At 37.9% G+C, this 144,179-nt stretch overlaps 6 protein-coding genes across 8 annotated transcripts; all 6 read left to right on the top strand.

The window, feature by feature from the left end:
* Positions 1-4,011: 4,011 nt before the first annotated feature.
* On the top strand, positions 4,012-6,495 carry Pcdhb1 (protocadherin beta 1). The gene has a single exon (XM_020187904.2). The coding sequence runs from the start codon at positions 4,042-4,044 to the stop codon at positions 6,493-6,495; it is 2,454 nt and encodes an 817-aa protein (XP_020043493.1). The 5' UTR covers positions 4,012-4,041.
* A 20,784-nt stretch (positions 6,496-27,279) lies between these two features.
* On the top strand, positions 27,280-40,201 carry LOC109702593 (protocadherin beta-2-like). The gene is given in 5 exon segments (XM_074077866.1): positions 27,280-27,284; positions 29,143-29,300; positions 37,838-38,275; positions 38,278-38,520; positions 38,523-40,201. Coding segments are annotated over 5 exon segments (2,523 nt in total).
* Positions 40,202-60,022: 19,821 nt separating this feature from the next.
* LOC109702588 (protocadherin beta-4-like) lies at positions 60,023-72,376 on the top strand. Its single transcript, XM_074076832.1, has one exon. It carries the CDS (start codon positions 60,254-60,256, stop codon positions 62,639-62,641), a length of 2,388 nt encoding a protein of 795 aa, XP_073932933.1. The 5' UTR covers positions 60,023-60,253; the 3' UTR covers positions 62,642-72,376.
* A 5,828-nt stretch (positions 72,377-78,204) lies between these two features.
* LOC109702592 (protocadherin beta-5-like) lies at positions 78,205-90,850 on the top strand. The gene has a single exon (XM_074076831.1). The coding sequence runs from the start codon at positions 78,678-78,680 to the stop codon at positions 81,063-81,065; it is 2,388 nt and encodes a 795-aa protein (XP_073932932.1). The 5' UTR covers positions 78,205-78,677; the 3' UTR covers positions 81,066-90,850.
* A 393-nt stretch (positions 90,851-91,243) lies between these two features.
* Positions 91,244-128,832, top strand: LOC109702590 (protocadherin beta-4-like). Of its 3 annotated transcripts, XM_074076830.1 has the most exons (3): positions 91,244-92,339; positions 118,745-118,750; positions 126,592-128,832. In XM_074076830.1, the coding sequence occupies exons 1-3, from the start codon at positions 91,977-91,979 to the stop codon at positions 128,608-128,610; spliced, it is 2,388 nt and encodes a 795-aa protein (XP_073932931.1). In that variant the 5' UTR covers positions 91,244-91,976; the 3' UTR covers positions 128,611-128,832. The 3 variants fall into 3 exon arrangements, with proteins under 3 accessions (XP_073932931.1, XP_073932930.1, XP_073932929.1); XM_074076829.1 differs by lacking the exon at positions 118,745-118,750 and having other exon boundaries at positions 91,244-92,138; positions 126,373-128,832; XM_074076828.1 differs by lacking the exon at positions 118,745-118,750 and having other exon boundaries at positions 91,244-92,277; positions 126,518-128,831.
* A 9,450-nt stretch (positions 128,833-138,282) lies between these two features.
* On the top strand, positions 138,283-143,942 carry LOC109702589 (protocadherin beta-5-like). Its single transcript, XM_020187887.2, has one exon. The coding sequence runs from the start codon at positions 138,697-138,699 to the stop codon at positions 141,022-141,024; it is 2,328 nt and encodes a 775-aa protein (XP_020043476.2). The 5' UTR covers positions 138,283-138,696; the 3' UTR covers positions 141,025-143,942.
* The last annotated feature ends 237 nt before the right edge of the window (positions 143,943-144,179 follow it).

Below are 144,179 nucleotides of genomic sequence, written 5' to 3'. Positions count from 1 at the left end.
ATAGCCAAACTATGGAATGAGCCTAGGTGTCCAACAACTGATGAATGGATAAAGAAAATGTCATATATATATATATATATATATATATATAATTTAGCTGTAAAGATGAGTGAAATTACGTCACTTGCAGGAAAATGAATAGAGGTGAAAATAATCATGTTAAGTGAAGTAAGCCAGACTAAGACAACAATCGTATATCTCCTCTCATATGCACAATCTGGACACAAAAATAATGAATGATGCAAGAGTAAAGCAGGGGACTGTTGGGAATGGAAGCCAATGGGAAGGGGAGGGTGAAAAGAGAGGGTGAATGAGTATGATTGAAATACTTTGTATGCATGTATGAATATAGAATAATGAATCCCATTAAAATTGTTTTTTAAAAGGTGGTGAGGAAGAGTAATAGAGGTGCAAATTTTATCAAAGTACATTATATGCATGTATGGAAATATCACAATGAAATCCCCTGTATAATTAATAAACACTATTAAAAAAAGAGGAGAAAAACTTCCTAGGCTGTAGAAACATAATTGTGTGTCCCTGGAAGAAATGTCTCTTTTAAAAAACTTTTTGATGATGCTAAATAATAATCTATACTTTTATTTTCTCTATCCAAATTGATCAAGACTTTTCTCTGTGGACATACATTGAACAAGTATAAACATGTCTCTTTTTCTTACTTATAAAGAGATATTCAGAACTCAAATTCAGAATATATAAAGAACTACTACAAATCAATAGGAAAAGGCCAACACAGCACAAAAAATGGGCAAGAGAACTGAGCAAAAACTTCCAAAGAAATATTTCCAGATTACTAAATATATATTAGCGTGTCCTACATCATCAATATTTAATAATCAAAGAAATGCAAATTAAACACACAATGAGTTAAGAACATATATATTCACCAGTATGGGTAAAATTTTACTAGGTTAGTAATGCAAATGGTTTGTCTACTCCAAAATTAACATGAAATTTGATCCCTATTACAACACATTAATAGGTGGCACCTTTAGGAGATTATACATGATTAAGAGGTTAATGGGTTATCTCAAAAGTGAGTTTATTATAAAAGCCATTTTGACCAAGTCTTTCTTGTATTCCCTGTTTCTCTCACCATGTGATACCCTGCTTTACCTGGATTCTTTCAGCAAGAAGGACATTATCAGATATGATCCCTTGACCTTGTTCCGGAATCATGAGACAAAATAAAACTCTTTTCTTTACCAATTGCCGGGTCTGTGGTATTGTGCTATTTGTAACTGAAAACAGACTAAGGCCAGCCTCTGTTGCTCATGCCTGTAATCCCAGCTACTCAGGAGGTAGAAATCAGAAGGATCATGATTTGAGACCAGCCCAGGTCAAAAGTTAGCAAGACCCCATCTCAAGCAATAAGTTGGGTGTGGTGGTGCACCTGTCATTCCAGGACCTCAGCCTTGGCAAAACTCAAGTCTTATCTGAAAAACAACAAAAGCAAAAAGGCCTATGGGCATAGCTTAAGTGATAGAACACCTGCCTACCATGTGTGAGGCCCTAAATTCAAGCCCAGTACCACCAAAAAAAGAAAAAGGAAGAAAACAGACTAAGACACAAGGTTTCGATAAGAATTTGAGCAACTAGAATTTACACTGCTGATGACAGCATAAATTGGTAAAACTTTCTCGAAAACAGTTTGGTGCTATCATATAAAGCTGAAAAAGAACAAACCCCATGACATCAATGTTACTTATACATATATATATTCTTTCCTCTAAATGGGTACACAGTGACATGAATAATGATATACAGTATAACAGAATGAGTAAGTGAATTTCGGTGCATTCATACTGAAAATGACAAAAGCAGTCAGTCATTGCCATCTTGGAGCTGGCCTGATACTCACAGATAGGGTATATGTTTCGTGTTAAACAAGCTAATTTCATGCAACATTAACACCAGACAAGGCTCTACCATGATTAGGGATCAGGAGAAAAACAAGAGTATACCATAATCATGTCTAAACAAACACAGACAAAAAAGAACATTGCTCAGTCCATAGAAATGACCAAACACCCCTCTACCCTGGCAAATATTAGTAACTATGGTTTATTTGCCGGTAGCAGTGTTAGCTTCACCCAGTTCTTCTTATCTTCTACATAAGGATTATTAATTTACCCACCATAGGATAAGCTCTGCTTATGACAGCACCCAATCCTGATCAAAGTTCAACTTCGTACCAGCTCTCCCAAATTAGCCACACAAAACCAAATAGTACATGTCCTCTCCAACAACTTCTTACTGAAATGCCCCATGATTTTCTGAGGCATGCAGTTTTCCTTGTTGCAATAAGTCAATAAATACAGCTTTGTTCAACTGTAGATGTTTTCTTTCTATTTTCTTTTATTATTTTTTGTTAATATTTTGGTAGTACTGGGGTTTGAACTCAGGGCTTCACACTTGCTAGGCAAGCACTCTATCACTTGAGCCACTCTATCAGTTCCACAGATGCTTTCTTGCTGGTCTTTGGCTAATGGGCATTGACAATGCATGCTGGAATTCTATAAAGCAGTAATAGAAATGAATGAACTAGAGCTAAACACACCAGTCTCACATTCAGCTAAATAATGAGGGAAAGAAAACTAGGTTGAAAGAACTATTACTGCACACTTCATAAGAAAAGGCAAAAGTAAACAGTTTATAAATGTACACTTATGCCTGGTGTTAAGATATTTGATCAAGATCAAGGGCTCCATTAACTCTTTCATGTTAGGATCTTTAATATCTTGCATACTTTCTGTTTAAATTCACTTAGTTCCCACTTGGAAAATATGGTTTAGCCTTCTCTTAAGTGTCAGTAACTGTTTGTATAGCATCCAGGATTTAAAATGTTGAGCACAAATGGGATATCAAATGCTCTTCATAATGGGTATGAGACAGTGTCAGAAGTCAATTCTAGTTCTTGTTGCTCCATGAGTAGCTGTATGAACTTGGCAAATGATTAGTGTTCAAGACTCTAGTTTCTTCATTTGTTTAAAAAGAAAATAGGGGAAGGGATATTGGATCCCATTATTCTGTTTTAAAGTCCAAAGCCAAACATTTATGTTTATTGATTTATCCACTACATTCTCTGGGAAAGAGAGTGATATATTGTTTAAAAGCATAGATGGTGGAGGCAGACAAAATTAAATTAAATTTTATCTCTAATATTTATAGGTAGAGGATCTTGGACTGTGACAGTTTCCTTGCATTTTAAGAATGAATGTAAACCACTTAACACAGTGTCAGAACATAGAAACCATACCTAATAAATATTACTGCTATCATAATCATAAGAGACAAGCAGCCAGCTGCTTCCTAAGCAATTGAGGGTCCTGGGGCAAGGATTTGTGCAAATCAAGAGACCAGTTGGCCTAGTTCCCTATCAGTGTACCTACTGCACCCCAGGTTCCTAAAGGATGCCTGCCTGTCCTCTTTCCTTTCCTACTGACCTCTTCATCCATGCTCCCCTGCTTTCCCTCCCCCCACCCCACCCCTGCAACCACATATATTTGTTTTGGGCTCCAGAAGTCAGTGTAGGATCCTTTTGCCATCTCCTTGTCCTCTGGGTGGACTATGGAGTGTGAAGATATAGCTTTAACTTGTCTCTGTTTGCCCATTACTGCAGTGGTCCCAACCGACTAGCAGGTACAGTGACTTCAGCTTGCGTTTAGTTTCATTGGCTTCTCAATTCCCAAGGAATTTTTTTTCCTGAAAGGGAATTAATAGGCGAGTTTACCGTTGCTCTGACAACAAACTTCCAACCTCTACCCAACTCTCTGGAATGAGAACATACCTATTAATACATACAATACACTGGGGAGTTGAATTGCTCAATGCAATTTTTCTTTCAAGTGGAAAACAGTTTACCTGGCTCTGCTAAGCCGTGGTGACGCTGCGGTTAGAGGCTAGAAAAGGGGCGAGCACCTGTTGCAGGAGTTCTTCACAAAAGTGAAACTGTATCTCTGTGAAACTGTATCCGCAGCAGTTGGGTGGCGTCCACAGGGAGTGCACTTGTGAGAAACTATGGAGGTGGAGCGCAGAAAACCTTTGCAAAGCAGGCGAGTGGGGTCTCTTCTTCTTTTCGTGTGTGTATCTGTGGGGGGTGCGGCCACCATCCGCTATTCGGTGGCGGAGGAGATGGAGAGCGGCTCGTTTGTGGCCAATGTGGCTAAAGACCTAGGGCTGGAGGTAGGGAAGCTGGCTGCGCGCGGGGCTACGCTGGTTTCTGAGGGCAACAAGCTGCATTTCCGGCTCCACCGCAAGACAGGAGATTTGTTTGTGAAGGAGAAACTGGATAGGGAGTCACTTTGTGGCAAAGCCGACCCATGCGTATTGCACTTTGAAATTGTTCTGGTGGAGCCACTGCAGTCTTTCCGTGTAGAAGTCAGAGTATTTGATATCAATGACAATGCCCCAGTTTTTCTAAACAAAGCGCCTGTTTTAAAGATTCCAGAAAGCACCCCCTTGGGTTCACGTTTTCCTCTGCAGAGCGCCGAGGATCTGGACGTGGGCATCAACGGTCTGCAAAACTACACGCTTAGTGCCAACACGTATTTCCACCTGCACACCCGCTTCCGCAGCCACGGGCCCAAATATGCGGAGCTAGTGTTGGATAAACCCCTGGACAGAGAGTTGCAGCCTGAAGTCAATTTGACAATTATGGCGGTGGACGGCGGGTCCCCTCCCAAGTCTGGCACCGCCCACATCCGAGTAGTGGTTCTGGATGTCAACGACCACGTGCCCCAGTTCTCGCGCCTGGTGTATCGTGCTCAGGTGCCAGAGAACAGCGCCAACGGTTCTTTCGTGGCTGTGGTGACTGCCACAGACCTAGATGAAGGCAACAACAAGCAGATAACTTACTCGTTAGCTCAAAACTCAGAAGCAATTCTCCAAACATTTCAGATTGACTCTCAAACTGGAGAAGTTCGACTCCGAGGGCCTCTAGATTTTGAAACTATAGAAACATATGACATTGATATCCAAGCTACAGATGGAGGAGGACTTTCAGCCCACAGCAAAGTCCTGGTGGAAGTGGTGGATGTAAATGACAATCCTCCTGAAGTGACAGTTTCTTCTGTGTCCAGTCCTCTTCCTGAGGACTCACCACTACAGACAGTGGTGGCCCTCTTCACCATCCGAGACAGGGACATTCGAGTGGGAGGAAAAATCACCTGCTTCCTCAGGGAAGACTTTCCCTTTGTAGTCAAACCTACATTTCGGAATTCTTACTCACTGCTCACTGACAGAAGCTTGGATCGGGAGGATGTTTCAGGCTATAATATCACCATTGTTGCCATGGATACTGGACCGCCCAACCTGTCTACAGAGACTGTGATAGAGGTGCTAATATCTGACATTAATGACAATACTCCAGGGTTTCAGGAAGATTCCTACATCTTGACCATTAGAGAAAACAACAGCCCTGCAGTTTTTATTGGCAAAGTTCAGGCTGAGGATCTTGACTTGGGTGAGAATGCCCATGTAACATATTCTCTGCTGCCTCCAAAAAGTGGAGATCTATCAGTCTTTGCTTACATCTCCATAAATTCAGACAATGGAAAACTCTATGCACTGAGAACCATGGATTATGAGGCCATCCAAGATTTTCAATTTGTGGTAAAGGCAACTGATGGGGGTTTCCCATCACTGAGCAGTCAAGTTACTGTCAGAGTGGTTGTTCTGGATGACAATGACAACCGTCCAATGATCTTGTACCCACTGCAGAATGGCACTTTGCCCTGCAATGATCTGGTGCCTAGGTCAGCAGAGGCAGGGTACCTGGTGACCAAGGTAGTTGCTGTTGATGGTGACTCAGGTCAGAATTCTTGGCTTTCATACCACTTACTTAAAGCCACTGACCTTGGATTATTTTCTGTTCAACCACAAAATGGGGAAATCCATACATTGAGGAAAATATCTGAGAGAGACCTAATGATGCAGAAACTGATCATTCTTGTTCAGGATCATGGCCAACCAGCTCTCTCCACTACTGCTTCACTCAACATTTTGCTGGTAGATGGCTTTTCAGAGCCCTACCTGCGGTTCCGGGATCCATCCAAGAATTCTGGAAAGGTAAATCCAACCACAAAGTATTTGGTCATCTCTCTGGCTGTGCTTTCCTTTCTCTTTCTCCTTTCTGTCACAGTGATCTTCATTATACACATCTACCAGAAAATTAAACATAGAGACAAGTTCACAATTCAAGAGCATTTCTATGATGACTGTAATTTCCCTAACAACCTTGTACAAGGAGGCAATGGAACCTTATCCCAGCCTTGTCATTATGAAATGTGCTCAGCCACTGGCACTGGCACTAGTGAGTTCCGGTTTCTTAAGCACTTTATGCCCAATTTCCCTTTCTCTCATGCCAATGGAGAGGTAAAAACAGAGGATTGTTCTAGTTTACCTGCAGATTCTAGTAGGAATAGGTCTCGAGCATCAGAGAGCCACGCCAGGGTCACTGATGAATATATGTAGCTTTAACTAATGGCCCTGAGAGGGAGAAGAGAATCAATGCTATTTTTGGTATGCAAAAATATCCCATCCTTATTGAAACAAAGATGGTAGACTGCGAGGTAGCGTGCCTAGTTTGGTGAAAATGGGAAAATGGTTTGCTTTGTACAAAACAGACATCCTGGTCCCCAGATCATGTATCTGTCAATACTTTTGCATTTGGGATCTGTTTAAAGAAGCACCATTGTCAGAAAGCACATATGTGGTAGGAACTACTTTTCCATTTCCTCAGTTATAGGCAAGAAATAAATGAATCATGTTTCCCTGGAAGTTCATTATTCTTGGCCTAGGAAATGCTTAGCTCCATAGAGAGAGTTGGACCATTTTCCTTTTATTTTGCAGTAGAAAGTTATGCATGCATAGGGAAGCAAAATAGCTTCCAGTTTTTATTTTTGTTTTGGTGGGACTGGAATTTGAACTTAGGACTCCGTGCTCACAAAGCAGGCATTCTACTGATTGATCCACATTTCCAATCCATTTTGTTCTGGTTATTTTGGAGATGGGGTGTGGTGAACTATTTGCCTGGGTTGGTATCCAATCATGATCCTCCTGACCTCAGCCTCCCAAGAAGCTAGGATTATAGGAATGAGCCACTGGCACCCGACATCAAGTTTTGTTACATCAGGAACTGATTAGATTTGAGAAACAGATATAGTTTATTATCCAGAAATTTCTTGGGTTTTGTCCTTGATGAATATAACTCAGTGAGAGAGAGTCTGCCTAGCATGTACAAGGCCTTGGGTTTAGTCTCTAGCAGCACAAAGAAAGTTAACCTTTTAAAATATTATGACACAATTTTACTTATAAAACTGCAGATATTCAGAGTTCCTTCATTTAACTTCTTTTAAATTAACATCTTATATAACCATTGTACAGCCATCAACATTGAGAAACTAACCGTGGTACAATTCTATTAGTTAGACTACTCTATTCCAGTTTCACCAGTTATCCCCTTAGTGTCCTTTTTCTGTTCAAAGATGCAATACAGGAAGGAACCCACAGTGCATTTGGTTGGGTTTAAGTTGATCTCTACCACCTATGATAGTTCCTTAGTCTTTCCTTGTCTTAAGTGACTTTAAGACTTTTGAAGTAAAATGACTCTAAGTTTGGAATTGTTTTATTTTCTTATGATTAGTTTGGGCTATGCATTAACTGGAACACCACAGAAATGATGTGACCATCCTATCAGTAGGTGTATGATGCCAATATGTCATAACATGGAGATGTTAATCTTTTTATTGTAAAACCACATAAAATCTACCATGTTAATCATATTTAAGTGTGTATAGTAGCTCAGGATTGTTAAGATGATGTTAATCTTTTTTGCAGTGCTGGGGATCCAACCCAGCACCTTGTGTATGCTAGGCAAGTGCTCTACCACTGAGCCATATCCCAGCCCTAAAATGATATTAATCTTGATCACTTGGTTAAGATAGTCTGCCAAACTTCTCCACTGTAAACTCAGCTTTTCTATTTCTAATTAATAAGTTCTTGGAGGAATACTTTGAATCTATACAAATGTCATGTTTCTACTCGAACTAATTTTAGAAATCACTACTGGTTACTTCCTGAGGCAATTAATATTGTGGCATTCTAATAGTGATTTTATAATTCCCTGATTCTTTTTACATTAAGTAAATAAAATTTTTCTATAAGGAATGTCTGTCATTTCTCCCATACTTACTAAGTTCTTCTTTGTATATGAATCATGGATATTTACTTTAGTATGTGGATAATTCAATGCTCTAATTTATTTCATTGTTCAGTAGGCTGATTTTTTAAGACTGAAATTATCCACACAGAAGATATCTTGATGAAAATTAGTATTTTAACTTATGTATTAGACTAACCAAGCATAGTTTCTTTAGTCTTGTTAAACTCAATCCATACTGAACATTTTAACTTCAAAGGAAAATATATTCACATGACTTAAAAACTTAATTACAGGTATAAAACAAATAGATACTAAACATGAAAAGCTTAAATTTTATTATGCAGATCTTTTATGTTTATAAGCTATGTGTAATATATATGTCATTTAAAATAGACTTATATGCTGAAATTAGACATACAGATATGTAAGAAATGGAACTGACCTACCTGGCTTTAAGTAATTCTGTAAAAATAAATAAGTATATTACTTTATCATGTCTGCACTTTTTCTTGTTTTATACTTACTTTGTTTTTCCTCATTCCTAGAAGATTTCATCTATATATAATTCTTATACAAATATCTATTTTCTGTAGAGTTCAATATCTTCAAAGTATATAAACTACTCATATACTTACCTTTCAATCAAAAGTTTGATTTCATTTCCAAAACTATGCATAACTTTTTAATAATATTCAATATTGGTTATGTTTATATAACAACTAAAATAATGTTAACATGAAAATAACAAAGGGTTCTCCGGGCAAGGTGGTGAAGTAAACTTATGCTTCTATGTGCCTCTGCTCTAAACATAGAAATATTAGAAAAATAGAGAATTAAATAATGCAAAACCAGAAATGGAACAAAGGCATAAAAGGTAGGAAAGGATGAAACCCATGAATTTCTAAGTTTTGGAATGGGAATCTGGCATTAGCTGTCATCAGTTTGGCAGTTATCAGGAATAAAATGTTCTCCATGAAAAAAAGTTACAGTCACTGCTTCAGCCAGTCTAATATAGGCCTATCTTGTTCATATAAGGTTGAAAAACCATTGCCAAAAATTTTCTGAAGCTATTCATTAGTATCTTGCAGGCTTATAAAAGCTGGAGAACACAGACACATCAGACTATGCACTGAACTCTGAGGCCAACTGGCTCAATGAAATCATGTGTAGTATTTCTCATATTATGTTAGGATAAAAACTCAAATCACTATTAAAAGATCTGATTCTAGACCATGCCTGGGTAGTCTAGGAAATGAACATAGGTACAGAATTAAAGGAAAAAGAAGACAATTTTTTAATATGTCATTCAAAATAAGACTGCAGCCAGTCACCGGTGGCTCACGCCTATAATCCTAGCTACTTGGAAGGCTGAGATCAGGAGGACTGTGGTTTGAGGGCAGACCAGGCAAATAGCTTATGAGATCCCATTTCCAAAATAACCAGAGCAAAACAGACTGGACGTGGGACTCAAGTGATAGAAAATCTGCTTTGCTTTGCAAGCATGAAGCCCTGAGTTTAAGCCTCATTCCCACCAAAAAAGATAAAAAGTAAGACTGCAGAGATGAATTAAGTAATTATACTCACAAAATAAGTTTTGAAACAAAAAAGACTTAAATAAAATAAAAATAGATCAAATATAGCTAAAAAGAAATTTTATAAATGAAACATATTCATTGTACTAAAACTTCAATAGATGGCATTACATTTATTTAGGCTGGGAGTACTGAAGAACAAATTAGTAAACTGGAATATAACTAAGGCATTAATCAACAACACAGAACAAGCCTGGTGTGTTGGTACATGTCTATAATCCCAGCACTCAGCAGACAGAGGCAGAAGGATCACAAGTTTGTGGCTAGCCTGGGCTACATAGCTATTTCAAGGCCAGTCTGGATGACATAGTGGTAGTGTTATCTTGTCTCAAAAAGCCAAAAAGGGAGGGAAGAAGAGAGGGAGGGAGGAAGGAAGGGGGCGCAGAATATACAAAAAAGGTAAAAGTCATGAAAGAGCAGTAAAAAGATATTATAGTCACATATTACATAATAAGCCACCACAAAATTTAAGAGGACTAAAACAGCCATTTTATTGTGCTCATGGACTCTGTAAATCAGGGATTTAGATAAGGTACAATGACAGATTGTACAGATTGTGCAGATTATCTCTGTTGTATGATGCCTGGAGTCTGCAAGAAAGGCTCAAAGGCTGGGGTAACATAGTGGCTATGGGTAGTATTACACAGAAGTAACTTTCCTTACACAATTGATGTTGGCCATCAAGCAGAATACTTGCATGTGTCTTGTCTATGTGGCCTGATTTTCCTTACAATATGGTTGTTGAGATTCAAGCACAAGCATACTTTCGCTATGCTTTTTATATCCAAGTAGTCACACAGACCAGACTTAAGAGGAAAGGACATCAATGATTTGGGGACCGTATTTTAAAACTGCCAATAGATGATAGAAAAACTTCAATAAAGGCCAAATAGAAGTTCCAGAAGTAGAGAATGGAGGAAATGGAAAAGAATATTTAATATTGAATATTGTTATTTTTTATTAGGATATATTCATTGTATAGGGGATTTGTTGTGACAAATTCCAAACAGGTTTATATTGTACATTTAGATTGCCCCTACCATCTCTCCCCAACCCCCTCCCTGCCCACTTAAAGCAATTGTAAGAGATTTCATTGTTCTATTTCATGTAAGTATATGAAGTCCATCAACCACATTCCTTCACCTTAATCTCTTTCATTCACCCTTCTCCCTTCTACAAGTACCCCTCTCCATACACTGTACCTATTTTACAGTCCTGTCTTTCATTCTTAATTTCTAAGTCAATGTTCAAAGGGGTTTTTCAATGTATCCCTGCTGTGAGTATACTTTACTTTGGTCTGCTCAACCCCTTCCATTACTCTCCCTTACCCCTTACCTCCCAGCCCTCATTTTCCAAGTTTTCAATACACATTGTTATATCCTCTACCTTCACAGATGTTATGTATTATGATATTGTTGACACTATTCATTTTCTCCTTTCCCTCCTTCTCTGAGTTCCATAGTGTAGTTCTACTATACAAACATGCTCTACACATGAATTTGTATATGATCATGTTTGCTTTTAGATATATGTTTATCTTTTTGATCTATCTTCCACTTAGCCTTTAACTTTCTGAACCTGGCTTACTTCACTTTAACATGATGTCTTCCAATTGCATCCATTTACCTTCAAACACATGTGCCATTCTTCCTTATGGCTGAGCAAAACTCCATTATATATGTATATGTATATATATGTATCTCACATTTTCTTAATCCATTCATCAGCTGTAAGGCATCTAGGTTGTTTCCATAGCTTGGCTATTTTGAGCAGTGCTATGATAAACATCACTGTGCCTCTAATATATCCTGACTTATGTTCCTTTGGATATATGCCCAGGAGTGATATCACTGGATCATACGGCAGTTCTACTTTTAGCTTTTTGAGGAATCTCCATAATGCTTCCATAATGATTGTCCTAAATTGCATTCTCACCAACAGTGTATAAGGCTTCCTGTTTCACCACATCCTTACCAGCATTTGCAGTTGTTTTGCTCCTCAAGATAGCCATTCTAACTGGGGCAAGATGAAATCTTAGTGTATCTTTGATTTGCATTTCTTTTTTAGTCAGGGAAATTGAACACTTCATGTATTTATTGGCCATTTATACTTCTTCCTTTGAAAATTCCCTATTCAATTCATGTGCCCATTTCTTCATTGGGATATTGACTCTTTGGGGGCTTAGTTTTTTAAGTTCCCTGTAGATTCTGGTTATAAGTCCCTTATCACATGAATAGCTGGAAAAGATTTCTCCCATTCTGTGTGGGAAGTCTCTTAAATCTAGGACTATTTCTCTTGCTATGCAGAATATTTTTAGTTTGATGCAGTCCCATTTGTTTATTCTTTCTCCTAGATGCTGAGTCATGGAACCTCTATTTAGGAAGATGCTCCCTATGCCTGTATCTTCCAGTGCATTTCCTACTACTTCCTGTAGTTGTTTCAAGGTTTTAGGCCTTATATTAAGGTCTTTGATCCACTTTAAGTTGATACTGGTATAGGGTGAGAGACGGATCTGGCTTCAGTTTTCTACATGTGAATATCCAGTTTTCCCAGCAACATTTGTTGAAGAGGCTGTCTTTTCTCCATTGTGTGCTTTGGGCTCATTTGTCAAAAATCAGTTGGCTGTAGCAGCGTGGATTTACGTCTGGATCTTCTATTCCAATCCATTGCTCTTCATGTCTGTTTTGTGCCAACACCCTGCTGTTTTTATTGCTATGACTCTATAGTATAGCTTTGAGTCAGGAATTGTGACACCTCCAGCATTGAACTTTTGCTCAGACTTGCTTTGGCTATTCGAGGTCTTTTGTGTTTCCATATGAATTTTAGGATTGATTTTTCTATCTTTGTGAAGAATGTCATTGGAATTTTGATAGGAATTGCATTGAACATATAAAGTGCTTTTATTAGTATACCTTGTTTTACAATGTTGATTTAGTCAATCTTTGAGCATGGAGATTCTTTTCATCTTCTGATGTCTTCTTCAATTTCTCTCTTAAGTGGTTTAGTTTCCATTGAAAAGGTCTTTGTTTTCCTTCATTAAATTTATTACTAGGTATTTTTTTTTGAGGCTATTGTCTTTCCTGGTATCTTTCTCAGTCTGTTCATATGGGAAGGATAATGACTTCTGTACATTTTGTATCATATTACTTTGCCAAAGGAGTTTATGATTTCTAAGAGTTCTTAGGATCTTTTACATAGAGGATCATATCACCTGCAAATAGGGATAGTTTGACTTCTTCCTTCCCTATTTCAATTCCTTTTATTTCTTGCTCTTGTCTTATTGCTCTGGCTAGGAATTAAATATTGTTCTTACCCTAATGGCAAATTAGCATGAACTACAGATACTCTACTCCCAGATCAGTCTAAAAAACCCATATATCGAAACATTATAGAGTCTAGTAAATAATCATGAAACCCTAAGAAAGTCCCAGAGAAGCTGAAGGCTGTTTCACACTCATGTTCCATGGCTTGGTGATAGCTGCAGTCAGGGAAGGAGGGGAAGCCATCATGTTTGTGGTATGTTACACCTGAAGGAATGTAGGTCAGCAAACAATAGAGATACCTGCACACATGTGTTCATTACAGCACTATTCATATTAGCCAAGTTACAGAATCAGCCTAAGTGCCCATCAAAAATGAATGGATAAAGAAAATGTGGTAAATATACACACAACAGTGTATTATTCACCCATAAAGAAGAATAAAATGGCTGATCACATGGCTCAATTCCGTAGTGCTAGCTAATCAGGAGGTGGAGATTCAGAATATTGTAGCAGATCACCTGCTAGTTGAGAGGTGCTATGTTCAACCCCCAGTACTGAAAAAGATAGAAGAAGATATGTCATTTGTAGGAAAATGGATGGAACAGATATCATCATGTAAAATGAAATAAGGCACATATAGAAAGACAAATATTGCATGTTCTCTCATATGCAGAATCTCATTCTAAGAAAAAGGATGTGAACATAAAATGGGGACTATTTGGAGGGAACTGGCAGTGGTAAAGGGGGCGGATAATATGATCTAAGTACATTGTATGCATTTATGGAAGGTCATAATGAAATCCATTTTTTAAAAAATTGTAAGAAAGTTAAAAGGGGGTTGGGAAATAGCAGAGCAGAAGAAGTAAAATAGGGGATGAATATTATCAAAGTACCTTATATGTATATATGGAAATATCACAATGAAACCCCTCACCTGTATAATTAGTATATGCTAATAAAGTAATTTTTTAAAATCTCCTATTTTTGGACTATGACTGCCTGGTTACTCACTGGAAAAAAGTGCCAATAGTTCAGGTCACAGGTGTAGTTGTCAGCAAAGGTAAAAAATTAAGGCAATGAATAAACTCTGGTGGGGTTAAGATTTGTATTAAATATCTGTAGAATATGGTAACTCTTCCTCTTCCTCCGTTATCAATCCCCATGCTAGACTATGATTTACAGTAAATCTTCATGATTCTTCTTCCTGGGGGAAGGCAAGTGAAAGATGCAGTTCAAACCTGAATGACTGTTTGATGAGGGGGCTATGAGACAGTAGTGATTAACTGGGGATCTCTGGGATTTGGATATTTCCACCCTTGAGCATATCCTCTCACCCCTTCTCAGTCTTATCCTGGCTACACAGACTAGATCTGGCCATGTCTTTTCCTTATGTACATTATCAGAAGGAAGAGCTGATAACATTGGCTCAAAATAATATATTTGAAAGCATATATACTTAGAAAACAAATGATTATAGTTATTATCTGAACTGAGATATTATTAACTGTTGAATGAAGATTTTAAAAATAAGCACAATGAACTTAAGGAAATAAATAAGCTTTATGAAACAAGAACTATAGTTATAAAAGTGGAAATATTAGGCTTAAATATAATAAAGAAGTAATATAGATTATATATAGTTAATGGAAAAGATACAACTGAAGAACTTTGGAAAATCCTTTTGGAAGTTGGGAAGTAGAAAAATAAGATATATAATAAAAGTTAAGAGATACAGATGATAAAAAGAAGTAAAAATGCACAAAAAGTGGTGTTCCAGGCTGGGACATGGCTTAAGAGGTAGAGTGCCTGCCTAGCAATACAAGGCCCTGAGTTCAAAACCTCAGTATTTTCATAAAGTGGTGCCACAGAAGAGAAATATAAAAAACTGGGAACATGATATTTGAAGAAATTATGGAAATAAATGTCTTAAGAACTAAAGAACGTTAAAAAAAGGCCTTCAATTAAAAAGGGCCTTACAGTACAAAACAGGAAGGAAAACATGCCTTAAGCAAATTGTGAGGGAAATTTAAGAATATCATGTCAAAGAGATAGAACATACTATACACAGAGGAGTTAGAATTGAATTGACAACAGATTTTTTATTAGCAACAATGAGTGCAAGCAATATATGAGACTGGTTGTAGGAAAAGACAACAACAACAAAACAGCTAATAGTTGTGCACCACTAACATCCAGGAGAATTATCAGGCAATTTCAGTGCCTGAAGGCATATACTCAGCCAGTTTATGTGGAAATAGTTTCAGAAGCATAATATCTCTGTTACCTTTGTTCATGAAGAAGATAGTGAGTGGAAGAAATTTCCACAGAGGTAGTCCTGTAGTCACTACCTGTCTTCTGCAGCAGTTCCTGAAACAGACTTCACTTTTATAAGAATCATAATCATAGCATTCATGGATCAAAGGGAAATGTCTTATAGATACCACACAGATAAATTTAAGAAATGGATAAGGAAAATGAATGCGATCATGGGTGTTAATAAGTTGGCAATAGTGACCAGAAAAATAAAAATAGAATGCATGACTTTCCCATCAGCAAAATAAAATCTTATCTAGCCAACAGGGGTCAGGAAAGGACTCGATCTCAGTTTCCCAAGTATCTAGGATTACAGAAGTGTAAGCCATTGGAACTGAGGTGATACAATTATTTTGAAATATATACAGAAGAAAAACTTACAGAAAGGCTGGCCACAAACATGAGCTTCACATGTATTCTCTCATATGTGTAATCTAGGAGGGATAAAAGGACATGAAAGTAAAAGGGGGGCCACTAGGGATGGATAAGGGAAAGGGGGAGAGGTGGAGGATAAGAAAGAGTAATGGGGGGGGATTATATGATCAAAGTACCTTATATGCATGTATGAAAATGTCATAATGAAACCCTTTATTTTGTACAGTTAATGTATACTAATAAAATATGTTAAGACTTTTAAAAAGGCTGGCCAAAAAGAAAAAGGTGCAATATCTAAAATATAAACAAAAAAGGAGAATAAACCCTGTGGTACATAAATACGATAATATGAAAAATTAAGTTTTTAGGTAAATTATAGAAAAATAGAAATGACAAATTTGTGTTGAATGTCATGGAAATCTTGCATAAGTAATACCATTAAAATAACTGAAATGATAGCCACTGACCTGAACCACACCCCCCAAAAAGACCTAGTTTGGTTTTATAGTTTATCAAACTTTTGATAAACAATAGTCACAGGAAAAGTTTAATATTTATGTATAGTAGCCACATAATACACCCACACACATGCACACAGACAGACAGACAGACAGACAGACACACACACACACACACACACACACACACACACACACACACACACACAGGATTGAACCCAAGGCCTCATCTATGCTAAATACATAATCCATGACTGGGCTACACCCCAGCCCTGTCATCAAAAGAGGACTATCAAAAACCTACTGTAAATACTATACTTAGTGAGTAAACGTTAGAAATATTTCCAATAAGACAGTAGTTTCTGGCCACTGCTATGAGACTTAAGAAAGGCTTAAGTGTATAAAGCATGGAAGAGAAGAAATAAAAGTGATGGTATTTGTAGATGAAATAACCATCTATGAAGAAAAATCATTTGAATCATCAGGCAAGTCTTGCTCTGTTGGGGACCAGGCATGAATCCTGGGCTGGGAAATAATAGAGCTTGCAGAGCCTCTCCATAGTAGGAGCTTTCACAGCCTCTCCTACCATATTTTTCCCAGTACCTGGTGTCTTGACCCTTTGTTCCCGCATCTCCTTGAAGAATACAACCTGCTGTGTCCGCACACCAGCCCCCTGATGCAAAACTAGATAAAGTACCAGAACTGTTAGGAGACTCCCTGATGCCACATTAATCAATACCTTAGATAAGGTGTCCTGTGTGCCTTGATGATTCCAGAACTGATGTGTAGTAATTAAGCATCATTAGCTTTAGGAAAATTAGCCCACCAGACCTCATTCATTTTACCTTGCATCAAGAATTGTTCCCACCAGGAACGTATAGTCCTCGCATCCCCAGCTTTCTGTTTTATGTCAGTATGTCTATACATCTGTGTGTGTCTTTATTTCTCATTCCCCGCTGCTCCTAGTCAGGTTCACGCAGGTTGTGGGCATTGCCCCTAAAGAGTTTAGCTAATGTCTGCATTGAATTCTATAAATTCATAACAATCTCATTAAAATTCCAGGTAGATTTTTGAAGAAATTATAATATCTGTGTAAAACAATATTTCATCATTAGCTAATTTATCATTTAAAACAAAAGGACATGGAGTGTGCTTGTCCTATAAAGATATGCTACAAAGCTAAAGTAATAAAAATACAAGCACATATAAATCAACAGAATAACAAAGGAAGCTTAAAATACATATATAGGAACCTGAGATATGATAAAGTTGGCACCAAAGGCAAAAAATAAAGGGAAGAAGTTAACAGATTTGATGGAAAAATGGCTCATAAATGGAAACCAACGAACTTGGATACTTGTTTTGTACCATATAATGTTGGACTCCATATTGATTAAAGACCTAAATATAAATGGTAAAACAACAAAACTAATAGAAAAAATTAGAATATTGTCTTTGTGATATAAAGACAAGAAAAATTAAAAGTCAACAAGTACATACTATAAAGTAAAAGATTTATGTATTTACTTCAGTGCAAGAGTCAGGATTTCTGCTCAAAGACTGGGACAAAAGAAAAAAGTTGAGTTATATGTCAGAATGCAAAAAGTATTCGCATTCCCAAGGTCTAAAATCAACAAATGATTGGCATTTAAAACTCATAAAGGACTCATGCAAATAAATGTCTAGTTAAAAGATAGGGACTAGTGTAAATAAACAGGGTAGAATATAAGAAGAAACACCCAAACTCATGTGTTACCTCAGAAATATAATTTAAAACTAAAATCACCAGTACACTCAGAAAAATGAACAAAAATTTACAAAGCAAGAAAATATCAAGTGTTGACAAGGATGACAAGTAATGACAATTCTTATGCACATCTGAAGGAATTTCCCATTGGTACAGTAATTTTAACAAATATTCTAGAAGTATTCAATGAAACTAAATAAATATTCAGATAGTGGACAAGTATTATCAGAAGTTTTTGCAGTGACTTGTTAAGGTATATAAACAATGAATCCATCATGGCCTTGTTTATAGTACTGAGTAAATATTGAGTAAAATGTAGTTGTTTAAGAAACAGCAAAATGGTAATGGCAATGTATAGTAGAGAAGAGAAGAAACAAACTAGACACACAAAACCAATATGACTGAATCATCAAAAACACAATTTAAGAGGAAAAGCTATAAATGAAATAAGAAATTTAAAGTACAATCCCTCAACTATTAATACACATTATATAGACAAAAATAACAACATGTATTTATAAGCATGCACACACACATATATATAAATGTATATTAAACACATTAGGCTGAGTGCTTATAAAATAAATGCATACATACATAATAGAGAAATAGGACTGCTGAAAATGAACTAATAAAATAAGGCTTTCTGCAAAGACTAAACGATAATGTACTGTCACTGAAGAATATGATTAACTCTCTACACCTGAGTTTAAAAAGAAACAGAATGTGCTACTTCCAAACAAGTAGATTTAAAAAAATAAATAGTAAAACTTGATCCAATAAAAAGGAAAGGAGGAAAAACCTAGAAAACTGATAGTGCAATATGAGAACAATAAACTCCAATATATTAATATATATATATAATCTCTGTTTGTATTTTGTTTTCTTGCAGTGCCAGGGATTGAACCCAGGGCCACTGAGCTATACCTCCAGTACTCAAATGTATTAATAATCATGATAAAAGGCAAACAGTGCATCTATTAAAAGATAAAATTATCACAATGAATTTAAAAATGTCATACAGCTACATGATCTTTACAAGAGACAAAACTAAAACTTAAGGACCCCTGTGTATCAACAACTAGAGTTAACAAACTACTAAAAACTTACACAGTTAAAACACCTCATGTTATTATTACTTTGCAGTTCAATAGGTCAGAAATCTGACACAAGTCTCACAGGAGTATATTCAAGGTAAGTGAAGGATACATTCCTTTTTGGAAGTTTTAGGGGAGAATCTGTTTTCTTGCCCCTTTCTACTTCTAGAAGCCCCTTCCTCCATCTTCAAAGCCAGGAGTGTTGCATCTCTCCACACCTTCATTCCAAATTTACATTTTCCCCTCCTCTGCCTCTCTCTTTCAATTTTAATGATGCTTGGAATTACAATGGGTCCAATAATCTAGGGAAAATCTCCCTATTTTCAGAACACATGATTAACACTTTAATTCCATCTGCAGCCTTAATTCCCTTTGTCCTGTTGCATAACATATTCACAGGGTCCAGGGACTAAGATGTAGACATCTTTAGGGCCATTATTCAGCCTAACACACACAAGAAAGATAAAAATTAAAGGCACAGAAAACACACTTGCAGGGTGCTCTATATGACTATCAATTATTATAATATCAATATCAGAAAACCTGTATGTTATCAGAAAAAATTGTTCTGTGGCAAAATGAATTAAACAAAACAATGAAATAGAATGTATGTAGTATATTCTCAATATATATAAGGCATACAGATTTTAAAATCAAATTTGGAAAATACATAATCATATGTGTGATTTCTGTAGTTGGTAGATCAACCAAATAGAAAGTATCTTGGAAATACAAATTTTGAATTAGAATAATTCAAGGAATGGACTTGATTTAAAAACATACATTGAACTTTATGCCCCACAGTTTAAAGATATAGCTGAGATTAATGGTTCAAAAGAAAATTAAGAACATGTTTATGAGAATGACTATCCTAGAAAAACCAATTGGAGAAAAATGGTAAAATTGAATAAACTTATTTTCATAAATATAACTGAATCAGTAATTAACTATGTATCATGCATATTTCCAGTTAGAAGACTGTGCTCAGAATATTTTTCATATAAATTCTATTAAAATAACAAATGTTAGCAAGGATGTGGAGAAGAAACTTATACTGTTGATGGGAATGTAAATTAGTACAGCCATTATGCAAAAAAAATGTAGGTTCTTTAAAAAAACTAAAAATTAAACTTCTATATGATCCAGTTACCCCACTTATGGGTCTATATCCAAAGGAAATGATATCAGTATATAAAACAGATATTTGCTTGCCCATGTTTAATCTTGCACTATTTATAATAGCTATAGTATGTAATCAACATTGACGCATCTGAATGGATGAATGGATGAAGTGTATATACAGACAAAGAAATATAAAAACGATATTTCATCACTTTCAGTAAAATGAATACAAGTGGAGGAGATTAAGTGATGTAAGTCACATGCAGAAAGACAAATTCCGCATGTTTTCTCTCATGTGTGAATGTTAAATAAGGAGTGTACTGGAATGTGTATTAGTGATTATTAGAGACTAGGAAAGATGGAGAGTTGGGGGAGAGTTGGAGGTTAGACAACAGCTATTCAAACAGAGTTACTGAGTTCTAGTGTTCTATAAAACAGTAGGGAGACTACAGTTTCACAGTAACATATATTTATGAATAACTAGAATAGAGAAGCTAGTAGGCTCCAAACACAAGCTGAGGAGACTGAAATGTCAATTACCCTGATTTAATCAGTACTTAGTGTATGTACTAACACATCATACTGTACTCCATAAGTATGTTCAATTATGTGTCAAAAAATCATTACAAACTGTATGTATTGAATTATCACCTTGTACTCCATAAAATTGTGCCACTAAAATTAATAACTTTAAAATAAAATATATTAAAAGATACATTCTCCCATTTTCTAAATGTTATCAATTCAATTTAAAGTACACACTAAGTGAACTTGCTCACATTTCAATAATTCCAATGAACACTCAGGGATTACTAGATATGAGAAAGAAGTCTTATCAAAGACTAATTAGTTTTTAAATTTCACATGTAGGTTTATGAAATAATTGGACATTTTCTTCCAAAGGGCCAACACAGAAACACACATAATAAATCTAGCAGTCCATCAATAATCCACTGAATTCACAGTAAACTGTATAAATACATTGATGCCTATTAAATTGTCAAACAGAATGTACATCACTTTACAAGTCACTCAAGTCTGGGTTTTAAGAATCATTACTTGTAAAACATGTCATAGCCTTCATTTGTAGGACTCTGAGCTATAGATAAATGCAATATGCTTCTGGCACAAAATGTTGTATGAACTCAATGATCTCTATTTGCCACAAGTTGTAGATTTGACTTACCTAACTTTGCATGAATAGGAAAGGAATTGGAAAAATTATTCTTGAAAATAATGTCCACAAATATACACATTATTTCTCTAAAGAGTCACTACACATGTGGAGAGTCTCCAAAATTAACTTCCCTGAATTTACTATTCAGAGAGAAAATATTTTAAATTAACAATTAATAATTAAAGAAAGACGTTTTCTTCTAAAATATTCAACTTTGAACTCAGCAAGGTACAACTAAGATTGACTTTTTTTTTTTGGAATGCTGGGGTTAGAACCCAGGGCTTCACAGTTGCTAGGCACTCTACCACTTGAGCCATTCCACCAGCCCTTTTCTGTGTTGCATTTCTTCAAGATAGCATCTCATGAAATATTGCCTGGGCTGGCTTCCAAGTGTGTCCTCCTGATCTCTGCTTCCTGAGTAGCTAGGATTACAGGTATGAGCTACTGGTGTCTGACCTTGACTGAGTTTTGATTGAAAACTTTGTACTCCAATAAATCCTGTAAAAACACATTTCTTCTAGTATGTATACAAATTGAAGTTTCTCTTTCATGTATCATATAGTTAACATGTTCCTTTTTTTTAACCTCAAAGGTATTTCTGGATCACCTCCTGTCTGTGATATTGTAGATTTACAGTTTAGATTATCTTGCTTTTAACATTTTAATTTTCTTTTCATATATGGTTACATTCATGGTGAATCGCCAGTTGCATATTTTTTTCTGTGCTCAGGCACCTGACCTTATTTTATGTTGAAAGTGGAAAAATTAAAGTCAAGAGTATCAAGAAAATTGGGAGAGGCAGCCAGAACCCAAGAGAATGAAAAGTCAAGGGAAAAATCGTTTACTCTACATAGGCAAACTATGTTAACAGATGATTACATTCGGTAAAACCATTTTCTGTACCAGAAGTTCAGCAAATACACCTTCTTAAAAGTTTTCTGTTAAAATCCTGAACTAGACTCTGGATAATTTTTTCCGAATGTCCCTGCCTGTCCAACTCTAAGAAATATCTTAAATATAATGGGGTATCACAAGAGAGATGATACTACTCAGAAGTCAATAGGCAAGGCAAAATTTACTTCTGCAGAAGGGTGCACCACACCAGAAAGTCTGGGAGGTACGCACACTGGGGAGGAAGTCCGCAGGGGTTTTACCAGACGCCATGCTATCCCTATCCTGCCCCTGGGCTGCAGGTTTTGGGCTCACAATCTGTGCGGTTGGCTAATTGGAAAGGGGCCAGTTTAGGAGGAGGCTTTGGGAACAAAGAAGTTTAAAGTTCAGAGAAGCAATAACTGTTTTTGGTTATCAGCTCTGGAACCAGGGCATCTAGCAGAATTCTTGCCCCTCTGAGGATAATAACCCTTTGTTCTTAACAGACACTTTTATCACATTAAGCAGTCCATGAAGCGAGCATACGGGAAGGCAGTTTCTGTGAACTAACATTTGTAACAGCAATGATTCCAGACTAAATCCTTTAACAGAAAAGACCCAACCTAACGATTCTCACACAACCTACTCAGATTTACTATCTTTCTTCTTTCCTGCCTTTGCCAGTATGAAAGTGAAAACACCAGTTCCTAACATCTGATGTTTTTAGTTTGGTGCACTTTGGTGCTCATTATCGCAGGAAAATTCCCATGTAATAATACTTCCACTATAAAAGTCAAAATACACTTTTAGCTTTAACTAGCACACCAAACCATGTATATGGTAACAAACCCTATCTGCAAAGTAAGGTATAGAAGTAAATTAACTGTACTGATTTTCCTAACAGTATTTTAATCGTATTCACAAAAAGTGCTTGAATTTACACTTGTCTTGTCGTAAGCAAGAAAGGTTCTATTTCCAAAGGTATGTATTTTTAAAAAAAATCGTTATGCCACTTGAAGCTTAGTATTACTCACGAGGCCTCTTTCCCCTTTCTTGATGGAGATAAACCCTGCGTCCTCATTCATGGTGTGCAAGCGCCCTACCACTAAGCTACATCCCCAGCCCTACGTTTCTCCCTTGTTTTCAACCCTCATCAAAGCGCTGTGGTTCCAGCAAGTGAAAATTATTCACATCAGCTGAAGAGAGTGAGCTGGAAAAGCCTCGCAGCGATCCTACCTTAATAAGCTTAAAAATAAAGTCTTCACAGTTGAGTTTGCTTATAAAAAAACAACGCCTCCCCTTACGGAAGACGAAAGCCGAGCGTGTTTCTAAAACAGCTTCTATAACCGCAATTTATCTCAGCCTTTCGTGGTATACCTTCAAAAGTTTCAGTTAGTTCAATAAAGAGCAGCTAAACTCGGAAGTCTGCTGAATGCTGCTGGGTCAGTAAGGTCTGTAAATAGCCGAACAATTTCCGAAATACGCTCTCAAGCGGAGACAATCGGAAGTACTAGTGGCGAGCTCTTCCGGTACCGTCAGTAAAATCTGTCCTACCAGGAGGAAGCGGAAGTGAAACTGGTAGATCGCTGAGGATTCTGGAGTTTCCCTTTCCAGGACTGGCTTTCCGGCTTCAGGTTACGCGAGTTAGGAGGTAGGACAGAGTTGTGTGTGGCTCGCACGAATGAGTACATTGACTTGTGCGAACGAGAGTGGCGGCCAGTCTTCTCAATTGCCATTAGTTGCTGAAAGCCTGGGAATGGGAATAAAGACTTTTATGAATTTAGTACATGCTAGCACTTTATTTCTGCCATGTGTTTGAAGAGAACCAGAAGTTTCATTAAAGAAAGGGCGGGGGGAGAAAGAAAATGGATATAGTAAGAATTCTGTGTTCAGAGAAATGTACTATACTGTGCATGCTATTAATTCTGCCTGAATTGCTGTTTTCCCATCTTTGCCTGTCTATCCTTAAAACTTATGGAGAAGTCTTTCCTAACCAATCTACATAAAAATATGTCTTCATAGTTGCAGTCACAGCCACTATATCATTTATTTGTAGTACTTAGCCAAATTGCAATCTTCATCAATTTATGGAATTTTTTTGGGGGGGCAGTACTGGGGTTTGAACTCAGAGCTTCAAGTTTCCCACTTGTTAGGCAGGTACTCTTACCACTTGAGCTAGGCCTCCATCTCTTTTTACTCTGGTTACTTTTTGGAGATAAAATCTTGCTTTTTTTTGTTCAGGCCTGCCTGGATCCTCATCCTCCTATTTTAGGCTTCCCACTGAGATCCTACTTCCTGCTGTAGCTAGGATGGCACATGTGGCGCTGTGCTCAGCTATTGGTTGAGATGTGGTCTCAGGAACTGTTTGCCTAGATCTCAGACTCCTAAGTAGCTAGGATTAACATGGAATTATTTGATTAAAGTCTTCCCCATCAGACTCAGCTCTCTAAAGGTAAGGATAGTGTTTGGTTTTGCTTCTAATTTGTATTCCCCAGAGACTATCTCAGTTCATGGTATGGAGTAGGCTCTGGATACTTTTGTATCCAAAATATTAGCAAATACTGAAGTTTTGACAGGGAGTTCAGAAATCAAGTACTATAGATTACTGTGAAACCTAAACAGGGCTGAAAATGAACTTGGAAATAATTCGGAAGTAGGAAAATGATATTCTTTAGAGTTAGTTATCTGTAGACTAATATTCTATAAGTAGAATATTATTATCTTTTATCAGTTAATATCTAAGTTTGAGACTGGACTATGGGGATAAGAATTCAGAGGGGCTGGAGATAGAGTAGTTGCTTAGTCCTGGGTTTGATCCCAGCACTGAGGAGAGAGGTAAGGGGAGGTGGGAGGGAGGGAGGGGGAGAGAGAGAAATTTACCATTGCTTGGGTAAGTGACCTACTACTTTATTGGAGGAAATAAACATGAATCTCATTTCAGATTTAGTCATTCAACAAGTCTTTACAAGAAACCACTATGTTTCACGGAACATCATAATCTCATGGTACATACAATATCCTGGGAAAGACAGTGGTATATACATATACACCATTTTAGTGAGGTCTGGGAAGATCTTTTAAAAATTGTCAAACTAGAATTTAAGGGAGAGCAAGGGTTAACCAACATGGGGAAACAGAGAGCATCACATGAAAAAAATCTCTAGATGTTTTTAGTTTCCAAGGAACTTGGAATGTTTGGAGATTAAATAGAAGACTATTGTAGCCAGAAGTAATTTACTAAGGAGAGAAGTTGCTAAAAACTGAATCTACAAAAATAAACATGGGAACTAGCATATCAGATCCTTTAGTCCATACTGAGAACTTTGAATTTCCTTTTTAAAGTTGTGAAAATTCATGGCAGGATTTCAAAAGGGAGTGGCAATATTTTAAAAGTTTTACAAGGTTGCTCCTACTGCTCTGTGGAGAATTGGCTGAGGAGAGAGTATGAGAGGATGTGAAAAAGGCAAGAGATACTAAGATTCCAGTGAGCAAAATTGAAAACATCCTGGGTGAGGGTATTGTGAATAGCTGCAAATAGAAATGGGATAGTTTGTTGTAATAATTTGGAGATAAAATACACCAAACTTGATGATGAATTGGATATGGTGTTGAGAGAGATAAAGTGTCAAAGATACTTCTGCTTATAGTCTTCAGAAGCCTAAAGATTTTCCTTTTTAGACTTTTGAAGAGAAATTCTTCCATTCTCCCCATCCACACAGTGACAAATCATATGAAGCTTATGATAGTCCAGTATGGATGGTGCATATTGGTTCTTGAAAGATTCTGCCATAGATGGGCTCTTTAAGAACTCAACTCATAACATTTTCTTGAAAAACCATTCCATTGTATATAGCACAAAAGTGGGAAAATTCTGAGACTTGGTAGTGTATGTACAAGATGAATAATATCCAAGATAAACTTTGTAACTCTTTGTAAAATAATTAGACAGATTAGAGAATGGTCACCAAACCAGGTGGCCAGGAGACCAATATTTTTAAAATGTTTAAGTATGTCTTCCTATGACTTTCATCCTTTTGTATTCTAAGGATTTGTTTTCCATTTTTCAGTGAAAAAATGAATTTTGGAGAAAATAGGTATTTCATTAAGATAAAGAATTCATTGTACATTTTATAAGTGAAGAATCTTAGGGTCAGAGAAGTTAAGTCCTTGTCATTATGGCACAGCTAGTAGCAATTGCTATACAGAGTCCATGAATGAGAAGGTAGAATGAAGAGTGTGTTCAGTTAGAGGAGAAAAAAGTTTGAGAAACTTTAGTATGTAAAGGAAAGATAAGGAGTCCTGAAAGGAATTGAAAAAGTACTGAGTAGAGAAAAACCTAGAAGAGTGTGCTGTCTTAGGAAGCAGAAAAGAATATTTCAAAAAGGAGGGAATTATAAACTATGTTTAATATTGCTAAAACTTCAAATGAAATGAAGAATGAAAAGTACCCACTCAATTTGGCAATATGGACATTGACCAGAACACTTTTAGTGTTAAATTGTAAAAAAGGAGGAGATAAAGGGTGGCAGAATGGCTCAACTGATAGAGCTCCTGCCTAAGAAGTGTGAGGCTCTGAGTTCAAACCCCAGTACTGCCAAAAAATATGAGAAGATAAAGAATTAAAGGAGTATTATCAGTGTGTGTATAAAATCTTTTCAAGAATCTTGAATATATAGAACATTCATAGAAAAAGGGTGGTAACTGAAAGGCAATTTGAGCCTTTTAAACATGGAAAAAATCCAATAATTCATTGAAAAGGGAGTAAGGATATGAAGGAATGAAAAAAAGTCCTACTTGACAAGGGTGAAAACTGTAAGTGAAATTCTCATAATTTATAAAATGCTTAAGGTTTTAGATATCAACATAAATAAGAATGTGCTGTACTTTCTAGTGAGTTAAAGTGGGAGATGATAAGTTTAGTGTTGGAGTCATTTAAACTTACTAAACTTTAAACTCTGTAAGAGTAAACAGGAATATGTAGATAAGTTCTTGGTTTCATAGTATTACTACTAATCCTATGATAGTTCAGGCACTGAGCTAAGCATTTCATAATCACTGTTTATTTAATTACCACAACTTCATGACGTATGTAATGTAATTACATCCAACATTCTTTCAGATGAATAAATTGAAGTTTGGAGAGAGTAAGTAATTTTCTTAATATAACATATATGAAGAACTGGGACTTGAATATGAGTGATCCTGACATAAAAAGCCTATTCTTTTAAGTCACCGTTTAAAAATGCTTCCTAAATCTAATGTTAACAAAATCATTCACTCACTAATGCACATACTCAAGTTGAAGGACTCTATTTTAAGTTGAGTACTAGATTGTGAGCCAAATTCAAGTTGGGAAAAAGGACATCCCTAGTCTTCCAGTTGCCACTTTTCCATACTTCATGCAGAGCTCTGTGCTGTTGATTAACTGATGGACTGCACCCCACATAAGCCATGATGTGCCCCTCTTCCAAGGGAAAAATGTATTCCCTATAAAAGCAGAAATGCTTCATCTGCAATAGAAAATAATTTCACAGGTTTGAATTTTAGTTGGTCATAAAATTCAACTTAGTTCAAGCCTCACTTCCTCTGAGACTCTTTCCTAACACTTCCTTTCTGTCCTTACTTAAATATCCCCTTTTTAATATCTCATAGTGTGTGCATAAATCACCAAGTAGCATAATTGTTGCATTACCTGTGTCACCCTTCTGGGCCTGAGTTGTAGGCACTAGACTTACATTCCCCAGTGCCTTTTGCAGTACATGAATATAATCTATGTGTAACAAATACCCACTGAAGAAATAATAAATTCAATCAATGTATGGCAAAATGGTTGGTCTGACTTAAATGAAGAAATCCAATTCAAGTTACTGTCAAAGCAAATTGCACATCTGATTTTGTGCCAGCAATCATTTTGATCACATAAATCAACCAAAAATCAGAGAAATGATTAAAACTATCAGGAGGTAAGAATTCTGCCACAAGTTATATGAATAGATTTTGACAGTTTCTTCAGGAAAGTGCTGTACAGTCCAGGTGTTTAGTTCTGATTCCTGGTGGTGCTTCAGGTTAAAACCTAAAACTTCAATTTAGAAAAAGCAGAATCTAGCCCCACACAGAAGGTGGAGGCAGAGGCATTGAGAGTTGGAGACCAGCGTAGGCAATGTTGGAGAGACCATATCTCAGAAACAAAGTAAGTCAAAGGGGCCAAGGGTGTGGCTCAAGAGGTAGAGAGCTTGCTTAGCATGCGTGAAGCCCTAGTTCAATCTCCAACACAGAAAAAAGAAAATAAAAAATATGAATTGGAAAACATCAGTGAGCTTAGGCTCTTCAGCATTTTTCAAAAGACTAGCCATAGGTCGATGTTACTCTTCTTAATAGCACTTCTGAGGACTTCCTTTATGAAAGACAATGCATTACAATGATACACAGGAAATTGCATAACAGAAAATCTGGCAGAAAAGGAAAGTGGCAGGTTTTCATTTTCTTCCAAGATGTAGAACAGGCTGTCCAGGAAAAGGAAAGCATTTTTTTCTTGATGGGATGGGGTTTGATCTCAGGGTTTTGTGCTTCCAAAACAGGCTTGATCCACACCTATAGTCTATTTTGCCCTGATATTTTGGAGATAGGGTGTTGGGAACTTTCTGCCTGGGATGGCCTCAAGCCTCCTAATCTCAGCTTCTCAAGTAGCTAGGATCATAGATAGGCATGAGCCACAGAGGCCTGACTGAAAGCTTCTGTTTACAATGAGAGTTTCTGTACATTTGGTGCCAGTATCAGAAAGGGAAGTGTCTGCACAGGGTGGGAAAACAGAGGAGCAGGGTAGTTTCCAAAGAGAACAAAGAATATTTCAGATCAAAGAGCCATTTCTCCCAAATAAAAAACTGGACCTAAGAACCTCTGCACTTCCAAGTGTTACCTGTAAATTTCTTTTTTGTTTTCCAAGAAAAATCAGTGAGTCTAATGTAACTGTTCCTCCTGTGAAAAATTCTTCTATTACCAGTGTGCACCAGGGATGTACATGGAGTTTAAGTGATTTCCCACCATTAGAATCTGCACATTTCAACTTCCCTTTTCACAATAATGTGTCGTGCTATAGTGAGGGTAAGTAACTCATCTATTCATGGGAAAATCGCTGGGTGAAGAACAACCCTAGGTAAGTTTAATATTCACAGAAAGAAACTATAGGTATCATCACTAGCCTGAGACCTTCCAGGTCAAAATTGTGACAATGAATAACAATCCTTGAAGTGAATTTCCCTTGGCACTTACTTATCAAAAGTTTTTGAGAAAATTTAGTCTCAGTGAATAATTAAATGAGTTCTCCAGGCTCTCTGAATTGCCCAACTTTTGGGGCTCACAGAGGAAACATTTTAAGTACCTCTAATATCTTCACTATAAACACCTACTGCAAGAAAATTACTCAGTCATGTCAGTACAATTGACAACAGAAATGGTTTCAAAATATTTTTCTTCATGCAACGGATGTTGGGTGACAATCTTACTGCATTACAGTTTCAAGAAATTGACTATGTATGCCTACCTGCCTCATCCTGGAACGTCCAGAAACAAACTTCTCTTTTTATGGATCATAATATCAGCACTCGGGGATAAAAAGAAAATGCTTTGATCCTTTAAGAATTTTCTTTCCAGTTGGCAGGGTGGTGTGTAGTCCTAACTACTTTGGAAGTGGAGATAGGGAGGATCCTGGTTAGAGGCCAGCCTGGGCAAAAAGGTGGCTAGACCTCATCTAAACCAATAAAAAGCTGGGTGTCGTGCCAGGCACCTGTCATCTCAGCTACAATAAGAAGCATAAACAGGAGATTGTCCAGGCTTGCCTAGGCCTAAACACCAGACCCTATCTCAAAAATAAATAAAAAAGGGATAGGGTTGTGGCTCAAGTGTTAGAAAGCCTGCCCAGTAAACACAAGGCTCTGAGTTCAAGGCCCAGTACTACCAATTTCTTTCTTCCCATTGAATATTTAAAATATTCCATATTCTTTCAACCAAATTCAGGGTAGAGAAAGGAGAACTACCTGCAATGCTATTTTATCTCAAATGAAATTGGGTTCTTAGAAGCTCATACTCAGACAGTAAATAGAGAGACCTATCATTGGCATTTTTGCTTTGGATTCTGGGTAAAAGTTAGAGGAAAATATCACCTCTTGAGGTGATAGTATAGTTATAATTTTATGACTCTAACTTCAGTAGTGTTTTTCCTGAAGCATAGGTTATTGTTTACCTGTAGCAACACATTTTGGTGGCATTGAAATTTTTGTCTTTTTATCAGTCTCACAAATGTCTGTTTAGAAACTAGTAGCCTATTTCTCCATTATTATTAATCAGAAAAGCTCATGCCTAATCTTTGATCTTCCTTAAAAGTAAGGTTCCTCAAAACTGTGAGTAGCAGATATCCTGAAGCTTGACAAAAATTTCTATCCTTTGCAGGGTGCCAGTGGCTCACGCCTGTAATCCTAGCTACTCAGGAGGCAGAGATCAGGAGGATCACAGTTCGAAGCCAGCCTGAGCAAGCAGTTCTCAAGACCCACCAGAGAAAAGGGTTGGCAGAGTGGCTCAAGGTGTAGGCCCTGAGTTCAAGCCCCAGCAATGAAAAAAAAAAGAATTTCTATCCCTAAAATGATAATTTTTATACCTTTTTGTAGAATGTCAGGCTGTTTATTTTAAGGTCATCTTTCAGTTTTCTTGATATTTCATAAGTAGGACTAGCAAGTTGTGAAGTTTAAACAATACTGATCTCTATCTACTTAATTCAATTATCTATTTACTTGAATTACATAATAATTTTATTTGAAATAAATTTGATGATTGTGATGATATTGATAACAGAAAATCAAATGCACATATAAAACTACAAGGGAAAATAATTGTAAAGTAATACATGATGGTGCATGCCTGTAACCCCACCACTTGAGAGGCCAAAGCAGGAGGATCATAAATTTGATGCCATAGTGAGATTCTGTCTCAAAAAATTTGTAGAAATATGTCTTTCATTATTTAAGTCATAATTCCAATGAATTGCTGTATTGACTATTTTAAAGCTTAATTTGTGTTTGTTAATTTCTACTGTTTTCTTATTCATTAAACATCAGAAATAATTCTTTACAAATTAATATCCCAGTATACTGTTGACAGGATTTGGATATATGCCTGGACAGTGATAATGGAATGGACAAATTTCTCAGTGGAAAGAAATAGGGTTAAAATTAAATAGCAGGTTATCACACATGTCTAGATATGAACTGATCTTTACCAAAGTTGTGGGCTGTTAGTGATTTTTCTCTGTTATACTATAAAGTACTAACCCAAAAACAAAAAGGTCTTCTCTTACTAGATATCACTTTTTCTGTCAGAGATTTGGATGTAAGACATAATAGAGAAATATCTTAGTGGCTTTTCTGAAATACTGAAGACTTAATGACATTTTTAAATAAGGCATATATTGGTAATAAAAAACTGTTCACTAAAACCCAGGAAATGACATATACTGAGGTCAAAGGCTCTGGGAAATATACCATTTAAATGTGAAGGAGAGTCTTCCTCTGATACTCATTCCAGGGAACTAGTTTGAGACCCTATTTTCATATTTCAGATCCAGAAACACAGATGCTTTGTTTTCATAATACCACTTTCCCTTAACTTAAAAATCTTTAATAAAGGTAAACAATGAAAAAATAAAATTCCACTATCTCATTTCCAAAGTTTTAGAGTTTTTGAAGCTGAAAATGTAAAATAATATAGCCATGTCTCCATTTTCACCAAACTACTTCTGTAGTTACCAAGAATGAGAACACTGCCTCAGAATGCATGTATTTAAATATCATACCACCATAAACACAGACTTGGAAAACTTCACAAGTAGTCTACTTATTGCTGTATCCAGTGTATGTACTACTCCATCAAAATGAACATAGAGAACCTGCTTGCTTTGATTCCATGAATCGTAAGGCCCTTCTTTCAAGTTATGCATGAGGGAAACAGATAGCATCACCACTGAACTAAGTAGCATGGTGTTGGTGTTGGTGGTAGTGTTTGATGGCAATGGTAATTCACCTTCAATGTTATACTTGATGCAGAAAGGAGTATGTGATGTTCAAGGTAGTGGCAGTGGAAAGAGACTAGGTCTGGAAGGTCTTTATTCCCTATTGTTACTTAAGGACTCAAATCTCAGACTATTTAGCATGTAAGCAAGACAGGAAAGTGTACACTACCAAGTTTTGATCATAGACTTAAGAGCACTGAGATGCCTCTTTTGTCCTCCACATTCAGACTTCACCTGCTTCTGGACCATCATTTTGTTCAGCTCTACATCTAGACAGGAAAGGTTTCAGATTCCTCACTTAGCATCTTCTTTTCCATTACTTGGCCTCAGTATTCTTTGGCTCTATTTTCTTCCTGTTCTATGGTATGTGTTCAGATAAACACCCAATGTGACAATACATATTATTTTTATTTTCTCAGTTTAAAGCATTTCCTAATAGTTCTTTAGTCCATGTAAGTAGATTATTTATGTTCTACATTTTGTCATCAGGTTTGCAGTTTTCTCCCCACCCCCACCTACTCTTTGTCCTCCCCAAAATTTTGAATCTCTTCTTATTTACTAATTTTCTATATTGTATTTGGTAACTAACAAACTGCCATATTTTCTTTTAAAGTGAAATTTCAATATACACTTAAATCAGGTTAAAATCCATGGCAGTACTAGGTAAGATTTTTTTTACAAGGGCATACAATGGACTAATAGACTACAATTATCTTTAAACAAAAATGGCAATATTCTTGTGCAAGTATCCCTTATAAAATCATTGGTTGTGTATTTGTACTATGGGGAGAGGATAAACAGTCCTTTCATCCCCCCTTTTCTTTTGTGTGGTGCTGGGGATTGAACCTAGAGCCTTACATTCACTCTACTGGTGAGCTATACCCCCAGCCCAATTTCTTCTTTTTTTGAGTCAGGGTTTCATTTTGTAGGCCAGGTTTGCCTTGAACTCATGATTCTCCTGCTTCAGTCTCCCAAAGTGCTGGTATTACAGAAATGAACTACCCCAGTGGCATCATTTCTCATTCTTAAATCATCTTTATTTTGAAATTATGCTTGCTTGAATTACATGAAATGTTTATCTGGCAGGTTATGGAAAATTTATTTGCATCCTCAATAAGTCAAAAGATAGGAGACTGTTACAGAATAAATAGATCATAAAGCCTGGTTTTTAGAAACAAATTTTCTAAGACATTCCTTATAACAGATTAGTAAGAAAGTAAGTGCATTTGGCTGGGCTCAGTGACTCATGCCTGTAATCCCAGTTACTCAGGAAGTAGAGATCCAGAGAATCTCTGTCCAAATCTAGACCTGGAAAAAAAGTTAGCAAAACCCCAATCTCAACCAGCAAGCTGGTCATGGTGGCATACACCTGTAATCCCAGCTACAGAGGAGGTCAGAGATAGAAGGATTATGGTCTAAGGCTGGTCCCAGGCGAAAACACAAGACCCAGGCTGGAGGTGTGACTCACGCAGTAGAGTGCCCACTTTGTAAGCATGAAGCGCTGAGTTCAAACCCCACTCTCACCAAAACTCTCGCGCGCACACACACACACACACACACACACACACACACACACACACAATGACCCTACCTGAAAAATAACTAAAGTAAAAAGTGCTGGGGGCATGACTTAAGTGGTAGAGTGCCTGCCTACCATGTGCAAGGCCTTGAGTTCAACCCTTAGTATTGCCCCCAAAAGTATTATTTGTAAAAGAAATTGAAAAGTAAAATATGAGCTTTTAGAAAATTGCTTAAGTATTATTGTAGACTCCCAATTTCCACTCTAGATAAAGTAATGAATGGTACCAGAACACTCTTCCCACCATAGAATATTTCTTATATATTTCCTACTGTGTCTCAGTAGTAGGCCATTGAAAAACCCCTTTCTTCTGCCGTTTGATAATTGAGTGAGTAAAATTAGTTTGTGGGCCAGTGAAGGGTTAACAATTTCTCTATTGAGAGAGAACTAGTATGAGATAAAATCTATATGGTTTAGCATTGCTTTTGACAAGTAAAACTCACATAAGGCCCTTGACTACTCTTTCTCTTAGTTCTTATAATTTACAGCTTGTGGCTGTCAAAAGAATCGAATTGCCTTTCAGTTCAAAATAGAGGCAATCTATTTGTGATAGGTGCTCAAAGAACTCTTCTTATTTTTAAATGACTGATCTTTAAGATCATAGGACTTAATTGTATTTTCTTTGACATGTTTTGAAAATACATGTTTCGCAGAGAATGGAAAATTATTTGTACAGTATTTTGTTGTACTATATTTAATTGAAAATAATCTTCAAGGCCAGTTGTGGTGGCATGAACCTATAATTCTAGAAACTTGGGAGACTGATACAGGAGGATTTCTTGAGCCCAAAGATTTGAGGCCAGCCTGGGCAACATAGTGAGACACCATCTCAAAAATATCTTCAAAATTATGGAAGTGACCCTAGGATAATATTTCTGATTGAGAAGTATATGAAAAATAAAACCCAAACATAAGAAATCAAATCTACTCTAGTAACATATTTTTCATGTTATAATAGATTTCCTCACTAAAATATAAATGATTATATATAAACATATGAATATTTTATTTTAACTAATAAACATGATAATTCTAATATGATTCTTTATTAAAGGGAATCAAGAAAACAAAAACATGTTAAGGGTGCTCAAGAAGGAATGTGACTTGTCATCAAGGTTTAAGAAAATTAAAGATTTAATGTATCATAGTGGACACAATGCACTCAAGGTTGGAAAACAGCTATAAATATAAAATGTTTGTAATGGTTCTTTCATCTCTGAAAAATGAAAGGTTTCTTCTTATTACTAACTGTATTAATACCACTGAAAATGAAAAAGGGAGGAGCCTGAGGGTTGTGACAACACATGGGTCAACATGGAAGGTTTTTAAAATCTATTGTGTTCTTGAGTACTGTATTGTTGTCTCTAAAATGTCTTAGAAATTAAGTTTTTAGTCTGCAACTTGTAAGAGATGCTAAATTATGTAATTTTTTCATACCACCTATTTGTTTTTGAGACAAGGCTTCGCTGTGTTTCTCAGGATGATCTCAAACTCTTGGGCTCAAGAGATTCTCCTGTCTCAGCCTTCCAAGTATATGGTACTACAGGTGTACATCACTGCACCCAACCTAAAGATCTGTTTTTAAAAGCTTAGGATTGGGTTTTCTTCATCTGGATGAATTGTGTTTAATATTCAATGTCAATGAATTAAAATAATTGGAATCATGATATCAACAGTAAACTAATAATTGTACAAAACAAAAATTATCAACAGGATAGTAATAGGCATTTTTTCTAAATATTAAAAAGTGAACTGGTGCATATTTTATATAATTACAGATCTTAAATGAGAATTCTTAAAATATTAACCATTGATTTTATTAGCATGTATTAATAATACAAAGGGGTTTCATTATTTCCACATTTGTGTAAAATGTATTTTGATCAAATTCACCCCCTTTATTACTCTTTTTATTCTTCTCCCCCCTTTGATTTAATAAGTATTTGTTTCAGTTTCCTGTACATAACAGGAGTAGAAGAACAAGTTAAATGACACTATGAAGAAGCAATCAAACAAATGCAAAGTGTAGGACATCCTACAGGGCAACTAATCTGGTCATTTCAAAATTTCAATGTCATTAAAGATGGGAGACTGTTATAGGTTTAATACCCAAATACAATCATGGAACTTGGTGTAAGTTTTTAATATATTCCTTATAACAAATGGTTAAGAAAATAGTGCTTTGTAAAAGAAATTTAAAACTAAATGTGAATTTTTATCAAAACTGAAAAAAATTGAGAAAAGATAATGAAAGGACAAGTAGTGATCTTTGGTAGGGACTGGATTTTTTAAAATATGAATTGGTGTTAACTTTTCTAGGTGTAATAGTAGCATTATGACTATATGGGATAATGTTCTTATAAATTTTAGATGCTTGTTGAAGTATTTAGCAGCAAGGTATCATAAGGTTTGTATGTTGTTTTCATATGGACTAGCAAAAATGGGATATGTGTGTATAGCAAGATAGATAGATAGTTAGATGCAACGAATTTGGCAGAAAATAAGCTGTTGTCTAGTTTGGATGGGAGATAATTTGCATTTCTTGTACAGGTCTTTCCATTTTTCCTTGTATTTAAAATTTTTTACTATGAGTATTTTTAAATTAGTAGAGTATCCTTAAGCATTTTAGATTTTACAGAAAATTGAGCAAATAATACAGAGAGTTCCCATATACCCACTTTCTCTCACTTGCAGTTTCCCTATTATTAAAATCCTGCATTTGTTTGGTACAATTGTTACAATTGATGAAATAATATTGATACATTATTATTAGTCAAAGTACATAGTTTAAGGCTTACAATGTGATGTTCAGCTATATGGGTTTTGACTAATGGATAATGTCATGAATCTTCTATTGTAGTATCATTATTAAAGTTTAAATGCCCTAAAAACCCAGTGGTTCACCTCCCCAGTCTCCCTGCAACCACTGATCTTAATGTCTCTGTAATATTGCCTTTTCCAGAATACCATGTAGTTGGATTTTTTTTTACTAAGTAATATGTGTTTAAGATTCCTTCATATTTTTCTGTGGCTTGATAGTTCATTTACTTATAACAAATATTTTTTAAAACACAAAAATGTGGAAACTTTAAAAACTAAATGACAAATTGCAACCTCTCATTTGGAACCTGATTTAACACATTTCTCTAAAAAGACATTTTTGAAAGATAATTGGGGAAATTGGACTATATATGGAGTATTTGAAATTATGAAATTGTTCTTAATTTTGTCTGATATGATACTTAAGGTGAAGTTATGTTTTAAAAACAACTTTATCCATTGGAAAGGAAAATAAAAATATTGACATTTACAAGAAGAAATTATCCAGCTGCACTCAGAGATGTTCCTGTGACTTAAACACATCAATGTTCAGAGAAACATGAAGTAGGAGCAGTTCAAGGAACTGTAAGAAGTTCAGTGTCCATGAGACAGTCTCATTTGAATTCTGTGCTTTTCCTAAGTCCCTATACTTTTTGATTGGGTATGATGGTAACCTAACCACCACCAATTTGCACACATGTCCAAACTGAATAAAGCAGGAAATTACCTAGTCAAAGCCTTCTTTCTGTTGCATGCATTTTAGGATTGAAGTCACATCCTTCCAGTTTCTTAAACTTGTTTTTCCCAGTTTGAAAAGAGCTGCTTGTATTCGAAACTGAAGTGGAGATTTGTTTATGTTTGTCCAAAATACAGATAAAACTTCAGTACATTGAGACACTACTTGAAAAATATTCACCTTAGATTGTTATAACTCTGAAAGTACTGAGATTTTCTTAGTTTGGAAGAAAATAAATACTAGGAAAAGAAGCAGGGTGGCTCTGTAGTCTTAGAAGTAGAAGAAACAAAGCAACCAGCTGACTGCTTGAGCTAGGTACTCAGCTAAAGAAGCCTGCAGGAAGAGGAGGCTTTCTAAGACGGTGGCTCTGGGAAATCAAGGCCTCGGGACTGTCCACTTACCATTTGTCTGCAAGATAGTGGGAGACAGAGCAGCAATAACGTAAGCCAGAGCCAGATTGGAGCGAGTTTGCTGGGAGACCAGAGGCGATGGAAACCAGAGAGGGAAAGGAAGGCAAGTCCTGATATTCTTTGTTCTACTGGGCATAGCTCAGGCTGGTTACAAGCCTAGGCACTATTCAGTGGCTGAAGAAATGGAGAGTGGCTCCTTTGTGGCCAATTTATTAAAAGATCTGGGACTGGAGGTAGACGAACTAGCTTTGAGGGGTGCCAGGCTGGTTTCTAAAGAAAAAAGATTGCGTTTGCAGTTGGATAGGCAGACTGGAGATTTATTATTAAATGAGAAACGGCACTGGGAGGAGTTGTGCGATCCTACTGAGCCCTATGTACTACCTTTCCAGGTGTTATTGGAAAGTCCCTTGCACTTTTTCCAGGCTGAGCTCTGGATTAGGAACATAAGTGATCATTCCCCTGTTTTCTTGGATAAATAATTTTGAAAATTTCGGAAATTATTGCTCCTGGAACTACTTTCCTAATAGAACGTGCGCAAGACTTAGATGTAGGAAGCAATAGCCTCCCAAATTACACAATCACTCCCAATTACTAATTTCATCTTAAATTACAAGACAGTCCCAATGGCATATTGCCACAGTTAGTGCTGGACAAAGCGTTGGAACGCGAGGAACAGCCTGAAATCAGGTTAACTCTCTCTGCGTTGGACCGTGAAACTCCACCCGGTCTGGCACTGTCCTGATCCGCATTGAAGCTGCGGACATCAATGACAACGCTCCTGAGTTTGCAAAACTGCTCTACGAGGTGCAGGTCCCAGAGAACAGTCCCATTGGATCCCAGGTTGCCACTGTCTCTGCTAGGGATTTAGACGTTGGAATTAATGAAGAAACATCTTATGTACTTTCTCAAGCTTCTGAAGACATTCGAAAAACGTTTCAAATAAATGCAAAATCGGGAGAACTCCTTTTAGCTCAGAAACTGGATTTTGAATCCATTCAGACTTGCACAGTAACTATTCAGGCGGCAGATCGTTGGGGCCTTTCTGGAAGTTGTGTAGTATTTGTCCAAGTGATGGATTTGAATGACAACCCTCCAGAAGTGACAATGTCAACACGTATCAATGAGATTCCAGAAAACTTGCTGGAAACCATAATTGCTGTATTCAGTGTTTCAGATCCTGATTCAGGAGACAACGGAAGGATGGTTTGCTCCATCCAAGATGAGCTTCCTTTTGTCCTGAAGCCCTCAGTTGAGAACTGTCATACTCTTGTGAAAAACACACCCCTGGACCGGAAGACCAGGTCCGAGTATAACATCACCATAACCGTCACTGACTTGGGTACACCCAGGCTGAAAACTGAGCACAGCATAAGCGTGCAGGTGTCCGACGTGAACGACAACGCCCCGGCCTTCACGCACACCTCCTACACCCTGCGGGTGCGCGAGAACAACGGCCCCGGCCTGCACATAGGCAGCGTGAGCGCCACAGACAGGGACGCGGGCACCAACGCCCAGCTCACCTACTCGCTGCTGCCGCCCCCAGAGCCGCACCTGGCCCTCGCCTCGCTCGTGGCCATCGACGCGGACAGCGGGCAGCTGTTCGCCCTGAGGCCGCTGGACTACGAGGCCCTGCAGGCCTTGGAGTTCCGCGTGGGCGCCGCCGACCGCGGCTCGCCCGCGCTCAGCAGCCAGGCGCTCGTGCGCCTGCTGGTGCTGGACGCCAATGACAACTCGCCCTTCGTGCTGTACCCGATGCAGAACGCCTCTGCGCCCTGCACCGAGCTGCTGCCCAGGGCGGCCGAGCCGGGGTACCTGCTCACCAAGGTGGTGGCGGTGGACGGCGACTCGGGCCAGAACGCATGGCTGTCCTACCAGCTGCTCAAGGCCACGGAGCCCGGGCTCTTCAGCGTGTGGCCGCACAATGGCGAGGTGCGCACCGCCAGGCTGCTGAGCGAGCGCGACGCGCCCAAGCACAGGCTGCTGGTGCTGGTCAGGGACAATGGCGAGCCGCCGCTGTCTGCCAGCGTCACGCTGCACGTGCTGCTGGTGGATGGCTTCTCCCAGCCCTACCTGCCGCTGCCGGAAGCGGCGGCCGAGCAGGGGCGGGGCGACGCGCTCACCTTGCACCTGGTGGTGGCCTTGGCGTCGGTGTCGTCGCTCTTCCTCTTGTGTGTGCTGGTGTTCGTGGCGGTGCGGCTGTGCAGGAGGAGCAGGGCGGCCTCTGTGTCTGGCTGTGCGGTGCCCCAGGGCCACTTTCCGGGCCACCTGGTGGATGTCAGCGGTGCGGGGACCCTGTCCCACAGCTACCAGTATGAGGTGTGTCTGACAGAAGGCTCTGGGACCAGGGAGTACAACTTCCTGAGATCGATTATCCCCAATCGTGTGATTCAAGGTACTTAGCAGGCTTATTACAAAATTTAAGTTGTAGAAGTAAACTTTCATTAGCAGAAGAATCAAAGTTGTTTGCCTATGCATGCTTCCTTTTTAAATTAAGACTTTTAGTTAATATAGCATCGTTTACATATTGATTATACTTTTATGCAGTTGTATGCCAATCCAGTCATATGTTCCTTTTTCATCTGCTTCCTATCTTAACTATATGTAGTTTTAATGCTTCCTTTTCTTTTACTAATAGGGAAACAAAAGTAAATTCATTACCTTTTAATGGTGATTTCAAATAGGTTTATTTAATAACTCACTTGAAATTCTGTATTTAAAAGCAGTTAGAGTTCCAAGTCACCAATTTTGTAATTTATTCTGTTGAATGTATTCAGTTGATGTGCTTGTAATATTTCTAAAACAGCTTTGTCCATAGTTAATGAAGTTTGAGGATACATGGAATTTTTTTCTCTGTTATAGTGATGTATAATCTTTTAGGGCTACAGTACTCAAATGAAAGAACAGTAATGCATTTAATTCATTTTCTGTATTGACACAATATTTCAATATTGTACATGTTCATATTGATCAGAAACAGGCAAGAATTTGCTGAACACAGCAAATGACTCTTAGGTGATAACTCTTTATGGTTGCTCAAAACATATTCATGATAACTGAGGAAAAATTAAACCATTTTAAACAATAGAGTGTGCTTTCCATTTTGCACAAGACACTTATCAGGACTTGTGGAATGATTATATGGTTTGTAAATTTTGAGGTGAAAGTGTAATGACTTAAAGGGCTTTTTTTTAATCTCAAGAAAGTTTACAGATGTATGATCTCTACTACACTAAAAGTAGTGCCCCACTCAGTCCTACTTTTTTGCACCTACTTTCCATATGTATGGTGACTTAGGAGGGAAATATTTTCTTTGCTTCCTGTCTTGGTTCCCTTCTTCTAATTGCAATCTGACCTAGTTTAGGATTATTTGTGGTCTTGCTGGAATGAAAACTGTCCATCCACATCAGCATTCTACCTCCAACAGCGTAATTAAAAGATGTACAAGAATAAATAGGAAGTTCTAAGGAGAGCAAAATCATTGTTAAATGTAAATTAGCTACAAATAAGAATAAAATTTGGAAGCAACCAAAACATCAAATTATATGACTATTTATAAAAGAAAAAAATATTTTCTAAGTAATAAAATATTTTGTCTGCAATTAGAGAAATTTATTAGGAAAAAGTAAATTTTCTCCTCCTAGGTATTTTCTCATTCAGAGAGATAAAACTTTGCAGGAATTGAATATTTGTGACTAGGAGAGGAAGAAGTGAAATTCTAAAAGAATTTGAAAATTCTCAAGAGAAAAAAAGAATTTAAGATTGACATGCCATCAATCATAAATTAAATGCAATTGTAATCATAGGTAAATGATGCTGGGATGGAAATATAGCTCAGTGGTAGAGGACTTAGAGCTACATAATGGTTTTGCTGGTCCAATACCCAGTAAAACAAGGAAGAAAGGAATGATAAGGGAAGGGAAGGGAAAGGAAAGAGAAAGGGAGTTATTTTATGTAATTGAGCATCAAGTGCATGAATTCTTAATAATCAGAGGAAATATTTTCTTTAACTGTAAGTACCTTATAGAGAGACGCTTAAATCTGCCTCTTTCAATCAGATTTTTTTTCATGCTTAGTTGAGTTTCCATGAGGATATGTCAAAAGGAAAAGAATTGTGTTTAAGACTTATCTTTATTCAGCTGTATTAGTCTTTAGTAATATTGGAGTTGGGGAAGTATTCAGTTCTGGAAATTGTAGATGAGAGTCCTTTTGAGCCAAGATGGCGGCATATGATCTGAGACTAAAGTTGGAAGGTTATGTGCTGAGGGGCCATTTAGACAGTGAAGACAGAGAACAGACACTATTAGTAATTTAGTTTGTAGATGGATTGATTTATCCATTGTTGAGAAAGTGAGCACAATTTAGCAAAGCCGGGAAAGATAATCTGGACTAAATTCAAGGATGGGAAGCTGGATACTAGTGGCTGTTGTCTGTAATCCTAGCTATTTGGGAGGCAGAGATCAGGAGGATCATGATTCAAAGTCAGGCCAGGCAAATAGTTCAGAAGACCCTATCTTGAAAATACCCACCACAAAGAAGGGCTTGCAGAGTGACTCAAATGGTAGAACACTTGCTTAGCAAGCATGAGGCCCCAAGTCCAAACCCAGAAAGAGAAAGAAGAGCAGGAAGAAGAGGAGGAGGAGGAGAAAAAGGAGGAAAAGGAGGAGGAGAACAATTACACCTTATTCTTGATTCAAAATTGCTTTTATTCCTGGGCAATCATAAACCATTAACCCTATTATTTGAAGACAACTTTCAAAAACTTATTTATCTGGATAACTCATTAAGTGCAACACAGAAAAGGCTACAATAGGTATAGTACTAATTATTGTTGCTACATTTTGGAGTTCCACATACTGAAAGTCTGGCACAAGGTAAAAGGGATGACTCTGCATATAAAATAATAACTTTCTAGCAATTTTTCTTCTAAGGGGATTGATAAATCCATTATTTCAAGTTATTTACAAATTATCTTATTGGTATTTTAATTTTCAAAATGGAAGAGAAAAAAAATTGAAACTCTCTTACTCCAGAGTACATTAAATTACTTTTTTTTTCAGTACTTGGGTTTGAATGCAGGGCCTATACCTTGAGCCACTCCACTAGCCCTCTTTTGGTGATAGGTTTTTTTGAAATGGTGTCTCTTGAACTATTTGCCCTGGCTGGCTTCGAACTGTAGTCCTCCTGATTTCTGACTCCCAACTAGCTAGGATTATAGGCGTGAGCCACCAGCACATGGCTACTAAATGACTTTAATAGATTCTAAACACCTTGAAAATAGTCTGCATATGTGTGTGGTTATTTATTATTAAATTTCTAGAACATAGCGCAATGCCTCATGATAGCAACTGCTCAATTTGTTGAATAAATAATTTTTAAATATTTGGTAAGTGAATTGGTTTTCTAAGGACTTATTTATTTGAAACTTATCTATTCATTGAATTTCAAAAGAACTTTTTATATTCAGAAAGGAATGAATAATTCTCTTTAACTATGGTGAGAAAATTTCCAATTTCTATGTAATCAATTCACTATTTAACAGCCTCCCTTTACCTGAGAATTCTGAAAACTTATAGAACTTTAAAATAATGTGTGAACCTCCAACTGGATTTCAAATTGAACTTGTTCATATCTCTGACTTTAAGGATAAGAATAAATTAAGTACAAGACTATTCTGTTGATTAGATTAACTTCCTGAATTCCATATTTAAATTTCCTGACCTATAATTGGATTTCTATTTAACTTTGGCTAGTTTTTATGGCATCAAATGAAATGAAATTTGAAAAATTCCAAGGGCTTATAAAACATTAAAATATCCAGTCATTCATTCATTTTTCAAAACATGATTCTAGGTAGCATGTACTTTCTTTTTTTTCTCTAAACATGTCAATTCAGAAATGATTAAAATTTTTTTTGTGAGGTCCACAACCTAGTTTTTAACACTGAAAACCAAAGGCATGAAATGAGTTTTAAATTTTTATGTGGGGTTGTTATAAGACTAAACTAGACCAATTATATATAAAAGTATTTAAGTATCAACTAAATCCACTGAAGTAATTCACCATACTTTTTATAAGTCTTTATTCTTAAAATGGTGTTTCCTTGCAAATGATATCTTTTAAAAATATGGCAGTTATTCTACATATCCCCTTACTTTATTCTGGGAGTAACTTTTCTTCTTGTTATGACTTTTAAAGTCAGAAATCTACTAGTCATTATCTCAGAGTTATTTTATGACAAATACATGTATGGTTAACCAATAGTATGATTGATCATAGATTTTAAAAATTAGCTGGGTATGGTGGCTCACACCTTTAATCCCAGCTACTTGGGATGCTGAGGTTGGGAGAATTGCTATTCCAGGCCAGCCCAGACAAGAAGTTCCAAGACTCTGTCCCAACAGAAAAATGCCTGTCATCCCAGCTACGCTGAAGTCCTAAAATAGGAAGATGATGGTCCAGGCTCATATGGGCAAAATAAGCAGAGCAAAAGTGCTGGAGGTGTGACTCAAGTGGTATAGGAGACTTACCTTGCAAGCTCAAAACCCTTAGTTCAAACCCCAGTGCAGCCAAAAATTTTTCTACTCATTTTCCTTCTGTTGTTTTAGTATTTAACACTGTTAGTGAAACATGTGGTGTTAGTCTACTTCTCAGTCTTTTATCTATAAGCCTTTTTACTCTCTTTTATATTTTTATGTAATATTATTTTAAAAATATTTTATTAGTATATATTAATTGAAAAAAGTGAGAGGTCCCTCTGTTACTCTTTCATTTCCCCCCCACCCCTAACTTTAAAATATTTAAAAAATTTTCTACAAATATTTAAAATGGGTTCCATTATGTTCCCTTCATATATGCATCCAATGTATTCCCACAATACAATATGCTCCCCCACACATAAGCTCTCTCTTTTCCCCTCCCACTTCTGCTTATTCCCTCTTCGTAACTCCCCCTTTATGTTCAGGTCCTTTATTTTCAAGATCTAGATCCCACATTTAAGAGTAAAAATGCAGTATTTGTCTTTTCAATTTGACTTATTTCACTTAATACAATGATCTCAAGTTTCATCCATTTTCTTGCAAACCACATTAATTTCATCATTCTTTATGGCTGAATAATACTTCATTGCATACACACACACACACACAGCATTTTCTTTATCCATTCATCTGTTTATGGGCACCTAAGCTGATTCCCAAACTTGGCGACTATGAGTGGTGCTGCAGTAATCATGGCTGTGCTGGTGTCTCTATTATATGCTGACTTACATTCCTTTGAGTATATGTCCAAGAGCGGTATAGCAGGATCATATGGTAGCTCTGGTTTTAGTTTTTGAGGACTCTCTCAATTGACTTCCATAGCAGCTGCAGGAATTTACATTCCTACAACAGTGTATAAGGGTTCATTTCTCCTGCATCTTTGCCAGCATTTGTTATTTTCTTGATAACTATTCTGACCAGGGTGACATAGAATCTCAATGTCATTTTGATTTGTATTTCCTCCATAGCTAAGGATGTTGAACATTTCATCATGATTGTCATTTGTACTTCTTTTGAGAACTACCTGTTCAATTAATTTGCCATTTACTTACTAGATTATTTGTTCTTTGGGTATTTAATTTTTTGAGCTCTTTATATATTCAGGACTTTAATTCCTTATCAAATGAATACCTGGCAAAGATTTTCTCCCACACTCTAGACTGTCTCTTTGCTCAGATAATTGTCTACTTTGTTATGCAGAAGCTTTTTAATCTGATGCAATTCCATTTGTCAATTCTTGCCCTTATTTTACTGGGCTAATGAAGTCCTTTCCAGAAAGTAATTGCTTAGATGCCAATGTCTATATTTTGAAATGTTTTCACTATGTTTTTCTCTAGTAGTTTCAGAGTTTCAGGTATTACGTTAATGTCTTTGATCCTTTTTAAATTCTTTTTTATACAGGATGAGAGATAAGTATCTAGTTTCAGTCTTCTATGTGTGGATATCTAATTTTCCCAGCACCTTTTGTTCAAGTCACTGTTTTTTCTCCAATGTATGTTTTCAATGTCTTTTTCAAGGATCTGATTTCTATAACTACATGGGCTTATATCTGGATCCTCTGTTCTGTGTCTGTCTGTTCTATTCTATTCTACTCTATTCTTGGTACTTGTGCCAATAGGAATGTTTTTCTTGTTACCATGGCTCTGTAGCATAATTTGAAATATTGGTATTGTGATGTCAATATTGTTCATTTTGTTCAGGATTTCTTTTGCTATTAAGGGTATTTTGCACTTCCATATTAATTTTAGATTAATTTTTCTATTTCTGTGAGGAATGTCATTGAAATTTTGTTGGGGACTGCATTGAATCTGAGATCATTTTCAGTAATATAGCCATTTTCACAGTATTAATTCTGCTGATGCATGAACTTGGGAGGCCTTTCCAACTTCTGTCTTCTTCAGTTTTTTCTTTTTTTATAGTTTTCATTATAGAGGATTTTCATATCCTTAGATAAGTGTATTCCTAGGGATTTTACTTTTTAGAGGCTATTGTGAATAATATTGTTTTTCTAACTTCTTTCTCAACATGTTCATTATTGACATATAGAAAATCTACTGGTTTTTTATGTTGTATCCTGCTACTTTGCTGAAAGTGTTTGTCAAATCTAAGAGTTTTCTAGTGGAGTCTTTATGATCTTTTGAGAATAGCATCATATCATCTGAAAACCCTGGTCTGGGTGTAATTTAGTATTTGCTAATTCACAATAGTAAAACTAACAAAAAAAACCCAAAGAAATCAATGTGGAGAGATGAACAAACACAAACAAACAATAAACAGAACAAACAAACATACAGACAAACAAACAAAAATTCCAGGTTCAGGAACAATAGAATTTCAGTCTTATTTTAAGTTCTAGTGTTACTCCTCCAGTATCCAATCCTGGTGTTTGTATTTAAGCAGAAGCTCTGTTGTAGTCTTGCCAGGTAGTTGGGTAGTGTTTTTTTTTTTCTGTCTTTCAGAGACTGCTGCTTGATTAGCTCTTCCCTCAGTGTTGTGTGGCAGTTTAAGTTTGTATGATGTCCTCATATTCCAGAATCAGCTCTGTAGCCCACCAGCTGTCCTGATTTGGAGTTGGGTTTTCACTGTGCTTGATTACTGGGGCCTTGTTTCTTTGCCTCACTCCCTTTCTCTGGGGCAAGGTCAGTGATCTATCAGCAAGACCCCTGCTGTCAGCATGTTGTGATGGTTTCCTGATTATTTTCCAATTTTGCAGTGTCATTTGACATTGGAAGTTGCTCACTGGCTCAGGAGATGAGCTTTGTGGACTTTTACCTGCCCTATTTCAGGCAGCAGCTTATCACCAACCTGCTGTCAGCCCTTCTGCCTTTCCAGCTTTTGTTTACTCAAAGTTCCAGGGGAGATCAGCTGATCCCCCCTTCTCCAGGGTGGTGCACTTTCAGCAACTCTGCCCCTCTGCTGAGTTTTAGTTTTCAGTTACTTGCTTACTCAGGTTTTTTTTTTGGGGGGGTCAGTCTGCCCAGGGTGCTATGCTGGTTTATTCCAGGGGTGGCTGTGGGAGTACCACATGATGCTTGGTGCTCACCTGTTTTGTCTGCTGAATATCTCCCAATCAGGTTTGGAGCTGGTGTCTGGCAGCAGCAGGAGCCCTCTTGTTTTCTCAGTGTAACGTGGCATGGAGAAGCTTTCCACAGGTTAGGGGTGCAGGGTGTCAAAGTTTTGATTCTCTTTGCTGCTTTATTTCCATCAAGTGTGGCTCCAGTGTCTCAGTGAGGTTTTGGAGTCATGGAGCTCACACTGTCTGCTTCTGTGCCCTAGTTGCCATCTTGGATCTCTCTGTATCCTTTAATTGGAGAGGTCAGACCACTTAAGTTTATGTTTATTTGATGAGTCCTATCATTTTGTTGGTTGTTTTCCCCATTGATTCAAGCATTGTTTGTTCTTTTCTTGTTCCTATTGGGAGTTTTCTGGTTTATTTATTTGAGCATGACTGAATCTCTCCTTTTAAAAATGTATTTTTCTATTCCTTTCCTGAAATTTAGTCTTTCCCAAACTCTAATATTTGTGACTGTCTTAGTTCCTCATCTGTGTAGGATTCTTTTAAGTATCTTCCACAATGATGGTTTAGCAGTCATGAATTGGTTTAGTTTGTGCTTATCTTCGAGGGTCTTTATTTCTCAATTCATTTTAAAGGATAGCTTTGCTGTATATAATAATTTTGGTTGACAATTCTTTACTTTCAAAGCTTGAAATACATCATTCCATGCTTTCCTGGCTTTTAGGGTTTCTGATTAGAGGTCTGAAGTGATTCTGATGGGTTTGCTTTTGTAAGTAAGCTATCTTTTTTGGCAGCACTTGGGTTTGAACTCAGGGCCTCATGCTTGCTAGGTAGGCACTCTACTACTTGAACCACTCCTCCAGCCACTATGACTTTTCCTATGAGGATTTCAATATTTTTTAAATCCCTAGTCTTAACATTTTCACTACAATATGGTATGCAGAGGTTCTTTTTTGGTCATGTCTATTTGAAGTTCTGTGTGACTCCTGTATGTATCTATCCATATCTTTCCCTAGATTTAAGGACGTTCTGCTATAATTTTACTGAATAGGTTTTCTGTGCCTTTAGTTTGTATCTGAGATCCTTCTTCCCCATGGATTCTTAGATTTGATCTCTCGATCATGTTCCAGCATTCTTGAAAGTTGTGGTCATGCTTGTTTATTATTTTTATTGCTAACTGGATATAATATTTCCTTAATATTGTCTTCAATCCTCAATAATTTTTCTTCTGCTTGGTCTAGTCTATTGGTGATGCTTTTCACTGTGCTTTATATTTGATTTATTAAATTTTTCTTTTCCGACCTTGTTGCTTGTTTTCTCTTCAGAATTTCAATATCCTTACTGAATTTGTTGTGTTAGTTGCTTCCTTATCGTGTCTTGAATTGATTTCCTTACTTCACTCAGCTGTGTGTTTGAATCCTCTTTGAGGTCATTGATCATTTTTAAAGGTAGACTTTTGAATTCTTTGTCTCTCTTTTCAGCCAGTTAATACCTTTGGGTTTGGTTATTGAGGTGTTATGAGCTTTTGGAGGAGTTATATTGACTTGCTCTTTCATATTTCTTGTGTTTCTAGGTTGTGATTTACATGTCCCTTGGAATGTATTTCTCCTCCAATTTTATTCAGTTGACTACTTAGTGATCAGAGTTCTCTTGAGGGCTCAATCTTCAGTGCTATTCAAAGAAGAGAAGACAAACCACCATTCAACAACAATTGCATTCAGTTTAGAAATTTCCTTTGTGTACTGGGAGCCAATGCTGGCCAGAGGAGCCTTGAATCCTGTGAGTAGGCAGGTTTCCACTTCCTTCACAGGCCTTCCCAGTTTGTGCCCCTAAGGCAGCAAGCATCCAAGCCTAATGAGGAAGCAAACAGAGCACCAATTTCTGCACTGCATGGGGAGAAATGAAGGAATCAGGCACTTTGCCTGAGGTCTCAGCACTTTCAGACTCCACAAAGCAGTTCATCATGCTGTGAGATGAAGGAGGTTGGGGAAATTGAGTGATCCTTGGGACTCAGGCTCACAGTTCTTGGTCTTGCTTGGCAACAAACTCTATTCAGCCAGGAGGTAACTCCTGGAAACTGAGCAATTAGCTAGCCACAGCTCAGAGCTGTTTCTGCAGTGATCCTCAGGCAATGACCCTCACTCCTCATCACACAGGGGCCACTGGCTGACAAACCCTTCTCTGCTCTAGCTCCCTGCTGCTTAAACTTCTCAGTGTGTCCATAGCAGACACTTCTCCTCTGCATAACCACTTCTTATGGATGTATCCTGCCCAGATACTGTGGTGGGATATCCCCAGGCTCTCTGGGCCACAAGTGTTCCTTGTTGTCAGGTTCCCAGAATATCTCACTCTCAAACAATAGGCTCCTTCTCAAAAGGGTGCTTGGCTATAGCACACCAAGACATGGAGAGCGAAAAATGTCTTTCTTTTCCAGTGCTAGCCTGCCACACAGGAGGACTAACTATTATACCAAATCTCCAGACTGGGTTTCATACTTGTGAGAAATGTGGGCTTATCCTGTCATTAGTTCTGCCAGTCTACTGTCACCAGGTTTGGATGGCTTATTTTGTGATTGTGGTTTCAGCTTCCTCTCTCCTCATAGACTTGGGGGTTAGACCTGTGAATTGTTTCCTACTTTGCTCTGAATCACCTCTGTGTTTCTCTGTGTTTTTCAGCTGCCCTGTCACCTTTTTCTTGACTCCTGATGCTCTTCCTCTCTTGTTCTGTTTAGAATATAGTCTCTCCTTTGTGACCCTAACTTTTTCATTAACAGGGTCACATGAATGAAGCGCATAATCTGCCAAAATGCTCCACCTCTAGGGCTTTTTTATTCTTGATGATCTATTAGCTAGTCCCCAACCTGAGATTCACTTGATATACTGCACTTTTTGTTGGAGTAACTATCATTTTCTTTTTCGAATATTCCAATTGAAAAACAACTTTTACTTATCTCACAATTATCATTTCCTATGTGTTTGAGTAAATTAAATATATTTTAAGTTCTTTTCATGTTGTTTGGAATCTCTATTTCTTATGGTATAGAAACAAGTCTCTCAATTATTGAGTTTAATTATTTAATCTGTTTTTTCATGGTGTTGTTCTTCCTCATATTCTTGGTGACTTTATTGACTATGTTCTGTTGTAGGTTTCCTTCACACTAGTACTAGTATTCATAGTCTTGGGGTAGGGAGGAAGGAGAATGAGGGTCTTGAGGTAGTTTCTTCCCTGGCGTCTGAAAAATCAAGCTTTAATTGAGAAACTTGTGTCAACTTGGATACACATATAGAAGCTTGCTAGGTACGCCAAGTTCTAAAGATAAATTTGAGGTGGGTCAAAGCCCCCTTGGGGGTCACTGCTCTGCATTTACTCTATGAGGTAAAATTCTCAGAGAATTCTCAGAGACTGTCACTTCTTTATTCTCATGCATCTTATTATCCACAATGGAAGCATTCTTTCCCTGGACATCAATAGTGCCCAAAATAGACACTATATAGTGACTAACACCTAGTGTCTTTCCCCACTTCTGCCATGAGATCTAAACCTCAACCTTCTCTTGGTGTAAAAGGAATCCATATGCTTTGATGACACTGGTTTTTGAGACTCTTGAAGAGTGTGAGTTCTAAAAGTGTTTGGGGTTTGCTTCCTAGAAGTGAGCAGCAAGGCTCAGCTGCATGAGGTGTCCTAGAATATCCAAAAATAGCTACATGACAAAGAAAATTCACTGCAAAGCAATTCTGTGTTGTGCACTGAGCTGACCAGGTAGAACAAGGTGATAACCTGGATGGTAACTTGGACTAGAACTCATGACTGTTTTATCTTTGAGACCTCAAAGCCTTGGATGTGTAAACACAGAAGTATGGAACATGGAACTCTGATCTATACTCTGAAGTGACAGTTCCAGTCAGCCACAAGCTGGTGCTGTTTTAAAAATAACTACAAGCCACCTCAATTTGCCATGTTCATCCTACCCCTACGGACTTTTTCCAGACTCCCTCCCATTTTTTGAACCATGCAAAGAAAAATACTTATGCCAGCAGCATCCCCATTCTCTTGGTCTGATTGAACTCAGCCTTTGTGTTTCATTTCTCTCTGCTACTGTTCAAATGTAGAGAATGGATAGAGAAATGTCAGTGGACATTTGTTCATAAGAAGTTCTCTTTCTATGCATTTGGGGAATAAACATGACTGGGACCTGGTTCCAGATAAATTGGTGTGAGAGGTTTCTGACTGGAATTTCAGGAACAAGTGTATCAAAGACAGCAAAAGAAAAATGACTCATCACATTCAAGGGATACTCAACAAATTTAATAACTGGTTGCTTACAGAAACCAGAGAAATGAGAAGACACTAGAATGAGACATTCGAAGTCCTGAAAAAGATCATCATCTAAGAAGTCTATATCCACCAAAGGGAAAGAAAAATTAAGACATTATTTAGATAAACAAAAACTAGTAGAATCCATTGTTAGCAAACCTGCCCTACAAAAAATATTAAACATAGTCATGTAGGGTAAAATAAACTGAAATTAAAGAGTAACTAATTTACATGAAGAAATAGATGTGTATGTATAGTATAAATGTATTTTTCTTGGTAAAATTTTGTTTAAAAGACAACTGCTTGGGGGGAGGGGTGATAGAGGAAAATGATGGAGGGGTGAATTCAACCGTGATCTATTGTAAAAACTTTTGTAAATGTCACAATGTACCCCCTAGTACAACAATAATTTTAAAAACAAGGAGCACTTTTTGGTGGGAACTCAGGGCCTTATACTTGCTAGGCAGGTGCTATACGACTTGAGCCATTGTTGGTGGGAATACAAATTAGTACAACCATTATGGAAAACAGTATGTAGATTCATCAAAAAGCTAAAGACAGAACTGCCATATGATCCAGTGATACTGCTCCTGGGACTATAACCAAAGGAATGTAAGTCAGGGTACAATAGACACACCTGTACACCTATATTCATTGCAGCACTATTCACAACAGCCAAGCCACAGAAACAACCCAGATGTCCTACAACTGATGAATGGGTCAAGAAAATGTGATTCATATACACAATGGAGTTTTACTTAGCTATAAGGAATAAGAACAACATGTTATTATTTATGTGGTTTGAAGGTAAATGGATGCAATTGGAGGACATCATGTTAAGTGAAGTAAGCCAGACTCAGAAAGACAATGGCCATATGTTTTCTCTTATACATGGAAGATAGATCCAAAAGATAAACATAAACACAAAACAAACATGATCATATACAAACTCTAATGTAAAACATGTTTGTAATAGTGGAACTACTCTGTGGATCTTGGGGAAGGAAAGGAAAAGAGAATGATAGAGCATCTATGGCATCATAAAACATAACATCTGTGAAATTAAAGGATGTAAGTATATGTATTGAATATACTTGTTGAAAATGGGGGGGTGGGAGGTAAAGGGGTAAGGAAAGGCAATGGAAGGGATTGAATGGACCAAAGTAAAGTATACTCACAGCAGGGATACAATGAGAAACTCCTTTGAACATTGACTTAAATATCAATAATGAAAGACAGGACTGAAAAATAGACAGTGTATTGAGTGTGGGAGGGTACTTGTGAGGGGAGAGGGTGAATGAAGGAGATTAAGGTGAGGGAATATGGTTGGTGGACTTATATGAATTTATATACTTATGTGAAAAAGTACAAAGAAACCTCTTGTAATTGCTTTAAGTGGGGTGGAGAGGAGGTCGAGGGGGAGAGTGGGTGGGGATGATCTACTATTGTACTTTGGTTAGAAGTACAATATAAGCCTGTTTGGAATTGTCACAATGAATCCCCTCTGTACAATGAATATATCCTAATAATTTTTTAAAACTTAAATAAAATAATGAGGTAAAAAAATAAAGAAACAGAAAACATAACAGTAAACCCCCAAAAGACAACTGCTTAAAATATAACTTTTATTGATTGAATACATTCTATATAATCATAAGTCTTAATAATACTGATGCTATCAATCACATTTTATAAAAAAAGTAACTGAAACTCTGAGTAATCAAATAATTTGTTCAAATTCACATAATTAGCAGAAAATAAAGCCAGAATTAATAATTTAGTATATGTGGTTTCATATAGACTATTGCTTTCTTAAAGTATTGCAATATTTCTCTTTGACTACAATCTTAGGATGGTTTTGATTCTCTGCAGAAAGATTTTATTTCATATAAGTATTTTTCATTAAAAACAACCGATCTAAAAATAAAATAAAATAAAAGACAACTGCTTAAAACAATAATCATGAATCTAAGCTCATGGGTACATAATTTGTAAGAATGTAACTCATGTAATAATTAACATGAAGGAGCAGAAGGGAACAGAGCTATATAAAAATAAAATCCTATGTACCCTTCACAGGATTCATAACATTTAAGATGTTAATTTTAATAACTAGGGAACCCAATAAGAAAATAACCCTCCATAGAAAAGTAAAAGCAATGGCAAGATAATTAAGATGGTACTTAAATAAATATGTATTTATTACAAAAGAAGACAATAATAGAGGAGGGACAAGACATAAGAGATGAAAACCAAAACAAAATGGCAGGCATAAATATCTTACAAGTAATTCTATTGAATGTGAATGAATGATACACTCCAACTTAAAAAGCAGGAATTGGTAGAATAAATTTGTAAAAATAATCCCATTATATGTTGCCTTTAAGAGACACACTTTACATTCAAAGACATTAATATGTTGAAAGTTAATGATGATAAAAAGATATACCACATAGACAGTAATCAAAAGAGAGCTGGGGAATGGTTACATTAATAGTAAACAAAATAGACCATAAAATGAAATTTAAATATTAATAAAAATAGAGTTACAGAAAATCATTTTAAATGATAAAGAGTCAATCCAGTAAGAAGGTAGAATAATAACAAACATATATGCACCTAACACTACAGCTCCAAAAAAACAATAGGAGCAAAAACTGACACAAATGAATAGTTCCATAATGGTAGCTGAAAAGTTTTAACACCACCACTCTCAACAATGGGTAGAATGACTGAATATAATATCTTCAAGAAAAAGGATACTTGAGTGATATTTCAAACCAACTATATGCAACAGAACACTCTACCCAACAACAGCAAGATACACATTCTTCTCACATGTGTATGGAACATTTTCCAATATGGGTCATGTGTTAGGTAATAAAGTAAGTCTCAAATTTTACAGAATGAAAATCATACAAAGCATGTTCTTCAATTACAATGGAATGATATTAGAAAGCATAAGAAGTAAGTAAGATATTTAGGAAATTTATATATCAGTGGGAATTAACATATTTCTAAAAAGCCAGTAAATCAAAGAAAAAATTACAATGACTTTATAAAAGTACTCAGAAATGAAGGAACATGAAAATACAATATACCAAAACCTATGGTATGCAATAAAAGCTGTGCTTAGAAGAAAAGTTATAGCTGAAAATGCCTACATGTTAAAAAGAAAGATCTCAAACCAATACCTCAAAATTCTCCTTTAAAAAACTGAAAACCAAAGGAGAGCATATTAATCCAAAACAAACAAAGGAAACGAGAAGGTAAGAGTAGGAATAAGTGAAAAGGAGAATACAGAAACAGCAATAGTGACAATCAGCTGAACGAAATGTTCCTGACTTGAAAAGATCAACAAAGTTGGCAAGCTTTTAGCTAAACTAAAAAAGAGGGTTCAAATTAGCAAACTAAGAACTAAGAGAGGGGAAATTATAATCAACCTTACAGGTTTCAAAAAGGGGATTATAAGAGGGTTTCAAAAACGGGATTATAAGAGGATACTACAAATAATTTTAAGCCAACAAATTGGCAAACACAGATAAAATGGAAAATTTCTAGAAACACACAAGCTGCCAAAACTAAGGGAGAAACAAAATCTGCATAGGCCTGTAACAAGACATTGAGTTGGTAAGCAAAACTTTCTGTGAAAAAAAAAGCCCAGAACCAGATGACTTCACTGATGAATTCTATCAAACATTTAAAGAATGAACACCAAAACTTGATGAACTCATTCAAAAACTAGAGGATCAGAGACCACTACTCAACACATTATATGTGGCTCATACTACCTTGATGACAAAACCAGACAATGCAAAAAAACAAAACTAAACGCAAATTTCCCTTCTGTGTTTAGATGCAAAAATTCTCAACAAAATATTAGCAATGGTTCCACTAACATAAAATGTTCACACACCACAGACAAGAAAGATTTAGCCCAGGAATGCAATGTTGGCTCAATGTACAAAAAAAATCAATCAATGCAACACATCTTATTAATAGAATAAAGGACAAAACCATTTTTATACAAAAAGCATTAATACAAAAAGCATTTTATAGAATCCAACATCTTTTCATGATTAAAAACATTTGACAAATTACAAATAATATGAAAAGACTTCAGCCTGACAAACAGCAGCTACAAACCCACAGCCAACTTCATATTTAATAGTGAAAGACTGAAAGCTTTTGCCCTAAGATCCGGAACAAAACAAGCATGTCTGCTCTCACTGCTTCTATTAACAATGAACTCAAGGTTCTAGTCATGGCAATTAGGAAAGAAAAAGACATAAAATTTATAAAATTAAAAAAGAAAAGTATTCACAGATAATGTGATATTGCAAAACCAAAATCCCACAGAATCCATAAAGAACTGCTAAAAGTGGTAAACAAGTTCAGCAAGGTTACAGGGTGTAAGATCAATATTAAAAATCAATTGTATCCCTATACACTAGCATTGAAACAAAAATGAAATGAGGAAACTATTCCATTTATGATAGTACCAAAAGGAACAAAATACTTAGGAATATACTTAACAAAAGAAGTCGGAGAATTTTAGACTGGACACTAGAAAATATTACTAAAAGGAACTTTCATGGATGGAAAAACAATGTTATCTAAATGGTTGTACCCTCAAATTGGCCTACAGGTTCAATGTGAGCCCTGTCAAAATATCACCATTGTTTAGGCAGAAATTGGCAAAATGACTCTAAATTTCATATGAAAATGTAAGCACCTAGAATAGCCAAAACAATCTTATGAATGGAAAAAAATTTTTGAAGGAGTCACACTTCCTGATTTTAAGAGGTATTCCAAGTTAGAAAATAGATATTTGATTATTTTAACACATTAAACATATAATACTATCTTTTTATTTAGTGTGTACCAGAGGTAATTATTAGAAATAATCTTAGATTCCATCCTAAATTTCTCAAGTCAAGCTCTAGTTATCCAAATATCTCTGTCCTATACTTGCATTTCCATGATTATGGTTTTTAGAAATGTAAGTTTAATTTCAGAATGTTTGCAGACATTAAATTTTAGTTTATTATAAATGTAGTTCACTTTTACCAGTGAGCACTATTGTTTGCTTTATAGTTATTTCATCCCAATGGCCAGTTTGTTAATCTAATCTATTCTAATCTATATCTCTCTAGTACGAGTCAAAAAATAATTTACAAGGAATTTCACTAACTACTTATATTAACTATTTATTATTATTAGCTTAACATTCAGAAATATTATTGGAAATATTAAGGAATATTAAGAAATATTAAGGAACTAATAACACTAGTTAAAATCTAATATGTAGCTGCTTGGTAGAACACTTGCAAGCATGACGGCCTGGGTTTAATTACCAGCACCACATACATGCACAAAAATCTAACATCAAGGTCACTAATTTATTGCTCTTTCAACAATTAATGTTTAATCTCCCTCTACTTTCTCCATTCACGTTAATGACCATCAAGTCATCATGAAGTTTAAAACACACTCTCGTTAAAAAAAAACAAAAGACTATCCAGAATTTAAAAGTGTGCATTTAATATTTTATAGTTTAAGAGTACTTGAATCCAATTTCTTTTAAAAAGGTTTTTTTCTTCAGTAATGTTTAACATTCTTGCCTATATATAGTCAAGGAGTAAAAGCAACTACTTAGTTTCCTGAATATATTTTATCTTTTTGGATATATTGTTTTGGTGGTACTGGGGTTTGAACTCAGGGCCTCTCACTTGCTAAACTCATGCTCTACCACTTGAGTCATGCCCCCAGTCCTTTGCTTTAGTTATTTTTCAGATAGGGTCTCCCATGTTTGGCCAGTAAAATCCTCCTGCCTATGGTCTCCAGTGTACTGGAATCACATTTGGGCCACCACATCCAGCTTATTGATTGAGATGGGATTTCACTAACTTTTTGCCATCCTCCCAATCTCCATCTTTGAGTATCTGGGGTTACAGGTGTGAGTTGCTGTGCTTAGCACCTCTTTGTGTGTTTAAAATTTTAAAAAAGAACTTTAAATATTATGCTTTGGATCTGGCAACCAATTACATAAATTATCATAAGAATCCTTCAGAATGGATAATATACTTTATCTGACTGGAATGGAACAGTTTTTAGGTGATCATTATATCACCAACTCCTTTTGATACAAGAGTTAGTGTATATAGACTTTTTCCTGATAAGATTCACAATTTGGTAGTTTAATCCATGATATGATATGTTAGTCCATCCTTCTAAGTCACACTTCATGACTGTAACTTTAAATATACTTTACCTAATGGAACACTTTTTAGATGATCATTACTTATAGCACTAATTCCTTTTGATACAGGTACAATATATAGATTTTTTTTCTTGATAAGGTTCACAGTTTGAGAGTTTAATCTATGCATGATATAATATAATATGCTAAGCCATCCTAAGTCACCCTTCTTGATTATAATATTAAACCCATCACTTGATTAGATATGAAGCCACTGTGTGACAGTTCAAATCCTGAATCTGCCATTTCACATAGTGTACAGCTTTGGAGAGATTAATGAAACTCTCTGTGCTTCACCTTCTTTATCTATAAAATGTGTCTACTAAATGTTCCAACCTCATAGAGCTGTTTAGGAGATAAAATGAGTTAACATACTATGTAAAATGCTTAGAACAATACATATATGTACTGGCATATAATGTTGCTATTATTTACATTTCACTTGATTTTTATTGCAAAAGGAACTGGAAAGAGTTGATTCTTAGCACCCTTTCTTCATAAATATGTAGGAATAAGAAAACAAAACATAGTTTCACCTGAATTTTTTTGAGTCTAACTAGAACCTGGCTACTATATTGGGAACAACTTTCTCTTTTACCAGGAATTTGTTTTCCATTTATGTCAAAAAATTCTCTTTTTTATTCTTTTCAGTATATATTTTCTATTTTTCATTTCATTTACTCTTGATGGCCTGTTATTAACTTTAAGTGAGAAAGAAATTCTAAGTGTTATTGTCATTGCTGCAGCCATGGTAAGAATTTATTACTAGAAATAGAATCAATGTAAATTTAATTAAGTAGTGCTTAACACGTGTTGTATTCTCATCTCTTAGATTTCTGTATTCAGTTCCAGGCATATCTGTGGCTGAATGTATGATCCAACAATGTGCTCATATAGATAGAAACAATTATTTGAGTGGGTTAATTTATTTAACGGTTCCTTGTTAAATGAGTACTATAATCTATACAATATAATTTCAATAATACTTTATCATTATAAGACTCTTAGATTGACATGCTTTAAAAATAATTCATTTAACATGAATTATAAATTATAATTAATACAATAATTAAGTGAAATAACAAAATATTTAAGGACAAGAAATCCTTTCGGCAGCAAGATAAGTGGTACTCTCAACTGTAACCAATAAATTAACTGTCTCCATGCTACCAATGCTTTCTTATGGTGTCAGAGTAATCTTAATCTTTGGATACTTTATACAAGTCTCTCACCTTCACCTTACACAAGTAGACAAGCTCTAAGATAACCCTTAATCACAGATTAAAATGTTTTCACTCAGTGCTTGCATTTTCCCCCAAATCAGCTGGTCAAGAAATATATCAACAATATAAGAAGTGAATGTAGTATCAGGCATACTCTTTACAGAATATATTTCATACTTATCTAACTAAATAAGTACACCTAATGCCTTTATCTTAGTAAAATTCAATTATTTTTACTTACTTGATTTTGTCTTGATGTTGTCTTAGTAATAGCCAAGCATAATAAAGTCTTGTCATTTTTAAACCTGTTTCCTTGTCTAAAAACTCTCACTTCCTCTCCAATTCTATATCTGTGGTTCTAATACTTTTGCCTTATTTCTATAATTAATGTGTCTTATTTCACACAGTAAATGACCTAATACAAAACAAGCTCTCTCTATTCAACTGTACTCCTATTTATGCCCGTGTAAAAGAAAAATAGAACCTAAACTTTAGCATCACCATAAAGTCCTTAAGTTCTTGGAAACAAAAAGATATAACTATTATGAATTAAATTAAAAATTTTGTAAGAACTTATGTCTCCTGTTTGGATTACACAAAGGGAATATGGAGTTCTTTGAAGTTCCACAGATAAGTGTGTGGAGAGACTGAGCTATTCTCTTTCTTTGTGATCACAATTATTCCACCTCATGATATATAACTGAATGTCCTTATTAATTGCACAATTTAAAGAAATGCCAACGTTTATAAATGTTACAGGCACGGTTTAAAATGGCTTTAATTTGAAAACGTCTAAAAAGTGCTTGATCTTGAAAACATTTTCTCAATCAGGACGCAGGGTGGCGCTGCAGGCTAAGATTGTGAAAATAGTAAAGCACCCAAGGAGCTCACATACCCTTTTGTGTTGCGGAACTAAATTATTTTTAATGGGCAAGAAGCTTTCCAAGGAACTCGGAGCTACCAAAGGATTTGCTCAGCGATATATTAAATTAATTCAAGATTAAAAGAAAATTTGTGGCTATTCCTCCAAGCAAGAAATTGGAATTGCATATCTCAAAAAATTTTTTTTCTGGTTCCTGAAAGAATTGGATTAGAACCAACATGGAGAACCTGGAGAGAATTCATCCAAACAGGCAAGTGTTGTTTTTTATTTTGATCGCGTTCTTGTCTCTGGTTCACGCGGAACCTATGCGTTTTTCTATGCTAGAGGAAACAGAAAGCGGCTCCTATGTAGCCCACCTGAGCAAGGAGCTGGTACTGGGAACTGGGGAACTGGCCACCCGGTCAGCACGGGTGGTGTGTGACGATGACAAGCAGCATTTGGTGCTGGATCTTCAGACTGGAGATTTGCTTCTGAGGGAGAAACTAGACCGGGAAGACCTGTGTGGTCCTATGGATCCATGTGTACTGCACTTCCAGGTGTTCTTGGAAAGGCCAGTGCAATATTTTCAAGGAGAATTATTGATCCAGGACATAAATGACCATGCTCCAGTGTTCCCAGAGAGGGAAGTGCTCCTGAAAATACTGGAAAACAGTCAGCCAGGCACTGTATTTCCAATGAAATTAGCCGAGGATTTGGATGTGGGCAGCAATGGGATTCAAAAATACACTATCAGCCCTGATTCTCATTTTCACGTTCTCACTCGAAATCACAGTGAGGGCAAGAAATACCCAGACTTGGTACAGGACAAAGCGCTGGATCGAGAGGCACAGGCTGAGTTCAGCTTAACCCTCATGGCGGTAGATGGTGGGTCCCCACCAAGGTCTGGCTCAGTCTTGGTTCAAATCCTGGTCATGGACGTCAATGACAATGCTCCCGAGTTTGTGAACACCCCATATGGGGTGCAGGTCCTGGAGAACAGCCCTGCGGATTCACCAATCCTTAGCGTCTTGGCTAGGGATGCAGATGCTGGGGAATTCGGGACTGTTTCCTATGGCCTGTGGCAAGCATCCGAGGAAATTCAGCAAACTTTCTCCATAAACGAGGTCACTGGAGAAATCCGACTGAAGAAGAAATTGGACTTTGAAAAAATCAAATCTTACCATGTGGACCTTGAGGCCAGGGATGGAGGAGGCCTTTCTGGGAAAGGCACTGTGGTCATAGAGGTGGTGGATGTGAATGACAATGCCCCAGAACTCACCATATCTTCACTCACCAGCTCCATCCCAGAAGATGCTCCTGAGACAGTAGTCTCAATCTTCCGAATTCGAGATAGAGATTCTGGAGACAATGGGAAGATGATTTGCTCCATTCCAGACAACCTTCCCTTCGTTCTAAAACCGACATTCAAGAATTTCTACACCCTGGTGACAGAAAGGCCACTGGACAGAGAGAGCACATCTCAGTACAACATCACCATCACGGTTTCAGACATGGGGACTCCCAGGCTGCAAACGGAGCACAGCATAAGCGTGCAGGTGTCCGACGTGAACGACAACGCCCCGGCCTTCACGCACACCTCCTACACCCTGCGGGTGCGCGAGAACAACGGCCCCGGCCTGCACATAGGCAGCGTGAGCGCCACAGACAGGGACGCGGGCACCAACGCCCAGCTCACCTACTCGCTGCTGCCGCCCCCAGAGCCGCACCTGGCCCTCGCCTCGCTCGTGGCCATCGACGCGGACAGCGGGCAGCTGTTCGCCCTGAGGCCGCTGGACTACGAGGCCCTGCAGGCCTTGGAGTTCCGCGTGGGCGCCGCCGACCGCGGCTCGCCCGCGCTCAGCAGCCAGGCGCTCGTGCGCCTGCTGGTGCTGGACGCCAATGACAACTCGCCCTTCGTGCTGTACCCGATGCAGAACGCCTCTGCGCCCTGCACCGAGCTGCTGCCCAGGGCGGCCGAGCCAGGGTACCTGCTCACCAAGGTGGTGGCGGTGGACGGCGACTCGGGCCAGAACGCATGGCTGTCCTACCAGCTGCTCAAGGCCACGGAGCCCGGGCTCTTCAGCGTGTGGCCGCACAATGGCGAGGTGCGCACCGCCAGGCTGCTGAGCGAGCGCGACGCGCCCAAGCACAGGCTGCTGGTGCTGGTCAGGGACAATGGCGAGCCGCCGCTGTCTGCCAGCGTCACGCTGCACGTGCTGCTGGTGGATGGCTTCTCCCAGCCCTACCTGCCGCTGCCGGAAGCGGCGGCCGAGCAGGGGCAGGGCGACGCGCTCACCTTGCACCTGGTGGTGGCCTTGGCGTCGGTGTCGTCGCTCTTCCTCTTGTGTGTGCTGGCATTCGTGGCGGTGCGGCTGTGCAGGAGGAGCAGGGCGGCCTCTGTGTCTGGCTGTGCGGTGCCCCAGGGCCACTTTCCGGGCCACCTGGTGGACGTCAGCGGTGCGGGGACCCTGTCCCACAGTTACCAGTACGAGGTGTGTCTGACTGGAGACTCTGGGACTGGTGAGTTCAACTTCCTGAAGCCAGTACTCCCAAAGCTACTGATTGAGGACGCTGGGAGAGAAGTTAAGGAAAATCCCAACTGTAGGAATAGCGCTGTGTTCAGTTAAGTGTCCTGTTTGAGAATCTCATTAACTTTGGTAAACTTCCTCTCTGTAATGCCTTTAACAAATTACCTTGTCTACTTCTTACCACTTGTCCAAACCCATGCATGTTCCTGACAGCACTAAAACTTTCTTTTTTAGTGGTATTAATTATGCTTAGCATTTTTAGTTATAGTGGACATTGAGTGCATATTTTCTCCACATTTTATCTCTTGGTGATTAATTATTCCATAAGTATAAATTGCTCAAGTGGTATAAATGCTCTATCTTAATGAACTTTTTAGTGTTTTATGAAAAATTAGAAAGTTTCTATGAAATCTTGATTTTTCTATAATTTGTGACAAGTGTCTTTACCTTATAACTTCACCTTTTCAAGACCAGAGTGTTTGAAATTCGTTATTAGTTACTTTGACATTTTTGGTTGGCCATCTGTCCACTTTAGCCCCTGAATAGCCATGAACATAAAATCTCACATACTGATTTCTCCCAAATTGTATATAAACATGCACTTCATTAAAACATTAATATACAAAATTGTGACCCTTTTCCCATTGCTCGTTACTTGCCACACACATTGTAAGTGTTCCACAAATACTAAGATTTAGAAATTTTAAATAATTCTCATTTTATGATAAAATTTATAAGTCCTTTACAAAATTATTTCAGAACTTGAATTATGCCCCAGATTCCACCAAAAAATTCAGGACTCATGAGGACATCATATCTCTCCTTCTCCTTTCTTTACCTGATAGTGACAAGTCCAAGTACACTTACTGTGTGGATTTGCTTTTATTTTCCTGTGGCATCTCCCCACCTTTCTAAACAGGAAATTTCTTCTGAGTTTAGACTGTTCTGTTTAATTCTGATTATTGATTTTACTTTATTAAAACAGGTATGGACAACATTTGTCAGTGAAATAATGATTCCTTATTAATGTTTAACTATCTTGTGTTTTGTTCTTTAATGTAACATTCAGTTATTCTGAGTTAATATAATTTTCCAATCAATCTGAAGGTATACTTATATAAAATAGGTATGATTTTGTTCCAGAATAGATTGGAACAGTAATGAATTTATCTGAAATATCATGTTTTATGTTGTGTTCAGAGAGCTAAGCTGATAGTGTGACTTCTAACTACTTAAATTGATACACATATGACTATAAAACAACTTCATTGAACTTTTGGCAGAATATGAGCAATTAAGAGCTTACTTTTGTTTTTAAATTTCAAGTATCATTCTATTGGAGCTTAAGTATTTGTACTTTTCTATGAATTACTGTTTGTTCCTAAGGATGTAATACAATAAAAGGAAAATTATTGACCATTTAAGTTATTCTTGGAACATAGTTTTAAGCCTTCATTTAGTTTAAAAATTGAAATGAGAACAGAATTAAACAAAACAAATATACAAGTCATACATAGAGCAGTCAACTTCAATGACTTCTCCATTACTTATTATCAGCTATTTAAATGAAATATGGGGTTTGTTTGCACTTCCAGGAATTGAACTTAGGGCTTTGAGCATGGTAGGCAAGTACTCTGCCACTAAGGTACATCTTCAGTTCATGAAATACCTTTTATATATGACAACAGGTAATACATGTGGTTGATATTTTCACTAATATATTTCAATATCATAAAATCCAAGTTCACCTTTATTTTGTTGTTGTTTTGTTTTTGAGACAAGGTCTCACTATGTAGCCCAGGCTCCCAAGTCCTGTGATGACAAGCAAGGGCCATCATGCCTGGCTCAAATTTACTTTTTTTTTTGTTTATGCCAGGAAAGTTCAATTTGTATAATCATTCAAATGATGCTGGTGTAATATACACCTCATCTCTGAGTTTATAAGTATGGATCATTTTTTACCAGCAGTCTGTAGTAGAGGTCAATACTTTGAAATCCAGTTACTAGAATTTAGTAGTAAACGATCCAAATAATACCCATGACATGCATACCTTATAAAATAGATCATTTCTATGGTTACAGAACAAAAATAGAGATTGAAGGCCAAATATCTTGATAACACCCATCCCAATATGTTTTTAAATTATTCTAATATAAATATATCTTTTACAACTTCTTAACGTGCTGTTCTAAGAGCAGAAATTCTAGGGAAAGCAATGTAGCTAGCCCGTATCTCTTTAAGATACCCTCTTCTTTTATGATCAAGAGTTACAAAATATATTTTTTAGTATAAGCTTAAAACTTATGCATTACATTTAGTGGAATTAGATGGATATCTGATAGCAAAAAGCAATTATAAAAAACTGGTTAAAAGAATCTTTCTCTTTAAAGCAACAGAAAGATGATATGATAAGAATTAGATAGACTAAGATTTCTGAAGAGGAAAATCTGTAGGGATGAGAACTGAGCACTACAGTCAGTTTTACTCCACAGAAATGGACTAAGTCTAAAAGCAAAGAACAGGATCTCGACAGGGACAGAATAATGCAGAAGCCTTGGGCAACAGGGAGGATTCAAAATCTTAGCCAGTTTTTCTCCTCAGGACACTTGTCAAATTCGGGGCAGCCCAGGGAAGAAGACTAGAAACCTAAGTGAAATATTCTTAAAAAGCAGAGTGAGTGAGGTTTTCCTTGCTATACAATAGAGTTTGTAACCTGTCATGGGAAGGGACTGTGGAGAACATACCAGGTTCTCCAATGAAAATTCTATGCTTATCAGGGCTGCAAAGAAGCTGAATAGGGCCTGTTTGGATTAAAGAAGATGATTTGATTAGATGGGATTCTATCAACCTAATAAAAGAAAAGGTGAACTCCTCCTGGAGGAAGATAATGTCATCTTGATCCCAGACATCTTTTTACATGGTCAGCATTCAGTAAAAAATTGAAAGGTGCCAACAAAACAGAATGATCTGAATAAAACCAAGAGAAAATAAAACATAACACAAATTGCCTACAAGATCAATACATTAGAGCTAACTGGCAAAGATGTTAAAATAAGCATGTGTAATATGTTAAAAATAAGAAACAATGGAGAAATTAGGTAAAAACAGAATCTCACCAGGAAATTAAAATTTAAAATGGATATTATATAATTGAAAATTTTAATATCTGACATCAAACTATTTAAGTGGTTTAATGTGAGTAAAGGAATACAAGATTAGTAGTAAATGCAAGACAGGTCAATAGAAAATATCCAACTAGAAACAGAGAAAAAATTAAATATACAAAAGAACATTACTGACATGTGGGATACAACAATCTCCTCTTATATAATCCTAGAAGAATAAGAGAGAATAAGAATGGGTAATTAATAGTATTTGAAGAGATAATAAGAATTTTCCAAATTGGTAAAAAGTCCTTAACCCTTCAATATGTTTATGAAGCACAAAAGATAAATTAAGAATACAGTAATTCAGACCCACCATAGGAAAATTGCTCAAGACCAAATTCAAAGAGAAAAAATATCTCAAAAACAATAACATAAAAAATTATGGGCTGGAAGTGTGACTCAAGTGGTAGAGTACCTGATTAGCAAGCTTATGGCCCTGAGTTTAAACCCCAGTGCATTTCCCCAAAGTTACATATTACATTTAAGGGAACATTGGTAAAATGGAGAATTTTCCTTTTAACATAAATTATGGAAACAAAAGACAAAGGAATAATAGCTTTAAGTCCTGAAAGAAAATTATTACCAGGCTAGAATTTTATTGCCAGCAAGCATATTCTTCAAAAATGAAGTTTTCAGATGAACAAAAATTGAGAGAATTAATCACAGTCAAACCTTTATTAAAAGAAAGACTTTTAGTGGAATTCATTAGATGAAAGGAAAGCAATCCTAAAGGGAATACAGACTTTCCAGAAGAAACAAAAGGTGACAGGAAGGGTAATATTTATTGATTGAATGTTGACTGTACATGACAAAAATAATGATTTCTTAAAGACTATCTGAGGCTTAAATTCATAATGGTAATGATGCAAAAGGCAGAGGTATAGAGTTAAAGAATTTTAGTTACTATCACTAGTAATTAAAATAATTTGTATTAGATTTTTTCAGATCAAGATATTGTAATTGCTGTAATCTAGTTGTAATTAAATCCTTATGGATCAAGATGCTGTAATTGCATGCTGAAATTTCTGGGATAACCTCTAAAAAGGATAACTAGAAAGATAAATTAATTTTAAATAATAAATACTGTATTGAATAATCCAAAAGAAGAACAAAGCTTTAGGAAAAAAAGGAAAAATAAATTATAAGTATAGATGTTAACATATCAGATATTACATTAATTCTAATTAGACTAAACAAAAAATTGTCAGACTATATTTAAGAAATCCAACGGTATACTATCAAGTAAGTATGAGAGAGGGAGCAAGAGACAGAGAGAAGTGGGATAAAGTGTATGGTACAAACATGAGCCAAAATAAACCTAGTATAGCTATTCATTTATTTAAGATAAAGGAGATATTAAAGAAAATATATTACTAGCAATGCACACAGATGCTTTATATTTACATATAAATATACCAGAAATATGTGAGTGCCAAGACTGAATATTTTTCCCCAAAAGATTACTGTGAATTATAAAATGTTAAATTGGCAGAATTCAAATGCAAAAACAGACAAACCACAATCGTATTGGAGACTTAATATAACCCTCTCGATTTCTGATATAATAAGGCACACAAACATGAAATATTGAGTACTTAAATAATAGTAACATCATATTCAATACATTCACATACAGAGCTTACTAAAGCATATGTTCTGTTTACATGTGGATGGGATATTATGAAAATTCTCCATATCTTGGGTCATAAAGCAAGCCTCAATTTTTAAAAAAGAATTGAATTAATTCAGTATGTTCTTTGACAACAGTAGAATTAAGGCAGAAATGAGAATAAAACAAGAAATCCCCCAAATGCTTCAATATTAAATAATGAAACCCATGAATCAGGGATAAAATTACACCTAGTATGCATGAGGTTCTGGGTTCAATCCCCAGCATCAAAAAAAAAAAAAAGAAAAGAAAAAAGAAAGATAAAATCACATCAGAAAATTTCAAATATTTTAGCTTGGTAAAAATTAAGAACTGACATATCAAAAAGAAATTTAGAAGGAAATTTGAAATCTTAAGTGCATGTATTAGAAAGGAAAGACTAAAAGTCAACAATCTTTTATCTGAGAAGGTAGAAAAAACAGCAAATCAAATACTAATAAAAATGAGGATATACACACACAAACTTGCATATTTCATAGGATGAAATAGATGGCAAATATACAAGAGAAAAAAATCAGTAAAGCTGAAACATGGTTTTTTGTAATGATTTATAAAATTTAAAACTCTTAGGTTCAAGAAAATAAAGAGAGAACACCAACTACCAATTTTAGGAGTGAGGAAAGGAGAATCAATACCCAACCTACAAACATCTTAAAAATATAAAAGGAAATATTATAGACAATTTTATGACAATAAATTTGATGATTTATATAAAGTATCCTTTAAAACCCTGATTCTCCAAAACCGAAGGAAAAAAATAGTCTGATTAGTAAAATCTATGAATTAAATTAAAAATCATTCTGTCTCACAATGTTTAATTCTTCCAAGTACTTATGTAAGAATGAGTATCCATGTATATAAACTCAAAGAATAGGAAAATAGAAAACATCTCCCAAATTATTTGGGTACTAGCTTAATCTGAACAGGTTATAACATCTAAATCCGAATAGGACTTAAAAAGGAAAATGACAAGTCAATCTTTTATAAACATACATGGACATTTTCTTAACACGTGCCACTGGCTCACACCTGTAATCCTAGCTACTTGGGAAGATGAAATTGGGAAGATCATGGTTTGAGGCTAGCCTGGGAATATAGTTTGAAAGACTCCATCTTCAAAGTAACCAGAGCAAAATGGACTAGAGGTATGGCTCAAGTGACAGAACACCTACTTTGCAAGCACAAAGCCCTGGGTTCAAACTCCAGTCCCACCAAAATAAATAAATTAATTAATTAAATAAAAATAAAACTCAGAGATAAATAAGAAGGAAACAATAAATTATTAGATAATATGGCTTATTTTAAGAATGCAATGAGTTAAATTAGATCAATGTAATTCATATTAATAAATAAAGGAGAGAAATAATACAATTATCCCAATGAGTGCAGAAAAAGACACTCAAGCCAGGTGCCAGGTGGCTTCTGTCTATAATCCTGGCTACTTGGCAGAAATCAGGAGGGTCACAGCCAAAGCCACCTGGGACAAATAGTTCACTAGACCCTATCTGGAAAATACTCAATACAAAAAAGGGCTGATGGAGTGGCTTAAGTGATAGAGCACTTGTGTAGTGTCCCAAATGATAATCAAAGAAACACTTGTAGTCACTCAGCAGGGTGAAAAGAAAAGTTTTACTTCTGCAGAAGGGTGCAGCCACAGACCATAATCTGATAAGCAGAACACACTGAGTGTGTAGTCAGCTCAGTTTTTATATCTCTGCCCCTCACCCTGATGGATGGGTTTGGGTTCAAATCTTCCCAATGAGCTAACTATTATTTGGGGTAAGGGCAAGGTTTTCTGAGGCAGTGACATTTTTATAGCTCAGTGAAAAAATGATTTCTAAAGGTCCCCTGAAGATAGGGGACAGGAGATGACATTTTACTCATCAAGCAGTTTGAGACTAGGGTACCTGGCAGTAAACAGCTCTTTGTCTGACCTCAAGAACCTTGCATGATCAAGCAATGTTTCACAAAGCACGTAGGCAGCAATTCGGGAGGTTAGCTAGCATCTACACAATGATAGTTATACATTAACTCCTTTGACAGAAAAGACCTACCTTCAGTTGATTCTCACACTAGCAAGTGTGAGGCCCTGAGTTCAAACCCAGCATCACCAAAAAAAAAAAAACCACTCAACAAAATTCACTGCACATTAATGATAAAATTGTTAGTAAATAACAATGGAAGAGAATATTCAGAGTGTCTTTAAAAACTTACAGTGAAGATCATTAAAGGTAAATTATTGAAAATTTTCCTCTGGAAATCAAGCTAAACTTGATTAAAATTAATTTTTTTCTGCTCCGCAAAAGACTCTACCATGAGAATGAAAAGAAAAGATACAGACTAGTGGAAAATATTTTCAACAGACATATTTGATCCAAAATATATAGATTATTAAAACTTGACAATAAGAAAACAATTACATGCAAAAAAATAGGTCAAAGACTTTAAGAAACACCTTATCAATCAAGATAGGCAAATAACCATATAAAAAGATGTTCCACATTATATGCCATTAGAGAAACGTGATGTCATTATATGACTATTAGAATGGCCAGTCTCCAGAACATTGATAACACCAAATGTTGAGGAGGATGTGGAGCAACAGGAACTCTCATTTATTGCTGGTGAGGATGAAAGATGATACAGCCAATTTGGGAAACTGTTTGGAAATTTCTTACAAAACCAGGCACACTTTTACTATGTGATCCAGCAATCATGCTCCTTAGTATTTATTCAAGGAAGTTGAAAATTTATAGCCACATAAAAACTTGGACAGGTATGTTTATTTATAGCACATTTATTCACCTATTGAAACAGTGAATGGATAAGTAAATTGTAATACAACACCAAAAGGAAATGAGCTATCAACCCACAAAAAGGCATTGAGACATCTTAAATGCATAGTAATAGGTGAAAAGGGCCAATCTGAACAATTCTGTACAAGTAAGACATTTGTATTGTTCATACAATAAGACATTTTGGAAAAGGCAAAAACTGTGGAGACAGTAAAAAGATCAGTGGCTTCCAGATGTTCTAGGGGATGGAAGAGATAGAGCACAATGATTTTTGCAGTGGAACTACTCTGTATAATACTCAAGAAGGATACATATTATCATAAATTTGTCCAAGCCTACAGAATATACAGCACCAACAGGGAACCTTAAACTATGGACTCAGTGACAAAGATGTCTTAATATAGTTTTATCTATATCTATCTATCTATAGATAGATATTTCAGTATCAATCCCAACTCTGGTGGGAGATTTCAGTAATAGGGAGGGTTGTGCATGGTGGGGACAGGGGGATACAGGAAATCTCTGTATCTTCTGGTGATTTTTTCTGTGAATCTAAAACTGCTCTTCAAAATAGTCAGTTTTTGATGATAGCTATTCTAACAGGGGTGAGGTGGAATCTTAGTGTGGTTTTGATTTACATTTCCTTTATGGCCAGAGATGTGTTTCATGTGGTTTTTGGCCATTTGAATTTCTTCTTTTGAAAAAGTTCTGTTTAGTTCAGTTGCCCATTTCTTTGTTGGTTCATTGATTTTAGGAGAGTTTAGTTGTTTGAGTTCCCTGTATCTTCTGGTTATCAGTCCTTTGTCTGATGTATAGCTGGCAAATATTGTCTCCTACTCTGTGGGTGGTCTCCTCAGTTTAGAGACCATTTCTTTTGTTGTGCAGAAGCTTTTTAGTTTTATGTAGTCCCATTTGTCCATCCTTTCTCTTAGTTGCTGAGCTGCTGGGGTTCTATTGAGGAAGTCCTTGCCTATACCTATTTCTTCCAGAGTAGTCCCTGCTCACTCCTGTACTAACTTCAGAGTTCTGGGTCTGATATTAAGGTCCTTGATCCATTTTGAGTTGATACTAGTGCAGGGTGACAAACAGATCTAGTTTCAGTTTTCTCCAGGCAGATAATCACTTTTCCCAGCAACATTTGTTGAAAGGCTGTCTTTTCTCCATCATATGTTTTTGGTGCCTTTGTCAAACATAAGGTGGTCATAGCTGTGTGGATTCATGTGGGTCCTCTATTCTGTTTCACTGGTCTTCATATCTGTTTTTTGTGCCAGTACCATGCTGTTTTTCTTGCTATTGCTTTGTAATATAGTTTGAAGTCAGGTATTGTGATACCTCTAGCATTGCTCTTTTTGCTGAGTATTGCCTTGGCTATTCGTGGTTCCTTATGTTTCCAAATGAACTTTGGGGAACACCAACAACAATAAATGTTGTCAAGGATGTGGGGAAAAAAGAACCCTCATACACTGCTGATGGTAATTCAAGATAGTACAACCAACCACTCTGGAAAACAATATGGAGGTTTCTTAAAAAACTAAAACAGATCTGTCATATGATCCAGCAATCCCACTCCTAGGGATATACTCAAAGGATTGCAACTCAGGTTACTCCAAAGGACTTGCACACCCATGTTTATTGCAGTACTATTCACAATAGCCAAGTTATGGAAACAGCCAAGATGCCCTACTACTGATGAATGGATTAAGAAAATACGGTATTTATACACAATGGAATTTTACTCAGCCAAGAAGAAAAATGAAATTTTATTTGCAAGTAGATGGATGGAACTGCAGAACATCATCTTAAGCAAAGTTAGGCAGGCTCAGAAAACCAAAAATCGTATGTTCTGCCTCATATGTACACTTTAGATCTAAAACAAATGCAGTAATATTATTAGACTTGAGTCACACACTAAGGGGAGAACACATACAGGAGGAATAAGGAAAGGTAGGAAACCCAAAACTTGAAAGTGTTTGATGTCCCCACTGCAGAGGAGCTAATACAATAACCTTAAAACAACAGAGGTCAATATGGGAAGGTAACCAGGAAGTAGTGAAGAAGTCTGGTAGACATGAATCAATTCGGGTTGTAATACACTTGTGCATGGAAGCAATGCTAGGAATCTCTCTGTATAGTTATCCTTATCTCAACTAACAAAAATGCTATGTCTTTCCTATTATTGCTTATGTCTACTCTTCAACAAAATTGGAGAAAAGGGCAGAACAGGTTCTGCCTGGAAGCGAGGGGGGTTGGGAGGAGGGAAAGTGGTAGGGTGGGAGAGCAAGGGGGAAAAATGGCCCCCAAAATGTATGCACATATCAATAAATGAATAAAGAAAAAAACCAAAATAGTTTGTTTTAATGGAGGACTTACCTCTCATAATAAAATCTATGGTACAGCTATAGTAATTAAACCAGTGTGATAGGGTATGATTAACAAAGAGGAAAAACTCAATACTTAAGCAGACCCATTGGCCACTGGGTTTATGATGAAGATCACATTTCAAAATTAATTGTGACTGGATCATATTTTCAATATATGGTTCATTTTGGAAAAATAAACCCAGTATTACTTATTTGCAAATTTTAAGTTGATTTTAACTTTAAATATTAAGAGCAAAATAATTAATCTTTGAAAATAACTCATTAAAAAAAACTCTTATGACCTTGGAGTATGAAAAGATTTAAACAGAACACAAAATGTACTAACCAGGGGAGATCCAAGATGGCAACTGGGACACAGCCACTGATTGTGTGAGCTCCGTGAACCAGGGACTTTGCTGAGTGCTGGAGACACACTTGGCTGAGGTAAAGCACCAGGAAGAGCTGAAACATCAGCACTCTGAACCCCTAGCTCATGGAAGGCTTCTCCACACCATGATTTATTAAAAGAGCAGCCTGTGCTGCATGCCAAGCCCCACCCCATTGGCCTGCAGAGCCACTGCTCTGAAGGTCACGGAATCTCCAATCCTTGGGCCTGCTCCTCGGCTCCAGCAGGGCTGTGCTCCCCCAAACTCCCACCCCTCAGACCCCCACGATTGCTGCTGGACTGAGCCCCTAAGGCCTGCCAATCAGGCATCCACAGGCACAGCACAATCTCCTCCAGGACCATGCCCCTAAAGCCTGCCAAGCCAGTGATCCACAGACATGCACGATCTCCACTCCGCTGGGCCTGCACCTTCCAGGCACGCTAGGCCCACACTCCAAAGGCCCACTAGATCGCCTAAATGACAGGCCTCCCCCGGCAGGCCCATGGGACCCTACCCACATGCCACCTGCCACAGGAGTGTTCCAAACCTGCCTAGGAGACACAGACAGGTCTAGATGCTAAAGGAGTAACAGCGGAACTACTAAGACTGAAATTTCACTGTTTTTGAATTGGTGATTTTTTTTTCTTTTTTACATAATTTTTTAAATTTTTATTTATTTATTTATTTTTGTTTGCCTTTAAAGGTTTGGCTGTCTGGTTTGCTCTTTTTTGTCCACCATCTCTCCCTGCTGTTTTCCTTGGTACTTTTCTTTTTTTCTCCTTCTACTTTTCTTGCTTTCTCTATATTCTCCTTCCTCCTTCATTTTGTTAGTTTCATTACTGTAACTCAGCTAACACTAAATTACATATAGTCCAGGGACAGAAACAGTACCAAGTGGAAATACGGGAAGACAAAAAAGGGATGGAAACCATTCTCCCCCCAAAATAAATTAGTATAGGATTCCGAGGGAAGTGAAGAAAACAGATACCCAGGTCCAGACTCCAACAAAATAAAAATAAACTATACCAAAGAACCCAAGGAAGCCCACAAGAACAGGCTGAAAGAAGAAATCCTGCAAGTAATCACTGAGAATTTCATGGAGATGTTACTAGACATGGTCAACCAAAATGTACAAGAGGCACTCAAGAAATTCCAAGAGGACAAAAATAAAGAATATGAGAAAACACACACAAAAAATGAAATCATAGGAGCCCTAAATAAACACCAAAATGAAACATAAAATACCACAAATAGAGAGAGAAATGAATTAAGGGTGAAAATTGACAACACTAAGGAGGAAATTACCCAAGACAAGGAAAATGTCAGAAAAAAGAATGAAACAGAAATTAAAAAAACAAAATGGAAGGCCATTTCAGCAGAATAGAGCAAACAGAAGACAGAATCTCAGAACTTGAAGATGAAATAGTAATTAAAGGAAAAACCAATGAACTATTAGTCAAACAACTCAAGACCTGTGAAAGGAATATGCAAGAACTCACTGACTCCATCAAAAGACCAAACCTGAGAATCATGGGCATTGAAGAAGGAGAGGAGGTACAATCAAAAGGAATGTGTAATATATTCAACAAAATAATAACAGAAAATTTCCAAAATCTAGAGAAAACTATGCCCATCCAGGTACAGGAAGTCTCCAGAACACCAAACAGACTTGACCAAAATAGAACCACCCCATGACATATTATTATTAAAACAACAAGCACAGAGAATAGAGAAAGAATATTGAAGGCTGTAAGAGAGAAAAAACAAATAACATACAAAGGTAAACCCATCAAAATCACAGCAGATTTCTCAACAGAAACCTTCAAAGCAAGAAGAGCATGGAGTGAGGCCTTCCGGGCACTAGATGAAAATAACTTCAACCCTAGGATGCTCTACCCAGCAAAACTATCATTCAAAATACATGAAGCAATAAAAGTCTTCCATGATAAGAAGAAACTAAAACAATATATGACCACCAAGCCACCAGTACAAAAGATTCTCCAAGGAATTCTTCACACAGAAAGTGAAAGCAAACAAAACAATGAAAGGGCAGGCAATACCAAACCAGGAGAAGAAAAGGCAAGAAAGTAGAGAGTAACACATTTCAGCTACACACAAACAAACCCTTAAACAACAAAGACAACTAAGTGACAGGTGTCACCACATACCTATCAATACTAACAATAAACATTAATGGACTTAATTCCCCATCAAAAGACACTGATTGACAAACTGGATTAAAAAGGAAGATCCAACAATCTGCTGAGTCTGCCTACAGGAGACCCACCTCATCGACAGAAACAAGCACTGGCTGAGAGTGAAAGGCTGGAAGAAGATCTACCAAGCCATGGCCCCCATAAACAGGCAGGGGTAGCAATATTTATCTTGGATAAAGTAGACTTCAAACTTACATTGATCAAAAGAGATAAAGAAGGACACTCTATACTAATAAAAGGGGAAATACACCAAAGGGAAATAACAATTATCAACCTATATGTACCCAACAGCAATGCACCCAATTTCATCAAACATACTCTGAAGGACCTAAAAATATATATAGACTCCAACACAAACAACTTCAAACTACATTACAAAGCAATAGCAATAAAAACTACATGGTACTGGCACAAAAACAGACATGAAGACCAGTGGAACAGAACAGAGGACCCACATATGAATCCACACAACTATACCCACCTCATTTTTGACAAAGGGGACAAAAATATAAGATGGAGAAAAGACAGCCTCTTCAACAACTGTTGTTGGGAAAAGTGGTTATCTGCCTGGAGAAAACTGAAACTAGACCCATGTCTATCATCCTATACTAGTATCAACTCAAAATGGATCAAGGACCTTAATATCAGACCCAAAACTCTGAAGTTAGTACAGGAAGGAGCAGGAAACACTCTGGAACTAATATGTATAGGTAAGGACTTCCCCAATAGAACCCCAGAAGCTCAACAACTAAGAGAAAGGACAGACAAATGGGACTTCATAAAAAAAGCTTCTGCTAAACTGAAGAGACCACCCACAGAGTAGGAGAAAATGTTTGCCAGCTATACATCAGACAAAGGACTGATAACCAGAAGATTCAGGGAACTCAAAAAACTAAACTCTCCCAAAATTAATGAACCAACAAAGAAATGGGCAACTGAACTAAACAGAACTTTCTCAAAAGAAGAAATTCAAATGGCCAAAAAACACATGAAAAAATGTTCACCATCTCTGGCCATAAAGGAAATGCAAATCAAAACCACACTAATATTCCACCTCACCCCTGTTAGAATAGCCATCATCAAAAGCACCAACAACAACAGGTGTTGGTGAGGATGTGGGGAAAAAGGAACCCTTGTACACTGCTGGTGGGAATGCAAGCTGGTGCAACCACTTTGGAAAAAATTTGGAGGCTTCTTAAAAATCTAAACATAGACCTGCCATATGATCCAGAAATACCACTCTTGGGGATATACCCAAAAGAATGTGACACAGGTTACTCCAGAGGCACCTGCACACCCATGTTTATTGCAGCACTACTCACAATAGCCAAGTATGGAAGCAACCAAGATGCCCCACTACTGACAAATGGATCAAGAAAATGTGGTATTTATACACAATGGAATTTTATTCAGCAATGAAGAAAAATGAAATCTTATCATTTGCAAGTAAATGGATGGAACTGGAGAACATCATTCTGAGCAAGGTTAGCCAGACTCAGAAAACCAAAAATCATATATTCTCCCTCATATGTGATCTTTAGATCAAGGGCAAATACAGAAATGTTGTAGGACTTGGGTTACATGACAAGGGGAGAACATATACGGGAGGGGGAGGTATGAGGTTAGATAGAAAACCCAAAATATGAAAGCATTTGATATCCCCACTCCAGAATAGTTAATACAGAAACCTTAACTTGACAGAGGTCAAAATGAGAAGGGGATCAAGAACCAGTGTAAAGATCAGTTAGTGATGAATCAACCTGGGTTGTAACACATTTGTACATGGAAGCAATGCTAGGAATCTCTCTGTATAGCTGTCCTTATCTCAACTAGCAAAAATGCCATATCTTTCTTATTATTGCTTATTTCTACTCTTCAATGGAACCGGAGAAATGCACAGAACAGGTTCTGCCTGAAAAGGAGGGGGAGGGGGTAAGAGGGAGATATGACCCAAACAATGTATGCACATGTGAATAAATGAAATTTTAAAATGTGCTAACCAGAAACTGAAAATATTGACAAATCAGACTACATTAAAATTTTTTATAGATCATTGACACAACAATAGAGTCTGAAAAAAGATATTTGTAACATATCTGAAAAATATATTGAATATTGAATATTGCAGATACTTAAGCAAGCAAACAGGCAAATACTCAAATAGAAAAATGTACAAAGGACTTCAACAAGCACTTTATAATAATGCATGCTAATGGCCAATGAATGTGAAAATGTTCAAATTACACTAATCACCAAGGAAATGCTCATGAAATTGCAATATGGTATCACCCCTATTACTAGTGATCAAAATTGAAAAGACAACATAAAATGTTGACAAGGATATGGAGCAACTGGAACTCTAACACTTTGCTGGTGTTAGTACAATTACTAATACAATCACAATACTTGCTAAAGCTATATATATATATACACACACACACACACACACACACACACTTTAAGCACTGAAATCTAATTCCTCTGAATATATTCAACATAAATACATATAATGTTCACCTAAGGACAAGTATAAGAATGCTCATAGGAGTACTATTCAACAAGGGTCAAAACTGGAAAAAAACTCAATGTTTATCAGTTGAGAATGTATAAACAAAGTATAGCAAATTCATACAGAGGAATAATATGAATCAATGAGAATAAAGGAAATTATAACATACAACAGACAAAATTTACAAACATGATGTTAAATCAAAGACAACAGACACAAATGTGTAACACTCTCTAACTACATTTGCATAAGACTATTTGCAAATAGTCTATGATAATAAAAGTTGGGATATTGCTTATCTCCTAGGGGGGAGGTAGTAACCAGACAATGGTAAGAGGGGATTTCTTGATTTTTTTAAATGTTTTACTTTCTTGTCTAACATATCCTTATAGCATTGTATTAACTTTATGAAAATTCACAGGATGGTACACTTATGATCAGTATCCCTTTCTAGCTGTATTTTATTCTTCAAAACAAAAGTTACTCAGCAAAACTTAAAAGTTTTGTAGATACCCATTAAAATTAATTTATTGAATATAATCAAATGATAAGCTCACAAAAGAAATTTCTTCATGTTCTTAAGGTTTTTTGTTAGATATCATTTTGATTGCTCTGAAAATATTGCTTCAACTGAAAATAACTCAGAAAACGTTCATTTTCTATCACTGAGGGCAGGAGTTAAAACTGAGGAAGTTCTGTGACTTAAAGGATGTTGATACACAACCATGTTACAGTTTGGAATGAAATGGCAAAATCTACGTGCAATAGTAAACAAGAACACTTGGTGGCGCTGCAGGCTAAGACTGCGAATAAAAGCGCGCTGGAGAAAACCTGACGCCATTAAGCTGGCAATCAGAACACCCAAAACTCCTTAAAGGAAGGAAGCATTTTAGGTAAGATCCAGAGGAGAGAATTTCAGAGAAGACATAGTTCAGAGAGCAATTCGGTGAATAATATTTAATTCAAGGATCGTTAACCAAATCATTTGGGTGGATTGAATACGGATTGCACTTTCTGGACCGGTTCTGAACTATGGAGACTGCGCTGGCAAAGACACCACAGACACGGCAAGTTATTTTTCTTGCTATTCTATTGTTTTGGTGGGAGGCTGGCTCTGAGGCAATTAGATATTCCATGCCAGAAGAAACAGATAGTGGCTATCTTGTGGCCAACCTGGCAAAAGATCTGGGGCTCAGGGTGGGGGAGCTGGCCCCTCGCGGCGCGCGAATCCATTACAAAGGGAACAAAGAGCTCTTGCAGCTTGATGTAAAGACCGGCAATTTGCTTCTGTATGAAAAACTAGACCGGGAGGACCTGTGCGGGGTGACAGAACCCTGTCTATTGCACTTCCAGCTCTTACTAGAAAACCCCATGCAGTTTTTTCAAGTTGATGTGCAGCTCACAGATGTAAATGACCATTCTCCAGCGTTCCTAGAGAAGGAAATGCTCCTAAAAATCCCAGAGAGCGCCCAGCCAAGGACCCCTTTTCCTCTGAAAACAGCTCAGGACCTTGACATAGGCAGCAACACTGTGCAGAACTACACAATCAGCCCCAACTTCAATTTTCATGTTGTCACTCATAATCGCGGAGATGGCAGAAAATACCCAGAGCTGGTGCTGGACAGAGCGCTGGACCGGGAGGAGCAGCCCGAGCTCAGTCTACTGCTCACAGCGCTGGACGGTGGGGCCCCGCCTAGGTCTGGGACCACCACAGTCCGCATTGAAGTCGTGGACATCAACGATAACGCCCCCGAATTTTTACAGTCGCTCTATGAGGTACAGGTTCCTGAGAACAGCCCCCTCAGCTCTCTAGTTGTCACTGTCTCTGCCCGAGATTTAGATGCAGGAACTTATGGGAGTGTTTCCTATGCTCTGTTTCAAAGTGATGACACTTCTCAACCATTTGTAATAGACGAAGTAACAGGAGAAGTGCGCCTGAGGAGGGCGTTGGATTTCGAGGTTACTCCATATTATAACATGGAAATTGTAGCCACAGATGGTGGAGGTTTTTCAGGAAAATGCACAGTTGCTATAGAGGTGCTGGATGTCAATGACAATGTCCCTGAAATGACCATGTCGAAGCTCACCAGCTCCATCCCAGAAAACTCCCCAGAGACTGTGGTTGCCATTTTCAGTGTGTCCGATTTAGATTCTGGAGACAATGGTAGAATCCTTTGCTCCATCCAAAACGATCTCCCCTTCCTCTTAAAGCCCACATTCAAGAACTTTTACACCCTGGTGACAGAAAGGCCATTGGACAGAGAGAGCACATCTCAGTACAACATCACCATCATGGTTTCAGACATGGGGACTCCCAGGCTGCAAACGGAGCACAGCATAAGCGTGCAGGTGTCCGACGTGAACGACAACGCCCCGGCCTTCACGCACACCTCCTACACCCTGCGGGTCCGCGAGAACAACGGCCCCGGCCTGCACATAGGCAGCGTGAGCGCCACAGACAGGGACGCGGGCACCAACGCCCAGCTCACCTACTCGCTGCTGCCGCCCCCAGAGCCGCACCTGGCCCTCGCCTCGCTCGTGGCCATCGACGCGGACAGCGGGCAGCTGTTCGCCCTGAGGCCGCTGGACTACGAGGCCCTGCAGGCCTTGGAGTTCCGCGTGGGCGCCGCCGACCGCGGCTCGCCCGCGCTCAGCAGCCAGGCGCTCGTGCGCCTGCTGGTGCTGGACGCCAATGACAACTCGCCCTTCGTGCTGTACCCGATGCAGAACGCCTCTGCGCCCTGCACCGAGCTGCTGCCCAGGGCGGCCGAGCCGGGGTACCTGCTCACCAAGGTGGTGGCGGTGGACGGCGACTCGGGCCAGAACGCATGGCTGTCCTACCAGCTGCTCAAGGCCACGGAGCCCGGGCTCTTCAGCGTGTGGCCGCACAATGGCGAGGTGCGCACCGCCAGGCCGCTGAGCGAGCGCGACGCGCCCAAGCACAGGCTGCTGGTGCTGGTCAGGGACAATGGCGAGCCGCCGCTGTCTGCCAGCGTCACGCTGCACGTGCTGCTGGTGGATGGCTTCTCCCAGCCCTACCTGCCGCTGCCGGAAGCGGCGGCCGAGCAGGGGCGGGGCGACGCGCTCACCTTGCACCTGGTGGTGGCCTTGGCGTCGGTGTCGTCGCTCTTCCTCTTGTGTGTGCTGGTGTTCGTGGCGGTGCGGCTGTGCAGGAGGAGCAGGGCGGCCTCTCTGTCTGGCTGTGCGGTGCCAGAGGGTCACTTTCCGGGCCACCTGGTGGACGTGAGAGGTGAGGGGACCCTGTCCCACAGCTACCAGTATGAGGTGTGTCTGAAGAGAGGTTCTGGGACAAATGAGTTTAAATTTCTTAAGCCGATATTGCCCAACCGTTCACCCCAGGACTCTGGTGAAGAAATAGCAGAAAATGCTCTTTTCCGGAATAGCTTTGGATTGCATTAGCGATGTGTTTACCATGCAATGCTTTCCCCGTGTATCATCAACTAATCCAGACATAGTATGAGCGTGTTGCAGATTTTCGGATTTTCCTTTTGTAATCGGTTTGTCCATCGAACTTCTCTTCAGTTCTGCAAACTTTAATTCCACTTCATTGCTTTCCTTGCACGTTGTCCTTCCTGTCCCATGCATGCTGTTGCTTTTTCTGAGACTTTTGCTTTCTCATCGGTATTTGTTGTCTTAATAAAATAAAATATTAATGGTATTTTCTACCCAATTTGTTTCATCACATCTAAATTTATTTGATGCTAAATTGGAAAAAAATGTTTTACATCATTTTTGCAGTTTCAAAGGAATGCATACATATTTAAGAGATCATGCATGTGAGAAAACATGATGAAATGCAGCAATCTTCTATCTACTGTTCTTTTCCAGCTCTCGTTCCCATAGGCAAAAAATGTTAAGCAAAGTACTTTTTCATTGAATTGTAGCATACAGAAAGAATATCTTATATGCTCAGCTTAACATATTTTCACAATTAAGAATCCACCATACTAACAATATCATGGGTAAGTTAAACATTAGTAGCACTCTAAGGGGCACACAAATTAATCTTTACTATCATATGGGCTCAAGTACAGCAAACAATACTATAGTTTTTAAATTTCTTTTCTTTTTTTCTTTCTTTCTTTTTTTTTTGCAATGCTGGAGATCAACCAAGGCCTTGGGCATAATAGACAAGCACTGTGTCACTGAGGTATACCTCCAGTCCTTTATAGTTTAATTTTACCACCTTTGAAGTCAGGTAAATGGAATTTTATAGTATCAATATAGTATCTGTTCAGCTTCTTTCACTCAACATTAAGAAATGTATCCACAGTACTGCCTTTTTATTTTATTTCTTTCATTTTCATTGCTGTGCAGTAGTTTATTGGATTTATTCCACAATTTATTATTCATTCTGTAGATATTGAGTCAGTGCAAGTTTTGACTATTATAAATAATACTGCTATAAACATTTCTGTACACGTTTTTGGTATAATATGTTTTGTGCATTTCTGTTGAATAATTACATAGAAAGTAGAACTACTGTTTCTTTAGTAAGATTAACTTTTAGTACATATTTCAAGATAGGTTTGAATTTATACTGCTATCACAATATCTGAATATACAAGCTTGTGCACATTCTTGCCAAACTTTGGTATTGCTTTTTTTCCACTTCATCCCACTAAGAAGCATTTTAAAACCTGTTTACAATCTCTTTTTATACTTACTTGCTTATCATTAAGGAATGTATTTGTATCTGTTATCTGATTAATTGGTCCCCCTTTCTCAGATCCATATGTTTAAGCCCTAACTCCTATCTACTTTAGAGATAGGTCTTTTAAAGGGATAATTTTCAATGGTTGGGATAGACTCTAATCCAATACTACTAGTGTCTTTAAAAGAAAAGATTAGAACATGGGGGAGGTGAGGGAGAGAGAAAGAGAGAGAGAGAGAGAGAGAGAGAGAGAGAGAGAGAGAGAGCCTGTCAACACCTTGATCTTAAACTTCTAGCCTCCAGATATATGAGGAAAGAAATTTCTTTTTGAAGCCCCCTATTCTGTGCTATTTATTATGGTGCCCCTAGCAAGCTAAGACAGTGTTTTTTCAAAAGCTTTAGACAATCTCTTGTTAAAATTGCTGAGAATCTACCACACTTAAAATAACTTCAAGTGTCCATTCTTCACATATAGCTATATCACTATTTATAAGGACTTATCTGGTCAAACTGAAACTTCCATTTATTGTTTATTAACAGCTTCTTTTTGTATGAATGAAATGGATGACATTTTTATATTTCCTTTATATCTGTTTCTACCTTACACTTTCCATCTTTTTCAGTTACATGGTCAAATTAGAAGACCTTTTTACAACTGTAGCTGTCTCTTTACATTTTTGTTATAAGCATCCCTTATCTTTTCTATAGAGATGTTTTAGAAAACATTTCCAATTTACTTTTAATGACAATATAAATTATGAATGCCTTGCTGCCATAGATCACCAGGAACACACTTTATGACCAAAAAAGTTGGATTTACTGACTCATCAAAATGAAGAACACTATGCACAATAGGAAACCATGAGTCATCTTAATAATAAAGTTGCTTTCTTACTCTTTATAAAGGACTTATACAATTTGGGCTTGTATATTTTTGTATACAAGCCCAAAATATACAAAAATATTTTGTATATTTTGCAGCATGTTCAAGAAGTATAGATTGGATGCTTTCAGAAAATGGGAGTAACTAAGATAGGGAATCTTAGTGATTTTTACTTAGGAAGTAGAAAGAACAAAGTGAATTTAAAGTTGTAATTCATAAAGAAGCAGAATTCACTAATATTTGTAAATAAATGGGGGTCTTTGGTCACTGTTTTGGTTTGGACAATTTTTTTTTGTCTCTGCTCAAACATAAAGTCATTTTACTTTTGTCTAGCTCAGTCGGGGTCACATGCATCTTAACAATGTTCTGTTCCATGAAATTGTTCATGTTCAATGGAAAAGAACATGGCCTATGTGAGTGCCAACCTGATTGGTACGGGCTGATTCTCCCTCAGAATATTGTTCATTGCAGAACTGAAAGTATAACTTAGAGTTAGAACTAGCTTAGTGCTCTTTTTAAATCAAATGTTGTACTTCCTGTGCTATTGAAAGAGATATTTTGTTCTTACTTGTTTGTGGAACCTAGATCTAAAATGAAGATGACGATGATGATGATGATGATAATAGGACATGAATGTAAAATGGAATGGTCTGAGGGGAGGTTGATGGCAGGGGGAAGGGGAAAAAGAAGGATATTGAGGGGAAAGAGGATCAAAATACACTACAGGTATATATTTGAAAACACTGTATAAAAAATGGGAGAGGAGAGAGAGAAATGGGGATATAATAGAGGGGGTGAACTTGCTCACAGAACACTGCACACATGTATGGAATTACATAATGAAACTCACTTGTACTATTAATGTGTCCTAATTTAAGCTATAATAAAATTATTTTTAAAAGAAAACACGGTTCATAAAATCAAGATCAAATAGACTCACCATTTAAACTCCATCAGTTGGCCTTATCACTTTTTCAAATAGCTTTAAAATCTCAATCAAGAATCTAACTTCTGGGTCCAGGTTTACCAGGAGGAAGAGAGAAGAGGATCATGGTTCCAGGCCAACCCACGCAAAAATATGAAGCCCTATGGGAAAAAAAAACTAAAAACAAAAGAGCTGGGGGCTTCTGACTCAAGTGGTATAGTGCTTGCTCAGCAATCTTGAGGCCCTGAGTTCATTCCCCAATACTGACAGAAGAGGAAGAATCTCTTTAGGTCTGTACAAAACTGCTATCTTGTCTTCATACCTCTTCTAGTTGAATCCATTATTTGTTAGGTCCCTTATTCCCTTTTATTTCCTCCCTTTGCTACAGTACGTTCCCAACTGGCATCCCAAAATGAATTGCATGAAATAAAAGTTCTCTGTTTCTGTATGCCTGAAAATGCATTTAGCTTTCCCTCATACTTGATTAATGATTTAACCAGATAGAGAGTTCTTGCTCTGAAATTTGAAATATTACTGTATTGATTATTAATGCACAATTTTATAAGAAATTTTATCCACTCTGATTTTTGATCCTACTTATCCCCTTCCCTCTCTCACACATATAATATATAAAACATTTAAGTAATACGTATACATCTATATGTGCACATATATTATTATTTGTTTCCTTCTTTCTCTCAGATTTTAGAGTTCCCTTTCTTTTATGCAATAGCAATTTCATTATAAAGTTGTGATCATTTAGATTCACTTTGCTGGACACTCAATGTACTTTTGTATTCTAACAATTGATACCTTTTTACCTCTGGGATTATTTGATCTCTAGCATTATTCCCTTAATAATTGTATCCCTAACTTTATCTTGTTATTTTTTTCTGAGAATTGAGCTTGTCATGTATTGAACATCGTAATAATTATTTCTCTGTGTCTTATGTTTCTGTTTTATTTTACATCTTTGTCTTTTCATCTAAATTCTGACATCTCTCACTTAATTTTGAGTTAATTCTCATGGGTTGCTAATTTGGTGGCATATTTGAATTCCTAAAGAAAACTTTATTATTATTTGATTGTGCTTTTTCCTCATATCATTTGGTATTTTTCAAATTTTATTTCCTGAATTATTTGTTTCTTACTGTGTCCATTTTTCTTCTTTTTTTAACAGTTAAATGTTTCTGGTTTCCATATGTCAGATGGTTTTCTGTTCTTACATTAGAAAGAATTGTGTAGTTGGTGTGAAGTATCTGACATTGTATATATCTTCTCTGCTTTTGTAGGACAAGGTGGTCTCCACCCAGGATTTTGTCCTGAATAGGAATTCTGACAGGATGATCTATGTGAGGCAGTATAGGGGCAGGTTTATGAAATGATAGCTTTACTTTACGGTGTACTGTGATGACTGTGCAGAGAGCTCTTTTTGGGACATTGCCCTTCAAATGCCTAAATGCAAAGGCTGTGTGCTGGGATTCCAAAATCTCCTAGTGTTCTAGGAGATTCTAGGATCTCCTAGTATTCTAGTATACTAAATTCCCTAGTATTCTCCAGAAGATTCTTTTGATTTCTTTGGAAATCTTGAGTTTTGGGCAAATAAATTCAAAATCTCAACAAAAATATAGAAGATATAAAGAAATAACAATGAAAATTTTAGAAATTTAAGATATAACAATCAACAAAAAACAATGGATGGGCTCAATAGCAGAATGGAGGGAACAAAGAATGAACCAGCAAACTAGATGATAAAACAATAAAATTACCTAATCTGAACAAAAGAATGAAAATTGCCTAAAACTTGAACAGAGACTAGAAGTCTCTGGGACACTAACAAACAATCTAACATTTGTGTCATTAAAGTTTCAATAAAAAAGGAGAATAAGGGTGAGGTTGAAAAGAAATAATGGTTGAAAACCTCCTAAATTTGACAAAAGACATAAGAAACTTGGAGAATAAGAAAGCCAAACAAGGGCAGCAGGTGGGGTAGCTCGGTGATAGAGTAATTATCTGTTATGTGTAAGGCACTAGGTTTAATTCCCAGTACCACAAAAAAAGGCCAAACAAATCCCAAACAGAATAACCCCAAAGAAATACATACCTAGAGACATCATAGTTCAATATCTGAAAAAAAAGACAAGGTAAATATCTTGACAACAGTGAGAAAGAAATGATAACTTACCTAAAGGACAGTAACAACTTGCATGACAGTAGATTCCTCATTAAAAACCAGGGAGGTCAAGAATATGCACAGGTTTTTCAAGTGCAGAAAGAAAATAAGTGTCAATCCAGGATCTTATACCTAGTAAAAATTTCCTCCAGGAAAAGAATGTATGGACAGTAGCCATGCCCCAAAAGACTGCTGGAAGGAAGCACTCCAAACAGAAAGGAAACATTTTTTTAAAGGAACTTGAAACATCACATAGGAAGAAAGAATACAGGAAACAAACACGTGGTAAATAAAACAGACTTTCTGCAACTCGTATCTTTTCAAAATTATGTTTGATGGTCGAATCCAAAATTAAACCCTGTTTTATGTGGTTCTAAATTTATGCAGAGGAAATACTTAGAACAATTATTTTATAAATGGAAGACTGTAAAGGGAGATAAGTTATCTTCACTTTATTGACTAGTAAAATGATGACATTAGCAAATATAAGTTATAGATATATAATATAGTACTTAGAGTGACTCTGGAAAAACTATATAAAGTGATACACTGAAAAACACAGCTAATACATCAACATGGAATTGTAAAAAATTCTACTAGCCCCCAGGAAATTAGGGAAAAAATAGTACCTCAGTGACAGAGCATTTGCTTGGTATGCATGAGGTCTTGGGTTCAATTTCCAATACCATTAAAAAAACAATAACAAAGAGAAACAAAACAGGGAGAAAATAGCAACAACAACAAAAATAAAATGGCAGGCTTAAACTCTAAGCTATGAATAATTATGTTAAATGTAAATAGTTTGGACACACCAATTCAAAAAAAAGATATTAGGAGAATGGGTTTAAGAAATCATGATCCAACTATATATTGTCTTAAAAAAAATTCAAAGATAATGTTATGGGCAAATTCAAAGTTTAAAAATCAAAACAAGTAAACATTAGTAAAAGTAAAGCAAGAGTATGTATTTTGTTAACAGATAATATCAGAGCAAAGAATATCACCTGAGGCCAAGTGGGATATTATATAATGATAAAAGAAGAAAACACAGCAATCTAAATGTGTATACACCAAGTAATAGAGCTGCAAGATACATGCAGCAACAACTGAAGAAGGAAGTGGCAAATCTACAATTATAGTTGGAGACTTCAATGACATTCTCTCAAACACTGATAGACCAACTAAACAGAAAATCAGCATAGGAATTCCAGCAACCCACAGCATCTCATCCCTATTTATAGAACATCCCACCTACCAACACCAGAATACACATTCTTTTCAAATGGTAACAGAACATTTACAAGATATACCACAACCTGGAACATTAAACAAGCCTCAATGTAAAAGTGAAGTCACATAGAATGGGTTCTCCAACCATAATAGAATCAAACTAAGAATCTATAAAGGAAAGACAAAAGGGAAATCTTTGAACACTTGGAAACTAAACAGCAGATTTCTAAGTAATCCAAAATCAAGGCTGGCAGCTTGGCTCAACTGGTAAAGTGCCTGCCTAACAAGCAAAAACAAGGCCCTGAGTTAAACCCCCAGTACCACCAAAAACTGTGGAAAAAAATCAAAGACCAGGTCTCAAGTGAACTTTAAAAATATACTGAACTGTATTGAAAGCAAAGATGCAAAATATCAAAATTTGGGAGACATAGCTAAAGCAGTGCCAAGAGGAAAATTCATAGCATTAAAATGAATACATTAAAAAAGAGATAAAGTCCCCAAATCAATCACCTACCACCTTTCCATTTCAAACTTTTACCTCAAGAATCTAGAAAAATGAGGGAAAAAATAAGGCATACAGAAGGAAGGAAATAAAAATTATAAAAGAAGGCAAGGAAATTCAAAGCAAACATATTAGACAAAGTATATATAACAAAGAACTAGTTATTTGAAAAATGTCAATAAAACTGGCAAACCTCTAGCACCACTGGAAAAAAAATCTTCTGACCCAACCATTTAAGATTTTAAATGTGTCCTAGCATAAAATTTTTTGTATTTTTAACATTTTTGCAACATATGTCCTATCAATCTGCTTAAGTGATTGATTATATGTCATTATCTTTCCCTTGAATTATGTTTTTCTTTGTGCATAACTAAATTTAAAAAGAGTTATAATAGTTCCATTTCATATTTGAAGGTTAGAATTTATCTTTCTATCTTGATAAACTTGAAGGATTTTTAAAAGATATAAAGGAGCTAAAGGAAAACATTAATTTGATCAGCTATGCAAAAATTATAACTCAACTAAATGAAATTAAGTTTCATGTACTTTACAATGTTTAACCAGTTAAAGTCCTATTTCAGGACATTGGTAATAATCCAGCCAAATTAACATTTAAAATATCTATTGTTTAGTTTAGCATGCATGAGCAAAAAGAACATGGGTGTGATGATTTTTTTACATTATCTGTCATTCCTTGTTGTGTGAAGAGATGACCAAGATTTTGCTGCTCAATTATTAAAATTAAGATAGAAGGTAAGATTAAGATTATTCACAATGAAAGATGGAAATGTTGTATCTATTGAAAGTGATGTGGAAGTGATATGGATGGATTCATTTATTAAAATGTTGATGTTTGATACATTTCAATTTACATAAATATTACCACTAGCAAACAGCTGTACAAAAGTAAACCTTTGATAGAAGTTAAATACTGAAAGGAAAATTACTGATGAAACAACAAGACAGGTTATGAAACTAGTGATATGTACTTGGAAGTTTATTCTGTTTACTTTGTACGTGTTGGACTGTTTCCATAATAAAAATTTAACCAATTCCTTGTGAGAACATGTTTTTGAAGGTAATGTCAATTCAACTCTACTCAAGCAAATCAAATAAAAAGCAAAAGTCAGCAAAGCAGAGAAGCATTATCCCACAAGAATCTAATGTCATCCACTTTTTATAAAAAATGCAGTTTCTTGACATACTCAACGGATATCTTTTTGGGAACACTGAGATATTATCTTCTCTCTGCCATCACTACAATGTTCTCAAAGACATATCAGTGATCAAAACTGAGTTTGACACATACTGCAGAGTTGAAAACTTTGTTTTAACATAAATAATTATATAGCAAGTTGTGTTTGAGGATGCCTGGTGGCACTGCACTGGTAGTGAATAAAGGACTTTGGAAGATAAGGATGTCATTTAGGTGTATTCAGAACTCAATGCCCACTATGTTAGTCATACTTTCCATCACTGTGATAAAATACCTTAGAAAACAACTTAAGGAGGAAAGGATTTATTTTGCATCATAGTTTCAGAGGTTTCACTCCATTATGGGGGAAGGATGTGGTGAAGCACCTCACTTCATGTTGGCCAAGAAGTCCAGGGATAGAATGCCTATGCTAGTAGTCTCTTTCCTTTTTTCCCTTTTATTCCATTAGTCCCCAGCTTGTGGGATTTGGTAGCTATGGTTTTCCCCCATTAGTTAATCCTCTCTGGGAACACCCTTACAAATATACACAGAAGTGTGCTTTAACAATTTCCTAGGTTCCATTCAATCAAGTTGACAATCAAGTTAACCATCACATCCATTCAGAAAGAACATTTAGAAATTAACTGAAAATAGTCTTGTTTCAGAGAATAAATCAAGCTCATCCAAGAACCTTAGGACTGTTGGTTTTACTTTTTCTGTGCATTTTGTTATTTACATCCTCAAGAAATGTTGGGGACCAGGCATGACCCTGGACTGGGAATAATGGAGTTTGCACAGCCTCTTATACCATAATTTTCCCAGTGCTTAGGTGTCTTGACCTTTGTTCTCACATCTCCTTGAAGAATACAACCTGCTGTGTCTGCATATCAGCCCCCTATGCAAAACTAGATTAAGTACCAGAACTGTTAGGAAACTCCCTGATGCCAAATTAATCAATACCTTAGATAAAGTATCCTGCGTGCCTTGATGATTCCAGAACTGATGTGTTGTAATTAAGCTTCATTAGCCTTAGGAAAATTAGCCCACCAAACCTCATTCCTTTCACCTTGCATCAAGAATTGTTAAAGCTTGATTTTTACCTGAGTCTTTTCCTTGTACTGACCTATAAAAATAAACACTGTGGCTCAAGTAGGCGCTCACATTTCCCATCAGGAATGTGCAGCCCTCCCAATACCAGCGTTCTGTTTTATGTTGTATGTCTGTATGTTTGTGTGTGTTTTATTTCTTGTTCCCTGTCGCTGTTAGTCAGGCTCATCCAGCACACACATGTAGGCTGGGGCAAAGAAACAGTCCATACTCAGTAACATTGATGAAGTGAACCCTGGAGGCTGACCATGTTGATAGTCTCTTTATTCTTATGGCTGCAGAGATGTGATTTTTAAACTATAAGATCTCTGTTGTTCACAGCTTAGGCTTTTTATTTATTTTACTTAGGCTTGAAGTATTTTTAAAATATCCTAATTTTTAACATTTCATCATCTTACCTCTTATTTGAAGTGAATTATTCTTGAGTTTGTCTTAAACCCTAAACAATTCATTTCATCATAAATGAATTATGCTTGTCATATTTTGTATTCTTATATGTGTACTTACCCACAGGATATTTAGGGACACATTTTTACAATTTATCTGAACAGAAACCATGATGTTCCATCATTGAATTTCATGGTATTCACTCAAATGCAATTGATACTTTCACGTTCTTTTATTTGGTCTACATTTAAAGGACCTATGAGAGGATGATGGTTCTTGAATGTCTTTTTTCTGTATCACATTGTCTTCCTACAACAACCTATATTAATTAATTAATTAATTTAAGAAGGGAAATTGACCCAAAAAAGGTTAGAATAAAATGCACATGATTCTTAAACCCATGACCAATTCTATCCATACAGAAGTGAAGTGAAATCCTAAAATGCTTATGACAAATATTTGACTTATCTCCACATAATCTAATTGTACCCTTTACTGTACAGGTGTAACCACATAAAAAAGTAAGTCTGTGGTTCATGCCATTTATGAATCAAGTCATTTACAGAATTTATTGTTAATTTTACCATTCATGTTGCTTGCCAACATCTATGTTTTGCATAGTTTGTTAATGTCTTTTGGGGACAATTAAATAATGTACTTCTTGGGCTCACAAAATTACATTGCCCATCAGAGATAAATTGCACAGCTAAAGAGTTATAATGTATTATAGGAAGCTTACATTACTGGACAGAGTGATTCTTAAATATTAGTATGCATAAGAATCACTCAAGGAGAAAGACTGAAGTGTAGACTCTCCTTAACACCACCAGGCAGCTCTATTCAAGATCTCCCGGGAGCCAGATTGACTTAAAAACAAAAAGCACACACCAAAAATAAAACTCCCGAGAAATTTTTTAAAACTGACTCAACTTAAAAGTCCTGGAAAAGGTATTGATCTGAAAACTCCTCATGAAGTTATTCATTTGAACACATAGTGGTGCTGCAGTCTAAGAGAATGAATAAAAGCTCTGCAGATCCAGTGGACTCCATTTCACCAGAACCCAAGTAAAAACACAGAACACATTTACAGCTTCAGCTAAGACAGAAGTATTCCAGAAGGCTGTAGTCGCCAGACAAGTTGTAAGAACGACTTAAAATATCGATAGCAAATACATTTCTGAGGGAGGACGGTGGTGAGCTGGTGATTAGGAGCTGAAAAGGATTTTTCCTCTGGAATCAGACCTAACAACAGAGATGTCGCAAACAAAACAACAGCACAAGAACAGGCAAGTGGCTATCTTCATTATATGGATGCTTTTGTGGGAGGTGGGTTCAGGACTTGTTCAGTATTCCACACTGGAGGATACAGAAAGTGGCACATTTGTGGCCAACTTGACAAAGGACTTGGGACTAAGGGTGGGAGAGCTGGCTTCTCGGAGTGCCAAGGTTGTTTTCAAGAGGAGCAGACAGCGTTTGCAGCTTGATCCACAGACCCAGGATTTGCTGCTCAATGAAAAACTGGACCGGGAGGAGCTGTGCGGCTCCACAGAACCCTGTGTGCTCCCTTTTCAGGTGTTACCGGAAAACCCCTTGCAGTTTTTTCAGGCTGCATTGCGAGTCAGAGATATAAATGACCACTCCCCACAGTTTCCTACTAGATAAATGGTTCTTAAAATACTAGAAACTAATGCATCTGAAAAGGTATTTCCTTTGAAAATGGCGCAGGGTTTAGATGCTGGCAGCAACAGTCTTCAGAGCTACACACTCAGCTCCAACTCTCTCTTCCATGTCCTCACCTGCAAACGCAGTGATGGCAAAAAGCTCCCAGAGCTAGTGCTGGACAAAGCACTGGACCGCGAGGAGCAGCCTCAACTCAGACTAATGCTCACCGCCCTGAGATGGGACCCAGATCAGGGACCACAGAGATTCAGGTAATGGTCTTGGACAGGAATGACAATGCCCCCCGAATTTGCTCAGGAACTCCATGAGGCGCAAGTCACTGAGAACAGTCCCCTGGGCTCCTTTGTGGTTGATGGCTTCTCCCAGCCCTACCTGCAGCTGCCAGATGCCGCGGGGGAGCAGGTGCGGGGCCACACGCTCACCTTGCACCTGGTGGTGGTCTTGGCGCTCTACCTATTGTCTGTGCTGGTGTTTGTGGTGGTGTGGCTGTGCAGGACGAGCAGGGCGGCCTTGCTGTCTGGGTGTGCAGCCCTGGAGGGCACCTAGTGGACGTCAGCGGCAAGGGAACCCTGTACCATAGCTACCAGTATAAGATGTGTCTGAGAGAAGGCTCTGGGATCCGGGAGTACATCGCCCTGAGGCGGATTATCCTCTTAGTCATTCAAGGCCCTTAGAGACTTACTGCAATAGTAGCTCAAGTTTCCTTAGCAGAAGAATCAAAGTTGTTTGCCTCTGCATGTTTCCTTTATAAATCAAAACTTTTAGCTGATATAGCACTGCTTATATCTTGATTTTACTTTCTATGCAATTGTATGTTAATCCATTCATATTTTCCTTTTTCATCTGCTTCATATCTTACTGTATGCAGTCTTGATGTTTCCTTTCCTTTTATTAAGATTTTAATTAGGTTCACTCAATAACTCACTTCAAATTCTATATTTCAAAGCGGTATAGAGTTGCAAATCACTAGTTTTGTAATTTTGTGCTTTGTAATATTTCTTATACAGCTTTGCCATAGTTAATCATGTTTGAGGATATGTAGAATTCATTTTCTTTTAGTTATAGGGGCTTAAGGGTGTACTACTCAAATGAAAGTACAATAATGCATTTAATTGTCACAATATTTAAATATTGTGTATATTCATCTTGGTCACAAATAGACGACAAATATGGGTAAATACAACAAGTTACTCTTAGGTGATTACTCTTTATGGGTACTCAAAGCATATTCATGATGACTGAGAAAAAATTAAACCTAAATCATTTTAAACAACAGAATGTTCTTTCCATTTTGCATGAGATATTTAGCAGGGCCTGTGGTGTGATGACAATATGGTTTGTAAATTTTGAGGAGTAAATATAATGATTTATGGGCCTTTTAAAAAAATCTCAAGAAAGTCTACAGATGTGTGATATCTAAATATTTTACAGTAAAAGTAGTGGCCCATTCAGTCTTACTTTATTGCACCTACTTGTCATGTATGTGGGGACTAGGAAGGAAATATTTTCTTTGCTTCCTGTCTTGGTTCCCTCCTTTAGACTGTAATCTGACCTAGTTTAAGATTATCTGTGGTTTTGCTGGGATGAAAACTGTCCATCCACATCAGTGTTCTACCTCCAACAGTGTGATTCAAAGATGTACAAGGATAAACACAAAGGTCTAAGGAGAGCAATATCATTGTGAAAATGCAAAGCAGCTATAACTAAGAATAAAATTTGGGAGCAATGAAAGCATCAAATCACTGGCTATTTATAATAGAAAAAATTGTTTTTAAGTAACAAAATATTTTGTCTCCAATTAGAGAAATTTATTAGAAAAAGTGAATTTTCTCCTCCTCGTTATTTTCTCATTCAGAGATTAAACTTTGCAGGAATTGAATACTCATGACTAGGAGAGGGAGAGTGAAGTTCTCAAAGAATTTGAAAATTCTTGAGAGAAAAAGAATTTAAGATTGACATGCCATCAATCATACATGAAGTGTAATTGTAATTGTATCATATGTAAATGGTGCTGGAATGGGGGTATAACACAGAGGTAGAGGACTTAAAGGTAGTAAACAAAAGACCCTGGGTTCAATACCCAGCAAGGGAAGAAAGAAAATAATGGGAAAAAGGGGAAAGGGAGTCATTTTATGTAACTGAGTATCAAATGCATGAATCCTTAATAATCAGAGAAAATATTTTCTTTTGCTGTAAGTACCTTATAGAGATGCTCAAATCTAGCTGCTTTTCCCTTTTCATGCTTTGCTGAATTTCCATGAGGATAAGTCAAAAGACAAAGAATTCTGTTAAGACTTTATCTTTATTCAGCTGTCTGAGTCTTCAGTAATGTTGGAGTTGGGGAAACATTCCGTTCTGAAAGTATAGTGAAGAGTCCTTTTGAGCCAAGATGGCATATGATCTTAAACTAAAGTTGGAAGGTTATGTGCTAAGGGGCCATTAGACTTTGAAGACAAAGAACAGATACTATTAGCAATTTAGTTTGTAGGTGAATTTTTATCCATTATTGAGAAAGTGAACAGGATTTAGCTAGAAAAGATAATCTGGACTAAATTCAAAGATGGGAAACTGAGCGCCAATGGCTCATGCTACTGGGGAGGCAAAGATCAGGAGGAACACAGTTCAAATAGTTCAGAAGTCTCTACCTCAAAAATGCCCAACACAAAAAAGGGCTGGTGGAGTGATGCAAGTGTGAGGCCCTGAGTTCAAACCCCAGTACCACAACAAAAGAAGAGGAATAAGAAGAAGGAAGAGGAGAAGGAGGAGAGGAAGGAAGGAAGGAGGGAAGGAAGGAAGGAAGAAAGAGACAGAGAGAGAGAGAAAGAAAGAAAGAAAGAAGGGGGAGGGAGAGGGGGAACAATTGCCTTACTCTTGATTCAAAGTTATTTTTACTCTTGAGCAATCATAAACCATTTACAATTTTATTTTAAGGCAAGGCAACTTCAAAAAACTTTTTTATCTGGATATTTCATTAAGTGTAAGAGAGGATCTATAATAAGTACAGTATTATTATTGTTGCTACATTTTGGAGTTCTACACACTGAAAATCTGGGTCAAGGTAAAACAGATAGCTTTGTATATATAGTAATAATTTTCTAGTAATTTTTCTTCTGAGAGGATTGCTAAATCCATTACTGCAAATTACTTACAAATCGATCTCACTAGTATTTCAATTTTCCAAAAGGAAGAGAAATTAAGAAATTGAAACCCTCCTATACACCAGAATATACTACATGACTTTAATAGGCTCTAAACACCTTGAAAATAGTCTGCAAGTGTATGTGGTTATTTATTGTTAGATTTACAGAACATAGGACAATCCCTCATCATAGTAGCTGCTCAATTTGTTGAATAGATAATTTTAATATATTGATGAATTAATTAAATATCTAAGAACTTATTTATTTGAAACTTACCTACACATTGAATTTCAAAGGAACTATTTGTATTCAGAAAGGGATAAATAATTCTCTTAACTATAGTGAGAATAGTTCCAATGTCCATTTATTTGAGAGTTCTGAATACTCATAGAATTGTAAAATAATATATTAATCTCCAGCTGGATTTCAAACTGAACTTGTTCATATCTTTGATTTTAGTGACGAAGAATAAATTAAATACAAGACTATTCTGTTCATCAGATTAACTTTCTGAATCTATATTTAAATTTCTTTGCCTATGATTGGTGTTCCTGTTGAACTTTGGTTAGTTTTTATGGCATTATATTAAATGAAATTTGCAAAAATTCAAGAACTTGTAAAACATTAGAGTAGCCATTCATCCATTTTCAAAATATAATTCTATATAGTATGTACTCTTATTTTTCTCTATAAACATATCAATTCAGACAGAAATAATTAAAATGTTTTCTTGTGACGTCCCAGTTAGTTTTTAACACTGAAAAGCAAAGATATGAAATGAGTTTTAAATTTTTATGTGGGGTTGTTATAAGACTAAACTAGACCAATTATATATAAAAGTATTAAATATTGATTAAATCTACTGAAGTAATTCACTATACTTTTCATAAGACTTTCTTTGTTCTTAAAATGGTTTTTCCTTGCAAATGATTCTTTTTTAAAAATATAAGTTTTTCCATATATCCCATTACTCTATTCTGGGAGTATCTTTCCTTCTTGTTAGAATTTTTAAAGCTGGAAATCTATTAGTCATATCTCAGAGTTATTTTATGTCAAATACAAATATAGTTAACAAATAGTGTGATTGATCATATATTTCTAAAATTAGCAAGGTGTGGTGGCTGACAGCTTTAATCCCAGCTACTTGGGATGCTGAGATGGGGAGCATTGCTGTTCCAGGCCAGTTCAGAAAAGAAGTCCCAAGACTCTGTCTCAATAAAAAAAAAAGCTGGGTGTGGTATCATGTGCCTATCATTCCAGCTACTGATGGAGGCCTAAAATAGGATAGTGGTTTGGCTAGTGTGGGCAAAATAAACAGAGCAAAAGGTCTGGAGGTGTGGCTGGAGTGGTAGAGGAGACATGCCTTGCAAGCTGGAAGCCCTGAGTTCAAACAAAATTTTTTTAATCTCATTTACTTCTCTTCTTTTGGTATTTAACACTGTTAATAAAACATATTGTGTTAGTCTTCCTCTCAGTCTTTTATCTGTAAATTGTTTTACTTTCTCATATAATTGTATATATTGTTATTTTTAAAAAATATTTTGTTAGCATATATTAATTGAACAAAGTGAAGGGTCCCTCTATTAGTCCTTATCCCCCTACCTTTCAGCCCCTGCCCTTTAAAAATCAGTCTTACCTACTTTAAAAATGGGTTTCATTATGTTCTTTTCCTATGTGTATACTATGTATTTCCATCATTTTCTAAATCCCCCCACACACACTCACACAAGCCCTCTCTTTTCCCCTCCCACCTTCTGCTGGTTTCCTCCTCAAATAGTCTCCCTTTACATTCAGGTCCTTTTTGTTTCTTTAAGTTCTGATTCCCATATTTGAGAGAAAACATGCAGTATTTGTCTTTCCAAGTCTGGTTTATCTCACTTAATACGATAATCTCAAGTTTCATCCATTTTCTTGCAAACCACGTAATTTCATTCTTCTTTATGACTGAATAATACTCCATTATGTATATGTGTATGTGTGTGTATATATATATATATTCATATTATATATATATATATATATATATATATATATATATATATATATTCATCTGTTGATGGGCACCTAAGCTGATTCCATAACTTGGCTGTTGTAAATAGTGTTGCATTAAACATGGATATGCTGGTGTCTCTATTATATGCTTACATTCCTTTGAGTCTATGTCCAAGAGTGGCACAGCAGGATTATATGGTAGTTCTAATTTTAGTTTTTTGAGGAACCTCCCCATTGATTACCAGAACAGCTGGACTAATTTACATTCCTACAGCAGTGTATAAGGGTTCCTTTCTCCTGCATCCTTGCCAGCACTTGTTATTTTCTTGATGCTAACCATTCTGACTGGGGTGACATGGAATCTCAATGTTGTTTTGATTTGTATTTCCGCTGTTGCTAAGGGTGTTGTACATATCTTCATGCATTGCCATTTGTACTTCTTTTGAGAACTGTCTTCAATTAATTTGCTCACTTATTAACTTGATTATTTGTTCTTTGGGTATTTAATTTTTTGAGCTCTTTATATATTCTGGATATTAATTCCTTATCAAATTAATAGCTAGCAAAGATTTTTCTCTCATTCTGTCTCTTTGCTCAGATAATTATTTCTTTTGATGTTCAGAAGCTTTTTAATTTGATGCAATTCCATTTGTCAATCCTTGCCATTGTTTTACTGAGCTATTGGAGTCCTATTCGGAGAGTGGTTGCTTAGTTGCCAGTGTCTATATCTTGAAGTGTTTTCCCTGTTTTTCTCTAGTAGTTTCAAAGTTTCAGGTCTCCTTTTTAAATTCAGTTTTGTAAGAAATAGGGATCTGGTTTCAGTCTTCTATATGTGGATATCTAATTTTCCCAGCACCATTTGTTGAAGAGACTGTCTTTTCTCCAATGTGTATTTTTAGTGTCTTTGTCAAGAGTCAGATTACTGTAGCTGCATGGGTTTATATCTGGGTCCTCTGTTCTGTTCTATTTGGTCTACATTGGTATTTCTGCCAATATGAATGTGTTTCTTATTACTATGTCTCTGTAGCATAAATCAGTTTGAAATCAGGTATTGTGGTACCTCCAGTATTGCTCATTTTGCTCAGGAATTTTTCTGCTATTCAGGACCTTTTGCACTTTCATATGAATTTTAGGATTGATTTTTCTATTTCTGTGAAGAATGTCATTAGGGAAGTGTTGGGTATAACATTGAAACTGTTAATCATTTTGGTAATATCGCAATTTTCACAATGCTAACTCTTCTGATCCATGAACTTGAGAGGTCTTTCAACTTGTAGTGCCTTCTTCAGTGTTTTATAGTTTCCATCATAGAGGCCTTTCACTTCCTTAGATAAGTTTATTTCTAGGCATTTTATTTTTAAAGGCTATTGTGAATAGGATAGTTTTTCTAATTTCTTTCTCAGCATGTTTATTATTGGTATATAGAAAATCTACTGGTTTTTATATGTTGTATCCTATTATTTTGCTGAAATGTTTATCAAATTTTCTAGTGCAGTCTTTATGGTTTTTGAGTATAGGATCATACCATCTGAAAATAAGGATAATTTGACTTTTTCCTTTCTATTTGCTTGTCTTATCTATTGTTCTAAGCATATAATCATTATATTAAATAAGTGGAGAGAATGGAAACCTTTGTCTCATTCCTGATTTAGAGGAAATGCTTACATATTTTCCTTATTTAGTACAATGTTGACAATAGGCTTATTATATATAGCCTTCATTATGTTGAAGTATGTCCCTTCTATTTCTAGTTTCTTCAGTGCTTTTATGATGAAGAGATGCTGAATTTTACCAAATTTTTTCTCTGCATCTATTCAGATGGCCATGTGATTTTTGTCCCTGATTCCATTTATGTGCTGCATTATGTTTATCAGTTTGAGTATGTTGAACCATCCTTGCATCCATGGAATGAAATCAATTTTGATGATGGTGAATGATCTATTTAAGGTGTTATTGAATTCAGTTTGCAAATACTTTATTGAGAATTTTTGCGTCTATGTTTATTGAGAAAATTAGTGCATGGTTTTCTTTTTTATGTTTTGTGTCCTTTTCTGGTTTTGGTGTCAGGGTAATACTGGCTTCCCAGAATAAGTTTATTAGCATTACTTCCTTTCTATTTTCTTTTTCATTTTTCTTTTATTATTCATATGTGCATACAAGGCTTGGGTCCCCTGTCCCCACCCCCTCCCTTACCACCCACTCCGCCCCCTCCCTCTCCCCCCTTCCCCCTCAATACCCAGCAGAAACTATTTTGCCCTTATTTCTAATTTTGTTGTAGAGAGAGTATAAGCAATAATAGGAAGGAACAAGGGTTTTTGCTGGTTGAGATAAGGATAGCTATACAGGGCATTGACTCACATTGATTTCCTGTGCGTGGGTGTTACCTTCTAGGTTAATTCTTTTTGTTTTTTGTTTTTTTTTTTAATTTTTCTTTTATTATTCATATGTGCATACAAGGCTTGGTTCATTTCTCCCCCCTGCCCCCGCCCCCTCCCTTACCACCCACTCCGCCCCCTCCCGCTCCCCCCACTCAATACCCAGCAGAAACTATTTTGCCCTTATCTCTAATTTTGTTGTAGAGAGAGTATAAGCAATAATAGGAAGGAACAAGGGGTTTTGCTGGTTGAGATAAGGATAGCTATACAGGGCATTGACTCACATTGATTTCCTGTGCGTGGGTGTTACCTTCTAGGTTAATTCTTTTTGATCTAACCTTTTCTCTAGTACCTGTTCCCCTTTTCCTATTGGCCTCAGTTGCTTTTAAGGTATCTGCTTTAATTTCTCTGCATTAAGGGCAAATGCTAGCTAGTTTTTTAGGTGTCTTACCTATCCTCACCCCTTCCTTGTGTGCTCTCGCTTTTATCATGTGCTCATAGTCCAATCCCCTTGTTGTGTTTGCCCTTGATCTAATGTCCACATATGAGGGAGAACATACGATTTTTGGTCTTTTGGGCCAGGCTAACCTCACTCAGAATGATGTTCTCCAGTTCCATCCATTTACCAGCGAATGATAACATTTCGTTCTTCTTCATGGCTGCATAAAATTCCATTGTGTATAGATACCACATTTTCTTAATCCATTCGTCAGTGGTGGGGCATCTTGGCTGTTTCCATAACTTGGCTATTGTGAATAGTGCTGCAATAAACATGAATGTGCAGGTGCCTCTGGAGTAACAGTCTTTTGGGTATATCCCCAAGAGTGGTATTGCTGGATCAAATGGTAGATCAATGTCCAGCTTTTTAAGTAGCCTCCAAATTTTTTTCCAGAGTGGTTGTACTAGTCTACATTCCCACCAACAATGTAAGAGGGTTCCTTTTTCCCCACATCCTCGCCAACACCTGTTGTTGGTGGTGTTGCTGATGATGGCTATTCTAACAGGGGTGAGGTGGAATCTTAGTGTGGTTTTAATTTGCATTTCCTTTATTGCTAGAGATCGTGAGCATTTTTTCATGTGTTTTCATTCAAACGTGGCCATTTGAATTTCTTCTTTTGAGAAAGTTCTGTTTAGTTCACTTGCCCATTTCTTTATTGGTTCATTAGTTTTGGGAGAATTTAGTTTTTTAAGTTCCCTGTATATTCTGGTTATCAGTCCTTTGTCTGATGTATAGTTGGCAAATATTTTCTCCCACTCTGTGGGTGTTCTCTTCAGTTTAGAGACCATTTCTTTTGATGAACAGAAGCTTTTTAGTTTTATGAGGTCCCATTTATCTATGCTGTCTCTTAGTTGCTGTGCTGCTGGGGTTTCATTACCTATACCTACTAACTCTAGAGTATTTCCTACTTTTTCTTGTATCAACTTAAGAGTTTGGGGTCTGATATTAAGATTCTTGATCCATTTTGAGTTAATCTTGGTATAGGGTGATTTACATGGATCTAGTTTCAGTTTTTTGCAGACTGCTGACCAGTTTTCCCAGCAGTTTTTGTTGAAGAGGCTGCTATTTCTCCATTGTATATTTTTAGCTCCTTTGTCAAAGATAAGTTGCTTATAGTTGTGTGGCTTCATATCTGGGTCCTCTATTCTGTTCCACTGGTCTTCATGTCTGTTTTTGTGCCAGTACCATGCTGTTTTTATTGTTATTGCTTTGTAATATAGTTTGAAGTCAGGTATTGTGATACCTCCTGCATTGTTCTTTTGACTGAGTATTGCCTTGGCTATTCGTGGCCTCTTGTGTTTCCATATAAATTTAACAGTAGATTTTTCAATCTCTTTAATGAATGTCATTGGAATTTTGATGGGAATTGCATTAAACATGTAGATTACTTTTGGGAGTATCGACATTTTTACTATGTTGATTCTACCAATCCATGAGCATGGGAGATCTCTCCACTTTCTATAGTCTTCCTCAATCTCTTTCTTCAGAAGTGTATAGTTTTCCTTGTAGAGGTCTTTCACATCTTTTGTTAGGTTTACACCTAGGTATTTGCTTGTTTTTTGAGGCTATTGTAAATGGAATTGTTTTCATACATTCTTTTTCCATTTGCTCATTGTTAGTGTATAGAAATGCTAATGATTTTTCTATGTTGATTTTATATCCTGCTACCTTGCTCTAGCTATTGATGATGTCTACAAGCTTCTGAGTAGAGTTTTTTGGGTCTTTAATGTATAGGATCATGTCGTCTGCAAATAGGGATATTTTGACAGTTTCTTTACCTATTTGTATTCCTTTTATTCCTTCTTCTTGCCTAATTGCTCTGGCTAGGAATTCCAGTACAATGTTGAATAGGAGTGGAGATAGTGGGCATCCTTGTCTGGTTCCTGATTTTAGAGGGAATGGTTTCAGTTTTTCTCCGTTAAGTATAATGCTGGCTGTAGGTTTGTCATATATAGCTTTTATAATGTTGAGGAACTTTCCTTCTATTCCTAGTTTTCTTAGAGCTTTTATCATGAAATGATGTTGGATCTTATCAAAGGCTTTTTCTGCATCTATTGAGATGATCAAGTGGTTTTTGTCTTTGCTTCTGTTAATGTGGTTTATTACGTTTATTGATTTTCGTATGTTGAACCACCCCTGCATCCCTGGGATGAAGCCTACTTGGTCGTGGTGAATAATGTTTTTGATGTGTTGCTGAATTCAGTTTGCCATTATTTTGTTGAGGATTTTTGCATCAATGTTCATTAAGGAGATTGGCCTATAGTTCTCCTTTTTGGAGGTGTCTTTGCCTGGTTTTGGGATAAGTGTAATAGTGGCTTCATAAAATGTGTTTGGCAGTTTTCCTTCCCTTTCTATTTCATGGAACAGTTTAAGGAGGGTTAGTATCAGTTCTTCTTTAAAGGTCTGATAGAATTCATCAGAGAATCCATCAGGTCCTGGACTTTTCTTTTTTGGGAGACTCTTGATTGTGCTTCAGTTTCATTTTGTGTTATAGGTCTATTCAGGTGATTAATTTCCTCTTGGTTCAGTTTTGGATGATCATATGTATCTAGAAATCTGTCCATTTCTTTTAGATTTTCAAATTTATTTGAATATATGTTCTCAAAGTAGTCTCTGATGATTTCCTGGACTTCCATGGTGTTTGTTGTTATCTCCCCTTTTGCATTCCTAATTCTACTAATTTGGGTTTTTTCTCTCCTCATTTTAGTCAGGTTTGCCAGGGGTCTATTGATCTTGTTTATTTTTTCAAAGAACCAACTTTTTGTTTCATTAATTCCTTGTATGGTTTTTTTGGTTTCTATTTCGTTGATTTCAGCTCTTATTTTTATTATTTCTCTCCTATTTGTTTTGGGATTTGCTTGTTCTTATTTTTCTAGGAGTTTGAGATGTATCATTAGGTCATTGATTTGGGATCTTTCAATCTTTTTAATATATGCACTCATGGCTATAAACTTTCCTCTCAAGACTGCCTTAGCTGTGTCCCATAGGTTCCAGTAGGTTGTGTTTTCATTTTCATTGACTTCCAGGAACTTTTTAATTTCCTCTTTTATTGCATCGATGATCCATTCTTCATTAAGTAATGAGTTATTTAGTTTCCAGCTGTTTGCATGTTTTTTGTCTTTGCTTTTGTTGTTGAGTTCTACTTTTACTGCATTGTGGTCAGATAGTATGCACGGTATTATTTCTATTTTCTTATATTTGCTGAGCTTGCTTTGTGCCCTAGGATATGATCTATTTTGAAGAAGGTTCCATGGGCTGCTGAGAAGAATGTATATTGTGTAGAGGTTGGATGAAATGTTCTGTAGACATCTACTAGGTCCACTTGATCTATTGCATATTTTAGATCTTGGATTTCTTTATTGATTTTTTGTTTGGATGACCTATCTATTGATGATAATGGGGTGTTAAAGTCTCCCACAACCACTGTGTTGGCGTTTATATATGCTTTTAGGTCTTTCAGGGTATGTTTGATGAAATTGGGTGTGTTGACATTGGGTGCATACAGATTGATGATTATTATTTCCTTTTGGTCTATTTCCCCTTTTATTAGTATGGAATGTCCTTCTTTATCTCGTTTGATCAATAGGTTTGAAGTCTACTTTGTCAGAGATAAGTGTTGCTACTCCTGCCTGTTTTCAGGGGCCATTGGCTTGGTAAATCTTCTTCCAGCTTTTCATCCTAAGCATATGCTTATTTCTGTCAGTGAGATGGGTCTCCCATAAGCAACAAATTGTTGGATCTTCTTTTTTAATCCATTTTGTCAAACGGTGTCTTTTGATGGGTGAATTAAGTCCATTAACATTAAGCGTTAGTACTGATAGGTATGTGGTGATTCCTGCCATTTAGTTGCCTTAGTTGTTTGAAGGTTTGATTGTGTATACCTAACTTGATGTTACTCTCTACTGTCTTGCTTTTTCTTATCCTGTGGTTTGGTGCTGCCTGCCTTTTCATGGTTAAGTTGGGTGTCACTTTCTGTGTGCAGGATCCCTTGCAGAATCTTTTGTAATGGTGGCTTTGTGGTCACATATTGTTTTAGTTTCTGCTTATCATGGAAGACTTTTATTGCTCCATCTATTTTGAATGATAGCTTTGCTGGGTAGAGTATCCTGGGGTTGAAGTTATTTTCATTCAGTGCCCAGAAGATCTCACCCCACGCTCTTCTTGCTTTTAATGTTTCTGTTGAGAAGTCTGCTGTGATTTTGATGGGTTTACCTTTGTATGTTACTTGTTTTTTCTCTCTTACAGCCTTCAATATTCTTTCCTTAGTTTCTGAACTTGTTGTTTTAATGATGATATGTCGTGGAGTAGTTCTATTTTGATCTGGTCTGTTTGGTGTCCTGGAGGCCTCTTGCATTTGTATGGGAATATCTTTCTCTAGATTCGGGAAATTTTCCATTATTATTTTGTTGAATATATTACGCATTCCCTTCACTTGCACCTCTTCTCCTTCTTCGATGCCCATGATTCTCAAGTTTGGTCTTTTGATGGAGTCAGTGAGTTCTTGCATTTTCTTTTCACAGGTCTTGAGTTGTTTAATTAATAGTTCTTCGGTTTTTCCTTTAATTACCATTTCATCTTCAAGTTCTGAGATTCTGTCTTCTGTTTGTTCTATTCTGCTGGATTGGCCTTCCGTTTTGTTTTGCAGTTCTGTTTCGTTCTTTTTTCTGATGTTTTCCATATCCTGGCAGTTTTCCTCTTTAATGTTGTCTATTTTTGTCCTGAGTTCATTTATCCGTTTATTCATTGTGTTCTCTCTTTCACTTTGGTGTTTATACAGTGCTTCTATGGTTTCCTTTATTTCTTCTTTTGCTTTTTCAAATTCTCTATTTTTATTGTCTTGGAATTTCTTGAGTGTCTCCTGTACATTTTGGTTGACCCTATCCAGTATCATCTCTATAAAATTCTCATTGAGTACTTGTAGTATGTCTTCTTTTAAATTATTCTTGTGGGCTTCATTGGGTGCTTTGGCGTAGTTTATCTTCATTTTGTTGGAGTCTGGATCTGAGTTTCTGTTCTCTTCATTCCCCTCTGGTTCCTGTACTAATTTTTTACTGTGGGGAAACTGGTTTCCCTGTTTTTTCTGTCTTCCCGTCATTGTCCTTGGTGTTGTTACTGTCCCTGTACTGTGTGCAATTAAGTATTTTCTAGCTTGTAATAATAACAATGGTAATATTTAGAATGGAAGGGTGAGCTGAGATGGAAAGCAAGAAGTTAAAGAAAAGGGGAAAACAAATCTACAGACAAGAGGGAGAAAGCAGAACAAGGTATCAGACAAGAGAGTTTCAAAGGTATAAACAGGGAGTGTTAGTGTACTAATCGACAGTAAGCTGAACAGACATTAGAGAGACAGAGAGAAGATTGAAAATCAAAGATAAAAAAATAAAAAAATAAGTAAATGAAAGTAATATCTCTATATAAAAATGAATTAAAATAAAATGGAAAATAGAAAATTAAAACAAAAAAACAAAAGAAACAAAAAAAAAAAAACCAAAAAACTTCCAAGTTTATATGCAATGCAATTTCAGTCTTAATAATTTGGGTGTCCGTCTCAATCTCCAGTCCTGGAGTTGGTGCCTCAGATGTTGTTCTGTAGTTGTCTCATCAAAGGGGATGCATAAAGTAGAACAAAACTACACACTCACACACACACACACACACACAGACACACACACACACAAAAGCCCCACCAAGTGTCCCAAGTTCAAATGCAATACAGTTTCAGTAAGTTTTTCGGCTTGCAGGTGTAATTCGGTTGTTCTCTCATCAAAGGTAGGGAGAAAAAGAAAAAAAAAGCGTCTGGAGACAGTTCTGAGAATGGTATCTGCAACTGTGGCTTGCCTACCTGCTGCTCTCAGCCTGTAGCTGCCTACGTTATTTATGCAGATCTCTGGGGTGAGCTAGCACTCACCTGGTCCCACAGGCTTTGTTTGCTCAGAGTTCTCCTGTGCTGGAGCCTCTGCTACAGGCTTTCCCCTTTCCAAGCACTGGGAAAGGTGACACTGCCCCCGCGTTGTCAGGCCTGCGTGTTTATTTACAGTTCATGTGGGAGGTGGGTCTTCCCCCCTCTCCTCTGAAGTTTTCCTCCCACTGCCACTTTCAGAAGCTTTCCTGCTCCTGCTTACTGGGCGGTGCTGCTGCTCCTGCCGGCCGCCATGTTTATTTACAGTTCATGTGGGAGGAGGGTCTTCCCTTCTCTCCTGTGGAGTTTTCCTCCCTCCTCCACTCTCACAAGTTTTCCCACTCCTGATTGCTGGGTGCGCGCCCCGCTCCCGCCAGAGCCTCTCTGGCCCGCCCGGCTTGTTTATTTACAGTTCCGGGAAGGGTTCCCTTCCCCCAATCTTCAGCGCTCAGGGCGCCCCACCCTCTTTCCAGTGTGTCTTAACTGTTCTTATTGCTTATTACTCAGTTTCTCTTTTTTTCCCGGGTGGAGGTCAGTCTGTCCAGGGGGCTATGCTGCTCTGGCCCAGGCTTGTCTGTGGGGGTACTGCAGTACCGCAAAGCTTACCTGGTCTGCGTCTTCCCAAGCCGTATGGGCGCCAGCCACTGGTGGCCCCGGGGGCCCTCCACGTTTCTCCGTTTAACGTGAAGTGGGGATTCTCTGCACCGGCTGGAGATGTGGAGGGGTCAAAGTTATGCCTTTTCTCAGTGATTATGCCTGCAAAGTGTGTCTCCAGCGTCTCTCCAAGATTTCACTATAGGAGGGTCGCTTTCTGCTTCCTACCTCTAGCCGCCATCTTGGAATCCTTCCCTTCCTTTCTATTTTATGAACTACTTGGAGGAGCATTGGTGTTAATTCTCTTTAAAGGTCTGATAGAATTCAGAAATGAATGCATCAGACCTGGTCTTTTCTTTTGGGGAGACTCTATTACTGCTTCAATTTCATTGCTTGTTATAGATTGTCTAAATTGTTTATATCCTCTTGGTTCAATTTTGGTAGGTCATATGTGTCTGGAAATTTATCCATTTCTTCTAAGTTTTTCAAATTACTTAAATACAAGTTTTGAAAAGGTTCCCTGACTATCCTCTGAATTTTCATGGTATCTGTTGTGACATCTGCTCTTTCATTTCTAATTATATTAATTTGGATCTTTTATGTCTTTTGGTTAGTTTCCCTAAGGGTTTGTCAGTTATATTTCTCTCTCAAAAACCAAACTCTGTCTCATAGATTCTTTGTATTATTCTCTTAGTTTCCATTTCATTAATTTTTACCCTATGAATAGCATTTTTTTCCATCTACTTCTTTGGGAATTGGTTTGATCTTGTTTTTCTAATAGCTTGAGTTTTATTACATTATTTATTTGAGATCTCTCTGATTTTTAATGAAAGCACTCATAACTCTAAACTTTCCTCTTAGCACAGCCTTTACCATGACCCAAAGGTCCTGGTAAGTTGTGTTTTCATTTTGATTTGATTATAGGAAGTTTTCAATTTCTCCCTTTATTTCTTTGATGACCCACTGACCATCCCAGTGTGTATCGTATAATCTCGTGTTTGTATACTTTTTTAAAGTTTCTAATGCTCTTGAATGTTTAATTTTATTCCATTATGATCTGATAAGGTACATGAAACTATTTCAATTTTCTTGTATTTGTTAAGACTTGCCCATGACCTAAAATGTGATCTGTTTTGGAGAAAGCTCCATGGGCTGCTGAGAAGAATGCATATTCAGCTATTTGATGGAATATTCTATAGATATCTGTTAAGTGCATTTGCTCTATTGTGCACATTAACTCTGAAGTTTCTTTGTTGATCTTTTTGGTCTGGATGATCTATTTATTATTAAGAATGGGCTATTGAATTCATCCACTGTTATTATATATGGACCTATCTGTCCCTTTATATTCATTCATTAGTGCTTGTTTTATGATATTGGGGTACAATACAATTTGGTACTATATATTTGCAATCTTTATATCTTCTTGGTAGATAGTTCCCTTTAATAATGCATACTGACATTCTTTATCTCTTTTCACTAATTTTAGCTTGAAGCTTACTTTGTCAGATAAGTGTAGATACTTCTACTTAGTTATGGTGTCCAAAACATAGCATATCATTTTCTACCCTTTCACCTTCAGTCTTTATGTGTCTTCACCAGTGTCTCTTGCAGAAAGCAATAGTTGGTCCTTGTTTTTTAATATGACTAGCCAATCTACATCCTTTAATTGGAGAGTTCAGACCATTTATGTTTAGATTTATTATTAGAGGTATTTGCTGGTTCTGATAATATTGTTTATTCTTTTCCTGATTGATTCAAGTACCAGTTGATCTTTTCTTATTCTCCTTAGGAGTTTGTTGGTGTACTTAGTTGAACATGATTGATTCATTCCTTCTGTTTATCTATTCCTGTCCTGAAATTTACTTTCCTTAACTCTCATATATGTGACTGTCTTTATTCCTCATTTGTGTATAGGATTCTTTTAAGTATCATTGCAGTGCTGGCTCAGCAGTCATTAATTGCTATACTTTGTGCTTATCTTTTAGGGTCTTTATTTCTCCACTTATTTTAAAGGATAACTTTGCTGTATATGATAATTTTGGTTGCCAGTTCGTTAAGAGCCTCAAAAACATCATTCTGTGCTTTCCTCGCATTTAGGGTTTCTGATGAGAGAGGTCTTAGATAATTCTAATAGGTTTGCCTTTACTTACTTAGTAAGTTGGTGTTTTTCTTTTGCAACTTTCAATATTCTTTTTTAAATCTGTAGTTTTAGCATTTTGAGTACAATGTGGTATGAAGAGTTTCTTTTCTGGCAATGTCTATTTGAGGTTCTTTATGATTCCTGTATGTATATATTCATATCTTTCCCTGGATTTGGGGAATTTTCTGCTATAATTTTACTAAATAGTTTTTTTTTCAGGACTGGGATTTGAACTCAAGGTCTTGAGCTACTCCACCAGCTCTTTTTTGTGATGGATTTTTTTGAGATATGGTCTTGCAAACCATTTGCCCAGGCTGACTTCAAACCACAATCCTGATCTCTGCCTCCTGAGTGATTAGGATTACAGGCATTAGCCACTGACACCCCGCCCTGAATAGGTATTCTATGCCTTTAGTTTGTATCTCAGCTCCTTCTTCTACCCCCAAAATTCTTAAATTTGGTCTCTTGATCATATCCCTGAGTTCTTGAAAGTTATGATTACACTTGTTTTCTTTTAATTTCTAGCTGAATGTATTATTTCCTCAACATTGTCTTCCCTTTCTTCTGCTCAGTATATTCTACTGGAGATGCTTTCCACTGATTTTTTAAAATTTGATTTATTGAGTTTTTCTTTTCCAACATTTCCGCTTTTTTTTCCAGAGTCTCAATATCTTTACTAAATTTGCCACGTAAGTTGGTTCCTCATCAGGTGTTGAATTGACTTCCTTACTTTACTCAGCTGTTTGTCTGAATCCTCATTGAGGTCACTGATCATTTTTAAGGTAGACTTTTGAATTCTTTGTCTATCATTTCAGACATTTTAGTATCTTTGGATTTGGTTATTGTGGAGTTATGAGCTTTTGGAGGAGTTAAACTGACTTGATTTTTCATATTTCTTATGTTCCTAGATTACGATTTGCACATATATTGGAATGGATATCTCTTCCAATTTTATTTGACTGATTCCTTAGTGAGCAGTCTTCGCTTGAGGGCTCAGTCTTCAGTAAAAGAGGAGAAAACAAACCACCATTTAGCACTCTTTTGTGTATTGGGAGCCACTGCTGTAAACAGCTTTGAATCCTGTGGGCCAGGCATGTTTCCACTTCTTTCACAGGCCTCCCCAGGGGCAGCAAATATCCAAGCCTAGTGGGGGAAATCAGAGCACTGAGTTCTGCACTGGTCAGGGAGAAATGATGGACTCAGATACTCTGCCTGCTGGTCTCAGCACTTTCAGACCCTACACAGCATTTCACCACCTTATGAAAGGAAGGAAGCTGGGGAAATTGAGTGATACATGGGACTTAGGCTCAGAGTTCTTGGCAGCAAGCCCCACCCAGCCAGAAGGTGGCTGCTGGAGGCTGAGCAATTGGCCAACCACAGCTCAGAGCTCTGTTTCTGCAGTTATTGTCAGGCAATAAGGCTCACTCCTCAACAGAGTGAGGGGCCACTGAACAATACACCCTTCTCCAGTTTCACACTGCTTACAGTTTTCAGTGTGTCCACATCAGCCACTCCCCTCCCCACAACTACTTATGGCTGTATCCCATCCAGGTACCATGGTGGGATGTCCCCCAGGCTTTCTGAGCCACGATTGTTCCGTGTTGTTAGGTCCCCAGAATATCTCACTCTCAAACAATAGGCCCCTTCTCAAGATGGTGCCTGGCTATAGCACTCCAATATATTGGAAGAAACAAAATGTCTTTCCAGTGCTAGCCTGCCACACAGGAGGAGTCGCTGTCATACTAAATCCCCACACTGGGTTTAATGTTTGTGGGAAATGTGGGCTTATCTTGTGACTAGATCTGACAGTTTGTTGTTACCAGGACTCTCTGGCTTACCTTGTGGTTGTGGTTTCAGCTTTCTCTCCCCCTTGGAGAGCTGGAGTTGGAGCCATGGACTGTTTCCTACTTTTCTCTGCATCACTTGTCTTTCTCTGTGCTTTTCAGCTGTCATATCACCTTTTTCTTGATTCCTGGTGCTCTTTCTCTCTTGTTCTCTTTAGAATATAATCTCTCCTTTGTTATCCTGACTCTTTCATTAACAAAGTCACATGGATGAAGCACCTAATCTATCATATTGCCCTACCTCTAGATTTTTTTATTCTTGATAGTCTGCTATTATCTAGTCCCCGTCCTGACATTCACTTGATTTGCTGCACTTTTCATTTGAGTAACTATCATTTTCTTTTCAAATTTTCCATTTGGAATATTTTCACAACTTATACTTATCTCAAAATTACTATTTCCTATGTGTTTGAGTAAATTAAACATCTTTTACTTTTAAGTTCTTTCCATGTTGTTCTGAAACTCTATTTCTTATGGAGAAGAAATATTTCTCTCAATTATTGAGTCTATTTTTCATGGTGTTGTTCTTCATATGCTTGGTGGGTTTTTTATTGACTGTCTTCTATTGGAGGTTTTTTCACACTAATACTGGTTTTGATAGCTTGAGATAGGGATGAAAGAGAATAGGGTCCTAACACAGTTTCTTTCCTGGCTTCTACAAAATCAAACTTTAATTGAGAAACTTGCCTGAACTTTGATACACATGTAGTTCTTCCCTAAAAGATATATTTGAGGTGGATCAAGATTCCTTTGGGGGCTACTGCTCTTCATTTACTCTATGTGGAAGAGAATGTCTCATGCATTGTAGGATCCACAGTGAAAGAATTTTTGACCTGGGCATCAATAGTGCCAAAAGTAGAGATTGCATATGGACTTTTTCCACTTCTCCCATGGGACCTACACATCAACCTTCTTTTAGTGTCCAAAGGAACCTATATACATTGATGTCACTAGTCTTGTGGATTTTTGAAGACTGTGAGCTGTAAAAGTGTTTGGAGATGAACAGCCATGTTCTGCTGCATAGGGTGGCCTTGGAATAGACAAACAATAGCTAGATGACAAAGAAAATTCACTGCAAAGCAATTCTGTGTTGTGCACTGAGATGACCAGGTAGAACAATGTAGTAACTTGGATGGTAACTTGAACTAGAACTCACGACTATTTTATCTTTGACTTGAGATCTCAAAGCCCTGGATGTTTAACACATGGAAGTATGGAACCTGGAAGTATGGAACATGGAACACTGATCTAGACTCCTAAATGACAATCACAGCTGTTTTTAAAATTACTGCAAGCCACCTCTATTTGCCATGACCATCCTACCCCTAGTATAGAACTTTTTCCAGCCTCTCTCTTTCTTTTTTGCAAAGAAAGGTACTCAATCCAACAGGATCCCCATTCTCTTGGTCACTGATTGGACTCAACCTTCCTGTTTCAGTTCTCTCTGCTCCTGTTCAGATGTAGAGGATGAATAGAGAAACTTCAGTGGACAAATTGCTCATAAGAAGGCCTCTTTCTATGTATTTTGGGAATATGGACATTACTGGGACTTGGTTTGAGATATATTAGTGTGAGAAATTTCTAAGTAGAATATCAGGAATGAATATGTTCAAAGGTGGCAAAAGAAAAGTGATTCATCACACTTGAAGGATTATCAACAAATTTAACAAACAGTTAAAAGAGATTATCAATCAAGAATTCTATATCCACCAAACTGAAGGAGAAATTAAGACATTACCTAAATAAACAAAAACTAGTAAAATCTACTGTCAGCAAACTTGACCTACAAAAAATACTAAACATAGTAATGTGGGGTAAAATAAACTGATATTAAAGAGTAACTTTAATCTACCAGAATAAGTAGATGTGTATGCATAGAAGTTAGTATAAATTTATTTTTCTTGGTATTATTTTGTTTAAAAAACAACTACTTAAAGCAATGCTTATGAATTTATGTTCATGGGTATATAATGTATAAGAATGTCACTCATATAATAATACAGCATGAATGAAGAGGAAACAGAGTATGTAGAATTAAAGCCCTATGTACCTTTGAAAATAACTTGTACTAATCATCATAGGATTCATAAGTTAAGATGTTACTTTTAATAAGTAGGGAAAACACTAAGAAAATAACCCTCCAAAGGAAAAAGAAATGGCAAGACCATGATGGGACTTAGCTAAATATATGTTTAATACAAAAAAGACAATAATAGAGAAGGGACAAGACATAAGACATGTAAAGCAAAGCAAAATGGTAGACATAAATCTCTTATAAGTAATTCTATTGAATGTGAATGGATGATAAACTCCAATTTAAAAAGCAGGAATTGACAGAATGGATTTGTAAAAATGATCCCATAATATGCTGTCTACAAAAGTCATACTTTACATTCAATGATACAAATATGTTGAAAGTTAAAGGATGAAAAAAGATATACCATGTAAATAGTTACCAAAAGAGATCTAGGAAATGGCTACATTAATAGTAGACAAAATACATCATGCAATGAATTTTAAATATTACTAAAGTTATATATAGAGAGATTTTAAATAATAAAGGGCCAACCTATTAGGAAGATATAACAATTAAAAATATATATGCACCTAGCAATAGAGCCCCAAAAACAATTGGAGCAAAACCTGCCACAAATAAGAAGACAATTCCATAATGATAGCTGAAAAGTTTAAAACCACCACTCACAATAATGGGTAGAATGACTAAATAGAATATCACCAGGAAAAAAGATACATGAGTAATATTTCAAATCAGCTGTGCTTAACAGAACACTCTACCCAACAGAAGTATCCACATTCTTTTCACATGCATATGGAACATTTTCCAATACAGGCAACATGTTAGATAATAAAATAAATCTCAATAAATTTTAAAAGATGAAAGTCATACAAAGAATGTTCTCCAACTACAATAGAATGAAATTAAAAAGCATAGGCAGTAAGAAAGTGTACAAATCAGTGGAAATTAATTAACATATTTCTAAATGCTGGTAAGTCAAAGAAAAATCACAATAGGCATTATAAAAATACTCTAAAATGAATGAAAATGAAAACACAATATACAAAAACCTTTGGCATGGAATAATGGTGTGCTTTAGAAGAAAAAATAGTGTTGAAAATATCTATATTTTAAAAAGAAAGATCTCAAATCAAAACCTCAAAATTCCCCATTAAGAAACTAAAAACCAAAGGAGAACATACTAAACGCAAAATAAACAAAAGAAAATTTGAAGATTAGAGTAGAAATAAATGAGAAAGACAATGTAAAAATAACAATATGACGATCAGCTGAAACAAAAGTTGATGAGCCAAAGGGATCAACAAATTTGGCTAGACTAACCTAGAAAAAACAGAGGACTCAAATTATCAAAATAAGAACTAATAGAGGGGAAATTATAACCAACCTTACAGGTTTGAAAAAGGTGGTTATAAGAGAATACTGTGAATAATTTAAGCCAACAAATTGGAAAACATAGATAAAATTTTAAAAAATCTTAAAAACACACAAAACTAGGAAAATTAGAAAATCTTAGACTTGTAACAAGACATTAAGTTGGTAAGCAACAAGTTTCCAGGAAAAAAAAGCCCAGGATCAGATGACTTCATTAATGAATTCTACCAACCATTTAAAGAAGAATTAACACCAATACTTGACAAACTAATTCAAAAACTAGAGGATCAGGGACCACTACTCAACTCATTATATGTGGCTCATACTACCTTGATGACAAAACCAGACAAATACAATGCAAAGAAACAAAACCATATAGCAATTTCCCTTATGAGTTTAGTGTAGGGCTGGGAGAAAAGGTTCTTGGTAGAGCATTTGCAAGCATGAGGGCCTGGGTTTAAGAATCGCACCATATACATGCACAAAAATCGAACACTTATGTCACTAATTTATTGCTCTTTCAAAAATTAATGTTTAATCTCCCTCTGCTGTCCTCCTTACAGTTAAGAACAGAACCATCATCAATCATCATGAAGTTTAACAAACACTCTTAATCTTTAACAAATTAGACTATAAAGAGCTTTAAAGTGTTCATTTAGTATTTTGTACTATAGTAGTACTTGGATTCAAATTTCTTTTAAAAGACTTTTTCTTTCAGTGATGTTTAAAGTTCTTATGTCTATATTGCCAAGGAATAAAAGCAACTGCTTAATCTCCTGAATATTATTTTCTCTCTTTCTATATATAATGTCTGCGGTACTGGGATTCAACATCTCAGGACCTTTCACTTGCTAAGCAGACGCTCTAACACTTAGCCCAGTTTACCGCCCCTTTTTGCTTAAGTTATTTTTCAGTTGGGTCTCATGTTCTTTGCCGTGGACTGGTCTCAGACTGAAATCCTCCTACCTCTGACCTCCAGCATAGCTGGAATCACATTTGGGCCCAGCTAACTGAATGAGATGGTGGTCTTGCTAACTTTTTGCTTGGGCTGGTGCCGAACCGCCATCCTCCCAATCTCACCTTCTTAGTATCTGGGGGTTACATGTGTGAATCTCTGCACTCAGAATCTCTTTGCATGTTTAAATTTTAAAAAAACTTTAAATGTCATGCTTCAGGTCTGGCAACCAATTATATAAACTGTAATAAGAATCATTCAGAATGGATAATATATTTTATTTTACCTGACTGGGATGGAACAGTTTTTAGGTGATCATTCTTTATATCACTAACTCCTTCTGATGCAGGTACAATATGTAGATTTTTTCCTAATAAGGCTCACAGTTTCAGAATTTAATCCATGGTATAATATGCTAGGCCATCCTAAGTCACCCTTCTTGATTACATTAAACCCATCACTTGAACCTAATACCATTAAAAAAAGACATATATGTGTGTAGATCTGAAGCCCATTGTGTAACAGTTCATATCCTGAATCTGCCATTTCACATGGTGTATGACTTTGAGAAGGTTATTTCAACTTTCTGTGCCTGAATTTCTTTACATATAAAATGTATTAATAAATGTGCCAACCTCATAGAGTTGTTTGGGAGATAAAATGAGTTAATGCAAAATGCTTAGAACAATACCTGCATATACTGGCATATGATGTTACTTTTTATTTAGATTTCACTTGATTTTTATTGCAAAAGGAACTGGAAAGACTTGTTCTTAGCACTCTTTCTTTGAAAATAGATATAGGAATAAGAAAACAAAACATAATTTGAACTGAATTCTTGAGCTTGAGTCTAACTAAAACCTGGCTACTATATTAGGAAAAGTTTTCTCTGCTTCCAGGAGATTTGTTTTCCATTTATGTCAAAAATATTCTCTTTTATTCTGTTTGGGATATGTTTTCTAGCTTTCATTTAGTTTAATCTTCATGCCCTGTTATTAACTTGAAGTGGAATAGAAAGTTCTAAATGTTATTAATGTCATTGCCACAGTCATTATAATAATTTATTAATAGAAATAGAATCAAAGTAAATTAACTAACTAGTGCTTAGCATTTATTATATTTTCATGTCTCTGAATTCTGTATCCAGTTACAGGCAGATAAATGGTACTCCATCCACATACCAACTATAACCATTAAACTGAATAACTGTGTCTCCATGTACTAATGCTTTCTTCCTGTGTCTTAGTAATCTTAACAGCCATACACCGTGATGAAATCTGGATATTTTATACAAGTCTCTCTCATTTGCCTTACATGGCTAGACAAGCCCTAAAGCAACCCTTGATTACAGAGTAAAATGTTTACAATCAGTGCTTCTGTGTTCCCCAAAATCAGCTGGTCAAGGAATATATCAGCAATACAATAGGTAAATGTGGTATTGGACACACTCATTACAGACTATACCTGACATCTATCTAACTAAATAAATATGGCTTAATGCCATTATCTTAAAATTCAATTATTTTTCCTTACTTGATTTTTCTTGATATTATCTTGGTAACAGCCAAGGAGTCTTGTCGTTTTTAAACCTCAGTATCCTTATATGTAAAATTCCCATTCCTCTCCAATTTTATGTCTGTTGTTCTAATATTTTTGCCTTATTTCTAGATTTAATGTGATTTTGCACAGTAAATGACATAAAACAAAACAAGATACCTCTTTATTCAGCTGTACTCCTATTTTCACTGAAGTATAGTAAAATAGAACCTAAATTTTTCCATCACCATAAGTCCTTACATTCTTTGAAATAAAAGATATAATTTATTATGATAAATGCAGACATTTGTAAGAACTCATCTCTCCTCGTTGGATTATGCAAAGGGGAAATGGACTTCTTGAAGTTCCACAGATAAATGTGTCTGGAGACTGATCTGCCCTCTTTCTTTTGTAAGGGATGGGAATCCTATTCCCTTGAGAGACAGAAAGCCAGCCGAGAAGGTAATTGCCAAAGCAGAGTTTATTTAACTGGCTAGCCAGGATCGAGCTCCAGTATGGACACACAGGTCCAGTCAGGAAAGCTCGACCCCCAGTCTTCTTAGGGGAAAGCTTATATAGTCCATTTCCAGCCATTACAATGAAAAACCCGCACATTTCTTAACCAATGATTTTGTAACATCCCCCCCTCATTTCAGCCTATTGAGCAACAGAACAGTAACAAGCATACTTCGTTTATCTGCATTGGGCAGGCAGGCAGAACACATCCTGCACATAGCTCACATCCTGCACGTTTCCCCTGCAATCGTGTCTGAGTCATGTCCTGCTGCTTTGTTCATCTTATCTATACCAAAGATGGGAGGGGGTTATAGTTTTGTCTGTCATAACAGAGTTTAGTCCCTCTCATTCCCCCCTTTTCTTGGACCTAAAATGAGGAATCATCCTTGAGGGGATGAAGAGCTTGATACTGTTGGCGGAGGACCAAAAGTTGGATGGTGTTAAGTCGACCTTTGACAAAAGCCATAAGTCGGTTTAGAATCCAGGGCCCTGCGGTGGCCAGTAATAGAAGGACTATTATTGGTCCTGCTAGTGCAGAGAGAAGGGTAACAAACCAAGGGGACTGGTTAAACCAAGATTCGAACCACCCTTCTTTTGCTTCCCTCTCCTTCTTCTGTTGCTCTAGACCTTCCCGAAGTTTAGACATAGAGTCACGAACGACCCCGGTGTGGTCGGCGTAAAAGCAACATTCCTCTCCTAGAGTTGCACAGAGGCCTCCATTCTTAAGGAACAGTAGGTCGAGCCCTCTCCGATTCTGGAGGACCACTTCAGACAAGGAAGTTAGAGACTTTTCAAGGTGACTAATGGATTTTTCAATGCAGTCTAGGTCTTCATCGATGGCTGCCCTAAGGGAGGTGAGGCCTGATTGTTGAGTGACCAGGGAGGCTATGCCGGTGCCTGCCCCGGCCAGACCTATCCCGAATAGGGTGGCGATGGTTAATGTGGTAATGGGCTCTCTTTTCGTCCAAGGGCGATCAGACCAATAAAGAATGAGATGTTCGGCTGGGTGGTATAGGATCCTGGGTACCACTATTACCATCAAACAATACTCCCGGGAGGCGTTAAAAACTGATCCAGCCAAATGGGGAGTCAGCCCAGTTAGTGAGCATGTCCACCAGGCACCTCCATCCGGAGTTATCCAATGGGAGGTATTCCAGCTTGGGTGCTCATTTATAGTGGCACACAGCCTTTTATCCCTCCTTGGGACCTTTCCTACACAAGTTCCTCGGCCACTGACCTGAGCCATGGTTAGGCCGGCGGGTCGGGCCTCCCAATTTGTTGTAGGAACAGTGGCGTTAACTGTAAAGGAGGAGTTAACCCCTATGGCCTCGTAAAAAGGGGGTGATGGACTGTAGCAGAGCCAGCAAGCTTCAGTTAGATTAGGGGCTGTCCTATTCAAGGTCTTAAATGTAGCAAGCAATAAGGTTTCTAAGGGGTTAGGTGGTGGTGTGAAGGGAATGGTGGTGGTGGGCCCTGGAAGCGTCATCTTGGAACTTTGGGAGTTGCTGGGAGCAATACTTTGGAATGTCTGGGGGTTTTGGGTTGTGCACGGAACTAACTTGGACTTTCCGACAACTCTGGTTTTGACTTAGGATTAGGTTTTAACACAGGATTAGGTCCTACAGGGTTAGAGATAGGCTCAAGGTGCAACAATATCTGGAATAAGACCCCTCTCCATGGCCGTTTGTAGGGCAGGAGACCCCATGTCAGTCCGCTTACCCATCTCCGCTCCTTCTTTCCCTTCTCTGTAAAGGAGATCTTTACTAAATTCGACCCTTGTTCTACCTGCCACCGGTTGTAGGGCTTAACAAATTGCATAGTAATCAAGTCTGGGGTCACTGCCCATTTCCATTCACCATCATTGGTCACTACACATTTCCAATGGGCGCAATAAAAGCTTTCTATACCCCCACAGTCCCGGTGCCATGCGCCGGACTCATATCCCGGGCAGGCGAAAAACCCGTTGGAACGGAGGGCCTGGCGGTCAAGGAGAGAGGATATATCTCCCAATGCCCTTTTTCTCATATAATGCCCTTGCTGGTTTTGAGGGAGGTTGTAGAAAGTGCCCAATACCATTTCTAGATCTACATACAGTTCAGGCCACCAAGTCCATTGAGTGGCTGCTGGGTGCGAGGTTAGGTTCCATTCTTCGTGGGTGTCTCCGCTCCTCAAAACCCAGGTCTGTTTGTATGGTCGATGAGAGTTGTTTCCGGTCACACCCTGGAGGATTACCAGTAGAGTACCTACGATGGCTGTGGGGAATAGGGGACATCGCCTTCGCTTCCAGGAGGGTCCCGCACCAGCCGGAGCTTGAGTGGGTTTGTTGGATGCTTTCGTGCAGACCAATTTTCCTGTTTTTCCTCTGGAGGGTGTGCCCATCTTACATGGGAATGGTGTACCCATGCTGCAATCCCGTCGACCTTGAGGGCGGTAGGGGTAGTAAACAGTACAACATAAGGTCCTTTCCATCTAGGTTCTAGGGTTTTGGACTGATGTCTTTTAACCCATACCATATCCCCCGGGACTATGCCATGTCCGTGTTCGGGGTCCTCTCTGCAGTATGGTACGCTTGAATTAGGGGCCATATTTGTTGTTGTACTTTAGCTAAAGCCTGTAACGTAATCCGATAATTTGGGGCCAGATCATCTAGTCTCGGGCTTAAGGTCCTTTGAATAATGGGGGGTGGAGCCCCATACAGAATCTCAAAGGGAGTTAGCCCATGGACATATGGGGAGTTCCGGACTCGGAAGATGGCCAAGGGAAGGAGCGTCACCCAATCACGCCAGTCTCCAGGGCCAATTTGGCTAAAGTCTCCTTTAGTGTCCTATTCATCCTTTCTACTTGCCCTGAGCTCTGGGGGTTGTATTCACAATGTAACTTCCAATTTGCCCCCATAGCCTGGGCTAGTCCCTTCAGGACTTTACTAACGAAAGCCGGGCCATTATCTGACCCAATTGCCTCGGGCACTCCGTATCTGGGTATGATTTCCTCTAGCAAAGCCTTTGCTACTACCTGACTTGTCTCCTTCTTTGTAGGAAAAACCTCCACCCAGCCCGAAAAGGTGTCTATGAATACCAGCAAATATTTATACCCAAACTTTCCTGGTTTTATCTCAGTAAAATCCACTTCCCAACTTCTTCCTGGAGTCCTCCCTCGTTCCCAAGTACCTGTATGGTGCCCCTTCCTTCGTCCTGGTTTCATGACTGTGCAGCTGGCACAATCTTCCACAATCTGGCGGACTGCTACGGTCTGGTTCGGAAATCGGAGCTGCGCGGATGTCAGCAGGTCTAACAATTTTCTCCGCCCCAAATGGGTGGACTTATGCAAGTTAATCAACAGGAACTGTCCGAGTTTTTCGGGCAGAATTAACTTGCCTTCCAGGTCGCTTCTCCATCCGTTTTGCCCTTCTCTAATGGGGGAGTGGGCCCTCATCCAGGTGAAATCCTCCGTGGAGTATTCTGGTCGGGGGGTAGTGAAGGGAGCTCTGGGACAGGCACGTCTACAGCCGCGACCATGGAAGGACTCACCATTGCTGCTCTCTTTGCTTCCTGATCTGCTCTGTTGTTGCCGACTGCTTCCGGTGTCTTGGCAGACTGGTGGCCTGGGACATACATCACTGCCACTGCCTTCGGTTTTTCCACTGCCATTAATAGACGCTGGACCTCGGTCAGGTTCTTCAGATTCTTCCCTTCTGCTGTGTGGAACCCCCTTTCGCGATAGATGGCCCCGTAGACATGGATGGTACCGAAAGCATAGCGACTATCGGTGTAGATATTGACTCGTTTCCCTTTTGCCCTCTCCAGGGCCTCTGCCAAGGCAATTAATTCCGCTTTTTGGGCTGAGGTTCCAGGTGGGAGGGCGCTGCTCCACACCGTATTTCCTTCTTGGTCGACTACAGCTGCCCCTGCTCTTCGGACTCCATCTTGGACAAAGCTGCTTCCATCCGTGTACCAGTTTAATTCACAGCTAGACAGGGGGGTATCCTTTAAGTCAGCCCATGCCTGTGTAACTTCAGAGAGGAATTCTTTGCAGTCATGAACAGGTGTCTGTAGTTCCGGATTAGGCAACAGGGTGGCAGGGTTCAGGGTTACGGGATCTGTGAATGTGATTCGAGGGGAATCCAACAAGAGCCCCTGGTAGTGGGTGAGCCTGGCATTTGTCATCCATTTCCCGGGGGGTTGTTTAAGGATTCCCTCCACCGGGTGAGGGGCCATTACCCAAAGGTCCTGTCCAAAAGTTAATTTATCGGCTTCTCTCACTAGCATGGCGATGTCCGCTATGATATGAAGGCAAGGGGGCCATCCCGCTGCTACTGCATCTAATTTTCTGGAAAGGTATGCCACAGGTCTCTTCCAGGGGCCCAGTTGTTGGGTCAGGACTCCTTTGGCTACCCCTTTTCTTTCATCTACAAATAGAGTGAATGGTCTTGTGGGATCTGGCAAGGCTAAGGCAGGGGCCTGTAAAAGAGCATTCTTTAGCTGGTCAAAGGCCTGTTGTTCTCTTTCCCCCCATCTCCAATTCGGAGCCTCTTGGTGGCCTCATATAAGGGTCTGGCTATCTCTGCAAATCCCAGAATCCAGAGTCTGCAGTATCCTGCGGAGCCTAGGAATTCTCTTACTCTCCTAGTGGATGTGGGGGATGGGATAGCCAAAATAGTCTGTTTCATGGCATCAGTAAGCCACCTTGCCCCATCTGCGATCCGATAACCCAGATATGTCACTGACCTTTTACAGATGTGGGTTTTCTTGGCACTCGCCCGATATCCCAGCTCACCTAATTCCGTTAGCAGGTGTTCGGTAGCCTTGTTGCATTCCTCTCGGGTTTCTGCCGCTAACAGTAAATCATCAACATACTGCAATAGAGTGACTCGTGGGTGGCTTTGGCGAAAGTGTTCCAGGTCCTGGCTCAGGGCCTCGTTAAACAGGGTGGGAGAATTTTTAAATCCTTGCGGCAGTCTGGTCCAAGTAAGTTGTCCAGATTGGCCCCCATCCTCATGCCACTCGAAAGCAAATAGCGGCTGGCTAATTTCTGACAATGGAATGCTGAAGAAAGCATCTTTCAGATCAAGGGTTGTATACCACACCTGTGAGGGGGGTAGGTGGCTGAGCAAGGTATAAGGATTCGGAACGGTGGGATGAATGTCCTCCGTCCGTTCGTTGACCTTGCGCAGGTCTTGCACAGGCCTATAATCCTTGCCTCCCGGCTTTTGGACGGGGAGCAGAGGTATATTCCAGGCAGACCGACAAGGCCGCAGTACTCCTTCCTTTAATAGCCTGTGGATATGAGGGGCTATGCCTCTTCGAGCCTCCTCGGGCATAGGATACTGTTTTACCCGAATGGGAAGAGCGGAAGCCTTCAATTGTATAACTACGGGAGGGAGGTGTTTGGCGAGCCCAATTCCTGCAGTCTCTGCCCAGGCCATGGGAAATCTTTTTACCCATTGGGCCATGTCCCCCCCTGACTCTGGCTGACTCTCAAACAGGCGATGTTCGTCAACCAATGATAGGGTCAGGACATGTATTGGGCTCCCCTCTCGATCAGTTACAATTATTCCGTCTGATTCAAAATGGATATGGGCCCCAATTTTGGTGAGTAGGTCCTGACCGAGCAGGGGGGCAGGGCTCTCAGGAACAACCAGGAAGGAGTGTGTGACCTGGTGTTTTCCTAAGTTTACCCTTCTTTTGGTAGTCCATGTACATAACTGTGTACCGGTGGCCCCCTGAACGACACTTGTTCGTTCCTTGTTCAAAGGTCCATGTGCCTTGTTTAAGACCGAATACTGGGCGCCAGTATCCACCATGAATCCCATCGGCTTCCCCTCCACATGTATTGTTACCCAAGACTCGGGGAGGTCCGAGCCCCGTCTCCTTCAGTCCTCTTCTCCAGCTAGGAGGACTCTGGCCTGCTCTACTACTTGCTCCCTTTCCCTTCTGTCCCCCGGTCTCCTTTCAAACCTTCTTCTTCTCTTTAACTTAGGACATTCTCTTTTCCAATGCCCAGTTTCCTTACAGTAAAAACAGTGTTCCTTATCCGGGGTCCTGGAGTGGCCCCCTCCCTGGGGCGAGTCTCGGACACCCGCTAAGAAAATACGGGCCAGTTCTCTTTGTTGCTTTCGGTTTTCCTTAGCCTGGAACTCCCTGTCCTCCTTTCTCGATTTCTCCTGGGCTTCCCTGTCTTCCTTTCTCCTCCTTTCCTCCCTTTCTTCCAGAGTTTCCCTAGCAGTAAAGACCTTCTCTGGTATTTGTAGCATCTCTCTAATGGTCATTTCCCCTAAGTTCTCCTGTTTATTGAGTTTTCTCCTAATATCTGGAGCTGCCTGATTAATGAATGAGAGCACCACAGCAGACCGGTGGAGCTCCACCTCAGGGTCAATAGGGGTGTACTGACGGTATGCCTCGTAGAGGTGCTCTAAGAAACTGGCCGGGCTTTCGTTTTCCCCTTGAACGACTGCTTTCACTTTTGCAAAATTGGTGGGCCTTCTAGCGGCCGCTCAGAGACCGGCCATAAGAGTCTGGCGGTAGATCCGAAGACGCTCCCTACCTTCTGCGGTCCCGAAATCCCAATCAGGGCGGCGTAGGGGAAAAGCCTCGTCTATGGCCGGTTGGAGAGTTGTGGGTCTCCCATTATCCCCCAAGACGTTCTTCCTTGCTTCGTTGAGGATGCGCTCTCGTTCCTCTGTCGTAAAAAGAGTATTGAGCAGCTGATGACAGTCATCCCAAGTGGGACGGTGTGTATGCATGACGGACTCCAGGAGATCTATGAGACACTTGGGGTCTTCTGAAAAGGGTGGGTTCTGCGTCCTCCAGTTATATAGATCACTGGAGGAGAAGGGCCAGTACTGAAACTGTTGCCCCCCTCCCGGTCCCCCTTGGCCTACCATCCGGACTGGAAGTGTAGGGACAGTTTCCTCCCCCTGGGTTGATGAGGAGGGCCCATCTTCTCCCTCCCTTTCCCGAACCCCTCAGGGGCGAAGTCTTCCACCTATTCCTCCTCCTGCTGCCAGTCCTGTTGAAGAGGATGAGGAAATTTCCTCCTCTGGGGCACTGGCTTGGCCAGGGGGAGTCATATGGAGGCGGCCGATCTTTCTCTGCCCCTGCGAGGGATGGGTAAAGGGGGGAACTCTCTGGTAAAACTGGAGATGGTAAGGGAGGTGTCCTGTTCTGGGGACCGGGAAGAGGAGGTTTTTCCTCCTCCTTTATGACCAAGGCGGGCGTGACTGGGGTTTTAGCCCCGGGAGCCGAACTGGAGGGATGAGCCAGAAAAGCTGTTAACCATGGGGGGGGGTTCCTCGCCAGATCCTCCCAAACCATAATATAAGGGACTTGATCTGGATGGCCTCGTTTGCCAGGCGGGAAAATAACTGCCTTAACCTTAGTGATCAAGTCTAGAGAGAGGGAACCTTGAGTAGGCCATCCGACTCCGAAGGTGGGCCATTCTGCAGAACAAAAGGTGTTGAACTTACCTTTCTTGATGACTAGACCCGCATTTAAGGCCCTTTCTTTAACTTCTGAAAAGTGAGAAAGGATCAAAGGCTTTGGGGTTGTTTGTCCCTGTCCCATTGTGGAAGGAGACTCAAACACCAAGAGAGATAGAACAAAAAGGGTAAAGGCAACAATAATTCCACACACACACAACACTCTCCAGCACTCGCTCGGACCGGTCCTTCTTTCACACTGGTGCGCACCCCATTCAACCTCCTCACCGTCCCGCTTGCATATCAGGCCGAAGGGCGTCCACTTGACGGGTGGTTGGTCAACTAGCTCAATTAGTTCTTCACCTGGCACCAGGATTCCTAAAATGCTCGAGCCCAAATGAGAGGAGAACCTCTCCCGGCAGGACCCTGCGGTCCTCCTAATGAAATTCTCAGAATAGAACTCCCTGGGGATTGGTCGAATCCCCGCCGCGGCCCAAATGGAACACTCAAGTTCCTCCAAATGAGGGTCTTGGATCCCCTCCCAACGCCTAGGACTTGGGATCACCCCTGCTTTCTCGCGGCTAAGTTCTGTCTCTCGAGAGAAAATGAAATCTCGGTGGGACCTCCAAATGTAAGGGATGGGAATCCTATTCCCTTGAGAGACAGAAAGCCAGCCGAGAAGGTAATTGCCAAAGCAGAGTTTATTTAACTGGCTAGCCAGGATCGAGCTCCAGTATGGACACGCAGGTCCAGTCAGGAAAGCTCGACCCCCAGTCTTCTTAGGGGAAAGCTTATATAGTCCATTTCCAGCCATTACAATGAAAAACCCGCACATTTCTTAACCAATGATTTTGTAACATCCCCCCTCATTTCAGCCTATTGAGCAACAGAACAGTAACAAGCATACTTCGTTTATCTGCATTGGGCAGGCAGGCAGAACACGTCCTGCACATAGCTCACATCCTGCACGTTTCCCCTGCAATCGTGTCTGAGTCATGTCCTGCTGCTTTGTTCATCTTATCTATACCAAAGATGGGAGGGGGTTATAGTTTTGTCTGTCATAACAGAGTTTAGTCCCTCTCACTTTGTGCTCAGAATTATTCTAGCTCATTATCTACAATAATCAAATGCCAAATTTTAAAAATATTATACATGCTTTTTAAAATAGCTTTCATTTGAAAACATACCAAAGGCGCTTTGCCTTGAAAACATTACTTTCTCAATCAGAACGCAGGGTGGTGCTGCAGGCTAAGATTGTGAATACAAGTAATGCTCCCAAGGAGCTCACTTACTCTGTATTGCCAGACATAGGTTTTTTTTTTTTTTTTTGTATGAGCAAGAAGCTCTGCAAGGAATACAGAGCTTCAAAAGGGTTTGATCACCGATATATCAAATTACTTCAAAATTAAAAGAAATTTTGTGGCAATTCCTCCAAGCAAGAAACTCGAATTCAATGTCTCAAGTGTTTTTGAGATTCCTGAAAGAATTGGATGTAAGCACAAAGATGGAGAAGACAGAGAAAAATCATCCAAACAGGCAAGTGATAGTCTTTGTTTTAATCGCGTTCTTGCCTCTGGTTCACTTTGAGCCTATTCATTATTCTGTGCCAGAGGAAACAGAGAGCGGCTCCTTTGTAGCCCATCTGAGCAAGGAGCTGGTACTGGGAATTGGGGAACTGGCCACCCGGTCAGCACGGGTGGTGTCTGACGATGACAAGCAGCATTTGGTGCTGGATCTTCAGACTGGAGATTTGCTTCTGAGGGAGAAACTAGACCGGGAAGACCTGTGTGGTTCTAAAGATCCGTGTGTACTACATTTCCAAGTGTTCCTGGAAAGGCCAGCGCAATTTTTTCAAGGAGAATTATTGATCCAGGACATAAATGACCATGCTCCAGTGTTCCCGGATAGAGAAGTGCTCCTGAAAATACTGGAAAATAGTCAGCCAGGCACTGTATTTCCATTGCAATTAGCCGAGGATTTGGATGTGGGCAGCAATGGGATTCAAAAATACACTATCAGCCCTGATTCTCATTTTCACGTTCTCACTCGAAATCACAGTGAGGGCAAGAAATACCCAGACTTGGTACAGGACAAAGCGCTGGATCGAGAGGCACAGGCTGAGTTCAGCTTAACCCTCATGGCGGTAGATGGTGGGTCCCCACCAAGGTCTGGCTCAGTCTTGGTTCAAATCCTGGTCATGGACGTCAATGACAATGCTCCCGAGTTTGTGAACACCCCATATGGGGTGCAGGTCCTGGAGAACAGCCCTGCGGATTCAGCAATCCTTAGCGTCTTGGCTAGGGATGCAGATGCTGGGGAATTCGGGACTGTTTCCTATGGCCTGTGGCAAGCATCCGAGGAAATTCAGCAAACTTTCTCCATAAACGAGGTCACTGGAGAAATCCGACTGAAGAAGAAATTGGACTTTGAAAAAATCAAATCTTACCATGTGGACCTTGAGGCCAGGGATGGAGGAGGCCTTTCTGGGAAAGGCACTGTGGTCATAGAGGTGGTGGATGTGAATGACAACGCCCCAGAACTCACCATATCTTCACTCACCAGCGCCATCCCAGAAGATGCTCCTGAGACAGTAGTCTCAATCTTCCGAATTCGAGATAGAGATTCTGGAGACAATGGGAAGATGATTTGCTCCATTCCAGACAACCTTCCCTTCGTTCTAAAACCGACATTCAAGAATTTCTACACCCTGGTGACAGAAAGGCCACTGGACAGAGAGAGCAGATCCCAGTACAACATCACCTTCACGGTTTCAGATCTGGGGACTCCCAGGCTGCAAACGGAGCACAGCATAAGCGTGCAGGTGTCCGACGTGAACGACAACGCCCCGGCCTTCACGCACACCTCCTACACCCTGCGGGTGCGCGAGAACAACGGCCCCGGCCTGCACATAGGCAGCGTGAGCGCCACAGACAGGGACGCGGGCACCAACGCCCAGCTCACCTACTCGCTGCTGCCGCCCCCAGAGCCGCACCTGGCCCTCGCCTCGCTCGTGGCCATCGACGCGGACAGCGGGCAGCTGTTCGCCCTGAGGCCGCTGGACTACGAGGCCCTGCAGGCCTTGGAGTTCCGCGTGGGCGCCGCCGACCGCGGCTCGCCCGCGCTCAGCAGCCAGGCGCTCGTGCGCCTGCTGGTGCTGGACGCCAATGACAACTCGCCCTTCGTGCTGTACCCGATGCAGAACGCCTCTGCGCCCTGCACCGAGCTGCTGCCCAGGGCGGCCGAGCCGGGGTACCTGCTCACCAAGGTGGTGGCGGTGGACGGCGACTCGGGCCAGAACGCATGGCTGTCCTACCAGCTGCTCAAGGCCACGGAGCCCGGGCTCTTCAGCGTGTGGCCGCACAATGGCGAGGTGCGCACCGCCAGGCTGCTGAGCGAGCGCGACGCGCCCAAGCACAGGCTGCTGGTGCTGGTCAGGGACAATGGCGAGCCGCCGCTGTCTGCCAGCGTCACGCTGCACGTGCTGCTGGTGGATGGCTTCTCCCAGCCCTACCTGCCGCTGCAGGAAGCGGCGGCCGAGCAGGGGCGGGGCGACGCGCTCACCTTGCACCTGGTGGTGGCCTTGGCGTCGGTGTCGTCGCTCTTCCTCTTGTGTGTGCTGGTGTTCGTGGCGGTGCGGCTGTGCAGGAGGAGCAGGCCGGCCTCTCTGTCTGGCTGTGCGGTGCCCCAGGGCCACTTTACGGGCAACGTGGTGGATTTCAGTGGTGTGAGGACCCTGTCCCACTGCTACCAGTATGAGGTGTGTCTGACTGGAGAGTCTGGGACTGGTGAGTTCAACTTCCTGCAGCCAGTACTCCCAAAGCTACTGATTGAGGACGCTGGGAGAGAAGTTAAGGAAAATCCCAACCGTAGGAATAGTGCTGTGTTCAATTAAGGGTTGTGTTTGTTTCAGTGAATCTCATTAACTTTGGCAAATTTCCCATTGCAATGCCTTTAACACATTACGTTGTCTACTTCTTACCACTTCTCTAAATCCATCTAAATTCCTGACAGCACCAAAAGTGTTCTCTTTTAGTGGCATTAACTATTCTTAGCATTTTTAGTTTTACTGGCTATTGAGTGCATGTTTTCTCTACATTTTATGTAATGGTGATATTTCAGAACAATAAATTACTCAAGTAGTATAAATGTTTTATTGACGTGAACGTCTTAGTGTTTTGTTAAATAGTTTGACATTTTGATGAAATCTTGATTTTTCTGTCTATTTGAGGTAACTGTCTTTAACTGTGAAGTTCACCTTTTCAACACACAGTATTTGTAATTCTTTCTTAGTTACTTTGACATTTCGGGTTGGCTAGCAGCTTTAGCTGCTGAATAACCATGAACATTCAACTTCGCATTCTTATTTCTCCCATATTATACATGCACTTCATTAAAACATTAATACACAAGGCTGTTACTCTTCCCGATGTAAGCACTATATAAGCCAGAGATTATTTTAATTGCTACTTACCAAGCACATTGTGTTATACAAATACTGATTTAGAAATTTTAAGTAATTCTCATTTTATGAAAGTTTTTTAAAAATTCGCATAATTTATCTTCTTATTTAGTAAATTTCAGTGTAAAATCATTGACATAATACTTTACAAAATAATTTCAGAACCTGAATTATGCCCCAGATTCTTCCAAAGAATTTAGGACTCATGAAGGTGTCATATCTCTCCTTCTCCTTCCTTTACCTGATATTCACAAGTCCAAGTACAGTTACCGTGTGGATTGGTTTTATTTTCCTGCAGCTTCTCACATTTCTAAATAGGAAATTTCTTCGAAATTTTGGCTGTTCTATTTAGTTCTGGTTGTTGCTTTTCTCAGAATTTTTACTTTACTAAAATAGATATGGACAGTATTTGTTGGCAAAATAATGATTCCTCATTAATGTTTAACAATCCTCAGTTGTGTTATTTAATATAACAGTCATTCTGAGTTAACATAATTTTTCAACCAAACTGAATCTGCACTTGCATAAAATAGTATAATTTTGTTCCAGAAGAGATTAGAACAGTAATGAATTTACAGAATTACAGAGTTTACAGAATAAGCATTATGCATTATGTTCAGTGAGCTGAGTAAGCTGATAGTAAGACTTCTAACATCTTCAACTGATATGAATATGACTATAAAGCAACTTTATTGAACTTTTGGCAGAGTATGAGCTATTTAAGAGCATATTTTATAATCTTATATTTGTTTTAAAATCTCAAATATCATTCTACTGAGGTTTAAGTACTTGTTCTTCTCTGTGCATTACTCTTCATTATTTGGATGTAATGTAATACAAAAGAAAAATTATTGACCATTTAAATTATTCTTGACACGTAGTTTTAAGCCTTCATTGAAATGAGAGATAGAGAACAAAATTAAATAAAACATATACAAAACATAACTTTAGCAGTCAACTTTAATGACTTCTCCATTACTTATCAGCTACTTAAATGAAAAGGCTTTTTTTTTTTGCAGTGCTGGGAGTTGAACTTAAGGCTTTGAGCATGGCAGGCAAGTACTCTACCATTGAGCTACATGCTCAGCCAGAAATATGTATGACAACAAGTAATACATCTGGTTGATGTTTTCACTAATATATTTCGATGCCATAAAAATCCAAGTTCATTTCTTCTTGTTATTGTTTTGGTTTTTGAGACTGGGTCTTATTGTGTAGCCTATGTTGGGTTTAAACTTGTGATCCTCCTGCCTCAACCTCCCAAGTGCTAGGATTAACTAGCATGGGCCACTATGCCTGGCTCAAGTTCACTTTTTTGTTTATGCCAGGAAAGTTCAGTTTGTATAATCGCCCAAATGCTGCTGGCAAAATAAACACACAGAATCAACCCCATCTCTGTGTTCATAAGTATAGACCATTTCTTATCAGCAGACTCTAGTATAGATCAATATTTTGAAAAATTCAGTTACTAGAATTTAGTAGCAAACATGGTCCAAATAATATTCATAACATGTATAACTTATACAATATACCATTTCTATGGTTACAGAACAAAAATATAGATTCGAGGCCAAATATCTTGCTAATAACACCCATTCCAAGATGTTTTAAATGCTTCTAGTATAAATAGATCTTTTACAATTCTTTTGCTGTTGTTTTTAGGCATAGTCTGTATGGTATTCTAAGGGCAGAAATTCTACTGAAAGCAATGTAACCTTTATCACTTTAAGATCCTCTCTCCTTTTTTGATCAAGAGCTACAAAATATATTTTTATGTATAAACTTAAAATTTATACATATATTTGGTAGAATTGGTTGGATGTCTGGTAGCAGAAAGCAGTAATAAAACTGGTTAAAGGTCAGAAACAATCTCTTTAAAGCAACAGAAAGAAGATGATGTAATAAGAACTGGATGTACTAAGATTTCTGAGAAGGAAAGTCTGTGGGGATGAGAACTGAGCACTACTGTCAGTCTTACTCCAAGGAAATTTGCTAAGTCTAGAGAAAAGAACAGGATTTTAACAGGGACAGTGTAGTGGGAAAGCCTTGGGCATCAATGGAGGATTCAAAATCTTGGCCAGTTTTCCCTCTCAGGACACTTTCCAAACTCAGGGCAGCCCAGGGAAGAAGACTAAAAACTTAAGTGGAAAATTCTAAAACAAAAAAGCAGAGAGTGAATGAGGTTCTCTTTTTCTCCTTCTTCTTCTTCTTTTTTGCTATGACCTGCCATGGGAAAGGATCATGGAAAACATACTAAATTCTCCACTGAAAATTCTGTGCTTATCAGCATTGCAAAGAAACTGCATAGGGCTTGTTTGGATTAAAGAAGATGATTTGATTAGACAGGTTCTGTCAACCAACAGAAGGAACGGTGAACTCCTCCTGGAGAAAGATAGTAACTTGATCCTGGACATCTTTTTACTAAATAGTCTCCAGTAAGTAAAAATTGAAAAGGTACCAACAAAACTGAATGATCTCAATAAAACCAAGAGAAAATAAAACATAACACAAATTGTCTAGAAAATCCATAAATTAGAGTTAACTAGCAAAGATGTTAAAATAAGTATGTATAATATGTTAAAAATAAGGAACAATGGAGAAATTATGTAAAAAGAAAATTATACCAGGAATTGGAAAATTGAAAAATTGATGTCAGATATAAAGGATACAGAATTAGTAAGTACAAGACAGATAATTAGAAAGTATCCAACTAGAAGCAGTGAAAAAATTAAATATAGAAAAGAACATTACTGATATATGGGATATAATAAAACCATCTAATCATCTAATACATGAGAGAGAGTGTGTGTGTGTGTGTGTGCGCACGTGCGTGTGTAATCCTAGAAGAGTAAGATAGCATAAGAATGGGTAATAAACAATATTTGAAGAGATAATGACCAAAAATTTCCAAAATTGGTAAAAAGTCTTTAACTCTTCAATATGTTCAGAAAAAAAAGGGTAAATAAAAATAAAGCAATTTAGACATATGATAGGAAAATTGCTGGAGACCAAAGTCAAAATGGAAAAAACCCTTCAAGATCAATAGTATAAAAACTATGAACTAGGGCTATGACTCCAGTGGTGGAGCACCTGCCTAGCAAGCATAAGGCCCTCAGTTTAAAGAAGCCCCCAGTACACCGCCCCAGAATTATATATTACATTTAAAGGACTCTCAGTAAAATGGAGAATTGTCCCTTTAACATTTTTAACATAAACCATGAGAGCAAAAGACAAAGGAATAATTCTTTTAAGTCATGAAAGAAAACTATTATCAGGCTAGATTTCTATTGCCTTCAAAAATGAAGTTTTCAGACAAACAAAAACTCAAACTCAGACCTTTATTTAAAGAAAGACTTTTAGTGAAATTCATTAGATGGAAGGAAAGCAATCCTGAAAAATACATGATTTCCAAAGGAAATAAAAAGTGACAGGAAGGGTAACAAATGAATATTGATTGAATATAGATTATGCACAGCAATGATAATGATTTCTTAAAGGATTAAAGATTATGTGAGGTTTAAATTCATAATGGCAATAATTCAAAAGGCAGGGATATATAGCTAAAGAATTCTAAGGTTCTAAGTGCTATCACTAATAATTGAATTAATTGTATTACATTCTTATAGAACAAGATGCTATAACTGCATGCTGAAATTTCTTGGATAACTTCTAAAGAGATTAACTAGAAAGCTAAATGTAGGAAATAAATATTAAATAACAAATGCTGTATTGAATAATCCAAAAGAACAAAACTTAAGGGAAAATAAATTGCAAGCATAGATGCTCAAATATCAGATATTAATTCTAATAGGATTAAACAACCAAATTTGTCAGACTATGTGTGTGTATGTGAGAGAGAGAGAAGTGGAATAAAGTGTATGGTACAAACATTAGCCAAGATAAACCTAGTATAGCTATTCATTTATATAAGACAAAGGAGGCATTAATCAAAATATATTACTAGTAATGAAGATGGGTGCCTTATAGTAATGAGAAGGTAAATAAACCAGAAATATGAGTTCTAAGATTGAATATTCTCCCCCAAAAGATGACTGTGAATTTTAAAAGATTAAATTGGCAGAATACAAATTCAAAACCAACCCAAATGCAAAACAAACCCTCTGTTTCTGATAGAATAAGAAGACAAAATATACACACACACATACACATGAAATATTGAAGATATGAATAACAGTAACATCATAAAAATAAATTCACATACAGAGCACACTAAAGCATATATTCTGTTTATATGCATATGGGATATTATGAAAATTCTCCATATTCTGTGTCATAAAGCAAGCTTCAATTTTAAAAAAGAATTGAAATTATTCAGTATGCTTTTTGACAACAGAAATAAAAAAAAAAAACCAAAAAATCCCCAAATATTTCAGTCTGAAGAAGGTAGAAAAAAACAACGCATGCCCATAATCTTATCTACTAAGCAGGCAGAAATCAGGAGGATTTAAAGCCAGCCCCAGCAAATTGTTCAAGAAACCCGATTTTGAAAAAACTCATCACAAAAGAGGGCTGGTGGAGTGACTCAAGGTGTAGGCCCTGAGTTCAAACCTCAGCTACAGTGAAAAAATGTATACGAGACATATACAAGAGAAAAAAAATCACTAAAGCTGAAAGATGGTTTTTGTAATGATTTATAAAATTTAAAACTCTTAGATGATTCAAGAAAATAGAGGACGCCAACTGCCAATATTAGAAGTGAGGGAAGGAGAGTCAATCCTACAGACATCTTTAAAATATAAAAGGGAATAGTGTGGACAACTTTATGCCAGTAAGTTTGATGACTTATATAAAAGATCCTTTAAAACCCTAATTCTCCAAATCTGAAGAAAAAAATGGAAATTGTCTAATTAGTCAAATCTATTAAATTAAAGATGCTATAAAAACTATTCTACTTCACAGTGTAAATTCTTCCAAGTACTTATGTAAGAATGAGTATCCACTTACATGAACTCAAAGAACAGGAAGATAGAAAACATCTCTCAAATCATGTAGGTACTAGCATAACCTGAGTAGGCTATACACTAGCATAATCTAAATAGGACATAACAAAGGAAAATGACAAGTCAGTCTCTTTTATAAACATACATGGAAATTTTCTTTTTAAAAAATAACCAAATTGAAGTGGTTCGTGACTAATCCTAGCTATTTGGGAGGCTGAAATTGGAAGGATCATGGTTTGAGGCCATGGTTTGGCAAGTAGTTCAAAAGACCCGCATCTCCAAAATATCCAGAGCAAAAGGGACTGCAGGTGTGGCTGTAGTGGTAGAGTGCCTGCTTTGCAAACACGAAGCCCTGAGTTCAAACCCCAGCCTACCAAAATAAATAAATAAACAAAAAGGCAGAAAAGAATAAGAAGGAAACAATAAATGATTAGATAATAGGGTTTATTTTAGGTATACAGTGAGTCAACTCAGTGATCAATGTAATTCACGATATTAATAGGTAAAGGAGAAAAACCGTACAATTATCCCAATGGGTGCAGAAAAAGTCACTCAAGCCAGGGCGCTGGTGGCTAATGCCAGTAATCCTAACTGCTTGGGAGGCAGAGATCAGGAGTATGGTGGTTGAAGCCAGCTGGAGCTAATAGTTCCTGTGATTCCATCTTGAAAACACCCAACACAAAAAAAGGATTGGCGGAGTAGCTAAAGTGGTAGAGGTCCTGCCTAGCAAGTGTGAGGTATGAGCTCAAACCCCAGTACTGCCAAAAAAAAAGTTCCTCAATAAAATTCAGTACACATTAACGGTAAAATTGTTAGCAAATGAAAATAGAAGAGAATGTGAGGAATGCCTTTTAAAACCTACAGTAAACATCATTAAGATTAAATTATTGAAAATTTTCATCTGGAAATCAAGAATAAGCTAAGGATAAACATCGTTACCACTTCAGTGTTTCACTCTTAGCTCCAACTTTTGGAATAAGGCGAAGAAGAAATAAAAGACACAATAATTGAAAGGGAAGGAAAAAATCATCTCTTAAAAAAGATACAAATTGTATCTATAAAAATCAAGACTCTACAATCCATATCAGAATTAACAAATGAAGTTAAGAATTACTAGATATGAAGCCAACATACACATCTGAGTAGTACTTCTATATAGCAACAAAAACCCAAAATGTACAATTTAAATGTCATTTACAATAGTTCCAAAAATATAAAATACTTAGACACAAATCTAATAGAATATTTATAGTACTTTTACACTGGAAACTGTAACATAGTTTTGAGGAAAAATGAAGATCCAAATAAGTTGAAGGGCACACAATGTTCACTCATTGGGAGACTCAAGGATAGGAATGTTAATTCTCCAATCTATAGAAACAATAAAATCCTAAACAAATTTTCAACAAATTTTTAATAAAAATTGGCCAGCTGAATATAAATTTTATATGAAATACAAAAAGATAATTATAATAAAAATACTCTTGAAAAAGAATAAAATTGAATACACCACACCAATGGCATGATCCGTGGAAGAAAGAATTCACAAGTTGAACCTGATTAAAATTAAATTTTTCTGCCCTGCAAAAGACTCTACCATGCAAATGAAAAGACAAGGCACAGACTAGTGGAAAATATTTTTAAAAGACATGTTAGATAAAGGACAGTTATCTAAAATATATAGTCTGTTAAAACTTGATAATAAGAAAACAATTTCATGCAAAAAAATGGGCCAAAGACTTTAACAAACACATCATCAATCAAGATAGGCAAATAAGCATCTGAAAAGATGTTCCACATAACATGCCATCAGAGAAATGAGGTATCAATACACAACTATTAGAATGGCCAGTCCCCAGAACAATGGCAACATCAACTGTTGAGGAAGATGTGGAGCAACAGGAATTCTTGTTCATTGCTGGTGAGAATGAAAAATCGTACAGCCACTAAGGGAGACAGTTTGGCAATTTCTTATAAAACTAAGCACACTTTTACTATGTGATCCAGCAGTCATGCTCCTTAGTATTTATTCAAGGGAGTTGAAATTTTATATCCACTGAAAACTTGGATAGGGGTGTTTATAGCACCTTCATTCATAACTGCCAAAACTCGGAAGCAACCATGATGTCTTTCCATAGGCAAATGGATAAGTAAACTGTGATACAACACCAAAAGGAAATGAGCTATCAACCCACGAAAAGGCATTGAGAAAGCTTAAATGCATAGTAATAGGTGAAAAGGGCCAATCTGAATGACTCTATACTCTATGATTCTGACTATTAGACATTTTGGAAAAGGCAAAAATGTGGAGATGGTAAAAAAATTAGTGGTTTCCAAGAATTCTAGGGGAAGGAAGAGATAAATAAAGCATAATGATTTTTTTTTCAGTGAAACTACTCTGTATGATACTCTAAAGAATACATTTTATCATAAATTTGTCTAAGCCCAGAGAATATACAGCACCAACAGGGGACCTTAATTTGAACTACAGACTCAGTGACAAAAATGTGATAATATAGATCCATCTGTTGTAAGAAATATACCACTCTGGTGGGGGATGTTGATACTGGGGAGGGTTGTGCATGTGGGGGGGGCAGGGAGATATGGGAAGTCTCTGTACCTTCTGATCATTTTTTTTTCTGTGATCTAAAACCACTCTTTAAAATAGACAATTTTTTGAATGGAGGACTTATGTCTCATAATAAAACCTATGGTAAAGCTACAGTAATTAAGCCAATGTGGTATGATGTGATTAACAAAGAGAAAAAAACTGAGTACTCGAGCAGGCAATTACTAATTACTGAATGATGATGATGACAACTCAGAAACAATAAAGACTAGCTCATACTTTTAATAGATAGTGCATTTGGGAAAAACATTACTTATTTGCAAAATTTTAAGTTGATTTTAACTTTAAATATGAAGTTTAAAATAATTAATCTTTGAAAAGAAATCACATAAAAACCTCTTGTGACCTTGGAGTATGCAAAGATTTGAACAGAACACAAAATGTGCTAACCAGATGTGAAAATATTGACAAATCAGGCTGCTTTGAAGAAGTTTTATGGATCATTTACACCATGATAGAGTCTTTAAAAAGGAATAGAATGGAAGAAGGTATTTGTGATACATTTATCTGAAAAATGGGCCTATACTCAGAATATTGATGATACTTCAACAGGTAAATAAGCAAACAGACAAATGCCCAAATAGAAAAACGTATAAAAGTCTTCAGCAAGAACTTTACAAAAATGCATCCTAATGACTAGTGAATGTGAAAATGTTCAAATTTCACTAATCACTAGGGAAATGCTCATCAAAATTGCAATATGATGTAATTCCTACTCATTAGAGAGATGAAAAAAGGAAAAGACAACATCAAATGTTGACAAGGAGGTGGAGCAACTGGAACTCTAACACTTTGCTGGTATTAGTACAATTACTTTTGAAAATCATTTCACAATGATTAAGGTGCTGTGCACCTTAATGCACAGCAATCTAATTCCTCTGAATATATTCAACATGAATACATAGAATGTTCACTTAGAGACATATATAAGAATATTCATAAGAGTACTATTCAACAAGGGTCAAAACTGGAAAAATGTTTTATCAATTGAAAATGTATGAACAAATCATGATAAATTCATATAGAGGAATAATATGAAGCAATGAGAATAAAGGAAATTAGAACATGACACAGATAAAATTTACAAACATGATGTTGGATGAAAGGCAACAGACACAAAAGTATAACACTCTGTAATTACATTTTTATAAAAGACTATTTGCATAAATAGTCTATGATAATAACAGTCAGAATATTGCTTATCTCCTAGGAGGAAGGTAGTAACCAGACAATGGTAGGAGGGGATTTCTTGGATTTTTTAAAGTTTTTTTTTTGTCTAAGGTATTCTCATAACATTGTATTAACTTTATGAAAATTCACAGGATTGTACACTTATGATCAGTGTCCCTTTGAAGCTGTATTCTTCAAAACAAAAGTTACTTCTGTAAAACTTAAAAGTTTTTTAGATACCTATTGCATTAATTTCTTGAATATAATCAAATGATAAACTCACAAAAGAAATTTCTTCATGTTCTTAAGGTTTTTTTGTTAGATATCATTTTGATTGCTCTGAAAATATTGCTTCAACTGAAAATAACTCAGAAAACGTTCATTTTCTATCACTGAGGGCAGGAGTTAAAACTGAGGAAGTTCTGTGACTTAAAGGATGTTGATACACAACCATGTTACAGTTTGGAATGAAATGGCAAAATCTACGTGCAATAGTAAACAAGAACACTTGGTGGCGCTGCAGGCTAAGACTGCGAATAAAAGCGCGCTGGAGAAAACCTGACGCCATTAAGCTAGCAATCAGAACACCCAAAACTCCTTAAAGGAAGGAAGCATTTTAGGTAAGATCCAGAGGAGAGAATTTCAGAGAAGACATAGTTCAGAGAGCAATTCGGTGAATAATATTTAATTCAAGGATCGTTAACCAAATCATTTGGGTGGATTGAATACGGATTGCACTTTCTGGACCGGTTCTGAACTATGGAGACTGCGCTGGCAAAGACACCACAGACACGGCAAGTTATTTTTCTTGCTATTCTATTGTTTTGGTGGGAGGCTGGCTCTGAGGCAATTAGATATTCCATGCCAGAAGAAACAGATAGTGGCTATCTTGTGGCCAACCTGGCAAAAGATCTGGGGCTCAGGGTGGGGGAGCTGGCCCCTCGCGGCGCGCGAATCCATTACAAAGGGAACAAAGAGCTCTTGCAGCTTGATGTAAAGACCGGCAATTTGCTTCTGTATGAAAAACTAGACCGGGAGGACCTGTGCGGGGTGACAGAACCCTGTCTATTGCACTTCCAGCTCTTACTGGAAAACCCCATGCAGTTTTTTCAAGTTGATGTGCAGCTCACAGATGTAAATGACCATTCTCCAGAGTTCCTAGAGAGAGAAATGCTCCTAAAAATACAAGAAAGCGCCCAGCCAGGAACCTCGTTTCCTCTGAAAACAGCTCAGGACCTTGACATAGGCAGCAACACTGTGCAGAACTACACAATCAGCCCCAACTTCAATTTTCATGTTGTCACTCATAATCGCGGAGATGGCAGAAAATACCCAGAGCTGGTGCTGGACAGAGCGCTGGACCGGGAGGAGCAGCCCGAGCTCAGTCTACTGCTCACAGCGCTGGACGGTGGGGCCCCGCCTAGGTCTGGGACCACCACAGTCCGCATTGAAGTCGTGGACATCAACGATAACGCCCCCGAATTTTTACAGTCGCTCTATGAGGTACAGGTTCCTGAGAACAGCCCCCTCAGCTCTCTAGTTGTCACTGTCTCTGCCCGAGATTTAGATGCAGGATCGCATGGAAGTGTTTCCTATGCTCTGTTTCAAAGTGATGACACTTCTCAACCATTTGTAATAGACGAAGTAACAGGAGAAGTGCGCCTGAAGAGGGCGTTGGATTTCGAGGTTACTCGATATTACAATATGGAAATTGTAGCCACGGACACTGGGGGTCTTTCAGGAAAATGCACAGTTGCTATAGAGGTGCTGGATGTCAATGACAATGTCCCTGAATTGACCATGTCGAAGCTCACCAGCTCCATCCCAGAAAACTCCCCAGAGACTGTGGTTGCCATTTTCAGTGTGTCCGATTTAGATTCTGGAGACAATGGTAGAATCCTTTGCTCCATCCAAAACGATCTCCCCTTCCTCTTAAAGCCCACATTCAAGAACTTTTACACCCTGGTGACAGAAAGGCCATTGGACAGAGAGAGCACATCTCAGTACAACATCACCATCACGGTTTCAGACATGGGGACTCCCAGGCTGCAAACGGAGCACAGCATAAGCGTGCAGGTGTCCGACGTGAACGACAACGCCCCGGCCTTCACGCACACCTCCTACACCCTGCGGGTGCGCGAGAACAACGGCCCCGGCCTGCACATAGGCAGCGTGAGCGCCACAGACAGGGACGCGGGCACCAACGCCCAGCTCACCTACTCGCTGCTGCCGCCCCCAGAGCCGCACCTGGCCCTCGCCTCGCTCGTGGCCATCGACGCGGACAGCGGGCAGCTGTTCGCCCTGAGGCCGCTGGACTACGAGGCCCTGCAGGCCTTGGAGTTCCGCGTGGGCGCCGCCGACCGCGGCTCGCCCGCGCTCAGCAGCCAGGCGCTCGTGCGCCTGCTGGTGCTGGACGCCAATGACAACTCGCCCTTCGTGCTGTACCCGATGCAGAACGCCTCTGCGCCCTGCACCGAGCTGCTGCCCAGGGCGGCCGAGCCGGGGTACCTGCTCACCAAGGTGGTGGCGGTGGACGGCGACTCGGGCCAGAACGCATGGCTGTCCTACCAGCTGCTCAAGGCCACGGAGCCCGGGCTCTTCAGCGTGTGGCCGCACAATGGCGAGGTGCGCACCGCCAGGCCGCTGAGCGAGCGCGACGCGCCCAAGCACAGGCTGCTGGTGCTGGTCAGGGACAATGGCGAGCCGCCGCTGTCTGCCAGCGTCACGCTGCACGTGCTGCTGGTGGATGGCTTCTCCCAGCCCTACCTGCCGCTGCAGGAAGCGGCGGCCGAGCAGGGACGGGGCGACGCGCTCACCTTGCACCTGGTGGTGGCCTTGGCGTCGGTGTCGTCGCTCTTCCTCTTGTGTGTGCTGGTGTTCGTGGCGGTGCGGCTGTGCAGGAGGAGCAGGCCGGCCTCTCTGTCTGGCTGTGCGGTGCCCCAGGGCCACTTTCCGGGCCACCAGGTGGACGTCAGTGGTGCGGGGACCCTGTCCCACAGCTACCAGTATGAAGTGTGTCTGATGGGAGGTACTGGGACAAATGAGTTCAAATTTCTGAAACCAATTGTCCCCAGTAGTCTGATTTAGGACACTTAGAACTTTTGCAAAATACCAATTTCTGGAACAGATTGTGTGCCTAGTAGCAAAAGATGTAAAAATTAATTAGCTGACTCTAGATGTGTTCTTTCTAATCAAAAATCTCTCCTTAAGGTAACATTTGATTCGTTTTGCTTTGTATGTAATTTGTTAATGTGTTCATATTTTCCTTTTTCATCTGCCTCCTATCTTACCATTGCAGTCTAAATCCTCTTTTTTTTTAACTAACAGAGCGGCAAAATAAGTTCATTGTTTTTAGTTATTATTTCAAATTTGCTTATTTAAGAGCTCATTTCCAAATCTGCCTTTAAAAGAATGTAGAGTTGCAAACCATCAATTTCATAATTGATACTGTTGAGTATATCAACATAACGTGCTTTATAATTCTCACCTTTGATTTTTAATAGACTGTAGTAATTGTACAAAGAAGTTTCATTGTAGCATTTCCATTCGTGCATATTACATACTTTGATCATATTCATGCCCTTATTATCTTCTCATCCCTGCTAGCACTCCGTATTCTCTTCCACATCCTTCATAGTTCCCCTTTCCTTGCAAGTACTCCCCCCACTAAATTCCACATATGATAGAAAACATGTGATACTTGGTGTTTTGAGTCTGACTTGTTTAGCTGAATCCAATTTCATCCATTTTCTGCAACCCACATAATTTCATTCTTCCTTATGGCTAAATAAAACTCCATTTTTGTATATATAGTATATTTTCTCCATTTATTGTTAAAAATGTTCTTAAAGCAGCTTTGTCTATAGTTAATGATGTGTAAGGATACATGAGAATGTGTTTTCTTTAAGATTTGGCAATTCATGTTTTCAGGAGTATAGTACCTGAATAATAATGAAACATTTAATTCATTCTGTAGTTAACACATTGCTGTTAATATTTTGATATTGTATATGCTTGTAAAGGGCAAAAATGTGGACAAATACAGCAAATTACTGTTAGGTGACTACTCTTTAAGGTGCCCAAAAGATATTCATGATAAGTGAGGAAAAATTAAACCTAACCCATTTTAAACACCAAGTGTGCTTTCCATTTTGCATGAGACATTATTAGCAGGACATGTGGTAGAATGACAGTTTTGTTTGTAAATTCTCAGGTGTAAATGTAAGGACCTGAGAGCATTTTGAGGGAGGGAAATAGGTTTGAACTCAGGGCCTCGTACTTGTCAAACACTCTGCCTGTTTTTCCCTGCCCCAGCCCTATCCGTTTTTAATCTCAAGAAGCCACACAGATGTATGATCACTAAATGTTTTATAACAGAAATAGTGTTCCTTCAAATACTACTTTACAATTAAGATCTATTTGCCATATATATGGTGACTTAGGAAGGAAATATTTTCTTCCTGCCTTGGCTCCCTTCCTCAGATTGCATTCTGACATGATTTAGGATTATTTATGCACCTGTTGGGAAAGAAACTATCAATCCACATCAGCATTCTGCCTGCAACATTGTAATGAAAAGAAGATGTACAAGAATAGGAAGTATTAAAGAAAAGATAACAATATCATCATGAAAGTGTAAATTAGCTACAACTAAGCATAAAATATGTCTGCAACCATAACATCAAATCATATGGCTACTTTTAGTGAAATTGAAAAAATTATTTTCAGACTGGTAGAGCGGCTCAAGTCATAGAGTACCTGCTCAGCAAGCATGAGGCCCTGAGTTCAAATCCCAGTGCTACCAAAAAAAATTTTTAAGAAGGAAAAAATTACTTAGTAATGTATTCATCTCCAACTCAATTCCAATTTGAGTTCATTCATATCTTTGATTTTAGGAACAAAATAATCAAACAGAAAGCAAGACCTTTCTGTTCATGAGATTAACTTCTTGAAATCTATACTTAAATTTCCTGGTCTCTAGCTGGTGTTTCTATTGAACTTTTGTTAGTTTATATGGTATAAAAAATAAAGAAATTTGCAAAATCTCAAGGAGTTTAAAAACTTCCAAATAGCTAGTCATTAATTTTTTTTCAAAACATAATTCTAGAAAATATGCACTTTCCTTCTTTTTTCTCCATAGACACATTAATTAAAAATATTTAAACATTTAAATAAAATATTAAATATTCACAATCTAGTTCTAACACTTATTGTTAACCAGTAATTTGTTTGATCACAGGCTGAAAATTTTGCTTCTGTTCTTTTTATATTCCAAACTGTTGATGAAAAGTTTGTTAGTCTATTTGTCAGTCTCTTAGCTGTACTCTATGCTCTTTTGTATTTTTTCCTTTATTATTGATGTTCTGATTATTTTCTGTTCCCTAACTCAAGATTCATATAGTTCACTGCGTTTTTTTGTCTGAATGGCTCTCATTTTTTTCTAAATTTTCATTGGGCATATGTTCATAGCAACTTGTACTTATCTCATAATTGCTATTTCCTCCTTTCTTGTTTGAGTAAAATAGATATATTTTATTTTTAAGCTCTTTCCATGTTCTTCTGAATCTCTATTTCTTATGACTCTTTTATGTGTTGAGTCTGATTTTCATGGTGTTAGTTTTCCTCATAGCCTTGGTGATGTTTTATTGACTACTTCTGTTGGAGGTTGCTTTCACAGTAAGGCTTGTTTTGATAGTATTGACATAGGGAAGAATAGGGGTCTCAAGGTGGTTTCAGTCCTGGCTTTTGCAAATCTAAGCCTTAATTGAGAAGCTTGGCTCAACTTTGTGACTCATAAGTAGACATTCTGCACCAACCCATGAACATGTGTTTCTGGTGCGCCAAGCTCCTTTGAGGTCACTGTTCTGCATTTGCTCTATGAGGCAAAAATCTGAAGTGCAGTCACCTACTTCTTGGTTGTCATGGTGTCTGTTAATGTGGTGGAGCTCATGGAGAATCATTAAATGTTTCACTGTTTAGAACAAATAAACTGATTTTGAAGAAAATCCAATTGCAGCCGAAGGAATTGATATATGAGGACTACATAGAAGAAACCATGGTCATGATTCAGGTAATAAATGTACATGATAATGATAAGAAACAGAGTAACACCTAAGATTTCTCTTCTGAAATAGTGGCTGCTGTGTTTTTTTTTAATTATTAAAGAAAATGGCATGGGGCTCTTGTGACAAAGCGGAAATGACTTGTTCCTTCTAAGACAATCTCTTCCTCATTAAGCTACA

This window comes from Castor canadensis, chromosome 6 (assembly GCF_047511655.1).
Source record: "Castor canadensis chromosome 6, mCasCan1.hap1v2, whole genome shotgun sequence".
In the NCBI taxonomy this organism is placed as follows: Eukaryota; Metazoa; Chordata; class Mammalia; order Rodentia; family Castoridae; genus Castor; species Castor canadensis.
This window is presented reverse-complemented; position numbering and strand designations above follow the sequence as displayed.

Excerpts from the sequence above, each read along its gene's own strand:
- Pcdhb1 (XM_020187904.2), top strand. The coding sequence starts at position 4,042 with ATGGAGGTGGAGCGCAGAAAACCTTTGCAAAGCAGGCGAGTGGGGTCT.
- LOC109702588 (XM_074076832.1), top strand. The coding sequence starts at position 60,254 with ATGGAGAACCTGGAGAGAATTCATCCAAACAGGCAAGTGTTGTTTTTT.
- LOC109702592 (XM_074076831.1), top strand. The coding sequence starts at position 78,678 with ATGGAGACTGCGCTGGCAAAGACACCACAGACACGGCAAGTTATTTTT.
- LOC109702590 (XM_074076829.1), top strand. The coding sequence starts at position 91,977 with ATGTCGCAAACAAAACAACAGCACAAGAACAGGCAAGTGGCTATCTTC. Across the intron at positions 92,139-126,372 it reads CAAAGGACTTGGGACTAAGG|CTGGTACTGGGAATTGGGGA; the intron begins GTGGGAGAGCTG and ends CTGAGCAAGGAG.
- LOC109702589 (XM_020187887.2), top strand. The coding sequence starts at position 138,697 with ATGGAGACTGCGCTGGCAAAGACACCACAGACACGGCAAGTTATTTTT.